Genomic DNA, 144179 nt, shown 5'->3' on the forward strand with positions numbered 1-144179 from the left:
ATAAAGATTTGAGCTGTCACATTATTCATGAATAAGGCTAAGATTTTTTTCATGGAGGTCATGGAAATCATGGAATCTGTGACTTCTAGTGACCTCTGAATTCAGCCCTGTTGGCTGGGAGCTGCAGGTGGTGGGGGGACCCTGCAGCTCCCAGTGGCCGCAGGAGCTGGGCCCCTCCCCCCTATAGCTCCCAGCTGCCGCAGGCAGCTATGGCCCCTTCAGAGCTGCTGCGGCTGATGTAGATTGTGGGGCCTTCTGGAGCTCTTGGCTGCCAGTGGGGCGGGGGACCCGGAGCTCTTGGCTGCCAGCGGGGTGGGGGTCCCGGGAGTTCCGAGCCGCTGAGGGTGGCAGGGCCTCCGGAATTCCAAGCCACCACAGGACCAGGGGTCCTTCAAAGCTCTCCACAGGCGGTGGGGGCCCCCAGAGCTCAAGAGCAGCCCCCACAGCTGCCCAACCTCTGCAGGTGGTGTGGGGACCCCACAGCTGAACTCCCCATTTTGTCAGAGATATTTTTAGTAAAAGTCAGAGACAGGTCACGGGCTTCCGTGAATTTTTCTTTATTGCCCGTGACCTGTCCATGACTTTTACTAAAAATATCCCTGACAAAATCTTAGCCTTATTCATGAGTGGGACATGTAGTTCTTCCCAAACAAGTGCTGATAAAACCTCTATAACCACACCAGCATATAGAGGCCACGTATGCAATAGCAAAAACTCTGTGACCTACACATGATTTTAGGGTCCAATTCAGAGGCTAGAAGCAAGTGGTAGGCCCCATCAGGTCCCTTATCAATAGCGTAAACCTCTGCAGATCAGATCTTCAGCATCTCAGTGGTAGAGGACTGAATAAAGTACCTGTCCTTGTCTTTGGCCAGGAACGAAAACTCTACAACTGGAAGGAAACATGGCAGCCTTTAGAAGCTGCTCAGAGGTTTGCAATCAGGCACCATCAGACGGATTATCAAGTAAGGCAGTCAAAAATTGATCAATTAGTTGTAGAACTGGATCCGAATTTGTCCAGGGATTAAGCCAGACCCACTTCCCTGCTGGGAAGATGAGCATGATGGTATACCTACCAGAGTTTTGTCCCTGGATCTTGGTCAGTGCTCCATTGTTTGTAATGATGGCAATGTCATATACCCAAAGCCCTACAAGCTCTCCTCTTGCAGCTGAAAGGGAGAAGAAACATGCATCTCTGGTCCAACCCCCAAGTCCAAGCTGCTGTGTGGTATAGGTCTTCTGATCATTTACCCCTTCTTGAGCATATTTTTGGACCTTCTGCTTCAGTGCTAGCCTTTACTGTTGCTCAGAGCTTTCCTAAGATGTAGTGGAGTGAAACTGACCCAATTTTTGGCAGTTTCACTGCCCTACACCAGTTCCCAACAGTAGCAGGGAAGAGGGAGAACATTAGTCAGCTCTCACTCTGCTACAGCTTAGGCAGAAGAGCTGTTTGCAAACTCAAAGACAACAGCTCTGCCATCAATTAACTCTGGTTCCTTTTGAAAGGTTTACTTCACCTGTGCAGCCAGATTTCTTTAATTTTTTTAAAATGACATCAGAGATTTCCCAGAGTTGATGGCTCTCACCCAACTAAATGTCTAATTGCGGCAGGTGAATGGATTTTGTGTACACAAAGAGGCACACCAAGAAGTACATGATCAGAGCAGTGCACTCAATGAAGTAACTTTCTTAAATATATTCTGAAAATCCAGAAATATGGTCTGTGCTAGAAGCTGTTTCAAGATAGTGATCCATAAAATGATTCCTCAGCAATGATGATTGCAGAAAGTGAAGCTAGAATGTGTTTTGTTTTTAAACAATACTCTAAGTAGTATATCATTTTCAAATAATGCTGTTTTCTCTGCTTAGTAATCTCAGATGAGCATTACAACCGCAGTGTCTTTGTGGAACTCTTCATAAAGAAATTTGTAGAAAAATGGCCCAGCCCTGGATAATTTTACCAAGTGAGTCAGCATAAAACAAATATTGATTTTTTAAAAAATCTCAGCTATTGAAAGTGCCACGTGTCTGGACGGCAAGGTTTTTAAAACCACCCCCCAGCAATTAAATATATGACTGTAAAATCAGTCATATGAAATGCGTTCCAACCAATTCAAACCCACACACCTCTTACAGCATCTCTTAGACAGAATGCTCAATGGGTGTGCCAGCATTTATTATTACAGCTCATTACAATGATCAGAAAAAGTTGTTTGGAATGAAACATGACTTGTTTCTCCAATCACAGGTTGAGGACCTCTCCATGTAAGGATAAAGACAGCTTTTCTATTTGAGGGACTTAAAATTTTCTAGTTCCGTGTTTCCCAAATTACAGGGTACATGCTGTAGAAAGTATGAAGGCACAGCTCGGGGAGGAAAGGGGTACACATACAGTAGCATTGCAAACTCTTCCCAGATACTCCCTTAACGTGGCAGGGGAGAGACTGGTTTTATTTTCCTGAAAGGGGGCTCAGATTTCAGAAGTTTGAGAAAGGCTGCTCTAATTTTTAATTTGCACATATCAGAGCCAAGTCTAATTTCTTGTCCTTGTAAATCAAAGATTTCTAAACCTTGGTGTCAATAACCATCAGGTACATGGCCTATTCTGACAGCAATGGCCAATGACAGCTGCAGGGAGCTTCAGGGTATGGGGCTCTCATCCTAAAGTGAGTGAAACTAGTGGGATGCTTGCTGGTTGTGCTTATGTGCTGTATGATCTGAAGTATAGGCTGCTTCATGCTGCCTGAGAGCTCTAATGGAGGCAGCTTGAATCTCATGAAAAAGTGAAAATTCTCCTCTCTGAGCCTCAAGCTGAATCAATGGAAACCTCCAGCCTCCATTTCCCTACAAGCCATACCTATATTCTGGATGTTACTTACAGCTCACTGACAGGATGGAACATCCCCATCTCCTCCCCCAGTGAGATGGCATAGAAGTCTGGGGCAGATGGGGGTGGGTAAGATAACAATACATGTTGAATCTTTGGGCTTTGCAGTCAAGGGAGGTGCAATCTAATGCTTTCACAGTGGGCTACATAAACTGGTCCTAATAAAGATATATTTCAGAACCTGCAAGCTTGATACACTAGCCAGTGTTAGGGATTAAATTTTCACAATCATTATAATAGAAAAACATTCTTTACTCTGCAAGTGTGTGTCTTTACAAATATATATTTATGTATTTAAGCCCATTTCAGGCCATAAAAACCCTAAAAACAACCAGTACCTTTTCAGCAAGAGAAACTGCAATCTAGAAATCTGAGGTGAAAGGCACCCAAATAAGGGCTATTTTGGTGCTTCTCTGAAGGCCTCTACTTAGCATTTGGAACTATCTTAAATCATGTCAGCCTTTCATTTGCAAGAACAGGCTCCATTCAGTCCGATCCTTACCACTCTGTATGAGGTAAACTGGAATCTCTTTTACATTGCTTATTGTCTTAGAAAGATGATATTGCATCTTGAAGACCAGCTTTTCCAAGAACCGTTGATGAAGAATGGGTTAAAAAATAAGATGCCACTTATGGACCCAATGTTTTTGTGCCATCGTCTCAAAAGAAAAGCAGTTGATACTAAAAAGCTATTCCAGATAAATACAAAATCAAGCACTAGAGCTGGTCTGAAAATTTCAGTTTCTAAATGGGAAAAGTCTCTGCAATGTTGTTTGCATAATTTCCCCCTTTTCCTACCAGCTCTAAAATAACCTTTAAAAAAACAACTCTGTGTCTGTTGTAACAGTGCAAAAGTCCGTCCAACTCTTGTGTTCAAGTTCACTATCACTAATATTTTAGAAAACCTGGTGGCAAATAAAACTGTCTCAATTTAACTTAGCAAAAGTGATATCTAGAAAATACTCAACATCAAGAGGTCTTACAAAAAAAGTCAGGCTACAAAAGCATTCTAAGGCACAGTGTTTTGGAAGAAGTGCTTTCTCCCGTTGGCGTTGCTTTATACACGTAGTGCGTGAGTAGGTCCAAGGGATGCATGGCGCTGGACGTATATGCACTGTCCCTTCCCAAGTAGCATATGGAATCCATGCCTGAAGCGTCAGACATAGGCTCCCAGAGCTGCATGGAATTCCGTTAGACATTGCACTAGCTGCTGGAATTTGGGTCTTTCCTCAGGATCTAGGGCCCAACAACAGGCCATCACAGCAAACCTGAAGACAAAAACAAAGGGGAGACATCAGAAGACGACAGCTAATCATGATACACACAAGTGTCAAGAACTTGAGTAAAGAGATCCAACCACAAGCAAAGTTTCTTTTTTCCCTTTGACCATCAATACTTTTTTTACCTTATGGCACTGTGCCAAATTGTTTTTTCAGAAGTAGCATATCTGGAGTGACCAGCAAAGGTACTACTACTGGAGGTGCTGATCTGGTTTGATAAGAGATAGACATGTCAAAGGCAGTCCAGTAGTAGTATTAGGATAATCTGATAGTGCAATTAAAATGCTTTAAAAACATTACTTAAAGAATTTCTGTAGGCGGGTACAGAGAAAGGGAATTTTGGGAAGATAGGCTGAGATCAGGAAGGTAGAGTGGAAGAAAAATACTGGTTCTCTTTACTTATTCCACTTGAAAAATGTCCGAGTGTGACCTTTAAAACAACAACAACAACAACGCATCATTTAAATGAACATTTAACATAACCTTGTCGGGATGACTGAATTGAGACTTCCTCTGTTCTCTGCTTGCTCTGAATTTAAAAAATGTTTCCTAAAAAGTGGAATAAAAACCACTCTTCCTCCCCTCTCGTAATAAGCCCACACTTACAGTTCATCAGGGCAGTTGATTGGCTGAGCTATTCTGTATCCATCCTTTAGATATGCAGCCATCTCAAAAGGGTCAATATCCACATATGGAGTCTGCCCCAAAGTCATCAGCTCCCACAGTGTTACTCCAAATGCCCACTAGGAAAAAAAAAAAAAAAAAAAAAGTGTTTTATACTGCAGCAAGTTAGCAGTCCAGTAGGGTGTGGGGCCTCTGTCAGCTTCAGTTCTCTCACAAAATTAGTCATGCACACTAAACAACTATTTAAACTTAATGTGTTCCTCATATTTTTGATAAGGAAGATATAAGAGCTTTATAAATGTGGCAACTCCTGTCCTTTCATGTTAAATGCAGTGCTGCTATAATTTTTCTCCCAAAATAGGAAAGTGACTTTTCTCATTTGCATCATTGAACATTTAAATGGGAATAACAACCTTAGAAACAAGAACTGGTTCTAACTTTCAACAGTAACAGATAGCTCTGACAGCACCAAGCTTTTAAACACACATAAAATCACAAAATGCATATAGGATAATAAAACGCTGCTTTTCTATAAAGTATTTGATCTGAAGATTTCACAACCCTTAAAAACACTAAGTTTAAGTAACAATGTACAGTACAGTTTACTTTGTAGAGAATGTAGCAAACAATTATATTTACACAGGACTTTAGATTTTCACAACACTGTGCAAACCAATCCCCACAACAGGTTTGGTGAGTTAGTTACTAACTTTATATTTTGCTCAGCAGACGTATCATAGGGCATGCCAGCCCTGAAGTGCCCCCTTCTGACCACACAGCACTGCAGGCACTTCCTGCCTCAATTTTCTCTAACCAGGTTGTCTCTCTCTCTTCTCAGGGGTTCACACACCTCAGCCTTCAGCATCTCAGGCTCATGGGGCTGTTTCACTGCCATGTAGACTTCCAGGCTCAGACTGGAGCCTGAGCTCTGGGATCCTCCCACCTCACAGGGTCCTAGTGCCCAGGGCTCCAGCCTTAGCCCGGAAGTCTAAACAGCAATGAAACAGTTCTGCAGCTTGAGCCCCTCAAGCCCAAAAAACTGTCCAGGGATGTAAACACAGGTTTTTAAAAAATACAAAAAGATTGATAGTCAATGGACTCTGGTGAGAGTTTTGAAATAAGCAGCAAACTAAAATTTAGGAAACTGGGTAAACAGATAATTCAAGTAAAACTACTTTATATAGTGACAACGTAGTTGTTTCTCATTTTATAACTATATTGTCTCATAAAATTCACAAAGAAGGAAAAAGGCCCCATGTATCCTGGAAAGAAAATAGTATAAAAACATGGCTCCCACTGAACTATTTTTTTTCAACACTTTGGCTGACTGCTGTGGATGGGAAAAAAAACCTTGTAGGAACCATTTAAAAAATCAGCTAAGCCATATGAAAGAAAAACAGCTAAAACGGGCTCAACATAATGTGTCTGAACCCTATTTAAAAACTGTTAAAAGCACGGATTCTTTTTTCTCAGTGCAGACAAAACCTAAATGTGTACAACTGATACCACTATGCATAATGTATTACATGCAATTGATACCTAACATTTGTTTTTGGAGGAGCAGACAGAAGGGTATAGATCTATAAAACAGCACTAAGGTAAACATTAAGAGGGAAGTTAGTTAGGGTGGATAGGCCTTTCTTTTCAGTTTCCGAAAATGATAAAGGAATTTTAATTCAGGCACATTACAGTATTCTAGTAGTTAGCTATAGCACACCTCTACCCCGATACAACTCTGTCCTCGGGAGCCAAAAAAAAATCTTACCGCGTTATAGGTGAAACCGCGTTATATCAAACTTGCTTTGATCCACCGGAGTGTGCAGCCCCCTCTCCCCCCCCCGGGAGCGCTGCTTTACCGCGTTATATCCGAATTCCTGTTATATCGGGGTAGAGGTGTTCTATCAATTTATTAACAACATGATCTACTATATGTTAAAATATAGCTGCATTTATTCTGTATAATGCAAAACATTTATGTATTGCAGGTTAAAGGGGCACATTTAAATCTGTAGGATCTCAGAGAGACCCTACTACATTCTGACCCCCTTGCTCTATTGACGGATTTTGTTGGACAGACTTCAGCCTAGAAGGCGCCGTTATAATTATTCTTCACACCCCCTGAGAATAAGCCTCTAATTCTGTCAATGCCAGGAAATTCATTAACTACCCTGTTATTTTTCAGCAGTGATAAAAAGGAGTGTTTGTAGACTGGGGAGTTCCAGGGAAGGGGCTCAACAGAAGAAGTGGAGCTGATAAGTACAATGTTCAAGTGGCTAGGGGTGAGTATAAACCATGCAGCTTCAATTTTATATATTAGAAATGATACACATCCATGACACAAAAGTGGCAAGACATGCACTATTTTATGTTCACCCTGGCTCATGGTATCTCCTAACCAAGAGCACTTCACTGGTCCAGGGTAAAATTTCAAGAGTGCTTAAGTGATTTAAGTGCCCAAGCCCAATTGTAAGTTTAGGACACAGATGCTAAAGTCACTTACACTTGAAAATTTTCCCTCTAGTCTGATCTTCACAGGACACGTTCACACCAGTGAAGGTTTAATATTGGAGATGAAATGAATACATTGTACTGATTCCACTGAATACAGCAAATCCGGCTAATGCAGGCTATTTCAGATAATAATCTACTCAATTTACAAAACAACAAGACTTTAGAAAAACAGGAAATACTTAGAACGTTTTACGCTAATATAGAAATAATCCTGAGGTAAAGCTGATCCTTTTCAAAGTCTTGATTACTAACATAGGAACTATGGCAATATGCAAGAGAATGGGAAACTTCAGTGGAATACGAGTTATGTGTACACATACCGTTAGAAAATTTGAGAAGACTTCTAAAACAGATGAGACATGAGGTTTCAAAAAAAATGCACAACACCTCACTGCATCAAAATTGTAAAGGTAACATCATTAAATGGAAATTACCCTATGTCAGGAAAACCAGATCACATGGCTGTGTCGTTTATCAATGGCTAGTGCTCAAACTACTGCACAATCTTAACCAAGGTTCTCCAGAGTCACTCTTACTATTGATTGTTGAAAACCGTTCTTTCCAATATCTACGGTTGTTGAAAGTCTTAATGAAGGAAAAGGTGTAAGGCATTTATCCTGCAAGCTGATCAGCACATGGCGACCACGGATATCAACAGGAGTGAATGGTACTTAGCATTACATAAGAGCTTCTTTTCACTTCTCAGAACAGGGCCTTCAATAAGAAACTCAGGGCAGACTGAAAAGAACAATCTGATCTCAAACTGGAAAGGAGAATTTTTTTAATGCATGGTATGATCTATATGTCAAGGATTTACAGACTGGACAGTTGTGTTGGGGGATAAGAGCAACAATTTCATAGCTTGCTCTATGTCAGGGGTAGGCAACCTATGGCACGTGTGCCAAAGGCGGCACTCGAGCTGATTTTCAGTGGCACTCACACTGACCAGGTCCTGGCCACCGGTCAGGGGCTCTGCATTTTAAATTTAATTTTAAATGAAGCTCCTTAAATATTTTAAAAACCTTATTTATTTTACATACAACAATTGTATAGTTATATATTATAGACTTCTAGAAAGAGACCGTCTAAAAAAATTAAAATGTATCACTGGCATGCGAAATCTTAAATCAGAGTGAATAAATGAAGACTCGGCACACCACTTCTGAAAGGTTGCCGACCCCTGCTCTATGTAATGAGTGTTTTGAAGATGCTTAGTGTAAAAAGAATTCTAATGTATTATACACTAAATGCCCTGTGCATTAAATTCACAAGTAATGTGTCTCAAGGAAGTGAGAATGCGAAATGTAAGGGCTTGTACAGTAGATAAATTCTGAAGCATTAAGACAAGCTGTATGACAAGCTGAAGGCCATCAGGGTAATTTGCTCAGGAAACCATTCTGGCATACTTTTCAGTACTGCTCCTGTGTGCTAAAATTATTCTGTTGTAGCTCAGTCACACACTTCCATTCTGAGAAGACAACCCAAGAAAAGCAGTGTCACAATTACCATTGGACACTACAATCAGGGTTGGAAGGGACAGTACATTTTGGATTCACAGAAAACATAGAATACATGAAAACGCCAGTTCTTGAAATCAGGTGAATTGTTTAGAAAGTTTCAGGATTTAATCAGCAAGTCCTCTGCTCATCTGTAGGTCTCTAGATAGAAGCCAGGCTATTAAAGGGTAGCAGTGACTAAATGTCAGTAACATTTCATAATTGTTTAGTGGTATATACAGAACGTGTTCCCTCCTCTACTTTAGGAGACAAGTGTCTGCGTCAACTACACTTGATACCCTTGCTGGCAATCTCAGAGGTGCCAAACCACAATGGGAAAGGAGTGAACAATCCTGTCGTTCAAGAGGTGATCCCTCTATGTTAGGGCTGGATACCATAGGCAAGGCAGTGCGTGGTGGAAGCAGGTACAGCTGCTGTTCTGGATATATATGTTATGTACAGAGGACTTCAGTCTTCAGCACTGTCAATTCAACTCCTTTTTTCATGAATAAATTGTGTGAAAAAGGTGTTTAAAAGAAACCCATATAACTATATACTGTTTTAGAAAATGTAAATATAAAACTTACCACATCACTAGCACTGGAAAATTCATTGTTAACCAAGCTTTCAAGAGCCATCCACCGCACTGGCCTGTTTTCATTATCTCCCAGACAATGATAGTCCATGGGGAATAGGTCTCGGGATAGCGCATTGTCTGTAATCTTGACCTGAAGTGCATCATCAATGCTGATTAAAAGACAATAAGAGCATTTAGTTATGCAACATATGAATTATTTACAGTTGCGTTACTGCATCTTTTAAAAATATTGTATATATAGGATTTCACAGATTAGCTTGATCATGTTACCAAGGTTTTAAAGCTTAACATTTTCCCAGATCATGACACTGATATGCTGCCATTACCACTAAGTACATATCAGTTAACTTCAGGATAAAGTGATTTCAAAATTATTTTTGGCTATGAAAAGATGAGCAATAGAAAGCCAGAAGTCTCAGACATAAAATAAAACCAAACTGTTTTAAAATGGGGAAATGTCCAGTTAAAATAGTCAACAACTTTCCCAATTCCCTTCTTGTTTCCTTGCAGACAGATTTTACAGGATAGTAATTTAGGATTTCTCATATCTGATGAAACAAAGGTTCCACCTAATGGGTATTCTGCCTCTGACAATTGTCTGTATCAGATGCTTCAGAAAAAGTGCAAGAAAGCCTGAAGCAGACAGTTATGGAAGAACCTACTTACAGCGGCAAAGTTTCTTCACTTGCAGGCTAATTTACACTCTTCAACGTGAGAATTCTGTATCTCTTCCAAACTTTTTAAAAATCCTCTAACTGTGGATATTCTGATAATCCACCTGTGTGTCTAATCCTTTTGCAAATCCTGCTAAACTAGACATCTTGTGGAAATGAGAGCCACAAACTAACTATGCTTTGTTTAAATTTCCTTTTATCAATTTTGAATTTGCTTTTCAATTTAATTGAATATCCTCTTGTTTTTATGAGGAAGGGTAAGTAAAAATTCTTGATTTATCTTCTCTACACCATTTATTACTGAGCATACCTCTGTCACACAGCCTCTTATTCAACTCTGCTCTAACATAAGCAGTCCCAATCTTTTCAATATCTCTTCATATGGGAGATATTCAGTGCCTTTAATATCATGTCACATGCCTCTGAACTCCATCTATTTCTGTTTTATCCTTTTTGAGATATAGTGACCAAAATTGAACACGGCGACCTAAATTTTCAGAAGTGACTTGATTTTTGGCACCTCAATTCAAAGAACAAAAAACTAAACTTCACACAGGTTGGAAACCTACTCTAAGAGAAAATTCAGGAATTAAATCCACTTTAGAACAGAACACTAACTATGGAGTTGCAAACAGGTGACTTCATAATGCTTTGTTTTAGAATTCTATTTTTAAATTCTTGTGTCAACCAATTATCCTGGTAATTAAGTGAGGCACTACAAGGATCACCTTTTATGCCTATCTAAAGATATTGCAACATTTGCTACCCTCCAATATAATAGTTTATATCAAGGTCAAGATAGTACATATTTGTTAACATTTGAGCCACTTCATTCTAAAGTTACTTCAGCTCCTCCTCTTTTGACATCTCACACTTATAGTACCTGAGGAGACTCCTACTCTTTTCAATATCCGCTGGTAGAGATCAATACAAAGAAATCATGTCTTTTCTCTACAGTGTTATTTATCTTCCTTAATGACTTGCTTTACTTTCATAAGAACATAAGAATGGCCATACTAGGTCAGACCAATGGTCCCCAAAGCCCAGTATCCTCTCTTCTGACAGCAGATGGTGCCAGATGCTTCAAAGAGAATGAACAGAACAAAGAACTTTATCAAGTGATCCACCCCAACATCCAGTCCAAGCTTCTAGCAGTCAGTTATTTAGGGACACCTAGGGCATGGGGTTGCATCCCTGACTATCTTGGCTAATAGCCATTGATGAACTTATCCTCCATGAATTTAACATTCTTTTTTGAACTCCGTTATACTTTTGGCCTTCACAACATCTCCTGACAACAAGTTTCACACGGTCACTGCATGGTGTGTGAAGAAGTACTTCCTTATGTTTGTTTTAAACCTGCTGCCTATTAATTTCATTGGGTGACCCCTGGTTCTTGTGTTATGTGAAGAGGTAAACAGCACTTCTCTATTCACTTTCTCCACACCATTCATGATTTTATAGACCTCTAACATATCTTCCCTTAGTTGTCTCTTTTCCAAAATGAACAATCTCTCTTTTTAATCTCTCCTCACACGGCCGGCTCTAGGCTTTTTGCCGCCCCAAGCAAAAACTTTGCCGCCCCAAGCTCAGGTGGGGCTGGGGCTCGCAGGCGGCGCTGGAAGCAGAGGGAGTGATGTCACCTTCTCCCAGCACCTGCAGGGGGCTTTACCCCCTCCCCTGCCCGGCCGCGCAGAGAAGCCCCGATATAAGGGGTGGCACAAGGCAGCACAGCAGCCAGTGCGCAGATGAGGCGGCGCAACTCCGGGGGAGAGATAACTCAGTGGTTTGAGCATTGGCCTGCTAAACCCAGGGTTGTGAGTTCAATTCTTGAGGGGGCAATTTGGGGATTTAGTTGGGGATTGGTCCTGCTTTGAGCAGGGGGTGGACTAGATGACCTCCTGAGGTCCCTTCCAACCCTGATATTCTAGGATTCTCCCCGGCAGGACTTGCCCTCTCCTCCCCAGGTAGCGGCTGGGCCCTGGCAACCCAGCATCCCGGGGCTGCGGCTTCCCCTTCCCGCTGCGGCTGGGGGCATGGTGCTCTCGCCCCATCTAAGTGGCGCAGCTCCAAGAGCGCAACTGCCCCGAAAAAAAAGGACGGCCAGAATGCTGCCCCGGAAATGTGCTGCCCCAAGCACGTGCTTGCTTTGCTGGTGCCTAGAGCTGGTCCCGTCTCCTCATATTGAAACTGTTCCGTACCCCTATTAATTTTGGTTGACCGTCCCTGTATTTTTTCTAGTGTTAATAGATCTTTCTGGTAGTCCAGTGTTATTCTTTCAATTTTTTTCAAGGCTTAAACATCTTGAATCTGGAAAAATACTGTGTAATAGTGACCACAGGGTACCATCTTCTCCAACTTTTACTCATAAGGCTCTTGAGATTTCTGCAGATAGATTTCAAACATTTCAAGTCTGGATATGTTTGTATAGCTTGTGGATAGAGTATCAAAAATGTGAACCACAAAGCATTAGTTTCATAATCACTTTCACACACGTCTTGGATTCTTGGCATGGTGCTTAGTTATTACTGACATCTTTTTACCAAAGTGATATAATTTCATAATCCACACCTATACTAGCTCTGCATCTAAAGCTACTTATTTACAGAAACTGGAATTTCAATGAACACTGAGGAATGACTGCTTTATCAGGAATTTTTGAAGTGGCTCTCTGTGGACCATGTATCGCCATAAAGAAAGCTGGAGTCAGTGCAAACACCATACAGTTAAGGCTAAAGCATTAGGTTTTGTGGACAGTGAGGGGTGAAGCTGTCAGTTATGGATGGACAAAAGTTGCCTCACTTATTAAACTGCCTTTGTAGCAATCCTCCAAGAGTTACAACTGCTGTGGGGGGGGGTTAACTGTTCTTTTCTATGCCTTCAAATACTTATTTAAATTTAATAATCTGGGTTTCTAATCAAGGGGAAATCAGAACAGACTTTTTGGGGAACGTAAAGGGGAGCAGGGCAGGCTGTGACTTTTTTTATTTTACATTTTGAGGGCTCTCCCCACAAGGCAACTGTTGCGAGACCGGTTCTTCTCTGCCTTTAAATGAAAGGTAACATTTCAATTAATCATTTGGCTATTTTAAGAAGTCTACCAGGGACAAACAAACCATTCTGATATTCCTGATGTGCCAGAGAAAAGCTTCTCATACACTAAGGGTACATCTACACTACCTGCTGGATCGGCGGGTAGTGATCGATCCCCAATCGCTCTGCCGTCGACTCATGTACTCCACTGCGGCGAGAGGCGGAAGCGGAGTCGACGGGGGAGCGACGGCAGTCAACCCCGCACCGTGAGGACGCGAGGTAAGTCGACCTAAGATACGTCGACTTCAGCTACGCTATTCTCGTAGCTGACGTTGCATATCTTAGGTCAATCTCTCCCCCGCCAGTGTAGATTAGGCCTCAATCTAAACAGTGTACTAGATCTCACCAAGTCCTTTTAAACTTGAAGTGTAAGAAACATTTTGAGACATGATCAGGCAAAAAAACCAAAACATTAGGAGTTTTCAAAACACAATTAAAAATTATTTTTTTTGCATCCTATCTCAAAAACAGTTCATCTGATTCACTTCATATCTGGACACAGACCACACGTGCAGCATTTGAAACATCTGAGGATATGGTTTGAGGTGGAAAAAATCAGATTTATAATGGAAAGCACATCTCAGCCATAACCATAGACAGGGTACAATCTGGCTCCATAATAGTCCTTTAAGACACTGTACTTACACACAGTTTCTAGCAGCCAGGTCTTTGTGAATGACCTCCCTTCTTGCTAAATAACTCATTCCACAGGCAATCTGAATAGCCATATGAACAAGATCCTGCTGGGAAATTGCCTGCAACAGCACAGAAAAATTATTAACATCACAAAATCCTACAAATAGAGAGTTGAGTGTCTGCCATGTTGAGTATTTTTTCTCAATTTTAATATTCCTTCGTTTCCACATTTTATCTCATTTATAAAAACTATCTGCAACCACTCGTTCTTCAGGACACAACATCATTGCTCCCTGGTATTTCTTGATACCTATTCAAAATAAAGAAGAACAGGAGTACTTGTGGCACCTTAGAGACTAACAAATTTATTAGAGCATAAGCTTTCGTGGACTACAGCCCACTTCTTCAATAGTCCACGAAAGCTTATGCTCTAATAAATTTGTTAGTCTCTAAGGTGCCACAAGTACTTCTGTTCTTCTTTTTGCGGATACAGACTAACAGCTGCTACTCTGAAACCTATTCAAAATAATTAATCCTTAATTTCTGAAAATGCTTCATTTTTAGCTGTAAATTGGCTTTGAAATATTTCCTAGCTTTCATTTTCCTTGTCACCATTTTTTCACATAAATCAGGGATGGACAGACAAAATGGTATCTGGATCCACCAAAATTTCAGCCACCCTGCTATACACTTCTCTGCATATTACTCACAAGAGCAGCACTCATTTTCAAGGAGCAAACCACAACCAAGTATATAAAAGGAGCAGCAGCCTCAAATTTGTAATTCCTATCCACTGCTGGAGACTGCAAGTCTCAACACCTTTGCTCCATATCCCTTTGTAATTTTGTCAGTGTTAATTAATGGAGAGCTTTGTAGTGAGAGTGTTTAATTTTAAAATGTTTATATATATATATATATATATATATATGCAAACATTATGTTACTGCATGTTGTCTGCGATTTGAGACATTTACTACTTCCTGTGGCCTGCTCCGGGATACGGACACTGATTTAGTATTATATCATTGCCAGTGTCCCATGTATTCTGCAGAATTCACTTCAGAATCCACCGCTTCCCACAGATGTGTGCTTCAGGTGCTCAGTTCACAACTGCTGCAACAGTTATGCAATTTCTACACAAAGTTTTGTAGTAACATTCAAAATCTGAGGCAGAATAAAATAAATTGAATCTAATATCAAATGACATAAGCAATGTTGTACTGGTCACATTTAATGCAATAAGTCACAGATAATGATGAGAAAACAGAAGAATGCCAGCTAAATTGGAGTTTGCTAAATTAATTGTTTTAAAGTATTTGAATGAGTGAAGGAGGAATGGCACTCTCAACAAAGGACTCAGGTTTTATGGTGTTAAGTATTTCCCACTTTCTTACTTTATTTTACATTAAAAGAAAATATGGTCAGAGCTAGTTAATACAAGTCAGTTGTGAAAACACTGCCTGTTTGCATTAACGGGGCCTTAAAGCAATAGTACATGAACTGTTATCAAACTGGATTAGTGTTTTCCTGCAGACTTTCTTTGGCACACGGACAGCAAATCCTATGTGAATATTCAGAACACAAACTCCATCAGATGGGCTAATATCTGGATGCCTGGGAAGGAGACAGTATCAGTCTGTAGACATTTGCAATTTAGAGATCAAGCCACAAAGCAAAAGCAGACACAATCATAGTCCCACAGTTGCTCACAGTACAATACCTCTGCAAATTAACAGGAAGAAAACCCTTGACTGCTTGGTACTTAGTGTACAAAGCAGGGATGACTTATTGACCCCAGTGAACCAGATAGCCCATAAAAATAAAGTAAGTGACAAGTCAATCATCTAGAGAAAGCCAGGCAGTGTTGTGAGAGAAAGATTAAGAAGAGCATGATGGAAAATTATCTTAACAAAATACATAGGCATGTGTCTGCTGTGGTTGATAAATCCTTTTTCATTCAGATTTTCCACTTACAAGTGTTTTGTTTCATTTCGTTTCTGTATTAGACGATTAACATTTACTAGGGCTGTCAAGCGATTAAAAAAATTAATCGCAATTAATCGCGCTGTTAAACAATAACAGAATACAATTTATTTAAATATTTTTGGATGTTTTCTATATTTTAAAATATATTGATTACAGTTACAACACAGAATACAAAGTGTACAGTGCTCACTTAATATTTATTTTTGATTACAAGTATTTGCACTGTAAAAAACCAAACTAAAATAGTATTTTTCAATTCACCTAATACAAGTACTGTAGTGCATTCTCTTTATCATGAAAGTTGCACTTACAAATTTAGAATTATATACAAAGAAAACTGCATTCAAAAATAAAACAATATAAAATTTTAGTGCCTGCAAGTCCACTCACTCCTATTTCTTGTTCAGCCACTCATTCAAACAAACAAGTTTGTTTACATTTGCAGGAGATAATGCTGCCTGCTTCTTGTTTACAATGTCACCTGAAAGCAAGAACAGGTGTTCTCATGGCATTGTTGTAGCCGGTGTCTCAAGATATTTACATGCCAGATGCACTAAAGATTCATATGCCCCCTCATACTTCAACCACCAGGCCAGTGGACATGCATCCATGCTGATGACGGGTTCTGCTTAATAACAATCCCAATCTGAGTCAGATGCCACCAGCAGACAGTTGGTTTTCTTTTTTGGTGGTTTGGGGTTTGTGGTTTCCACACTGGAGTGTTGCACTTTTAAGACTCCGGAAAGCATGCTCCACACCTCGTCCCTCTCAGATTTTGGACAGCACTTCAGATTCTTAAATCTTGGGTCAAGTGCTGTAGCTATCTTTAGAAATCTCACATTGGGACCTTCTTCACGTTTTGTGAAATCTGCAGTGAAAATGTTCTTAAAATGAACAACATGTGCTGGGTTATCATCTGAGACTGCTATAACATGAAATATATGGCACAGCAGGAGACATACAATTCTCCTCCAAGGAGTTCAGTCACAAATTTAATGAATACTTTTTTTTTTAAAATGAGTTTCATCAGCATGGAAGCATGTCCTCTGGAATAATGGCCAAAGCATGAAGGGGCATACGAATGTTTTGCCTATCTGGCACGTAAATACCTTGTAAGGCCAGCTACAAAAATGCCATGCAAACGCCTGTTCTCACTTTCTGGTGACACTGTAAATAAGAAGAGGGTAACATTATCTCCCGTAAATGTAAACAAACTTGTTTGTCTTAGAGATTGGCTGAACAAGAAGTAGGACTGAGTGGACTTGTAGGCTCTGAAGTTTTTGAGTGCAGTTATGTAACAACAAAAATCTACACTTGTAAGTTGTACTTTCACAACAAAGATTGCACTACAGTTCTTGTATGAGGTGAATTGAAAAATACTATTTCTTTTGTTTATCTCTAACTGCAAATATTTGTAACAAAAATAACATACACTTTGAAATCAATTACAATGCAGAATACAAGGTATATGAAAATGTAGAAAAACATCCAAAATATTTAATAAATTTCAATTGGTATTCTATTGTTTTACAGTGCGATTAAAACTGCGATTAAAAAAAATAATTGTTATTAAAAAAATTAAGTTAATTGCGTGAGTTAACTGCAATTAATTGACAGCCTTAACATTTACTATAAATCTCAGTAGCACAAACACTATTAAAATGTTCCATCTTGGACGACAGTACATTCTCGGGTAGAAAAGGTCCCCAACCTCAAATTAACTTGTATACTTCTCATTTGTGTTTCTCTTATTACGATCAGTCCCCACTGCCCATCTCAAAAAAACATGACGGTTGCCAATAAATCATTATATTCAATTTAGTAACATTAAGCAAGCACTTCTGGTAAATTGTACAGGTTCCACACTCTCCCCTCCCCCTCCCGCCAACTATATGATACAAGTCAACGGAAATAGAGATAAAAAGATTAATTCACTTCCAATTTGCTGAAGCTTCCTTAAGATTTTCTTTTAAAAACATTAAGAACTTCAAAAATTAAGACCATTAATGGAAGTGTTATGATTAACTTATAACAAGTGCATTAAATATCAATAAAACATTAAGTATGCACAATTAAGTAACCAAAATTAAAGAATTGTCAAAAGTTAAAGTTGTGCACAACTAACCCCCCCTTTGTGAGTGCGCATTATAATTTAATTCTACCGTCTGTTTTGTTTTCTCAAACAATTTTTTAAAAAGTTAAGAACGATATACCGCTGTAGCATCTTCCACTGTGTGGTTCTGTGTATGTTAGATACATAGCCTATTACAGATATTAATGTATAATATATGCATGAAAAGAAGTGTGATACTGAATTATGTCAGAAATAGTACACAGCTGCGTAATCGAAGATTACGGCAGTGCTCACACATTAGGAAGTGGAGTTCAGGTTGCAGTATAGTCTTAACTTTGGCATTTCTGGGTGGAGTGAGAAACTGCAACATTAACATTTTCTTAAAGTTTGCTAGAAGTTTTTCTGAGAAAAAGGAGGAAATACTCCATACTCAAGCTATTTGGCTAGACAACCACAATGCATACAGAGAAGGGCCACTAGGATGATCAGAGGAATGGAAAACCTGTCGTATGAAAGGAGACTCGAGGAGCTCGGTTTGTTTACCCTAACCAAAAGAAGGCTGAGGGGGGATAGGATTGCTCTCTTTAAATATATCAGAGGGATAAATACCAGGGAGGGAGAGGAATTATTTCAGCTCAGTACTAATGTGGACACGAGAACGAATGGATATAAACTGGCGGTGGGGAAGTTTAGGCCTGAAATTAGACAAAGGTTTCTAACCATCAGAGGGGTGAAATTTTGGAACAGCCTTCCAAGGGCAACAGTGGGGGCGAAAGACCTCTCTGGCTTTAAGATTAAGCTTGATAAGTTTAGGGAGAGAATGGTTTGATGGGATAACGTGATTTTAGTCAATTAATCAACAGCATGCCATCGCTGGTAAACAGTATCAATGGTCAACGAGGGTCTGGCTGGAGAATCTTGCCTGCATGCTCGGGGTTCTACTGATAGCCATATTTGGGGTCGGGAAGGAATTTTCCTCCAGGGTAGATTGGCAGAGGCCCTGGAGGTTTTTCGCCTTCCTCCGCAGCATGGGGTGGGGGTCGCTAGCTGGAGGATTCTCTGCGACTTGAAGTTCTTAAATCACAGGATTTGGGGACTTCAACAGCTGAGTCAAGGGAAAGGGGGTGGGTCAGCTTTTGTGGCCTGCATCTTGCAGGAGGTCAGACTAGATGATCATACTGGTCCCTTCAGACCTTAAAGTCTATGAGTCTATGTAAGGAGTGCACACAGGGATGTAAAGGGTGCCTATGGAGTTACCTCACTGAGCACAGTGAATGCGGCAAGGCTCCTACAAAGAACTGCTGCTTTCAAGACACACCTTAGGAGATGGGGTCACACTGACAGATTGAGTTACAACACAGTGCTGCCTCACTTCCAAGATGCACATGACCTGCGGATACCATGTAGCCAAGAAGAAGCATAAGGCAATGGAAGGAAGCTGTTTGGTGTTCAGAATTTTTGAAAACCAGGCAGATATTTAACTACTGATTTAGGAACCTAATTTTAGACTCCTATATTTGAAATTCTTATTCTGCTCTACAAATTTTAACAGCACTTCACTAACACCATACGTCTTTAGGCAAGTAAACTATCATAACATTTTAAAAGAACCTGTGATGTTCAGCTGTAAAATATTAATCTGAAAACAGATAGAATGCAAAGTGAAACAAATGCTTAATGTAACACTCCCAATTTACAGTAAAAATAGGGAGTTGCTGTAATCAATAAGACACTGGAGTCAACTGTCTGTGATAAATGCACAGAAAAATTACTTTTTTTGTGAACCACAAAATATACACTTCCCATGTCTGCTTTTAAGTTTCAACTACATAATAGGCTTTCCAATTCATTCAACTCTGGAAAAGTCATCCCTGTACTGTCTCCACAGCTGGATCTTTAAGTCTGAACAAAGTTCGACCAACTAAAACATTGAGTTTTTAAATTAGCCGTTTCTTACCTGAGGATTGTTGGCCTCTACTAACTTGCACTGGCGCAGGAACAGCTTAAGGTTCCCCCAGTTCATGAAAGGCAGCAGCACCATGGGTTTCTCCCCATCTTCTATACTGACATGGGTGATAGGGAGCAGGTTCCTGAAAGATGAGAGCAGATGCTCCTAAATTTTAGAAAGGTGATATCTGATCAAAGTTAGCAAGTTGTCTAAACAAAAGAACCCACTATAAATGATAAATAGAAGTACAGTAGAAAAGGCAATAGATTATTTAACAAAATAAAGTAACAAGGTCTCCAAATAACTTGAAGCTACATGTTTAGGAATGTGTGCAAACATCTGAGTAGTTTTCCATCAAGAAAAAAAAACTTTTGCATGATCCAAAGCTGATTAAAGATAAAATCCCACTGAAGATTATTATTTACACAAACTATGAGTGTATCTTCAGTTTGGAAATGTATCCATCTCTTTAAAATGCACCTATACATGTTACAGATTCCATTATATTACAGTAAGCATAGTTTATAGAACTGAGCAAAAAATTGGCATTTCCATTTTGCTGGAAAATGATAGTTTGACATTTGTCCTACACAAGGAAGGAAAGTCAATATTTGAATATTTTCATGGAACAAAAGTCTGAAAAACACTGGGTTGGAAGTGCCAAATCAAAATGTTTCATTCTGAGTCAGCTTAATTTTAAACTCATCTGCCTGTGGTGCTGCGGGGATTTATGGGTGCTGAAGCTATTGTGTTATTACGGGCTGGCTGAATCTCCTAAGATGCACCACGCAAAACAGCAGATCCAGTTTAATGCTGAACTGACGTAAATAAAGTGTTTTGGTTCTGTTCAACAATTTTAATCTTGGTCAAAGCTACCCACATAATATTTTGTTTCAGTTTTCCCCAATTTACTATGGAAAAGTCATTTACAAAATTCTCAACCTGCACTAGTAATTACTTTATATAGTACTTTTGATGCAAATTCCAAAGCCCTCTTTCTAAAATCTGTTTCAGCATCCCAGATCCAAGAGAGAGAGAGAGAGAGAGAGCGAGTGTGCATGTGCGTGTAAAAAAAGAGCCCCTCCCCAGAAAAAGTTTACAATCTAAACAGAAATCAGATTGGGGGAGAGGAGAGAAGAAAGCAAATATACTTCTACACTGATACATTTGAGCATTTTCATGGGAAGCATTATTTTGTTTATTTCCTTTAATCCAATCTCTCTTTTTAGCCATAAACTAGAACTTTAAATTAAGCATGACTCTGCAAAGAAAAGTGACTTAAAAAGGCAGTGTGGATCTTGTTTGTGTTTCAATGATTTCCGTATCAAACTCCTTCAGATTACACGATTGCTCAATTGTCAATACGTGAGACTTGAATGTCAAGCTGGATTTGAATGTCAAACTGGGTTCCTTCCTGCTCACTTGCTATTACCAGTTAAAGATCCTGAAAACCAAACGAAGCCCTCAGTGATATCTCAAACCCCAGTGAATGGAGATTGTCTTGGATGACGTACATAAGTCCCTTAAATACAGACTCCAAAAATCATGACAATAATTCATGTACACTACACCCATGCTATTAAGCATTCTTACATCCTAGATGCTTCCTATTTAGCAACACATAGTACTGCTTGGAGGCTTATAATTTTTTTGCATCCATTCTACTCCTTGTTGATCATTGTTATAACACTATTGGCAGGATTTATATCTTGATATGCAAGAATACTTAATAGCGTGAAGTATAGGTGGTGACAGAATGTACCCGAGTCCACACCCTATATATGCTACTGTAATAACACTGGTCTACAATTTTTGAGAAGTCGTCTGCTTCAGAGATAAAATGTGCTATTTATTATGTATTTTGATGTGCTGAATTCAAATATGACAATTAAAACAACTGATTGGCTACTGTTTCTAAGATATTTAAGTTTTTACATTTTATGTCTATGTATATTGTGTAGATAGTAGAGTTTTAATCATAAATTGTTAACCTAGGTCTTTTCATGTGTTTATGGTTGCTTTACATGATAATTTCACCTGTCCTGTTTATGTAACACTTTAAAAATCAGCAAAAGGGTTATATAAATCAAATTTATTATGAAACAAAAGGCAAAAAACTATTATGTACATAGTTTAGTCCTATTCAGTGTCTACTCGGCGCTTCTTGGCTTGTCTCTTGTATTCATTAAATGGAGCATCTCTTGTCACTGTCCAGCAATAGTCTGCAAGCATTGATGGGCTCCATTTGCCCTGACAGCGTTTCTCCATTGTTGCAATGTCCTGATGAAATCGCTCGCCGTGCTCGTCGCTCACTGCTCCGCAGTTCGGTGGAAAAAAAATCTAGATGAGAGTGCAGAAAATGTATCTTTAGTGACATGTTGCAACCAAGGCTTTTGTATGCCTTGAGGAGGTTTTCCACCAACAACCTGTAGTTGTCTGCCTTGTTGTTTCTGAGAAAATTTATTGCCACTAACTGGAAGGCTTTCCATGCCGTCTTTTCCTTGCCACGCAGTGCATGGTCAAATGCATCATCTCGAAGAAGTTGACGAATCTGAGGACCAACAAAGACACCTTCCTTTATCTTAGCTTCATTTAACCTTGGAAATTTTCCACGGAGGTACTTGAAAGCTGCTTGTGTTTTGTCAATGGCCTTGACAAAGTTCTTCATCAGACCCAGCTTGATGTGTAAGGGTGGTACCAAATCTTCCTTGATTCAACAAGTTGTGGATGATGAACACTTTTCCTCCCAGGCTCCAATGCCTGTCGGAGTGGCCAATCTTTCTCGATGTAGTGGGAATCTCTTGCACGACTATCCCATTCGCAGAGAAAACAGCAGTACTTTGTGTATCCAGTCGGCAGACCAAGCAAGAGAGCAACAACCTTCAAATCGCCACAAAGCTGCCACTGATGTTGGTCATAGTTTATGCACCTCAAAAGTTGTTTCATGTTGTCATAGGTTTCCTTCATATGGACTGCATGACCAACTGGAATTGATGGCAAAACATTGCCATTATGCAGTAAAACAGCTTTAAGACTCGTCTTTGATGAATCAATGAACAGTCTCCACTCATCTGGATCATGAACGATGTTGAGGGCTGCCATCACACCATCGATGTTGTTGCAGGCTACAAGATCACTTTCCATGAAGAAGAATGGGACAAGATCCTTTTGACGGTCACGAAACATGGAAACCCTAACATCACCTGCCAGGAGATTCCACTGCTGTAGTCTGGAGCCCAACAGTTCTGCCTTACTCTTGGGTAGTTCCAAATCCCTGACAAGGTCATTCAGTTCACCTTGTGTTGTGAGGTGTGATTCAGAGGAGGAGGATGGGAGAAAATGTGGGTCCTGTGACATTGATGGTTCAGGACCAGAAGTTTCATCCTCTTCCTCCTCCTCGTCTGACTCAAGTGAGAACGATTCTGGTGCATCAGGAACCGGGAGTCCTTCTCCGTGGGGTACTGGGCGTATAGCTGATGGAATGTTTGGATAATGCACAGTCCACTTTTTCTTCTTTGACACACCTTTCCCAACTGGAGGCACCATGCAGAAGTAACAATTGCTGGTATGATCTGTTGGCTCTCTCCAAATCATTGGCACTGCAAAAGGCATAGATTTCCTTTTTCTGTTCAACCACTGGCGAAGATTTGTTGCACAAGTATTGCAGCATATGTGTGGGGCCCACCTCTTGTCCTGATCTCCAATTTTGCAGCCAAAATAAAGGTGATAGGCTTTCTTAACTAGAGTGGTTATACTGCGCTTTTGTGATGCAAAAGTCACGTCACCACAAATATAGCAGAAGTTATCTGCACTGTTCACACAAGTACGAGGCATCTCTGCTCACTTCAGCTAAACAGAAATGTGTCCCTTTGCAAAATCAAACACTGACAAATAAGAGAGCATGACACTGTATGATTTCTAGAGCTGATATAGGGCAATTTGTTCAGCAGAGTGATGTAAGCTTTGTTATGATTGCATCATCCATGACTTCTAGGAATAACATGATGCAATTCATATCATGTATGATGCAATACCAGCTTCAGATTGCATCATTCATTGTTTTGCCTCAAAAGCAAGTACTGTCCAAACCCAGTCATAGATTTATTCATAGATCCAGTCAAAGATGTATTTTAGTCATTTCTGGTTTAAACTGAGATCCCTTCCATTTATAACTCACTTATCCTCCGCCATTCCCAAGTCAAGGGTCGTATATACTGACTCAATAGCATATCTTGAAAACTAGAGCCAATCAACAATTTTAAGCATCATTTTCGTTCTCAGTGACCCAGAATTTGTAAAGTTTGACTACATTTATTTCAGAAGCATTTTGGCTGTAGAGCAGTGTAATCTTCTGAGATATCATTTAAAAACTATTTTCTGATCAATAATATCATGGCAATATGCATGTAGCAGCATTATATATGAAGTTATAAACATAAATTGAGATTATGACTAGGGCCACATCTACACTACCGGCTAAACTGGTACTGCTGCGATCGATGCAGTGGTGTTGATTTAACTGATCTGGTGACGACATGCTAAATCAATGGGAGAGCATCTCCCACTGACACAGCGCAGTGTACACACTGTGGTAAGTGGATGTAGCTACGCCGACTTCCGTTACGTTATTCACGTAACTTAGATTTATTTACCGTGGTAGTGTAGACCAGCCCTAAGGTTTGGTCTACTCTACAGAGTTTGGTCAACGCAAGGCAACTTATGTCGACCTATGAAGCGTCTACACTTAATTTCATTCTCACCGACAGAACTGCCCCACTACGTTGACTTAACTCCACCTCCATGAGCAGCGTAGTCAAGGTCGATGTAGTTTGGCATTGCTTACCTCGACTGTTACTGGCTTTCAGGAGCTGTCCCACAAATGCACTATGCTGACAGTACAACTGATACAAGCGTTCCTGGTGAGGATGTGCACCATCAATACCAGGAGCCAAGTGTAAACAATGCACAAGCGATGTAATTACTGTGGCAGCGGTATGCTGACATAAGTCAGACTGACTTAATTTTGTAGTGTAGACATGGCCAGTAAGTTTTCCGGAGGTGTCTGGGGAATGGCCAAACCAGTTTCTCAGAGACAAAGGGCAAACTGATGCCTCAGACAGGTGTAAATAAGGCTGATGGGCCAACTACTCACTAAGCGGCCATTCTTTGGCAGGAAAGGGGGGGAAAAAATCAATCTACATCTTAGTAAAGAAACAGCATGAAAAGTCCCCTTCCAAACAGACTGCCTGTTCTCCTTGCTCCCAGATGGAAATACTTCCCAAAGGAAGGAAAGGACTATAAGAAGATGCAGACAACCCCAGGCACCTCCACCTTCCCTATCGTTCATCGATTGACTGCATAAATATGGACAAAGGAAGCAGCCATTAAACAGAAATGGTCCTGGCCTAAGAAGTTTGTCCAGTGAGACTGTTGAGAGCACGTGGTAAGAAACTTTGCTTTGAATTTAACATAAGTTTGTTAAGTTAGGCACTAGTTGCATTTTATCTTTATTTTTCTTGTAACCATTTCTGACGTTTAGGACTCATTACTTGTATTCATTTAAAATTGCTCTCTCTGTAGTTAATAAACTTGTTTTATCTAACCCAATGTGTTTGAACTGAAGTGTTTGGGAAACTCTCTTTCGGATAACAAGATGTGTGCATATAATTTCTATTAATAAAATGACAGTCTTTAAATAAGCTTGTACCATCCAGGAGAGGGCTGGGCAGTACAGGACATACATTTCTGGCGGGAAATTAGGACTGGGGGTGTGTTGGGGTCACCCCACAATATAATCAAGGCTAGCAAGAGCCAAAGCATGGCTGGTTAGCTGCAGCTCACACAGACATAGCTGGGATTGACCTGCATGCTGGAGGCTGTTTATGAGCAGTCCAGACTAGAGGCTGGAGTAGTAAAGCAATGTAAAGGGCACCCCAGATTAGAAGGCAGGGGTGATACCCAGGGTACACTCCAGACTATCTGTATGTCACAGTGGTGTACAGGAATTATTGGCAGGATTGTGTGATGACTGTGTTACTGGCTATGGTTGGAAGATAACCAGGGTGTGGATGCAAGTCTGACAGCACATATGCTGCCTTCTTCAGCATCAGCAAGACAGCACATGTAACAAACTTGTTAATTTATATGGTCTCTGGAATAAGTGCCTGCAGCACCTCATGGGACTGTGAGGTGGTAAAAGGTGCATGCTAAATGCTCTTTACTTTAGTGTTCATTCTTAAAGGGTCTTTTCAGATTTTTATAACTTTGCCAAACATTTTTTGGCTGAAGTATTGTACATTTAAGTTGGGAAGTGATTTGTTTCTGAAATTTTTAGCACTGAAAAGACACAAATATTATTTTCAATACACATGGATATAAATTTAATTTAAAGCCTCTTACGGTGAGAGTGAAAGTAGCAGTACTCACCTGTGATGAAGGCCTCGGAGTTTACAGCTTTCTGTCAGCATCATTGTCACTTGCACTTCTGAGGCTTGATCTAAAAAAAAAAAAAAAAGACAAGACAAGAAGGAACTGTAACCAATATTCATTCTGTAAACAAACTAAAGTGTAATTTTTTACAAAACTGGTTAAATAGGCAAATGCACAAGTGACCAAAACTGATTTTCAAAAGGCCAGCTTAAATAAATCAAGTGAACTGACTCAAGATCCTTCTGAAGTGAATGCAAAAGTAATTATCTGCATTAAATGTTCTTTATTTTCAACTTGTAGCCAGCTGTGGATATACTAGATATTTTTTCACGCTTCAACTGCACACTAAAGAATACCCGATTTGATTTATTACTAGATTTATTAATTTTAACTAAATATAAAGTAAGGTAGGTGAGTTTTGATGGCCATTTTTGTAACACTGCTCCCTTTGACCACCACCCACAAAAAATAACCCATACACTTACAGCGAGAACTCTACAACAATCACATATTACAGCAAGGAAAAAAATGGACCAATTCAAAATGAGGGTTTATTTTTTAAAAAAGTTTATACATTTCCTCTCCTAATTTTTTAAAATGTCTTTTCAAAAACAAAACAAGGATTAGACAAACATATTCAGGAAAATCCCTTATTGAAGCTTTCTTACAACTGCTCCAGAATCCTTCCTACCCTCACATATGCATAGCCAACCTATGGAATTCACTTCCACAAGATACTGAATCTGAGCTTGGTCGGATTCAAAATGTCATCTTGTTCACTGAACTAATATTCAGTTACATTAGATAAGATACAAATGTAAAATGCATAAACCCTTGTACCTATGAGGTAAGTCAACTGGTTGGTGTGAGCAAAGCTTTTCCTGTAAGGACATGTTACTTTATTAATGTCCATTATGAGGGGGTCACACCTTAATCTGCAATGTCTGGTACTGGTTACCTTTTAACCAGGATAGTGAACCACTGGTTTAATCTGATATGGCAATTTCATGTTAGTAACAATCCTATGTTTGATTACTATAAACCCTCACCTGTAGCGCTTCCTGCCTGGAAGTGTTGGAGTTTCCCAGTGAGGCAAGAGGGGGTGTTTCTGAGCAGAGAGACAGGTGTTTGAAGCTGTTCTGAGCTGGGATGGAGCAGTGAGAATGGTTTGGTTAAGCGAAAGAGGGAGTAGAGTCAATTGGTGAATGTGTGTAGGTAAAGAGATGCTATTGGGGGCAGGGGAGGAAGAGAGGGAAGGGAAGGTGCTTGGGACAAGTATAACAGGGATAAATGTTGCTGTATTGGTCCCAGGATATTAGGCAGTATCTTTTCTTGGATCAACTTCTATTGGTGAAAGACAAGCTTTTGAGCTATGAAGAGCTCTTCTTCAGGGATATATATCATTTTCTCCCTACCTGGCACCCTTCACGGCAGGAGAGTCACTGTACAAAATCCCCTAGTGGACTGTTGGCCTCTATTTGTGGATATGCTGCTGGAAGCAAAGATCTGAAACAGCTTAGTGTGCTCAGTATGATTTCTGTTAATCATCAGCCATTACTCCCCACATCAATGCTGGTACACAGGCCACACTGAAGATCCCATTGGACTGTTTGAACAAGAGTCCTAATTTGGAGCATTGGTAGCAGAGAGGAAATGGAGAGGAGTAAGGTACTCCGTTCATGTTTCCTACTGCCATTCCTACAGGGCAGATTAAGGTTATCTTGTGGGAGTAGAAATCTGTGTAGTATTTCTTGCAACAGGAGGCTTTTGGGGAGATATATGCTGCTGAGGCCTTAACTGAGCATTTCCTGGTTTTAGAAGGCTTGATGTCTCATGTTATGAAAAGGTATGGTGAGCTTTCTGGTAAGCGATTTAAATATGCAGTGAAGGAGACAAAAATTCCTATGTAGTCTTGTGCACCAAATGAGAGAAACCTCAACATTTTATTAAGATGGAGACCTTGTCTACACTACAGAGTTTTGTTGACAAAAGTTAGCTGTTGTCAACAAAACAGTGGGGGTGTACACCCTGAAATGCTCCTTCCGCCGATGTAACTCCTCTGTTATGCCAACAAAATAAAACCACGTCAACAAGCAACACAGAGCTTTTTGGGACGCTGAGCGATGCAGCGTCAGTGGAGACACTGAGCTTACTTATGCCACCCTAATTGGCCTCCAGGAGGTGTCCCACAATGTCCATCAGGACTGCTCTGGTCAGCAGTTTGAACTCTGCTGCACTGCAGTTACACAGACATGCGCCCATGGATTTTAGGCCCAGGAATTTCTGAAATTCCTCTTCCTGTTTGCTCGGCACGGACTGTTCACACAGCATGTTCCCAGCTGACCATGCTGGCTTTCCTCAACAGACATGGTCCTGCTTGGAGTACACCAGAGCTGTTGGATGTGTGGGGAGAGGAGGCTGTGCAGTTGCAGCTTCACTCAAGCTGTAGTAATTTTGATATCTATGATTGCTCGTGGCATGCAGGAAAAGGGACACAAAAGGGACACGCAGCAGTGCTATGCTGAGATCAAGGAGCTGAGGCAGGCATACCAGAAGGCCAACCATCGCTCTGGTGTGGCACCAAAGACATGCTGCTCCTATGTGAAGCTGCGAGCCATAGTCGGTGGCAAACCCAATGCCACCACCGAGAGCCCCATGGATACTTCGGGGGACTGGAGGCAACAGCCAGCAGTCAACCTCGAAGACCAAGTGGTAGATGAGGAAATGGAGCTAGAGGGGGGACGTGGGACACGTGATAGGGTCGTCTGGTGACGTGACAAGCCAGGACCTCATTTTGACTATGGAGGGGTCTGCCAATCCCAGCACGATGGCTCTGGTGTGCCTGAAGCAGGAGGGGCTAGCTCTGGTAAGCATGCCTTTTGCTTTGATATGCACACTGAGGATAGGCGACTACCGTCTCATTTACTTTGTTATATGACAGAGGAGGGATAAGGGGTAGAAATTAACAACAGAGCCTACACAGCTATGCAGTGGGGGACCAGTGGAAAAGTTTTGTCCCAGGAATCCTCCATAGTGAGGACAATATGTTTCACAAAGTGCAGCAGTCAACAGATACAGCAGATAGCAAAACAAGAGCGTGGAGGGAGACAGTTAATGACAAATTCAGACTGGATAGCCTGGAAAGGAGACAGGAGCAGGAGTGGATGATAAAGTTACTGGAGGACCAGACAGAGATGCTCAAGTCCCTTATAGCACTGCAGTCTGAGCACATCTGTACACGACTCCCCCTGCAGCCAATACAGAACGCCATTCCATGCCCTCCCCAAATTCCCTCAAACACATTGCCCGCATGTACCCCTTGCACTCCCTCCCTAGAGACTGGTTTCATGATGAAAGCTGGAGTTACAGCTGTGAGTGCCTTAACTGAGAGACTGTTCCTCACTGGTATGTCCTGTTTGCAAACAAATAAAAAAAAAAAGGGCATTTTATCCTTTTAATTAAAAGTATAGTCTTTGAAACAAAGTGAGTCTGTGCGTCATGCACACGGTATTTGCTGCTAAAATTCAAAACAGTGGCTATAGGCAGGAACATTAGCTCACTACAATTAAAGCTCAGGAAGAAAGCATTACGGGGGTCATTCAAGGCAGCAGGTAAACATTGCCTGGCCAAATGCATCACAAAGACATTATTGGGGCTGTGTTCCCTGTAAGCTGCACGCTTGGGCAGCTGTACAGGAGAGATTTAAGTGGCACCCAGCTGATAGAGCACATACAGCCAGCAGCATGTGTTCAGGTGTCCTTCCCCCCACGCTGCTCCATCCTGCAGCTGCTCCTGGGACCCTCCTGCTGGCTGTGCAGAGTGGGGAGGAGAATGCTGATGTTAGGGTGTCCCCCTCCCCTGTACCCCATCTCCACAGAGCAGGGCAGAGGGGACAGCCTGGCTCAGGAGGACTTGGAGCTACTGAGGTCTGAGCGCGTGCCTCTCTTAAAAAGACAGTGCACTTTTTCTGAAATTTCCCCAGCAGCCAGCTCAGTCTCTCTCTTCCCTCCCCCCTCCCACCCCATGTACCCCATCTTCACAGAGTAGGGGGGAAGGGAGAGAGACAACAGGTCTCAGGACCGAGCAGGAGAGCTTTCAGTAAGCATTTTAGAGAGACAGTGCACTGCTTTTCCCACCAGCCAACACACACACAGTCTCTCTTACACACAAGTCTCTTTCACACTCGCCTCCCAACACATACTTGCATTATTGTTGTTACTTCTTGCTACTTCGTGCAATGCACATATATTCTCTGTAATTTTATTCTTTCAAAGTGTTATTTTAGTGTTTTGACTGGTCTATGCATTTCATAATTTTTATTTCTCTTACACTTAAAATTTAATTCTTTGAGTAGTGAGTTCTAAAATGCCTAACCTGGCTGGAGTAATTATCCCTATGGTCACTTAAAAAAATGATATATATCTCATATCTAGGTTTTGTGTTTATATTGGTGGCGCACATAGGCACATACCTCGGTGCACATAAAATGTATTCTGCACTTGGATGGAAAAAATTAGAGGGAACATTGCTGGGGGTCATTGTCAAAATGCTCCTTCAAAGCCTCCCTGATTTGAATAGCTCCCTGCTGAGCCCCTCTAATTGCCCTGGTATCTGGCTGCTCAAAATCAGCAAGCAGATGATCCACCTTAGCGCTCCACCCCTAGGGAAGCTTTTCCCTCTTCGCTCTGCAAATATTATGCAGAGCACAGCAGGCTGCTAAAACCATCGGAATATTATCCTCACTGAGGTCTAATCTGCCAAAAAGGCAGCACCAGTGACTTTTTAATCTGCCAAAGGCACATTCAATGGTCATTCAGCACCAGCTGAGCCTGTTGTTGAAGCACTTCTTGCTGTTGTCTAGATTCCCAGTGTAAGGCTTCGTGAGCCAGGGGAGCAAGTGGTAGGTGAGGTCTCCCAGAATCACTATGGCATTTCCACATCCCCCATTGGAATCTCTGGTCTCAAAAGAAAGTCTCAGCATGAGCTTTCTATACAGTCTAGTGTTCCTAAAGATTCATGCATCATGACTCTTCCCTGACCAATCCACATCGATGTCAGTGAAACACCCCAGTGATCCACCAGCGCCTGCAAAACCATAGAGAAGTAGCTCTTATGATCGATGGCACCGCAAGATGGTCTGGGGGCAAAATTGGGATATGCATGCCATCTATTGCCCCACTACAGTTAGGGAATCCCATTGCTGCAAAGCTATCAAGTATTTCTTGCACATTACTCAAAGTCACTGTCCTTCATAGCAGGAAGTGACTAATGGCCCTACACACTTCCACAACCACTACAGTGGACTTTCGAACTCCAAAGTGATTTGCAACTGATCGATAGCGGTCTGGAATTGCCAGCTTCCACACAGCGATCGTCGCTCGCTTTTCCATTGCGAGGGCAGCCCTCATTCTGGTGTCCTTGCGCTGCACTGCTGGAGCAAGCGGCGCACACAGTTCCAGGAAGGTGGCTTAACATATCCAAAACTTCTGCAGCCACCGCTCGTCATCTTATACCTGCATCACGATCTGATCCCACCCCTCAGTGCTCATTTCCTGAGCCCAAAACTAACAGCCCAATGTGTGCAGCTACTCTGTGAATGCCAGCAGCAATTTTGAATTATTTCTTTCCATTGCCCACAGCAGGGCAGGCACCACAGATTCATTTTGTTCCACAGCTCATGAAACACTGCAGGACCAGCTGCGTTGTGTTCATAATGCTGATCACCAGATTGGTCAGCAGTTCAGGATCCATGCTTTCAGGCAGAGATGGCGGGCATACAGTTTACAGGGGCTGTTCAAAAACAGCACAAAACAAGGTCGGAAGCCCATGGAATGATGGGATAGAAAGAACTGCATCATGGGACAGTGAGCATGCCCCCATGATGCACTGCAATCTGTTCCCAGATCTCCCAGTGGCAGAAGGTGGTGAGTTGCGCATTGGGATAGCTACCCACTATGCAATGCTCTCTTTGTTGATGCAAGGGCACAGACTGTGGACACTGCTGACACAAGGAGTTGTGTGGATGTGCACAACCGATGTAATTAAAGCAGCTTAAGTAGATTAAACACTGTAGCATAGATATGGCCCGAGTTACACAAGCAATACAGCCCTCATTTACCAGACTGAGATTGTTAAAATTTGTTCTTATGAATAGCTGAACCTTTCCAGAAAAATGCACCCTCCAGGAGAGACTAGACTTGGAAAATTCCAGGCCAAAACTAAGTTACAAGAAGTTATAGGCTACTGGAAATGAGATCTCAGAATAATGCATAGGCAACTTTAATTACCAGTTTCATTCCCACTACAGTTGAGCCCAGAACTACTACATTGTGAGGAAAGAGTTTATTTCATTTTATGTTTTATTTTAAAACCTGTAAGCTTGGCTTTTATACCTCTCAGAAAGAGGAACTGACCCTGCACTCACGTAACTACTTTTTGGTATTTTAAAATTAGAAGTTACATTGCAATAATCTAGTGTTCCAGGTCAGGTAGTTTAAATTGGCTGTAAAGTCTACAGAACAAGTTAAGCTTGTTTAGAAAAAACTCCTACAGTGACAATGAATTCATCCATCTCTTCACAGTAATACTGTTGCAGACCGTATATTTCTTTGTCAATGCCCTTCCTCTCTCCATCATGAAATCCAACAATGGCTCACTGAAAAACTACAGTATGTTCCATTGTTTCCTTCCAGCTCAGAAAGAACAAAATATTTTAGGGGTAAGGCACCCAAAGGATGATTGACTTCCATTCAAGTATATACGGAAATCCAAATCTTATCTTGTGAAACAGTTCCAGCATCCGTATTGTGTATTCTTATCAATATTATTTCCTTGTTTTCTATAAGTCAGCCTGTTTCTGCGGGAAAACAAAATTATATAAATGCAACGCATTCAGGACAAACAATAGGAGCACAAAGCCAAATCCTGCTCTGAGTTACACCAACGATAATGTAGAGGAACCACATGAGAGTCAATGTAATTATTCTGGATTTACACCAGTTGCAGCTCAAAAGAATCTGGTCCACTACTTCCAAAGTTTCTTTGGAAGAATGACTCATGGCAAAAAGGATAAATGGATAGAAATAATGCAACTGTCCTGTTGCAGTTATTATAATTCATTTTAAAAACTATTTTTTCATTAGTTATACTGGCCAAGACATTACAAAATGGTGATAATTGGGGTCGTAAGTCCATATTTAGGAACCAAAATAAGTAGCCTGATTTTCAAGAATTCCAAGCACCCAGAAGCTCCCACAGCCATCCAGCTTTGAATGTCCCCTGACATTCATGTAATAAGGAATGATTTTGATAGTGTCTATTTGTGCCCCTGGAAGATCTAGAATTATATATAGTGAAGTTCTACAATTGTCTTGCATCAGTTGTGCTGTACTTTGGATAGAACTTACAACAGCACACACAGAACTCTTCAGCACCTACTTCCTTTGGCATAGGGTATTCTGTCCTTATAACATTTGGCAGAATGCAGCCAGCACCTGTAGTGCTAGCATTGTGAGAAATCTTTGCACTTAGGCTAAACTATGGTGACTCCTTATAGTGGTCTTAACTTCCTCTACTTGGGCCATAGGGTAATTCGGTGATTGAAACCATGACAAATCTCTTGTATCACAGCCTCTATTTATGGGCAGTGCTAGTAAGAGGCCACATTCTCCAAGATTATGACACTGAATTCATGTGTCAAGTTGCAACTTTGAGTTTAAGGGCTTGTCTACACTGGCACTTTAAAGCGCTGCAACTTTCTCGCTCAGGGGTGCTGAGACTCCCGAGTGCTGCAAGTTTCAGTGCTGTAACATGCCAGTACAGACAGTGCCCCAGCACTGGTAGTTGCGCCCCTCATGGAGATTTTTTTTTAGAATGCTGCCGTGGCCCTTAACATTGCCAATGAAGACGTGTCCTAAGCCAAACGCTCCAGGGTTCCCAAAAAGTAACAGAGCCACAAGTCTTGACACCTTGAAGAATTTAAAGAGCTACTCTAATCACCTTTTGAGATGTTAATTTGTTAAAGCTGCTTGCCTCTAAATGTTGATAGATATGTGCCAGAACCCAACACTCCACACCATTACTGCAACTCAATGCTTTAGAGTTTGTATGTGGCATGATCACTACTTCTAGGATCAAAGCACCCAACATCCCGTTTCATGAGACTGCTCTGTGCCAATATTCCACAATAGTTCAATGTCTCAGCAACCAAGAATTGAGTAATAGCAGAGATCAAGACCAAGATTGTCGAGCGACCTATAATTCTGGATGTCCAACTTGAGACACCTTAAAGGATCTGTTTTACTGAAAGTGCCGAGGAACCTCTTAAAAAAACTTCTTCAGACAAGATGGACACAAATAACGGAAGACATCCAAGATCACTAATTGCTTTTGAAAATCTTAGCCCAATGTCTCGTGTCAAGCTGTTGAGCAAAGATATCATGTGGAGCAGCATAAGAACAATCTGCTACTTCCAGCCATAGAACCAGGCTGATCACCTAGCTCTTGATATGTTTGTATTGATACCTAGCACGATGGACCAGGAGCACATAGCTAGCGGCTCAAACGGGGGGGTCCGTGAGGCGGACCAGCACCAGGTTCAGGTGCCACTGTGGGATGGGGGAAACTGACGTACGGGAAGAGACGATCCAATCCCTTAAAGAATCGGCCAGTCATAGCATGGGAGAATACCATGTGGCCCTGCACCGGTGGGTGGAAGGCCGATATGGCCGCCAAGTGCACATTGACGGAGGAGGGCACCAGGCCCTGGGGTCTAAGGTGAAGGAGATAGTCCAAAATAAGCTGGATTGGGGGCAGCCATGGGGGAAACACCCCACTCTTCCGCTCATCGGAACCAAGACCACTTTGCGAAGTAGGCTCAGCGCATGGAGGTTCGCCTGCTTTCCAAGAGGAAGCGCTGAACCCCTTCCAAGCACATCCTCTCCTTCCGGCCTAACCATTGAGCAACCACGCTGGGTTGGGGTGGAGGAAGCGGCCCTGGTCCTGGGAGAGCAGGTCTGGGCGGGATGGCAACAGCCACGGCGGGGCGACCGCCAGTCCCATGAAGGTACCATACCAATGCTGCCTGGGCCATGCCGGGGCAATTAGTAGGACCCGGGCCCTGTCAGTCTCTCTTTTCCAGGACCTTGCCTATCAGTGGGAACGGTGGCAAGGCATAGAGAAACCGGCCCGACCAGGAAAGGAGGAAGGCATTGGAGATAGCACCCCATCCCAGCTCCCCAGGAGCAGAACTGGAGACAGTGATGGTTCTGCCGGGTCGCAAACAGGTCCGCCTGGGGAGTTCCCCACTCTTGGAAAAGTCTGTACATCACCTCTGGGTGAAGGGACCACTCGTGCTGAGAGGAGAAGTCCCTGCTCAAGTGATCTGTCTGCGAGTTCCAGATGCCTGGTAGGTGGTAGGCCTGTAGGCAAATGTCATGGGCTATACAGAAGTCCCACAGCCTGAGGGCTTCCTGTCAGAGGCTCGGGCCCTGCCTTGCCTGTTGATGTAAAACATTGAGGCCATGTTGTCTGTGAGAACCCTGACCACCCAGCCCTCCAGGTGCGAGCGGAAGGCCATGCATGCCTGGACGTTTATGTGGGGGCCAGGTCCAGCGCAGACCACAGACCTTGGGTCTGAATGTCCCCCACACGGGCTCCCGACCCCAGGTCCAATGCATCAGACACCAGTCCCATCGATAGGGGCCTGCCTCTGAATAGGACCCCGTGGAGCATGTTCCCCAGGGAGGACCACCATCATAGGGAGGCGATCATGTGTTTGGGCATAGTGAGGACTTTGTCCATCCTGTCTCTGGCCTGGGAGAACGCCGAGGCCAACCAGAGCTGGAGGGGCCTCATCCTGAGTCTGGCGTGGCGGAACACACATGTGCACACCGACATGTGACCGAAGAGCTGGAGGCATGCTCTGGCTGTTGTCTGGAAACCTTGTGACCGTGTCGATGAGCCCTTTCAGGGCCTCGAACCTGTCCTGTCAGAGGGAGGGAGGCAGTGGCTGACGTGCGTCCACGACCGCCCCGATAAACTCTATGCGTTGTACTGGGACTAACGTGGGCTTGGTGTCGTTTACCAACATGCCCAAAGTGGCGCACATGGACAGAAGGAGCGCCACGTGATCCCAAACCTGCGACCAGGAGCTGCCCTTGACCAGTCAGTCATCCTGATAGGGGAAGATCTGGATCCCACGGTGCCTGATGTAGGCAGCCACCACCGACATATACTTTGTAAAAAACGGGAGGACCTTAAATTGGTAGTGCTCCTGCCCAACTCTGAAATGGAGAAAGCGTCTGTGCCCCTCGAATATATGGATGTGGAAGTACACTGCCTGCAGATCGAGGGCGGTGTACCAGTCCCCGGGATCCAGGGAGGGAATGACGGAGGCCAGGGAGACCATGCAGAACTTGAGCTTGACTGTGTACTGGTTCAGGCCTCGCAGGTTCAGGATGGGCGTAAGCCCCCCTTTGGCCTTCAGGATAAGAAAATAGCGGGAGTAGTACCCCTTGCGTTTGAACTCCACTGGCACTACTTCCACTGCTCCTAGGCCAAGGTGCCACCCCACCTCCTGCTCGATCAGAGCCTCGTGAGAGGGGTCCCCCAGGAGGAACGGGGGCCGAGGGTGGTCGGGTGGGGTGGAGGTAAACTGGAGGGTGTAACCCCAGGAGATGGTGTTGAGGACCCATTGGTCTGAGGTCAGCTCCGGGAGGAAAGCTCACAACCGGTTGGAGAAGGGAAGCTTTATTGTGAGTGGATCCCTGATGAGAACTGTCAGGGTGCCCCCGGGCGTCCTGTCAAAAGTGCCGTTTCCCTGCCTGTTTGCCCTTGGAGGACTCCCCAGGCTGGGGGGCAGACCAAGATTGCCTCTGCGGGCATTTTATAGTCCCACAATTTTTTATAAGCAGGACTGTATTTAGAGTGGGCGGCCTGGGCGGGAGCCTGCTGCGGCTTAAACATAGAGGCCCAGAGCCTGAAGCATCATGTGGAAATCTTTTAGGCCATGCAGTTTTATATCCATTTGTTCTGCAAACAGAGCTTTGCCGTCAAACAGGAGGTCCTGCAAGGAGGTCTGCACCTTACTGGACAGCCCAGAGAGCAGGAGCCACGATGCCCTTCTCATGGACACCGTAGAGGCCATGGACTGCGCGGCCGTGTCCGCTGAATCCAATGCTGCCTGCGGGGTTGCCCTGGCAGCCGCTGTACCCTCCCCCACCAGGGCTTTGAACTCCTTCCTGTCACATTCCTGGAGGGGGTCCTCGAATTTGGGCAAAGAGCCCCACAGTTTGAACTCATACCTGCCCAGGAGAGCCTGATGGTTTGCCACCCATAACTGGAAGCTCGAGGACAAATAACTTTTCCTTCCAAATGAGTCCAGCCTCCTTGAATCTTTATTTTTCAGAGTAGGGGCTGGTTGGCACTGCCGCTCCCTGTGGTTGACCGATTCGACCACCAGGGAGTTAGGGGCAGAGTGGGCGTATAGGTATTCATGCCCTGTGGCAAGCACAAAATACTTGCATTCTGCTCTTTTAGAGATGGAGGCCAATGAGGCCAGGGTTTGCCACAGGGCATTTGACATTTTAGCCACCCCTTCGTGGAGAGGCAAGACCACCCTGCCCAGTAGAGGCGGACAGTATGTTAAACAGGGAGTCCGAGAGCTCCTCCACTTCCTCTGCCTGGAGGTTGAGACTTGATGCCACCTTTTTTAATAGCCTTAGAGTCCTCCTGAGGGACGGAAGGAGGAGGGGCCGCAATCGCCTCATCAGGTGACGGGGAGGAGGCCGGCGCAGTACTCTGTGTGTCCACCGGGGGATCCATCACCTAGTTGGTCTCCGGGCATGGTGCCGAGGATGTACGACCTATCGACTCCTTCCTCGGAGGTCTGGAGGCCGACAGCCCTTCTGAGGCTCTGGCCACCAAGCAAACACCTACTGGGGGCTGTGTTGGGGGCCACGGTGCCCATTGGTACAATTGCGCCAGTCACGGGGCTCGGTGCCACTGCACCTGCTGTGGCACCGGGTGAGCGCGCTGTTCGGTCTGGCTGGCCTGACCCATCGATGGATGGGTATGAAGGGAGGCTGGGCTGATGTATGACCTGGACTGGGAGGAGCGGTGCCGACCTCGAGACCGTGACCTCGATGTGGAGGACCGGTACCGTAGGTAACAGCTGCTCAGCGATCAGCTCTGACGGGCGGATCCGCGATGGTGACTCGCCGGTGATCGACTCCCGGGGCTGCGGGAGCAGTGCCTTGGCAGGGTTCTGTAGCGGGACGACGAACGGGAACGGCGCTGACATTTGTGTCGCAACCGGCTACGATAGCCCCTCTGAGGTGTTGGTGTCGTGTCGTCTGCCTCGGTCCCATCGGTGTTCGCTCCTCGAGGTGGAGCGGTGTCTGGAGTCTCGGACAGACGGAACCCAGCCAGACAACCTGGTGGGAGTCAACGGCGACCCAGGTGGACTACGCACGGAATGGTTGCTGAGTGGCGAACAACATCAGGAATGTTCCCTCGACCGAGACCAGTACTGAGTCGGTGGCCACTGCCAAAATCCCAGTGGCGGCTTGCCTCTGGAGCAAGAGGCCAACATTGGCAGTGCTCCTGGTACCAGCATTGTCATAACGTCCCGGGGCGCCTGCAGGGCCTCTAGCATGGAGGACATCTAGGGAAGCCTGCTCCGACTGGGCCGGGCTACTCCGCTCAACTTGAGTAGGAGGCCTAGAGGCCGATGGGGATTGAGGACTGACCAACACGTGTCTAGTCTCTGCCCCAGATTTACTCTGGTGCCGCGGCGGCGAAGGCCTCTTAGCCTTCTTGGCGTGCCCCGTGGACGGGACGTGGTGCCGACTAGTAGTTGGCACCAGGAGGTCGCCGTGCACCGACATCACGGTGCCGACTTGGAACAGCATGCCAGAATCGGGATCAACACCGACTCCATGAGGATAGCCCGGAGCCTAATGTCTCTCTCTCTCTCGGTCCGAGGCTTAAACGACTTGCAAATCTTACAGCGAGAGCAGAGATGAGTTTCACCCAAACAGCGTAGACAGTCCGCGTGCAGATCACTCACTGGCATCGGGTGCCTACAAATGTTGCATGACTTAAAACCCGAGGCGCGGGGCATATCCTGGCTCAGGTGCACTATCTAAACTAAACTAAACCAAACCTAATTGAGTACTAACTACAGGTCACATACACTGAATGAACAAGAGTTCTGGGGACAAGCTATAGCAAAGCTGGAGCAGAGCAGTTCCGAAGCACCTTCACTGGCAGCAAGAAGGAACTGAGGGTGGGGGGGACTGCGCAGTGCCCCTTATACCGAGCCATGGAGGTGCCACTCCAGGGGTCGCTAGGGGTGCTCCTGTACGGGTACTGCTAGGGGAAAAACTTCCCACACTGGCGCACGTGGCGAGCACACGCACCTATTCTGGAATACACATGAGCAATCTCTCGAAGAACCTTTGACATTTCTCAGCGTGGAGAGCTGACAGAGCTGCTGAAGATGCTGTGAGAGAACTCTGAGGGAATCACAGAACCATCAATGTGGAATTGGTAGGCAGGCAGAGCCGGCTGCTGCTGCGGGGAGATGGGGGTGGGGTGGAGGGGAGAGACTGTGCTGAGCATGGGCTGATATGGGCGGGGGTTCCCCGTCCCCCAGGCTTGGTTGCTCAGGCTGCTGTCTGAACTTAGAGACAGCATGCCAACACACTTCCAAACACACAGTTTCTGTCTCTTCCCCCTCCCCCGCCCACACTCCCTATCACACACAGTCTTCCCCTCCCCCATACACTTTAGCTGAAAAGCGGCTGGCAATCTAGTAAAATTAGGGTTACCATACGTCCAGATTTTCCCGGACATGTCCGGCTTTTTGGGCTCCAAATCCCCGTCTGGGGGGAAATCCCAAAAAGCCGGACATGTCCGGGAAAATCGGGACATATGGTAACCCTAATTTTACTAGATTGCCAGCCGCTTTTCAGCTAAAGNGGGGGAAGGGGCGGGGCTGGGGCCCGTGGAGTGTCCTCCTTTTGGAGGCTTAAAATATGGTAACCCTAAGTAAGATGCCCATGGAATGATAGAATTGAGAAACCTGCATCATGTGATACTGGACCTGTGCCATGAGGCAGAGCCGTCCTTAGGCATACGCAGCTGTATAGGGCACCTGAAAAATTGGGGCACCAATTCGTGTCCACCCTCCCACCTCTTCCTATCCCTGTTCTGACCCTTCCTGCAGGCTCCCACCACAGTTGGCTGCTGCAGCCTGGTGAGTCTTCCTTCTGAGGAAATTTAATAAGCCTTCCAGCCTGCCAGACCTATTAGCATAACACTGAAACTGTTAAAGAACCATTCAAGTGGTAATGAAGCCATTTAACAGGCATTTGCCAATATACTGTCAATTATTTTCTCAGAACATGTTAGTCTACTACAGGACCTTAGTTTAAAATTTGCTTTAAAAATACTTCATTAGTGAGTTGGTGAAGATTATAAAATCACACCTCTAAAAAATCCTTGCATAGATTTTTAGATGCACCATCATCTTTAGCCTTAAATGCTCAGATCTTCAGACAGTTTTTTAAATAAATCCTTCAAAAGACCACCCTTATCTAAAACACACATTTTAATTACTATAGTAAAAAAAAACTTGCTTCCAAAGTCTTCCTGTCCTTTCTGCCCATCCCTTTCTCCCCTCACGTGCCCCACCCCCAAGTTTAGTGCTTTTAATTATTCACCATCTGGCATGCAGTGGAAAACATGCTTCATTTTCTTTAGAAAGAAATTACAGAAGAGTGTTTTTTCAAATGTAATTTGCTTCATTTGGATGGAAGGGGGGTGAGCAGGGTGAGGGAGGGAAAAGAGAGGGAGACAGTGGGGAGAGGGCAGGGCCTGGGCAGAGTGGGGTGGGGTCTGGGGCGGAGCAGGAGTGGAGTATGGGTGGGGCCACAGGCAGAAGAGGTGGGCTGGGGAGCTAGCCTCCCCAAGTGGAAGTTTCACCCACTGCCCATGACAGCAGGTAAGAGCGGGTCGGCTCCCGCAAACCCAGCACGGGCCGTATTCACAGAGCCGAATGTGCCAGCACCACGCATTCTGCGTGAGGGGGAGGGAGGGAGGGTATAGGAGTCTCTGTGGGGAACTGTGACTCTCCACTGCCATGAGGCGGGCTGGGCATCTCGGTATCCTTTGCTGCCTCATCCCTTCCTGCCCCCGGGGTGCCGTCAGGCATAGGGGCACCAGTTTAATAATACTGCGTAGGGCCCCATAAATCTTAAGGACGGCCCTGCCATGAGGCATTGCAAACCCTTTCCAAAAGGCCCTGAGGCAAGTTGCACAGTGTGATAACTACCCACAGTGCACTGCTCTGTCTTGATGCAAGAGCTGCTTCTGTGGATGCGCTGCGTCAACACAAGAAACAGTGTGGACATGCACTATAGCTTTAATTAAAGCAGCATAACATTTGTTGACAACTCTATAGTATAGACAAGGCTAAGATGAACTGAAGTGTTTTTTTAGTAACAAAACTTAAATTTGTATATTTTCTTAATGACTTAACATCTTAGAGAACATCAAATACATTATATCTGAAAATTTTTAAAAATTCCTCATTTGCTTAATGTCTAAGATGAGAGTTCGGGAATCTGTTTCTTCTGAGAAGTTCAAACACCTAATGCAGGCTGGAAGATGCATTCCTTGCCCTACTTCAAGGGTTTAATGATTTGACAGTTTAGGGAATCTGTCTGAACAATTTATGATCTCACACAGAATTCATGAACTATGTATGTATTTTTACCAAGCTGCAAACTCCATTTTCAACATGCAGCCCCTTTGCCTTCTCCATTGTCGGCTTGCCTACATGTTAGACTGAAATTCCAAAGGCTAGCGATAAAGAAATAACAAGAGGTTCATTGCTTAAAGGGCTCTCCCATTGAAAAGAAATAGCTGAGACAGTAAGATAGCTCCTACCCAGAATCCCTGGTTTCTCAAGGGATTGGTCGCCTTGGCAACGAGGTCAACTGGTAGGGTCTCTGGTCACCTTTCAAGGCTGACGAGAGAGTCATCTGACAGAGGAAACTGGAAAGTTATGAAAAGGGATCAATCTGGAGTACTCGGCCATTTTTCTCCAGCTGAGGACAAAGGAGAAGCAACTGAACATGTAGCAGCCTGATGAGGTAGGGGACTCTGCATACCTACCTGAACACAGATGATCCTCCGATGACTTCCAAGGGAAGGGTGAGCTAGTGAGGGGCACTGTGTTTAGGATGTTTGTTGTGTACTATGTGATCTGTGCTATCTTGTGCTTTATCTGTTAAGTAAAAAAGCAATGGTGTTAGAATCTTGTGCTAAATGTCTATGATTTATGCTTTGCACTTACCACAAGTCTCCTGAGAGAGTTAAATGTAACCCAGAAGGTTCATACCTTGGGGTGGAGTTCTGGGAGAGGGGGTGTTTACACTACGGGGTAGCCTGAGGAGTCAGCACTGATCCCAGGGGCCAGGCAGCTGGACAGCAGGTTCCAGCTCCAAGGAGGGGGTGCTAGAAAGTGGATCTGTACTTCAAGAATGTGCTTAGGACGCCCCAAACTGGGGCAAGTGGCTGAGCTCCATTCAGGCTCAAGACTTAAAACACCTGGGGATCAGCATCTAGTTTCCTTCATAGCAGTCTGGTGAGTATATCAAAGGGGGTGTTCAACTGGGACCTGTGAGATGTCATGAACAAATACTGGAGAAACAAGGATCCTGGGAAGGTAAGAACACCTTTCAGTTTACTTATTATAATGTAGCTATGTGTACTTTTAAGACTACAAAGAGATTGATTTAAGCTCAAACATTTTTGCATTAAAAAAATCTGTAACCTTTAACAAAACTGCACACAAACAAGCTCTTGCCCTCTTACTACTTCATGTGCCACAAGTCTAACTCTTCTTAACATGTTCTGCCCTCTAACAAGCCCTGCATGAATCTGAGAAGAGCCAAGACACTAGACTGCCTTCAACTGGTTTGTGACAGCTGAAATAGATGTAAATGAACACAGGTAGTACTTGTCGAAGCCAAACAGGTAAGTTAAGAAGGAAGTTAAGAAGGAAGTCAGAGTCTATATGTGTGCGAGCCTCCATCCACAGTAGACAGACCACTGGAGCAAACACATGTCTACCTCTGTTTATATGGCATCTAGCACAAAAAGGCCTTGATCTTAACTGAAGCCTCTGGGCACTTTCATTATTTATATCATGGCAGAATAGAACTGTTTTATTGCCCTCCTCTTTACAAACAAGTTAATTTTTAGGGGACCCTAGAATCTGCACACACACAAAAAATTCCAAGTATAGCAGAGAAAATCCTTTAGACTCTTGTCAATACTCTATCATTGTTATTAAAGAGGTGAGGGAATCTATGATAACTGATATTAAGAAACAGCTTCAGTAGTGAAGCCCAGAACAAATGGGGGGGGGGGAGGGAATCCAAGAAAAGTTTCCATTAAGATGAAATTTTAAGTACCCAGAACCCAAGCCATGGCCTATTGTAATGGATACAATAGGTGTTGTTTCTGTGCTGTTAAACAATCTATGTGTATCTCCAGGACTGATTTCAAGCTGGCAGATACTCCAAGTAACAACAGTTAATTTCTGCATCTAAGCTGCAAACCCCTAAAACCACTAAAGCAACTGAAGAAACCTAAGTCACATTACAAAAAGCAGAAAGCAAAGAAGGGGAAGTTAACCCAGGAGACCCGCCCTTACTGCTGAATTGACTTGCCAGTCTTTTCTTCCTTCTGAAGATATACTTACATGATGCTAATCCAACTCCACTCAACAAAAAGAAGGAGGCGACAAAGTGCCAATCACTACTTATAGAAGACTATGCTCCTTTCCCACCTCAGTCAGCAAAACTTCCCAAGAAACCACGTTGCAAGTGGGAAAGATAACAGCAACTAGGATGCCTAAGAGAAGAAAACTGACATACTGAAAATACAAACTGTCAATAGAGAAGGTGGGTTTAAATTAAGAAGATTAGAACACTTCTACTAAACTCACTTAGCCTCACAAGTAATCAGGAGTGACTGGTAATGGGAGACAATGATGACCGCCATTGTGGTTTTTCAGATGCAGTATTGACAGAACAGCCTTTCCAACCAAAGCAGCCTGTGCTACTCCGATTGAATATCTTTGAATATTGCTGAATAGATGCTGACCTGCCCTAAAGTAAGCATGTGTAACAATCTTGAAAACACAAAATATAGCATTTGCAGCCTTTTTGCTTGCTTGACAATACACAGTGAACTTGAAAAAGGGCAGTCAGGCCAAGATAAAACTACAGGTGAATGATTATCCCTTGAATTAATTCTATGAACTGGGCCATCCACAGATCTAGACTTAGCCTTCATGAAGTGGGATAAATCTTCTTCCAACTGGTATCAGAGAAGCAAAGTGAGGGCTGGAACTCTTTCAGAAGGGCTGCTTGTGAGAAGGAATTGGGTCTGAAAGGGTGAAGCAGAAAGGAGCAGAATCTGGGATAAGGAGAATTGGATTCAGAAAATTCCTTTGTTTGTTGTGGCGACCCACCCCAAACAATTCCTCCCCAAGCCCTTTAAAAAAAACAAAAACAAAAAAAATCCAGGAGACCCTATAACTAGCTTAAATTCTATAGCTGGCCTCTGTTATTCCAAGAATAAAACTAGAGAAATTAGAAGTAGTCATAGTGTTGGCTACTCATGTCACACTAAAAGCTGCAACCTCTGAGATCATCTCCAACTGCTGAAGGGACGTATCATCTTTACACAATGAACAATATTCCCCAAAATTAACTGAAAAGAGAAATAGATGGTGATAAAGGAGAACAGAGCTATGATTTTACAGTCTTTGTAGAGGGAAAATTAACTCATCACATTTGTGACTCAATAGGTCATAGGTTCTATAGGGAGAGGTCCAAGCCTACCTTTGGGACAGAAAAGCCCTAGTCAACCTCTGAAAAGGTATTATGTTTAGCATTAATCCATCCAGTTCCTCTCCTGGCTCACCACCCCTAGGCCTATTTCATGAAGGGGCAAAGTGGCTAGGGATTGGAACAGCATCCCTCTCAACCAGATCTGCCTTGGGTTTCTCAAAAAAAGTTTCATGGGTTCACTCCCCCCCCCACACACACTTTGGTGATGGGGCAAGTGAGATCTCTTATCTAATGGGTGTTTTTTTTTTTAAATCACTTTTATCCATAAATGCCCCTTTTTAAAAGTTCTATTGTCGGTCTCTACTTTCGCATCAGATTATATGTTCATTCTGAAATCTGTTTCTCTATCAAGGTATTTCCTCCACTACCACATGCACACAGATTGTTATTGTTGGATTACTCATGGCTGAACATAAGAATGGCCATAATGGGTCAGACCATGGTCTATCTAGCTCAGTATCTTGTCTTCTGACAGGGGCCTGTGCCAGATGCTTCAGAGGGAATTAACAGAACAGGGCAGCAATCAACTGAAGGGGGGGAGGGATAGCTCAGTGGTTTGAGCATTGGCCTGCTAAACCCAGGGTTGTGAGTTCAATCCTTGAGGGGGCCACTTAGGGATCTGGGGCAAAATCAGTACTTGGTCCTGCTAGTGAAGGCAGGGGGCTGGACTTGATGATCTTTCAAGGTCCCTTCCAGTTCTAGGAGATAGGATAGGATCCACCCCATCATCTAGTCCCAGCATCTGGCAGTGAGGCATGGGGACTCCCAGAGCATCCCTAAACAGCCACTGATGGATCTATCCTCCATGAACTTTATCTAGTTCTTTTTTTAACCCAGTTACACTTTTGACCTTCACAACATCCCCAGACAATGAGTTCCACAGCTTTACCACAGGGCTGTGTGAAGTACTTCCTTTTATTTTAAACTTGCTGCCTATTAATTTCATTGGGTGACCTGGGGTTCTAGTGTTATTTGAAGGGGTAAATATCACTTCCTTATTCACTTTCTTCACACCATTCATGATTTTATAGACCTCTATCATATCCCCCCTTGGTCATCACTTTTCCTAGCTAAATGGTCCCTGTCCTTTTAATCTCTCCTCATATGGAAGCTGTTCCATACCTTTTTGCTGCCCTTCTCCATTCCTTTTCTATTTCAAATGTATTTTTTTTGAGATGCGGCGACCAAAATTGGATGCAGTATCCAAGGTGTGGGCATACCATCAATTTATATATAGTGGCATTATGATATTTACTGTCTTATTATCTATCCTTTTCCTAACGGTTCCTAACATGGTTAGTTTTGACTGTAGCTGCACATTGAAAAAAGAAATCACCAGTCATCAAACAAGTCCTGAAGCATTTGTTTGGAAAAAACAAAGATCATCATCTGACCTGATGAAAATCCATTTATGTTCTACACCTACCAACCTTGTTAATTCCTATTTTATATTTAAAGGGAAGAAATGCACAGACTGGAATGTTTGGCTAGAGAAGTTTAAAATTTAAAAAAGAAAAAAGAAAAAAAGAATCAGCCTCTACAAATAGTAATACTGTATTTTTCATAACAGGCTACAGGAAAACTGTTTGCTTAAATTTTAAAATCTTGCTGGCCATCAGTCAAAAATTAATCCAGGAAAGGTTTAAATTTGCTAACTAAGCCAAGATGGAAAAGGAAACCTTTTCACTGAAGCTCCAATTTGCAAAATGGAAAATTACAAACTATAAAAACACCAGTTAACTCAATCAAAATGATGTAAGAATGTCATAATTAAAGTAACAATGGCACAAAAGGTCAATCAAACACACAAACCATTACAACATAATACTTAATTTGTCTCATTATGCTGAGTATTTTACCAAAAAGAGCAATGATAACTTTGAGTTGTGGAGGGAAGGTCTGGATGAGTTTTTTTTTTTGTTTAAGATACTGACATCCTAGAGTACGGTTAGGTTACATCTACATCAGGGGTAGGCAACCTATGGCACGCATGCCAAAGGCGGCATGCGAGCTGATTTTCAGTGGCACTCACACTGCCCGGGTCCTGGCTACCTGTCCGCGGGGCTCTGCATTTTAATTTAATTTTAAATGAAGCTTCTTAAATATTTTAAAAACCTTATTTACGTAACATACAACAATAATTTAGTTATATATTATAGGCTTATAGAAAGAGACCTTCTAAAAACGTTAAAATGTATGACTAGCACACGGAACCCTGAATCAGAGTGAATAAATGAAGACTTGGCACACCACTTCTGAAAGGCTGCCAACCCCTGGTCTACATGGTGAGCAACGGCCACTGCCAGTGTGTGATTTCTAAAGTGCACTAATTGATTTACTGCTGGTGAACATTAAGAGTTCCTGTAGCGAAGCAGACTCACCGGTGCAGCACTTCCTGCTGGTCGTCTTGGGAATTAGCTCTTGTCCAGCCCAGAGCGCCCTCTGCAGGCTGGTGTCCCTCTCGGACCGCGGTGTCCCTTTTCCTCAGGGTTCTGCACCCAGCAGAACCCCCTTAACTCTGGGTCTCCCCTCCCAGGGGAACCCCCAACGCTCTAAACCCACCTTGCCTCAGTGGCTACTGCCAGTCATCTAGCCCCCACTCACTGGGGCAGACTGCAGTCTGTAATGGCCATTCATTGGCAAGAGGTTAGGACCTGCTGCCTTTGCCTATTCCCTGTATCTCTGCAGCCCAGGACCTCTGTAGGCCTTCAACAAGGCCTGCAGCCTGGGGTTTTACCAGGTTGGAGCTCCCCAGCTCCCTTGCCCTATTCCCCAGCACTGTTTCAGTTCAGGTACCTTCCTCTCAGGCAGCTAGCCCTTCTCCCTCCATGGCTGCAGAGAGACTCCTGGCTCCTGGCTCCAAAGCCCTTTTATCAGGGTCAGCTGGGCCCCAATTGGATCTGGCTCCAGCTGTGGCTGCTTCCCCAATCAGCCTAGCTTGGCTACTTTTAAGCCCTGTTCTCCAAGAGTGGGGCAGGCGCCCCACTACAGTTCCCTTGTGCAATTTAATGTCTTGTATTAATGTGTTTGGAAGGTACTGTCTTAAAATGCACTAGGGAACTCGTAGCCTGCACCAGAAGGGTCTACATGGACCAATTGGTGTGTGATACATTGTGCACTTTAGAAATCATACCTCCATAGTGCAGCTCCATTGTTGCACTGTGGAAACATGACCTTCATATAACTTTAGTATGTACTTAGGCACAACATGAAAGCGGAGGAAGATCTATCCATCAGCATCTAAAGACCCCTTAAAGTACACTTCTACAAAAACCTATTAACCTTACAACAAAAGGGAAAATGGGTTAAACAAGTTTGCATGATTTTAAAATGAGACCATCTAATGCTTTGTATATCTGAACCACTGTCTAATTTAGACTGGAAGCATCTTGGGCAGCAGCCATCTTTTCTTCCTCTACGTTTAGTACAGACGCCTGTATACTCATGTTACTTAATAAATAAAAAAAATTGAGTATTACAGCGTGTATAATTACCCATTCTTTCTAAAACAGAGTTTATAGAGGGGGCACAAAACAGGTTAAAGAGCTCATATTTCAATTATTTTTCTGTAGTATCAACATCTGAAAACAAAAATTTTAACTGACATTTCTAACTAGCATAGGACTAAATCCCTGGAAAACAAGGAGATTACGGGTGCAGTAACTGGCACCTCTGGTGGAGGGTACATCCAATCTTTCTTGCACAGTAGATTTCTATTCCTGACGGCAGCATTACCAAGCTTATGCTTTTATGGAGAAGGCAGCCATTGGGAAGAGAGTGTACATATAATGGTGTAATTTACTTACCATTTTAAAAGGCAGATTTGATGCAGTGAACATGCCATAGTCTACTTGAACAACATGAGGGAGAAACACTACAATAAAACCTACCTTTGACTGTTTTGACAAAAACTTGTTTCTCTTTACTGGGGTCTTTTTCCTCTATTAAAATTCCATGGAAAATGCGTCCAAAGGTGCCTATGGAAAGACCATGCAAAATTATTGTATTGTATAGTTAATATATTACGAGATTAGAAAAATCTTTTAAACACACTTTGATGGGTTATTATAAATTATGTTCTTGTAGTATGCAGCAGAAAGTTTGGATGCTTTTCCAGTGAGATTTGGAAGGCAAAAATATATTTAAGACAAACTTTGAATACCTCATTAAAACAAAACTGTCAATCCATGTCCACATAAGCTACCAGTCTCAGAATTGTGTAGAAGACACCCCCACATCCCCTATGAGGGGCACTAGGACTTTTATGTTATGATTCCCCCTACCACTCCCCAAAAAAATAGTCATGTGACCTTTGGGACAAAGTATAGGGATCAACCAAGAGAGAGTGAAATAGTACAGTAGTTGCAGATAGCATTTAAAGCAAGGACAACATTCACAGCAAACTGCTTTCTGAAGTTTGCATTGTGAACATTCTCTCTTGTGCTGACTGTTTGCTCCAATACCCCCCAACACACATCCCCCTTCCTTTGTCTTTTATCTAGCTAATCTCCAATTCCACTTAACATAACCCCACTGAAAGGATTTAAACAAAATTCACAGAACAGGACTTTTGTCACCATTGCATTGTTCACTCTACTTGTGTTATTCCTTTCCCTACCCTTTGTCTCATCTATTTAGGCCTGGTCTACACTACCAAGTTAGGTTGACATAAGACGCATTAGGTTGATTTAATAATGTGTGTGTCTACACTACCAAGTCCCTTCCGCCAACCTAAGTGGCCTGTAAAGTACACTTCTGTACTTCATCTCCGCAAGAGGCGTAGCATTTGATTCGTCGTCCACGGATCGACATGGGGATAGTGTAGACATTGCGTTGTATAATTCGAATGAATTGACCTCCAGGTGGTGTCCCACAGTGCTCTGCTGTGACTGCTCCGGAGAGCGCTTTCAACGCCACTACACGACAGCAAGGTACACAGAAAACAGCCGCTCCCCTGTTAAAGCCCCGGGAACTTTTGAATTTCCATTTCCTATTTGATCAGTTTGGAGAGCTTGCCAGCACAGCTGATCATGGAGACTCAAGGCTGCAAATGTGCTCCAGCATGGAGTACACAGGAGGTGCTGGATCTTATTGCTGTGTGGTGAGAAGAGTCTGTGCAGGCAGAGCTCCGATCCAGCAGAAGAAATGCTGACATCTGTGCCAAAATCGCGTGGAGCATGAGGGAGAAAGGCTACACCAGAGACACAGAGCAGTGCCACGTGAAAATAAAAGAGCTTTGGCAAGCATATCAGAAGACAAAGGAGGTGAACAGTCGTTCTGGTTCTGCACCACAGACATGACGCTTCTATGAGAAGCTGCATGCGATTCTCGGTGGTGACCCCACCATTACCCCAAAATACTCCGTGGGTACCTCCCAGGAGCCCCAAGTGACCTCGAGCAACAACGAGGAGAACATTGTTGACAAGGAAGAGGAGGAGAGGATCCACTCCCTAATAGCCAAGAACTGTTTTTAACCCTGGAGCCCATCCCCTCACAGGATGAATTGTTGGCGGAGGGTGATGCCAGAGAAGGCACCTTTGGAGAGTACACATTTCCAATCACACTGTAGGGGTTACAAACTATTATTTTTAATGTTTAATCTGAACAAAAAAGTAGGTGTAGTGGTTATCGGTGGCCACTGCAGCTACGCAGAAGGTGCTCTCAGAAAAAGACTGTTTATGTGCATGGGGATGGCCCTAGAATCCTCCATGGAGATCTCTAGGAAGCTTTCATTGAGGTACTCTGCAAACTTTTGCATTCCTTACAGCTGAAACCTTGTTTGTCGGTGCATCCCTCACACCAGGACAGAGACTTTCCCAGATTAGAAAGTGGAAAAAGAAGACTAGGGAGGACATGTTCAATGAGTTAATATGCACCTCCGAGAGTGCACAAGGATGGGGAGGACAGGAAAGCATGCAGGATGAGAAGCTGCGGATTATGAAGGAGCAAACACACATGTTGAGGCATCTGGTTGAGGTTTAAGAAAGGTAGCTGGATGCTAGAGTCCCTCTGCAGCCTATGCTGAACCTGCTGCCATCATCACCCAGTTCTATATCCTCCTCTCCCAAATGTCCTATGAGGCGGGGGGGAGGTTTGGTATCCCTTGCACTCAACTCCAGAGGAGGGTACAAGGACCAGAAGGCGCCCATTCCCACACCTTTGATTGTTACTGCAGTGCAACTGTAAGCAAGCTTTCCTTTCCCCCCCCCACCCCTGTGTTATGAGCCCTTTTGCCCCAGTTAACTTACTTTTCTTTGCTGTCTCTGTGTGTTTGTGAGCATAAAACTTAATAGATTGAGGAGAAAGGGCTCTTTATTCATTCAGCACACTCTGGTTAGTGAGGGTGGAGTTTACAGGGGAGAAAATGCAATGAAGGTGACAAGTTGGTAAGGAACAACATACAAGTGTCACATTACTGAGGGTCATTGCTGAAACCGTTTTTCAAAGCCTGACAGAGACACCGAGCCCCTTGATGTGCTCTTCTTATTGCCCTGGTTTCTGGCTGCTCAAAATTGGCTGCCAGGCGATCTACCTCAACCCCCACTCCGCCAGAAACTTTTCTTCCTTTGTTTCACAGATATTATGGAGCACACAGCAGGAACATCAACAATGGGGATATTGCTTTCACTGAGGTCTAACTTAGTAAGCAAACAATGCCAGTGGCCTTTTAAATGCCCAAAGGCACATTCCACCACCATTCTGCGCTTGCTCAGCCTATGGTTGAAGCAGTCCTTACTGCTGTCCAGGCTGCCTGTGTACAGCTTCATGAGCCATAGGTAGGCTGGGTCTCACAGAATCACAATTGGCATTTCAACATCACCAATGGTTATTTTGCAGTCCGAAAGACCAGAGTTTCTAAAGATGCATGTGTTATGCACCTTTCCCGACAATCACACGTTGATGTCAGTGAAACAGCCCCTGTGATCCACAAGTACTTGCAACATCATTGAGAAGTATCCTGTTTGGCTTATGTACTCTTTGGCAAGGTTGTTTGGTACCAAAATAGGGATATGAATTCCATCTATAGCCCTACCGCAGTTAGAGAATCCCATCATGGCAAAAACGTCCAGTTTGTCCTGCACGTTCCCCAGAGTGACTACCCTTCTTAGCAGAAGTCTATTGATTGACCTGCAAACTTGGATCACAACAGACCCCATGGTAGATTTACCCTCTCCGAATTGATTCCCCACTGACTGGTAGTCTGGTGTTGCAAGCTTGCACAGAGCTATCGCCACTCACTTCTCAACTGTCAGAGCAGCTCTCATTTTAGTACTGCACTTCAGGGCAGGGGAAAGCTCTTGACACAGTTCCATTAAAGAGGCCGTACACATTCGAAAGTTCTGCAGCCACGGCTCATCATATAACGATGTGGTTCCACCAGTCAGTGCTTGTTTCCTGGGCCCAGAAGCAGCATTCCACCGTGTCACGACTGTCACCAGCAACTGCAAATTGCTCCGCTCAATGGCTTCCAGCAGTAGTGCTTGCGTGGTATCACACTGTTCTGCATGGCGGCACCTGCTTTGGATGAGTAAATACTGCAGGATAAGGTACGAGGTGTTTGTAATGCTCACAACAACAGTGTACAGCTGAGCAGGGTCCATGCTTACCATGCTATGGCGTCTGTGCCGGTAACGAAGGTTTACAAAACAAGGTGCAAAAAAAGCTTGGTTTCTTTGCCGCTGATTTCAGGGAGGGAGGTAAGTGCATCATGGGAGGCTAACACCATATTCCCATAACCACCCGCGCAAATGTTTTGGTCCCATAAGGGACTGCAAGCCCAAACCAAAATTCCACTCTGCTACATTCACTGTGGGATAGCTACCCACAGTGCAGCGCTCCGTGCATTGATGCAAGCCCTGATAGTGAGGATGCACTTCACCGACACAATGAGCATAGTTGGGACACGCAAGATTGACTTACTTAAATTGGAGGCTCGATGTCAACTTACATAAAATTGACTTAATTTTGTAGTGTATACGTGCCCTTAGATTGTACACTCTTCAGAATAGGAACTGTGATTGTAAAGTGCCTAGCACAATGTGCTACTATGGTAAGATGCAAATTTCTATATACTAACTACAGGAAAAACAGATTACCTCCACAGACACGTTCTTGTAGTCCATGTAAAAGCAGTTAGCTCTAAAGAGAGCTAACATGCTGTGATAAATGAAGGGGGGGGGGGAGCAGCTCCCTTTTAAGTACTCCCAGCCAGCCAATTAGCTATAAAATCCCTGTTAGTAGCTGTTCTCTACTTGCTTTACCTGTAAAAGGTTAAAAAAGCCCATAGGTAAAAGGGAGTGGGCACCTGACCAAAAGAGCCAATGGGAGGGCTAGAACTTTTTAAAATTGGGGGAAAAAAACACTTTCCCTTTGTCTATCTGTTGTTCTCTCCAGAGAGGAGAGACAGAGCAGCTATGCTGTAAAAACCTGTGGGCGAGGTATGAAAGTTACCAGATCATACATAGAAACTACTGATTTGAAACCCCAGATATGTAAGTAGATCAGGAAATGTCTAGGAAGACATGATTAGGTTCATCTCTTATTTCTTTATGGCTTGTGGACTCTTCTGTGCTAATCACAGGTGCTTTGTTTTGCTTGTAACCTTTAAGCTGAACCTCAAGAGAGCTACCTTAATGCTTAATTTTTGTAATAGGCTTTTTGCTAGATTTAAAAAAAAAAAGTTCCAAATGTATTTCCTCTCTTTTTGTTTTTAATACAATTTACTTTTTAAATAAAAACAGGATTGGATTTTTGTGCCCTAAGAGGTTTGTGCATATGTTGTCTAATTAGCTGGTGGCAACAGCTGATTTCCTTTGTTTTCTTTCTCAGATCTTCCCCGGAGGGGGAAGTGAAAGGGCTTGAGGGTATGCCACAGGAAGAAATTCCAAAGTGCACCTTCTTAGGGTCTCATGGGGTTTTTTATGCACTTGGGTGATGGCAGCATCTACCCATCGAAGGTCAGCGAAAAGTTGTAACCGTGGGAGTTTAATACCAGCCTGGAGTGGACAGTATTAATTTTTAGAATCCTTGCAGGCCCCCACCGTCAGCACTCAAAGTGCCAGAGTGGGGAATCAGCCTTGACACATGCAATCAATCAAATAAACAGTCTGGATTGTTTCAAAAAGCAAAGCAAGCCAGTCTTCCTCCCTCCATTCCAGACTTGAAAACAGCACTGCTGAAGGTACTTTAGATCTATGTTACAATTCTACAAAGGCTTGAAGAATCCCACAAAAGCAAGGACATTTTATACTATAATATGACTTTAGCATTATTCTTCCCATCTTCAGTACTGTAGCTGGTATCTACCTACCTTGTAATCATGAACTGTTGGGATGAAGGCCGTTAGAACAAGTTAATCTTTCATATACTCCAGTATTTAAGCACAACAGTGATATACTCTGTCTCACTTTACACACAATTTCATGTAGGATTTTTATAATACATCAGAAGAGTCACAATATTAATATAAAATCCTTATGAAAATGTATAGAAACTATACAGACAGCATTCTTGTTTCCTGAAGTACTAATTACAATTGCTCCATGCTCTTCAGTCTATGCTCCTTGAAAACTCCAAAATTTGCAGTGCTCCAAAATTGAAGCTTTGAGCCATTAATCTAGTTTATCAGAAACTGGCACGTCTACCTACCATTATCATCTATCCCATTTAAATTTAGCTAAATTAAAAGCTTTGTTAGAAACAACTTTTGGGGACTCACACCAGCTAGTTTTGCAGGATTCCTCAAAACCTAGTCATGTTGCAGTGCTGTAATCCAGCATTGTGCCACGTGTTTGGGTGTCATGACACTGTGCCAAAACAACAACAATTGTGCTACTGGGCACACCCCAATGTTTTAGAACGATGGTACAACCTCTCCTGACCTCTTCTCGCTATATTGCTCCTCTCACCTCACCAACAGGAGATGGGTGGTTCAGCACATTTGAAAGTCAGGCCACTTATTTAGATGTCTAACGGAGAAAGTGAGGTCTACATCCATGATCAGGACCTCCCCCTGGCCTTGTATGTCCCCTGTTCCACTGGAAATAGTGGGCAGAGCACAGGGTCAAGTGGTGAGAGCTTCCATAATACACTTTTGCCTGTGCATATTGAAACAACTGAAAGTGTGTGCTGCAATAAGTTCTGGACAAGATTTTCAGATGTGGGATAACTAACTTCAGATTCCATTGACTTTTAATAGGACTTAAGCACTTCTGAAAAGTTTACTAATACTTCTACTGATGGACCCCTTTGACTGAAAATTTCTTTTTCTTGATCACTTACAGCCAAAGCACTGCTACAATTTTGAATGGAAATGGATGATTCTGGCTTAGAAGCTTGACTTCAAGTGGGGCACTCACTTGAGCCTATAGCCTTTGAAACTTATGAGACACTTCAAATCAAGTCAGAAAGCTTCAGGCATGCCAAATATAAATCTAAAGCGTCTCTTACAATCCATCTACAAGGCAGTATTATTTGTGCATATCTTGCCTTCAGAAGCACTTGGATCCTTTCCAAGACAAGACAAGCAACCCTATTTCTCTTTGTTGTGGACATTTATGAGCATACCTGGGGTGGCATTTGAGGATGCTTGCTGTTTCAATTCTTTAGATATCTCTCTGCATTAGAGAGAATGGCTGGAAGTAGAAAATTAAAAGATTTTCCCCTACACACAAAGGAAGCAAATTAATGGTTCAAGAGCCCTTAAAAACAGCTCTTTTTTGTGGAATCAACTAGTTGAGACAGAGGAACAAAGTTCACTAAGGTTTAAAAAGTTTTGGATAAGCGTAATGTGAATACTCAAGTGGGTTTGTTCACTTCAAGAAAAAGAACAGAAGCAATTAGTTTATATCTCCTCACAAAGATTCAGCATAAGCTCTCACGAGGTGATTTAATAGCTCAAATCTCTAGCTTTTAGTGTTCTAACTCCGGTCATGCTTTGGAGAAGATACACAAGAGCATAGATCTACTGTAATTGTACAGATTACTGAGAGAACATGAAAACAGCTATTTTTAAAATCAGTTTCTTTACTTCTACATTACCAGATACAAAACTGAGGTCAACATAAATCTACAAGTGTACTTTCAAAATGAAAAACACTGAGCCAGACAGAAAAGAATCAAGTGATCTCTCTTCTTGTGAGCTTTCACATCCACAATCTATTTATTCTGCACCCATTACTCGCATTGTGGTAGTCATCGGAGACTTCATTTAGCATCCTCTAATTTGGCTGAGTTGAAAGGGAGACTGCAAAGATCAATTTTAAAGGCTGACTGAATTTTTCAGTGAAGCGCTTTCTCTACCATTGGAAAATGAGTTATTTTGCCATCACTTTGAGTTGCAGGTAGGCAGCCCACACTTTATGGGAGAGCCTGATCAAATGCTAAGACTTATTTAAATAGACTATATTATCAAGACAAACTAATTGAAATGCCACCTTTCACAATAATTTAATTTGAGGAATTCAGGAGACCAGAAAATAAGAGAAAAGCATTTTAAAGAAGTGAATTGTTGGACAAATGGTATGCATATTTCAAGTTTCTAATAATTTCCTTACATCTTCAACAAAAAATCACATAAGGTTCAGAAGTAACATCTACTGTCCATGTGTAACATTCTTGGGGAGAAAATCATGTGAGGACAAAAGAATACATCCCTCATGGTACCTAGCAAGTGTTTAAGGAAAGTCTTGTAAATACCTTCTTGGAGTACATCTTTTAGAGTTATCCTCTCTCTGGAGATTGCTATGTCCTTCACTTTAGCTTTTGCCTCCATCAAGGTGACGCTTTTAAGATCATTCTTCTCTATACGTAATGTAGGATAACCTGAGGAGCCAGCAGAGCCAAACAAACCAATATAAATACCCTTATAATGAGAATCCAAGCACATCACTTCCCTCAATACCACCTACAGATGGAAAGAACACTATTAATACCAAGTTGTAAGTAATCGAGATAAGGTTTCAGCATAAAATACAAGGCAACATGAATATAAATGCCTCTGAAGTGAGCACATGCTCAGTCATTCTATATAACCAACTCATTCAGTTTTTATTTGTTTACCTTGTTATATACTTAAGCCAGTTATTGCCTTAACCAAATGCACAGATTGGTGGGCAACTAAACAATCATGCTCAGAACTGTGCAGTACATGGCTACAATGAAGCCAACTGAATTACAACAGCAATCTGAAAAGCACAGACACATCAGTGCCCTCTTCTGGACATTTGAGACTTCTAAAGAGGTGACTATATTCAGGCAGGTTTTAATGATATTGTAGTAATGGAGTCCATGGATAAATGTTTAAAGGGACAACTTGAAAGTCATATTTATTCAAAATCTGTTACAAGTTAACACTTAAGATTACCAAAACCAAAGTAGGTCAGAGAAAAATGATTTTTTTTTCAGTTTACTTTGTACATATATTTTCTGTTTAGTCATTTCTACTGTTTCCCCATCGGTATGGGTCTCAGACAACAGGTAAAAGATCCTTAGAAATAGAAAAATGTAGGTTGAACACCATTTAGCAAGAAGTCTCACCATGGTAATGACGATACACAGCATTGCCACTGTAAATCTGGTTTGATGTTTATTGTCATAAAGCACAAAAGTAAAGCTGGTTTCATACGAACAGTATGTGTACTGAGAGTAGGATCCTTTATAAGACCTAAAGAAACCTAGATTATGTGACATCACCAGTGCAGCACAATCATTTTAATTTACACGACATCTTTCATCCAAAGATAACAAAACAAATGTTAAACCTCAAACCCACCTCGTAGGAGAGTTAACTATTGCATATGTATTCACAGGTAGCACAAACCACATTCCATCAATCAAGGGACCCTGCTGGAGTACGGCTCTGCCTAAAGAAGATCATGTGAGTGTCTTTTTTTAGGCTCATTAATAGGTTTCCAGGGGCTCAAGATCCTGCCAAAGTAACTAAAGTGCAACTTATCTGAAACCCCACTGGGTTGCTCCTTATTTGATATGACATCACCAGCATAGCGTACAAGAAAGGCGAGGAGGGTTTGGGAAAAAGGTAGATCTAAAAATCACTGTATGCTAATGTCCTTTTCTGACCTATTGTGGGCATTCATCATAATTTTGAAATAGATTCTTAATTAACAGTTTCTTAATTCTATTTGTAAATCACCTTTGCAGGAGCTTTTTTGTTAGAAGAGAATGAACTCAAGACTTCAGAATTCACTTTGTTAGGGAAGATAAGTGTATGCAATTTCGAGGACTGTTATTGGAGATTATAAATGCACAACTTCCTCCAGTTGGAGGCATCAGGAAAATTTATTTGAGATTAAGACTATTTCTGAAGGCGAAGGAGGTTCACTGAAATTTCTCCTGATATACTGTACTGGTGGCGTAAGTAACATCACAGTGATAAGAATAAACAGTGGAAAGTTTTTGGTTATATGAGCATTTTTTTTTTAAATCAATGTTTTAATATTTTTACTTTAACACATTCGCCCTATTCTAGGTAGCAGAATAGTGAAATATGATTAAAACCTCAACTTATCCCACTACTAAACAAAACTCAGCCAGTATACATGCAACTGCCAAGTGCTCAGGCAAACAGCTGAGCATTGTCAAGAACAAAAAAGTGACTTGATTTACAGTTTTACTCTTTCTAAACTAGCCACTGGAGATACATTTCTATTGAGAGAAATATGCAGCTGGGGTTAACAGGAAGGTGGAGTTAGTGCCTCCTCTCTGGCTTCACTGACAGTTCACACACTCCTTGTGCAAAGACATATTCCTCACCTGCTAGCCCAGCCATGTCACCTCCTCTTTGGATCTCTCAAAACAGGCTCTCTGAAATACAACATCAAGTTCACATTCCTCATAATTGGCATGGAAAGCCTTCATAGACCTACCCTACATCTCTGACCTCATGCCTTAGTACATTATCTCCAACCCTAGAGACCCTTTCCTTCCTTTACACTCTTAATACTCCTGACTCCATGTTTTTTTCTCCCACACTGCTGCATGTCTGGAACACACTGCTGATGCCCATTCTAGAGACAGTCAAAACTTCTGAGACAAAAAAGTTTTTGAATAAAATAACTTTGAGAGTCGAGCATGTTGCATAGCAAATTTTGATTTTTCAGCAAAAACTGAAATTTTCAGCCCAAGTTCTTGGGTTTTCAATTTCCACCGAAAACACATTGTCTACAGGATTTTTTTATACCAGCTGTTCCCATTCAAACCACTATCCCGCCTCATTCAAGTCCCCATTTAAAACCCAACTCTGATGTCTACCATACAAGCAACAAATTAATTACAAACTAGTACATTACCACCATCCCTGAATTCTGCCTCATCCTCTTGTTTTTGTGTGTCTACCTTCTAGATTATGAGCTCACTGGGGGAGAGACTGTCTTTAATTGTGTGTACTGTAAAGCATCAAGCACACTGATGGCACTAAAACTGAGAGAGATGTTCTAGTGGACGTAGACTTAAAGAACACGAACTTTGTTTTAAATACAGCATCAAACTATTAACTCAATGCTTCATAGATTAGATAGAAAAATTAGATCAGCCATTAAGGAAGTTTCTGTAAGAAAAAAATTACAGTATATGCAATTAAGTTGATCATTTAGGAGAAAATATTAGTCATAATTATATGATTGAGTACAAGAAGTGCAGTAGACAGGTCTAAATTTGGATATTACAAGCCAAAGTGAAGCTATTTCTCATCTATTTATTTCAAGTTAAATAAAAAAGAAGCCTGTACAAAGCTTTGGACATATTAAAACAAAACCCCAGCAACATTAAACTCATTTAAAAGGAACTCTGCTAGCCAGTCACCTATGAGAAAAGCACCTTTCCACAGTCTAATCATGTGTTTAGCACTCTTCCAAAACCCTATTAACAGATGTCTCTTACACAGGGGTGGCTCCAGGCACCAGCGCAGCAAGCGCGTGCCTGGGGCGGGGCAAGCCATGGGGAGCGGCGTACCGGTCCCTGTGAGGGCGGCAGTCAGGTTGCCTTCGGCGGCATGCCTGCAGGAGGTCCCCCAGTCCCGCGGTTTCGGCGGTGGGTGCACCGAAGGCTCGGGACCAGCAGACCTCCCGCAGGCATGCCGCCGAAAGCCGCCTGACAGCCGTGCTTGGGGCAGCAAAATACATAGAGCTGCCCCTGCTCTTACAGCCTGCCCAGAAGGTCTCTTTCTGACCAGAGGAGGAGCAAGTTCCAGATCCCTCAAGCCATGCCAGAGAATTCACTGCCAACAGACTCCCACTTTGACTGCTATGGCAGTATGGAATGGGGAGAGGGGCAATTCCTCCTTACTGTTGTAGTTTTATAAATGAATTTCTTACTCAGGAACTTTTCTACCAGAGGTGAAGTTGATCAGTCAGTCATCTCCACTATAAAGCTCAGTCCAATTCCTTTCCCAGACTTCTCAAGTGACTTCCAACAAAGGTGACAATAGATAAAACATCAAAAGAGGAAAAGAGATGGGAGAGATTAAGGAGAAATGAATTGGGCTGATTTTCGGTATCAGAGAAAAATAAGATGGTGGGGACATATAGTCTTACTAGAAAGTTAATGGTTTAAACATGCAATGAGCATTGATTGTGTGACAGGCTTTCACACTGTTTGTTCCTTTTCCTTTCATGGATGCTTCTCATGTATCCACCTCTGCACAATATCTACTTGCTATTCTCTCATCACAAGCATCCGGTCTCCCACATCTTCCACAGCTCAGTTAACAGAGTCATCTCTGAATCTGTGTTCTGTCTTTTTTTCCATTCTCTTTCCTCAACCTTTCCCAATTTTCATTTACGTATTATTTTGTTTTTGACTTTTTAAGATGTTTTCTTCCTCTCCCAAAGCCTTATCTTGCAAACATGGAAATCAATGGCTAATCTCTCCCTGACTTCAGTGGATATAGGATCAGGGCCTTTTTCATCAGCGGTTTCCTCTTCCCCTAAACTGTATCTACAGCTCCCTCAGTACTTCCTGGTTTCCCCTCCTAATCTTTTGTTGCTTCCCCATATGGTGTGGAGAAAGTCAATAAGGAAGTAGTATTTACTCCTTCACATAAACACTAGAACTAGGGGTCACCCAATGAAACGAAAAACAAACAAAAGGAAGGACTTCTTCACACAAAACATACAGTTAACCTGTGGAACTCCTTGCCAGGGGATGTTGTGAAGGCCAAAATTATAACAGGGTTCAAAAAAGAATGAGATATGTTCGTGTAAGATAGGTCCATCAACAGCTATTAGCCAAAATCATCAGGGATGCAACTGCATGCTCTGGGTATCCTGAAGCCTCTGCCAGCCAGAAGCTGGTACTCAATAACAGGGTATGGATCGCTCAATGACTGCCTGTTCTGTTCATTCCCTCTGAAGCACCTGGCATTGGCCACTGTCAGAAGACAGGATACTAGATTAGATGGAGTATTGGTCTGACACAGCATGGCTGTTCTTATATCTTCCCTCATATGCTTCATAACTCTATTTCCTCATATTTACCTCCACTATGTTGTTCCAGATAAGGCAGAAGATAATTAAATGCTGAAGCATCACCACACTTGCGGAGCTTTTAAATTGATTTTCTGCTCTGCCTGGAGCAGCAACATGCAGAGAAACAGCACCCAGAAATAAGCATTATTACTTCATACTGATGTCCAAGCCTGAGCCCTAAATGAAGATGCTTGACCCTCTCTCAGCCATTTCCTGCAGATCTTTTTCTCTTACATACTGCTATTTGCTGTTTTCAAGAAATCCTAAAGCACTGCATAAGAAAGCTCCTCGGAAGGATTAGGCAAGACATCAGTGGATACACAGAGGCCTGGTCTACACGACAGAGTTAGATTAAAGTAAGCTGCCTTGCGTGGACCTAGCTATGCAAGTGTCTACACTTAAAATTATTTCCCACGAATACAAGCATCCAAATACAGCAAAGCAGTACCACCACTTTCCCGAGCGACGCTGAGCCATGGTCAAGGTACTGAAGTCAATGCAGCGCAAGTGTAGACACTGGGTTACTTATTTCGACCCTAACAGTCCTTCAGCAGCTGTCCCACAATGCCCATCACTGACCACTCTGGTCATAATTGTGAACTCCACTGCCCAGGGGTCATGGAAACCAGCAAATTTCTGAAATGCCTTTTCCTGGCCACCCAGCTCAGCGAGCACATCTAGCAGCTTTCCACTGCCTCTTGCCCAGCTGACCATGCCGGCTACACATCCAGATGCACTCTGTCCTGGAATAGACAGGAGATATTGGATCTCCTGGGCCTACTGGGAGAAGAGGCTTTGCAGTCATAGGAACATCAACATCTATAAGCAGATTGCACAGGGGATGCATGAAAAGGTGTACAAAAGGGATCAGGAGTAGTGCTGCGTGAAAGCGAAGGAACAGCATGAGGCATATCAGAAGGCTAGGGGGCCAACAGTCTCTTTTACAAAGAGCTGCATGCCATACTTGGTAGACACCTTACTGTCACCCCACAGACCACTGTGGATACCTCTGAGGAGCCCAAGTCACAGACCCCCTGTATGAACAGCAAGGGTGAGGAGGATGAGGGGAGCAAGTGATGCCACAAGCCAGAATCTATTTGAGACTCTACTGCAGTCTAGTCAGTTCAGGTGTCAACTAAAGTTTGTAGCACAGACATGGCCAGAGACAGCTAGAATAGATGCATCTGATAAAGCAGAGGAGTAGAGACATTTCTCCCCAAATGCAAAAAATATCTAATTGAAGGATAAGCAGCAAAACCACAGATTCATACAGATGTGATGATGCCTTGGACAGAATAGCAACATGTAGTTTGCCTAAACTGGCAAAATGACATAGCAGAGCTTATCATAGGGGGAGAGATAGCTCAGTGGTTTGAGCATTGGCCTTCTAAACCCAGGGTTGTGAGTTCAGTCCCTGAGGGGGCCATTATAGGGATCTGGGGCGAAAAAATCTGTCTTGGGATTGGTCCTTCTTTGAGCAGGGGGTTGGACTAGATGACCTCCTGAGGTCCCTTCCAACCCTGATATTCTATGATTCTATAGAATCATAGCAATGCAGGGCTGGAAGGGACCTCAACGAGTCATCAAGTCCAGCCCCCAGCACTGGGGCAGGACCAAGTAAACCTAGACCATTCCTGATGGGTGTTTGTCTAATCCAGTGGTTCTCAAACCTTGGGTCGCAACCCCAAAGTGGGTCGCAACCCCATTTTAATGGGGTCACCAGGGCTGGTATTAGACTTGCTGGGGCCGAAGCCCGAGGGCTTCATCCATGAGTGGCAGGGCTCAGATTACAGGCCCCCTGCCTGGGGCTGGCTTTGGCCCTCCCACTCGGGGCAGCAGGGCTTGGGCAGGCTCAGGCTTTGGTCCCGCCCTCTTGGGTCGTGTAGTAATTTTTGTTGTCAGAAAGGGGTCGAGGTGCAATTAAGTCTCAGAATCCCAACCGATTCTTAAAAACCTCCATTGATGGGGCCTCCACAATCTCCAGTGGACACTTATTCCAGAACTTAATTACCCTTGTAGTTCGAAATTTTTTCCCCAAATATCTAACCTACATCTCCCTTGCTGCAGATTAAGCCGATTACTTTTTGTCCTACTTTCAGTGTACATGGAGAACATTTGATCACTGTCCTTCTTAATAACAGCCCTTAACATACCTGAAGACTTATCAGGTCCCCCCCTCAGTCTTTTCTCAAGAAGAAACATGATTAAAGCAGATCAAAAATGGTATAAAGTTCAGAAAACCTGATGCTCTCCTCTGGAATCTCTACAATTCATCCACATCTTTCCTAAAATGTGGTACCCAGAACTGGACACAGTACTCCAGCTGAGGCCTCATCAGTACCCTGTAGAGCACTCCCTTTTCCTACACACAACACTCCGGTTAATACACCCCAAAATTATTTTAGCCTTTTTACAGCTGCATCACATTGTTGACTCATTCAATTTGGGATCCACTATAACCCCTTGCTCCTTTTCCATTGTACTACCACCCCCTCCCACCTTCAGCAGTAGAGTTAGTCCCCATTTTGTAGTGTGTATTTGATTTTTCCTTCCTAAGCGAAGTACTTTGCACATCTTTATTTAACTTCATCTTGTTGATTTCAGATCAATTCTCCAACTTGTCAAGGCTGTTTTGAATTCTAATCCTGTCCTTCAAAGCGCTGCAACCCCTCCCAGCTTGGTGTCATCTGCAAATTTTATAAGCATACTCTCCAGCCCATTATCCAAGTCATTAATGAAAATATTGAATAGTAGTGGGCACAGGACTGACCCATGCTTGTGACCTCAAAGAAGAATTTTGGCTGGCAAATTGGTATCAGAGGCCCAGGAAGCATAGGCTAAACAGATGCCAAGCCCAGATCTTGTTCATGCTCCTCCGTCTTGGTCAATATGAATGTCATCAATAGGACACTTATCATTGGGACACTAGGCCAGCCCAGAGTCACCTGTTGAACATTTTTGTAATTAGATTAATACTTACTGGTTACTGGTGTGGCATTGTTAGGGGTGTCAGCTCTCAGGTACTGTGTCGTCTGTGTAGAGGGCTGAGATAAACCTTGTGAGCTGCTGCTGTCACTAATGCTGTTTTAACCCAAAAAAATTGACAAAACATCAAACTTGCTTCTGTAACATAAAATTCTTAAGATCCTGTCAGAGAAATTACAGCATATCAAAATTAAATTTAGAAGATTATCCATAGTACTGAGACTAAGGAAAGCAGGGTGATTTCCCATAGCACACAGTTTGATTCTCCACAACCTTATCACTATTTTCCTTTAACATTTAATGCTTTTCATTGATTTGCATACTGATCTATTTTCTATTAAGTTTTCTCAATCCTTGTTGAAATGTTAAGATACGTGTACAGATAAGTCATGACAGACAAAAAGCATTACTTATCTCCAGGAAGTTTCATATACCTTCCTTATTTTGTTGATACTAGTCTTCTATTGTGGTTGAATAACATTCATTAAATAGACCCACAGCACCAGTATGAGCCAAGCATAAAGCCAACAGGTACAGTTCATGCTTCCATACACACATATGCACCTTGGTTCAGACCTGTAAAGATGGTTACATACCTGTTTGGTAACTTTTGTTCTTCCAGGTGTGTTGCACATATCCATTCCATTTTAGGTATGTGCACCGAAGACAGAACTTTTTCCAAAGCAGTACCCGTATCAGGTACTCCGCGTGCTCATGTTGCTAGCTAGGGTATAAAGGGGCAGAGTTGCCCTGATCCCTCAGTTCCTTCAAACTGAAAGTCAACATCAATTGTGACTCAAATGAAGAGGGGGAGGAGGCTGGGTCATGGAATGGACATCTCAAAGAGTTACCAAACAGGTATGTAACAGTTTTTAATTCCTCAAGTGCTTGCACATGTCCATTCCACTTTAGGTGACTCACTAGAAATTCCAGATGGACGAGGGTAACAGAGTCTACCTAAACAAAGACTGCAATACCCCTCTCCTAAATCTACCTTTGTTGAGGCCTTGGAAAGAGCATAACAAGTAGTGAAGGTATTAGCCAATGACCAAATCTCAACCTGGCAAATGTTACTGATGGGAACGTGACTTAAGAAAACAGCAGATACAGTTTTGTGCTCAACTCTTTGAAGTAGTGGATTAGTAGTAATATAGCGCAGACATACAGGAGGAGATCCAAGAAGAAATCTTCTGCAAATGTAGGTTGCCCTTTCTTCCTTTCAGAGGAGATAAACAACTGGAGACATTCTAAACTCTTTAATCCTGTTCAGGTAAAAGGCTAACGTCCTACCAACATACACAATCTGAAGATTTTCCTTATCTTTGAGAGTGAGGTTTCAGAAAAAAGACTGGTGAGTATACATTCTGAGATTAAAATCCAATACCACTTTGGTAAAAAATTTGAGGTCCATTTTTATTAAAATAACTACCGTTATATTCAGGCCACTAACACACAGAGGATTGGGGGGAAGAGGGAGAAACAGATCTTTCCTTCTATAGGAGGATGGAATGCAGAGATAGCTGCCAGATGAACTCTCAAAACTGACAGACGGTCCTCTCTTTTAGGTGAAGCAGGTAATCCAGTTAAGTGAATGGGAGCACATGAAAGAGATCTTTCTGCTGGGACCACACTGAAAATCTCTTCCATTTCTTGAGGTATGTATTCTGGTGGAAGGTTTCCTGCTATTTAAAAGAACATTTTGAACCCCAAGTGAACAGACTGCTTCCAGGAGAGTTAACCACTGGGCATCCAAAACACCAGCATACGCCAAAAGGGCCAGGATGCAGAGTCCTGCAAAACTATGACCAAAACTTGAGGGAACATTATAGGATACCAAACTGATTCTTGGATCTGTTGAGCCTTTCAATCTGATGGGGTCAGGCTGGTGCTATCAAAATTGGATGGGCATGATCCTGTCTGAGCTTGCTCAAAACTCTTGGCGCCATTAGGATGTGGGGGGGTGGAGAATGTATAGAAATTTTGCCTTCCAGGATAGTAGGAAAGAGTCTGACACAAACTTCAGGCTGTGACCTGCCCTCAAAACAGAAATGGTGACACTTTGTTCTGCCAGGTGGTGAATAGATCTATTTCTGGCATTCCCCAAATTTGAAAAATAGACTTTGCTATTTCAGGTCCGAGGAACCATTCATGATCTCTGCTAACAATCTGCTGAGATTACTAGACAGTTTTAAGACCTGGTAAGGTGAGATGCTTTGAACATAATCTCCTTCCTGAGGCAGAAAGACCAGAGGTTCATTGCCTCTTGGCAAAAGTGGCTTTGATCTAGCACTTCCCTACTTATTTAGATAGGATATCACAGCTGTGTTGTCTGAGCACCTGCACCAAACAACCTTTGATGTGGGGAAGAAACACTTGACAAGCCAGGCAGATAGCTCAAAGCTCCCAAATATGGATATCGATGGAGAGATCCTGATCTGACCAGAGACTCTGAGCCTGGAAGTCCCCTAAATGAGCTCCCCAACGGAGAGGTTAAGCATGTGTCACTAGGGTCATGGAACGTAGGGTTGGGGCAAAGAAGATCCCTGACCACTGTGTAAACCTCAGGTATTGTCGGTTCCGAGAGCTTGGGGTGTACCGCAAACGAAGTCGATATAGAAGGTACCAGCAATGGAATCTGTCTTGATGGCACCAAAAGTGATGCCAGAGTCAACAGATATATTGCTAGATGATGAATGTGGTATCAAGGAATACCTAACTGGATTAGGCTGAGCTCTAACCTTGATACCAGACTACTTCTTATGAGTTTCCATAGGGGACTTGGCTCTCAAAGTGGAAAAGAACGTCTTCTAGCTAGAGGAACTGAAAGCATCCAACTCCTTCTGGTGTTTATGTGGTACCAGGGAAGGAGAACGCCTTCCCTATGACAAGGGGAACTGCCAAGTCTAGCAGTGCGCACCAAGATGGAGTTGAGACCAAACCGCTATGTACGGAGCAGCTGGGTTCTTACTGGAGGGGGCAAAGCTGCTTCCATTAAGATATGTTGAAGTCAAACTCCTCTCAACTTTAGTCCTGGTCTTAAAACCCATACACATAGGGGACTTATGTCATACACGGCCCACTCCTAAACAGTTTAAACAACTAGAATAAGGGTCGCTGACTGGCACGGATTTTCAACAGCAGGAACAGCACTTAAATCCCACAGACCTAGACATGCCTTGCTACTGAGTTTAAAGCCCAGAGAATGTAAGAAACTAAACAGGTTACTAAAACAAGTACCACTAGCCATCAGTATAAACTATTATGTACATAATGGAAATTATTTTCTTAGAGAAAGTTAAGGGAAAGCGTGACTAACACACACATGCTTTGACTACCGATCACAGGCAGTGAGAAGGAACTGAGGAGGATTGGGGCAGCTTTACCCCTTTATATCATGGGCAGAGGGTGCAGGTGCTGCCCCCATAAGTTACCTCTATGCAAAAAAGTTCTGTGGCTTCAGTGCACTGGCACACACAAAGTGGAAAGCGCACATGCATGAAGAATACCAGTATATACAGTACAGACCCAGTTATGCGTGAATCGGCTTAACACATGGTAGCACCATGCCTCCCAGTGCTACCTATTTAACATGCGAGACTCCTTAACAGGCGGTACAGGAACTTGCTATGTAGCGCTACAGATTTGCTCGCTAACTCACTGACATAGAAGTCGACAGGAAGTGCGGAGCGGAAACGTGTTGTATGCCTTTACCGCCAACGGGAGGGGGGGCAGCAACACTGCGGCAGTGCTTTAAGGATCCTCAAAGCGCTGCCGCAGCAAAGGACCGTCCTTAAAGCGCTGCCCTACCAGCAGGGCCGCCGACCAGGAGGCAAAAAGGACAGGGACATTAAAGTGCTGCCGCGGCAGCGCTTTAAGGACTGTCCTTTGTCGCAGCAGCGCTGGGCTGCCGACGGGGGTGGGGCGCAGCAACGTTAAAGCACTGCCGTGGCAAAGGACCCTGGCGAGGTGCGGGGGCAAAGGAAGCAGCTGCCCCGGGGCTGGCTATTTAAAAAAGGGCCCGGGGCTCCGGGCGGTGCGGACCAGGCAGCCTGGCTGGGAGATGCTGACTCCCTAGCCCAGCCCCTTCCGCCCAAGGCCCCACCGCTTCCGGGGGCCAAAGACGCCCTGTCCCGTACCGGTAAGTGTCCTGAGTTACTTTCACCCCAGTGTAGTAATAAATAAATAAATGTTTTTATTAGATTACACATTTGAATTTATATTCTTGCAAAGCAACGTTAACAGATAGGCCTGCAGTATTTGGGACGCTGTGAATACATATGTAATCCTAGATAATTTTATATTATATATCTTATATTTCAGCACGGCCCTTTTAACCTGCGGTCTGTTAACACGCGGTCGTGACAGCTTGACTCCCGACATCCACGTAAACGGGTCTGTACTGTAAGCCTTTGGGATTCTCTTATGAGACTGCCAAAACTGGCTTTTAAAAGTTAATAGCTACAGTAGTAAACTATTACAGAGATCATACTCAGGTTAGATCACAAGTGATTTGAGAGCCTCTTTTCCCACTGCTGTTTGCTCAGCTCACCAGCTTTCTATACCCCCCTTATTTAGGTTAGCTAATCTCCTACCAAGACTTTAAAAAACTACTGTGTTTTGTACAGAGCCTAGCACAAAGGGACTGAGATCTCAGCTGGCGTCCCAAGCCCCTGATATAATACCAGTGACGCACCAAATAACTGACTACAATGAAAACAATTTTTGAGCATCCAAGTTCTCTTAAAACTAGGAAAAAGCAACTATTTTCAGTGTACTCAGATACACTCTCTTCAGCTGTGACAGCCTGAGTAGCTCTGAATTTTTGGCTCCCCAAAGCTCCTATCCCACTGCCCCAGTCAACTTTATTGCACAAGAGGATATGGTATTTTGAACCATGTCTGCAACTGCTGCCTCTGACAGGGCTTTATGTTTAACCGCCACACAGTTTCAGCCTGAAAGTGAAATAGTAGGTGCAAAACCATCTTAAGAGTTCACTTTGAGGCACAATCCCTTCCTTGTCCTTTCCCACCTGTTAAGAAAAAGAGTCATAATGGGTTCTCAAGAGATAAGAAACTTGCTGGCCACAATGAAATTTAAGTATTCCAATAAGGCCTGAAGGCAGGACAGAGAAAAGGATCTGAATATAATCATAAGTATTAAAAAGACCCCCCTACCCCAATTACTGGCTGTTTCAAGATAGTGGTGGCAGTGTATAGTCCTTTTCTTTACCAACCTCCTATACCACGTTTCTTGACCCAGAGATTCCCAGATTCTGACTAGCACTCTAACAAATGGGTGCACTACCATTGCTGTTGAACAACGCTGCCACTTTACGTAGCTGGGCCCAGCATTTCTGTTTTGACCATTTGGAGAAAAAACTGCCAGCTTCAAATTAAACAAGTCTAAAGAGAAGTGCCATGATCAGCTTTTGCAAAAAAAACACAAGCCAGAGAGGAGCTGCCACTGGATTCTGATTGACCGGAGGGCACCCAAACTGCCAGCATTCCAGATTATTGCCTTTTTACTTATCCAGTGCTATGGACTGCTGCAGCTGCCACCTTAGCTACCTTACTTCAAGGAACCCAGTTATGCAGATCAGAGGTCAGAAGACAACACTGTCTAAGTACAAGAAAGGAAGGAACATATTATGACAAACAAACAATGACAATTAGTTTCTCAGTTATTAAAAGTGATTCTCGGTGTATGTGTCTCTTTTTACACACAACACAGACACCTTCACAAATGTCAAACAATTGTATATGAAAAGAAGATTGTATACTTTACCTGTCATCCAACTCTATTCTTTTCATACTATGAAGATGCAAGACAGCTAATATTATTGCCACCAGGAATATAACAGCACAGCAAACCCCTACACTGATATAAAACACACGGGTAGAAGTGGTGGGAGCGGCATTTACAGGATCAACTGAAATGGAAGGGTAAAACATGTCATTGAAACGTACTTTTCTCCAAAAGAGAGAGAAATTACATCTAGCAATTTCAAATGAGTTCATATATGATTGTATAAGGAGTATGTTGGGGTTTTTAATTCAGTCTAATACTAGCACTTGTTTTACACCAGTCTAAAATAACTGGACCAAAGAAAGGCAGCCTTGATGTCTCTCAATGTTTAGCTTTCCATTAAGCAAAGATTTAAAGACTGTTTTCCCAGTAGAGGTCAGTACAGGACAGAGTAAGCAGACTCAGGAAAAGATCACAACATTCTAACAAGAAAAAACTCCCAGAATCCTACTGCCTTAAGCCAAGGCCAAGACGGAGGGCTTGTCTACACTGACAAGTTTTGTCGCCAAAAACTGCCTTTTGGCGACAAAACAGCAATAGCGTATATACTGTAATGGGACTTTTGTCGAAAAAACGGTCCAGTTTTGGCGACAAAGAACTTCCACCCCTGCGAGAGACTTTTTCTCTTTTCCCCTCCCTTTATTGTCGACAAACAGCCAGTGAAGACACAACGCCTCTCCCCCTCCCCCATTTTATTGGCCTCCAAAAAGTGTTCCACAATTCCCATGCTGCCGCTCTGGTCAGCAGTTTGAACTCCGCTGCCCTGCAGCCAACCCGCCCCTCCCCCTCGCAAGCCCCGGGAATTTTAAATCTCATTTCCTGCTTGCTGGCTTCCCAGCTGAGCATGGCTGGCTATCGCACCAAACGCACTCCCGCTTGGACTACCGCTGAGCTGTTGGATCTGATCAGTATATGTTCAGTTGCAGCTGCGATTGACCCGTAGGAATCTCGACACATATGGGCAAATTTCTCGAGGCTTGTGTAAAAAGGACCATGATCGGGACACGCAGCAGGCAGAGTGAAGATAAAGGAGCTGAGGCAGGAGTACCATAAGGCGTGGGGGGAGGCAAACCATCACTCCAGTGGTGCACCTAAGACTTGCCACTTCTATAAGGAGCTGAATGCTATCCTCGGTCGTGACCCCATCTCCATCGCAGATAGCCCTGTGGATACTTTGGAGGCAGCAGAAAGAGGAGGTAACCTGGAGGCTGAAATTCTGGATGAAGAAGTGGAATTAGAAGAGTACGTGGAGCTCCCAGCGGGGGTCGCCTGGTGGAGCCGCCAGCCAGTAACTTTTCTCCACTCCAGAAGTGCTCTATGGGAGCAGGAAGCAGATGAGATGCTGGGTAAGTTGCTGTGGCTTGTGTAGGGAATCGAAAAGTGGAAGGCAGGTAGTGTTTTATGTGAACTGGACATTGCCTGGTGTAGCTAATCTGCATTGCTAAGCAGTGTGTTGATGGACATCAAGACCTGCAGGGAATCCTACAGAAAGAGGCTCTGGAACATTTCCAAGAGGTACTTGTTAATAATCCTCTACTGCAGATTCCAAGGGATTGCAGCCTTATTAGTTCCCCCATTGTAGGAAACTGTACCATGCCATTTAGCAATCACTGGAACTGGGACTAAAGCAGCACATGGCTGAGCTGAATATAGACTGGGGTGAAAGCTGCAAACATGCAGTAGTTGTGCCCTGGTTTCCCTGCTTACCCGCAGCAGTGAGATGTCAGCCAGCAGGTTGGCCGCCTGTGAAAAAGTGTGTGATAATTTTAGAATGAGTTCCCTGCAAATCTCCCCTGCAAGCCATGTCCGTTTTGTCTGTACCCACAACCACCTTCCCCCCACTCCCGACACTCACCATGATTGGGGTGCTCACGGAGCTCTGTGCCTGCCTAGAGTCAGTGAGAAAATGATTGCTACTAGTTGCAAAAGGCCCTTGTTACTGAAATATTTCAATCGTTTGCTGGAATGTAACAATCCCTCTTCTGTGCATTGTCCACAGCAGCCGAGACCTTGGGGAACACACCATGCACACCTGCCAGCCAGCTTCGGCAGATAAGGAAGAAGCTGAGACGCAGCAAAGACAACATGTTCAAGGAGGTGCTGCAGCGCGATGAGGGAGAGACCAGGGAACACAAAGTGCTGGGAAGCCGAAAGTCAGGACAGAAAACAGAATGCAACATTTGCTGGGCAAGCGACAGGGTGGATGATAAAAGACAGAGATGATCAAGTCTTTGATACAGCTGCAGACAGAGCAGATCCGTGGTTGACCTCCACTGCAGCACATGCACAATTCTTTGCCAACCCCACTCCCCTCTATGCCCAGACATTCCTTTTACTTCACAGCACTCCTGAGTTTCCCCATCACTCCACCCCCTCTCACAGATTGCACAATGATAGCTGGAGCTACACACAGTTGTGAGGTGTTACCCTTTTTAACAATAAATAAAGGCTAAGGTATTTAATGGTACAGCATTTATATTCTGTGTTCTACAAAAGCATATAGCAATCAATTCATTCTTGGGAACAGGCTTCTAAAGCATTTTGTTGCATGGATCTTGGGTCCCAAAATCATTCATGGATGCACCAGGGAAGCAACTCCAAAGCAGACATGTGTTAGTGCCCCTCATTGTCAAAGTGGTTCCTCAAAGCCTCTCTGATGTTAAACTCCAGACTCCTCTGAAAGCCTTAGCATCTGTCTGTTCAAACTGTGCAGCCAAGCGCTCTGCATCAGTGCTCCACACCTGAGCAAACATTTCACCCTTAGATTCACACAGATTATGCAAAGTGCAGCACGCGGCTATGACCACAGGAATATTATCCTCGGTAATGTCTAGCCTGCCATTTAAACACCTCCAGCAAGCTTTCAAATGGCCAAAGGCATATTCGACTACCATGCAGCACCTGTTCAGCCTGTTGATAAAACGCTCCTTGCTGCTGTCCAGGTGCCCTGTGTAAGGTTTCATGAGCCAGGGCTAGAAGGGGTAAGCTGGATCTTTCAGGATTACTAAGAAAGTCTCCGCCTGCAGCTTTCTGTACAGGCCACTGTTCCTGAAGATGCGTGCGTCATGCACCTTTCCAGACCAGCTTGCACTGATGTCCATGAAATGCCCCCGGTGATCCACAAGCGCCTGTAACACTATGGAGAAGTATCCCTTCCTATTGATGTATTCTGAGGCAAGGTGGTCTGGCGCTAAAACTGGAATTTGTGTGCCATCAATCGCCCCGCCACAGTTAGGGACAACCATCTCCGAAAAGCCATCTACTATTTCATGCACATTTCCCAGAGTCACGGTCCTCCGCAGCAGGATGAGATTTATTGCCCTGCACGTTTGGAGTAATGCAGCCCCAACAGTGGACTTCCCCACTCCAAATTGATTTGCAATTGACCAGTAGCAGTCTGGATTCACCAGATTCCAGACAGCGATTGCAACACGCTTCTCTACCGAAAGGGCAGCTCTCATTCTGGTGACCTTGCACCGCAGGTCGGGGGCCACCTCAGCACATAGCTTCAGGAAGGCTGCTTTACGCATCCTAAAGTTCTGTAACCACTGGGCTTCATCCCACACCTGCATGACAATGCGATCCCACCAATCAGTGCTTGTTTCCCTAGCCCAAAAGCGACAGTCTCACAGAGCACCTGCATACAGTAATGCCAAGAGCACTGATAAGTTGCTGCCGTCCATATCACACACGAGTGCCTGTGATTCATCCTCTGTCAGTAACTTTGCGAATAACTCTGCTGCCATGTGAGATGTCCTCACGACAGTTAACAGCGCATAGGAAAGAAGTGCAGGATCCATCCTCTCTCACTGCAGATGCTGGTGCGCACTACAAGGACTGGCAGTTGTAAAAATGGCGCAAAAGGAAGCCAGAAACCACTGGAGGGCTGGGACACAAAGCAGTGCATGACGGGACATTTTGCATGTCCCAGGATACGCCGTGCTCCGTTTCTGCCTTCCCACAACACCTAGCAACAGATGGTGTCGCCAGGCACTGTGGGATACATACCCACAGTGCATTGCTCACACTATCAACAATGGTGCCCCGAATGTGGGCATGATCTGTCGACAGAGGGAGCAAATGTAGACTCGCTGTGGCGACTTTGCTTTTGTCGATTTTTTCATGTTGACATTAGTTTCATCGACAAAACCTGACAGTGTAGACAAGCCCAGGAAACAGCAACCCAATCAGTGCCATCATATACTCACCAAGGACACCCTGGTGTCCTCCAGGCTAAATGTAAAGGGGCAAGGGGGCCTCTAAACTGCTGGTCTTGGGGGTCTGCTCACTGGAAACTAACAATCCCTTCCCCACAAAAAATGCTATCGCTACCAAAGTACACATGAGGGAACTGGGAGAGCTGCGGTCAAACCAGCCAGGTGCTTCTGACTCTCTCCACTCATTCTTGCAGATTTTGGTAGAAACTGTACTAGAGAAGGGGAATTATAAAGAGGCATAACTTTGCAGCAATGAGAAATCCAATTCAGCCATATATAGCATGGAGAATCACACTCAAGACTTCATATTGGAGGGCAGTATGGCGTTAGTGCACAGAAGTTGTGTGCCTTTCCCCCTCCCCCCCACCCTGAACTGACCTGCAGCTTAAAGGCTCCCTAGCCTGTAGCTCAAGGGTACCTCACGCTCTGCCTTTAACAAGCCTCATGGGTGGGATCCCTGGTGCCTGTCCTACCCTTGTTTAATGCAGCAGTATTTACAGGTGATTAAGCCTGCCTTTTCAACCAACCAACCAACCAACCTCAACTGCATGCATTCCTGGAGGCCAGCACAAATTAGCAGTCACTGGGCTACCTGTCATGCCTGCCCTCTACAGTGCTAAGAAGCTGCCATTTGTGTGCACCAAAAGGAGGTAAGACCTACTCCTATTTTAGGAAGAGGGCCCTACCCACTCCCCTTGATTTTTAAACAACGTCCATATTAGGCAAAAAAAGTGCACAGGATAATTAAGTAAAGAATTAGCACCACAGGAAACGGAATAAAGATTCCCATTGAGTTCCAAAAGAATTTTTACAATAGCTTATGTTTTGGGTTCCACAACAGTTGCTAGCATGCTGTGGTTGGCATTTCCAACTCGAGACATGGTTAGGGAGATAAAAAGGGCCAAAGCCACTTCACACTGCACATTTACTTCAGCAAGTTAAATGGCACACACAACAGATTCTAAATCTAAAGGTCAGAAACAGATTGGTTTTGATAGCTCAAAACTTGACTGATACATGACTCCAGAAAAGTTGTCATTACCCCAGAACACCTTCTCACCCCCATTATATATTGCTGACTGAACAGAAGAATGGAGTTAACAAAACTGCAAAAAGCCTATCTCTAAAATCTGAACTTGATGGAAATTATTGTTTTCACATCATTCCCTTCATAAAGAAGATACATCACAAGGTTCCTGTTAAGTTATGCCAAGAGGAATAAGTGCCCTTAATATTACTTACAAATAGCTTTGCTGCTGTTTTTGTCAGATGTTGGAGTTTTTACTTCTTGTTCAAATTCTAAATCAACAAGAGAAAAATGTGAAGTTCTAGTACACATTTTGTATTGCAATTCCTTTACACTGAATCACCTGGTCCATTTCTATAAAAAAGTGTTTTCCTAACTCAGCAGACTGAATTAAAACCTATTGTTAAGGTTAATTTCAGATTTTCATTATAACCATGTTTTCCCATGCTCCCAACTTTCAAAAATTCTCCTTCCCAACTGAATTTGCCATGTTTGGTCTCAACTGAGTCTCCCAATCCAGTACTTAGCTACAATGGGTGGGAAAAATGACACCCTATAACCTTTGTCCACAAATTCTCAAAATCTAAGGACCACTGATACACAAATGGCTATTTTTCAAGCTATCCTAAAGTAATCAAAACCAATTTTCACCAGAAAAGCATTTTTCAGTAAGAACTACTTTCCTGCAAAATATCAGCTTTCAATCTCCTTGCACTAATTTTATTGTACGAGAAGTAGCTTAACTGCTTTTTGCTCACATTTTCTAAAAACTTCCGTTTGGAAATTCATAACCAAATGGAAGCGAAGTCAGTCTGCCCTCAGGGTAGATGGTGACTGACAGACACTCCCACACACACTAACACCACCAAATGCTACCAGGAGACTGAAGAATTACGAGGAGCAAGCAAACCAAAGTAGTGGCCGTCTTTGCTACGAGCAGTCTATTGAGAATAAGAGATTAAAGAAAAACATTTTTTACAGTACTCCAAAACCTCCTTCAAAATGGCTGCAGCCTCAAGTAAAAGAAGTGTTCAGTTATGAAAAGTGGCCAAAAAACAAAAAAAGCATTAATCCTCACAAAAAATATATTCAAATGTAGCTTTGTTCTCCAAGTTTCAGTGTTTTAACTATATGGGGAGTTTGAAAAGTCTGCATCGTTTTTTTACTGAGATCATAAAGAACAAAAAAGACACTCAGGGTGCCAAGTTTAAGTGACCCATTTTAAGATCATTTTAACTTACTTTATAAGATATACTTTTAAATTCTTAGGAAAAAGTCTTTCTACATTAAAAATGCTGTAATTTTGGGGAGAGTCTTTTTTCCAGACATAAGTGGTGGTATCCCTGCTTTAAATGCAAAACTCAGTCATAACTATGAAGCTGCAGTCACTATCTCCATAATACAAAGCCAGTTATTCAATTAAAGCCCATCAACTGCCCTGCCTTCCCAATTCTGCCTAAATTTAGAACATTTATTTGTTCCCCCATCATCTTACTTCATCCAAATTTCTCTTATTTATCTGTAAAGCAAGAGATCTTACTCATCCCTCCCTCTACTCTCACGTTCCTGGAAAACATTTTATTCCATCTGAGAGATTCTTATTCCACACCCATCACCATAATCTCTCCCCTCACTCCTTTTTCCTCTACTTTAACAATAAAAGTTACTGAAGCTTGATGTCTTACTTTTGTAGCACATTTTCCTTCGTTTGAAATTTAAGACTGTGATATTTTTTGAGGAATTTATTGTTAAGTTGAGCTGCATTAATATTGTAACCTCAGAATCTAGTCTGCCTGTGCAGGAGAGTTCAACACGAAACACTGCAAATAAAAAACGAGAGTCAGACATTTGTTTACAATACATTTCAACAATTTTTTAATACAATCTTCAAGTGATGCAGGATTCTGTTGCACTTTTTGTTTTAAACTCAAGCATTTTCTTAGAATTTCACTTTGGTGTTCAAACCAGATAATTTCTGGGAACACTTATGGCATTTTAAGGAGCAGCTGTCAAATACATTTAATCTAACAACTGAAATTGAAGTGTGCAGATCTCAAAAACCCAACAGTTTCTGTGGGTAAACAATGGTTGCAGTTACCAAATATTAATGAATCATATGCAGAGGCTTAGTGTGGTCCTCACTATCTTTGGAACACACAGAGAAGTGCTTTATTTCTTCTTATTTTTTAAAACCATCAAGATGGCCTTTTTGACAGCACCCAAACTGGTCTGAGCAAATTTGTGTGGGAATCTAGCTTAAATTAACATGACTAGGTTTGTTTTCAAGGCTATGTACCAGCATCACGGATATCAGCGCAATTGCAGAAATACTAGGCTTGACTCTAGTGCTTACCTGTACAAAAAAGATAAAGATATACAAAAAGCAAAACAGCATTTTACATCCATTGCACACAGGTACAAGTAACTTAAAAGGGTACAAGACAGTGCAGAATTAAACCCAGTAACTGTTACTTTGCTGCTGCAGCAGCAGATGAATGCGTTTGTGAAAATCCCACACAATACAGTTTTATTTCTAAAACATGTTGGAGAGGAATGAATATACACCAAATAGTTGTTTTTATTTGATTTTTTACAATGCATCAATGTCCTTAGTATGTTAAACTTATTTCTACTACTTTTGTTTAAAAAAGGCAATCATTAAGTTACTTATCTATACACTAGAGAAGTGGGATTAAAATCTGCACAACTGTTGGCCAAACTAGAATAAGAACCTTCTATAAATTCTTGGAATGTGATGCTTCCCTTTCTCAGGAAAAGGGAGGCAGGGGGGAGGCACGCCAAGTCCTTGCTCCTCCCCCCTCCCTCCTGCCCAGGGCAATCAGCTGGCTTGCCGCGGAAGGCAGGGGAGGGAGAGCCTGCCCGCCGAGTCCTCGCTCCTTCCCCCTCCCTCCTGCCTCTAAAACGCCGCAAGCCAACTGAGTGCCCTGGGCAGAAGGGAGGCAGGAGGAGCAAGGACTCGGCGCACCTCCCCCTCCCTCCCCTGCCTCCTGCAGGCGGCAATCAGCTGGCTTGCGGCGTTTTGGAGGCAGGAGGGAGGGGGAGGAGGGAGGAGCGAGGACTCGGCGGGCAGGCTCCCCCCTCCCTCCCGAACGCAGCAAGCCAGCTGATTGCCCCGGCAGGAGGAAGGGGGGGAGGAGCGAGGACTCAGTGCGCCTCCCCCCTCAATCCCCTACGCGGCAATCAGCTGGCTTGCAGCATTTAGAAGGGAGGGGAGGGAGGGGGGAGAAGCCAGGATGCAGCGAGCAAAGTAAAAGGGGAGGAGGTGGGGGAGGGGAAGAAGAGGCAGGTCAAGGGTGGGAGCTTGGGGGAAGGAGTGGAGTGGGCTGGGCAGACTGAAGGTTGAACCCCCTGCCTCTGGTGCTTGCAGAGTAGGGGAAGCTGCCCTGGAACCTAACCCCCACCATTTACATTAATTCTTATGAGGAAATTGGATTCACTTAACATCATTTCACTTTAAGTCATATTTTTCAGGAACATAACTGCAACGTTAAGTGAGGAGTTACCGTGTTTGATTTTCCTTTGTTTAGCATGTTTCAGAAAGTAGAATTTGTTTATCACATATCTCAGTGCATCTAAATCAAGTGAGATACAAGTGTTAAGATTTTCTATATACAGAATTATCTAGATAGGTCATAATTGTTGTATCTTATATGTTACATACAACTAAAATTACACAAAATTATACTATATGCATTTTTGGGGAAACTAGGAAATGTTACTGAGTACCAGAAAAACAGTATTCATGGTAGCACTTTGCATGTGCCTTCAAAGCTGAAAGCCTGTTTACTCACCTGATAAAGCACGAGGGACTTCTCCTTGAACAGAAATATTAGTCTGAGGCATATCTATAGCCATTGCATTATCTACCTGAAATCCCAGTTTATATTCAACCTGTAACAGTATGTGGGAAAAGGTTAAGAAACTTCAATGATAAAACAATTAATATTAACACCTTTTCAAGCAATTTTTATTCAAGATATAAAATTAAAATCACTAATCAAATTTTTTGGGTTTAAAGTACCTCAAGTTCATCACCTAACCTGATTTTCACATGGCATAATGCTCAGTACTCTGAATATCAGGCTCTGTTAAGGTATTTCAAATTGGACATCCAAAAGCACTCTAAATCACTAGTTACATCTCTGAAAATTTAGGCCAGAGTTGTTTTTTAAATAATCCTTTAAAAATGCTTAAGGCTAACTCCAATATATTAAGTTTATTTGCTCAAAAGCGAACACTCATTCTATGGGAATTAAGAAATGAAAACGGACATTACCACTCACCTAGTAAGTCTAAGGGTACGTCTATACTTACCTCCGGGTTCGGCGGTAAGCAATCGATCCCAGAAGATCGATTTATCATGTCTTGTTTAGACGCGGTAAATCGATCCCAGAAGTGCTCGCCGTCGACACCGGTACTCCTCCTCCGCAAGAGGAGTACGCGGAGTCGACGGGGGAGCCTGCCTGCCGCGTGTGGACCCGCGGTAAATACCTTGTAGTTCGAACTAAGATACTTCGACATCAGGTACATTATTCACGTAGCTGAAGTTGCGTATTTTAGCTCGAACTGGGGGGTTAGTGTGGACCAGCCCTAAGTATAAGAAGGCTATAAAAGGTAAAAACTTGTTCAACTACAGTTAAGGTTCTTTTCCATTTTAAGACCCCGATTCTGCAATGCTTGCACACAGGAGTAGGATCAAGGCCCATGCCAAAAATTCCAAAAGTTGTAACGGATTATAAGACAAGTAAAAATTATTTCCCTGCTTTGTTTTAAAGCAAAGGTTGTTGGTTTTTTTTTTATTAGACAGCTAGCTCTATAGGCAAAATGCCTGGATGTAAAGTAAAATGTAACAGGGAGAAGTCTTCACTGAGTAGTGTCTGATCCAATACAAATTGGTTTTGATTTGTCTGATCTATGAACCTTTGAAAATTACACGTTGTGCACATACTGCACAATTAGTACTTTTAAGAAGCACTTTTTGTCAAAGGTCTCACTGGAGGTAGGCTGGGCTATGCATTTGCAGGGAATTAAACATGATGTCCCAGGAGCTCAGAAAAAATCCTACTAAAAATTCATGTGCATACACAATCCTGTAACTTGGAGTTATAAGCAGCACTTCTCAAACTGGGGTCTGAGGACCCCTGGGGGGTCCCCAAGGGTAGGGGGTCTGTGGTCCCCGCTCATCAACTCCTCCCCCTCTGGAAGTGAAGCAGGGCTAAGGCAGGCTCCCTGTCGCTCCCAGAAGCGGCCGGCACATCTCTGAAGCCCCGGGGGAGAACGGAGTGAGAAGGGGGTCTCTGCGTGCTGCCCCTACCCTGAGAGCTGACTTCGCAGCTCCCATTGGCAGGGAACTGCAGCCAATGGGAGCTGCAGGGACAGTGCCTGCGGGCAGAAGCAGTGCACGAGACCCCTGGCCCCCCTGCCAGAGAGATGTGCCGGTCGCTTTCAGGAACTGCCTGAGGTAAGTGACAGCTGGCTGGAGCCTGCACCCCCTCCCAGAGCCTCCTTCACCCTAACCCCTTGCCCCAGCCTGGTGAAAGTGAGTCATGGTGGGGGAGAGCAAGCGACAGAGAGAGTGGGAATGGTGTGAGGAGGAAGGGAGGGAGGAAGATGGGTTGGGGGAGGGGGTGGAACTGGATCTGAACAAGGGGGATTGGGAGTTCCCAAAAAGTTTCAAATCAAAATGGGGGTCCTCGGGTTGCTGAAGTTTGAGAACCGCTGCTTTAGATTTTATTTATATAATGTCAAATGTTTGTATTGATTTACTCAAACCCAGCAAAACGACTGTGGTTCAAATTTTACGAAAACATTTACCCTCAGGCAGACTAGACACACAATTTCAGCTGCAAAAACTTCAGCCACAAAGTTGAAGTAATAAGTAAATCAAAATCCTTTAAAATGGAAATGCATATAGACAAACTTTACCACAGGTGTTGCTGCACACTCCAATTATAATGGATATATGAAATAAAAAGATCTCTAAATACCACTCAAATAGATCCCTCTCTTCCCTCAAGCAACGTCTTTTCTAGGAATCCACAGAACACAAGATTCCAAGTTTTCAAAGGCCTTAATTCACAGCGGCCTGTTTCATGTTTAATTCACTGCCAGTATCACACCTGATAGACAGGTAACCTGTAACTGTATTTTGAAATAAAAAAAGATGATGCCCCAAAGAACACTTATTTAAAAATTTTCTGAACACTTTAGAAATGTTATGTATCCAACAAGCCGTGCCCTTTTCTTCTCAGTCTTTAATTTCTTCTTGAGCACAATTAGTTGGTTCCCTCTGACTATATATTAAAAAAAACCCTCAAAACAGTATATCCTTTTATGCACTAGCCTATTCTAATTTGTGTAAAGGAAAGAGCAAAAACGTGGTCCAACTATTGACACTGACCTTTTGTTAAAATCTAGGCAAGACATTCTTATATTAAAGTATGTAATGCAAATTCTGTTTATGCTTACCTTGGATTTAGCATGCCAACTGAAATGAAGACTGTTGGTCTCACTGGGTATTAACAGATTGAAGGACAATGCGTAGTGATTAATAAGATCATTCCTCACATAATATAGCTCTGCATCAAGACCTAGAAATCAGAATATTTAGGAAAAAAATGAGGTGAGGAAAGCAAAAGCCACTAGTAACTGAAGCACAACTACAGTCTCTCTTATTTGAGGTATTCTTGACTCTTCGTACTAGCAGCTGTTTATATATATATCAGGGATGGTCTAGACAGTATTTGGTCCTGCCATGCGGGCAGGGGACTGGACTCGATGATCTCTCGAGGTCCCTTCCAGTCCTATAATCTATGAATCTATGAATATATATATTATATACACACACATACATACACATACACACACCCCCCAAAATTCATAAATTCTATTTTTAGATCCACAGTGGAGATGTACCATTATTTTTGTCAGTGTTGAGAAGTACTGCAAATTTCTGACAAAATATTAGTTCATAAGAGGAGCTCACATCCTAAGGACAGAAAAATAGACCAGGTCAAGGAAGGGGAAAGAAAAGGGATTTTCTACACAAACTAACAAGAATCACTACAGACAGTAATGAATGGACCCCTCATCTCATGGACCACATACTATCTATTCCTGTGCATTAAGGGCTCAATTCTGCTCACATTTACAATGATATATGCAGCACTGGCAGACCAGGTGCCAGCTCAGGCCAAGAGCCCTGGTCCTCAATGAATATTGACAAATGCATAGCTAGAAACCAGTCTTGGTCACCTGTGTGTTAGTATTGTTAAATAGATATTAGAGTTATGAGAATGTGTTTAGATTTTATGAAATGCGTGTAGGATGCTGCTTGTATTAATCTTATTAATATCTGTATCCCATGTTACAAGGTAATATTTAAAGTGTTTGCTCTCTAACTATAAAAACATTTGTTAAGACTATAACCACCCCCCTCCACCGCCCCCATCAGAAGAAAAGCATTACCAGGTGTGAAATACTAGTTTACCACAAAAGCTGTCATTTCCTCCCCAACAAAAGGTGGCCTTCAGACACCAGCCAAACCACTGGAATATCAGTGGACAAAATACTTTGCTGATTGGTTCCCCCACACTGAAGAGGGTACATACACGAGCCCTCATCCCACCATACCTTGAACACTGGGGGAAGGGAATACAAATTCCTGACCAGAAGGATCTGTATTACTATGCTGCCTGGAATTTGGAGAGGGCAATATTTCTAAGCATAAGCAAGAGATCCCCATCTGCTTAGCCCTAAACTACATTAAACTTTAGTTAGTTTAATACAGGATTGAGCCAAAAGAAATCTGATGAGGTTCAACAAAGACAAGTGTAGAGTCTTGCACTTAGGACAGAAGAATCCCATGCACTGCTACAGACTATGGGCCGAATGGCTAGGCAGCAGTTTTGCAACTCTTCTCAGGGCTGACATACTCATTACACCGCACATACTAGTGTCATGGTATTTATTTAAAAGGCGACAGTGTACTCCTGGGGGAATTCTGCAGTAAAAAAAACAAATTTCTGCACCAAAAAAACCCATAAATTTCTGCATATTTTATTTGTCAAAATAATGCAATATAATCACACCAGTTTCACTTATTTTGGTAATTTATTTAAACTACCATACAGAAAAAAAAAATCACAACTGTTCAGCATTTCCTAAATACATGAAAGTTAAATTACAAATACTAGGTAACCAATACCCTGCATTCCAGTTATAATCCTGGATTTTCATTTAAATTACATAACTTATTTTGATGTTCTATACAGTAGAATGTTGCTTTAAATTACTCAGACTTTTACACATGAAAGTCAGGGCCAGATGAACCTTTTGTGGGCCTGGTGCCAAACATATTTGTGGGCCCTCATAGGGGCAAAGGAGCATGGCGTGGGGAGGTCGGTCCCCAGAGCAAGGGGCCAGCCAGGGGCAATGGCCTCGTCCAAGATTTCCTCCTCCTGGATCAGTCCACTCTCAACTGGCACACGAGCCACCGAAGTATCTACAATGGTCTTCGCAGTGAAGGTGGGGTCACTGCTGAGTATCACATCCAGCTCTTTGTAGAACTGGCAGCTTGTGGGTGCAGCACCGGAGTAGCGGTTTGCCTCCTGCGCTTTGTGGTAGGCGTTCCACAGCTCCTTCGATTTGACCCTGCACTGTGATGTGTCCCAGTCATGGCGCCTTCCTGTCATGTGTCATGAAATCCATCCATAGGTATCATAATTCCTATGGCTGGAGTGAAGCTGGGACTGCACTCCTCTCTCCAAATGCTGGTGAGGTCCAGCAGTGCCAAGCTGGTGCGTGGAGCAGGCATGGCCACCTGGAAAGATGCGCAGTTTCTGCGTACTAAGTGCTTGGCAGTGTGTACACCTCGGGAGTTACAGCACAGAAAGTTGCTTTACTGCATGGAAACTTGCCAGTGTAGACAGGGCCAAAATCACTGAACTTTGAAAGATATGAACAAAGACAGAAGCCATCTTTGGCATCCATCATTAGAAGACATACAAGGGAACACAGCTCTTCTAAGCTGAGGAATATGGGTTGTTCAACCAAAGCGTGGGGAAGGGAGGAAAAGGAGGGGAGAGGCATTGAAGTCTCTGGCAATTAAGTATAAGTGAAAACCTCCTTGGGAAAAGATCTTTTGCCTAGAAAAACAAAGGAAGCCAGCATCTTGTACTTCTGTGGAAGGTCCTGACTGAGGGAAAGTGAGTTATTGGTGTGAAGAAGAATGATTGGTGAGAGAAATTATCCTGAACAAATTCAGTATCTCGCTAGATTAAGTTTTAGACCAGTGATACTGAGATCTCAGTGGTTCAGGAGCCAAATTAGCAATCAACATTACCCAAAAGAGCCACAGTAGTGTGAATTCATTATTTCATTTACTTCAGTACTATACCTTCATATTTAAACACCATTGCAGGGAAAATATTTAGTTTTTAATATATACATATATTATTCTCCCAGGAAAATGACTGACAAAGTATTACTATTTTATCAGCTGCAATTGGTTAATAACATAGTAAAAGCATGCTGGCTGGTTAATAATTAAAATCACACCGTGTTTTAATATCATGTGCTGCAAAGAGCTGCAGGAGACACATTAAAGAGCCACTTTGCGACTCGTGAGCCTCAGTTTGAGTATCTCTGTTTAAACTTATATGTATATTTTCAATTTTTTTATTTTTTTGCTTAACACCCTTTCCAACTTTATTCCTTTTACTTGGTATCATTTAATCTATGTCATATTATTAATTTGTTTGGTTTTTTTTACTATAAACCAACCCAGTGCTGTGTTTAAATGGAAGGGTGTATTTGCATCAGGTAAGTTAATAAGCTGTGATGCGCTTTCGCATCTTTAGAGGAACAAACGAACCTTATTCTCTCTAACTGTCCAGGAAAGGGCTGAACATTACATAGCATATGGTTCTGAGAAAATTCAGGACTGGGAGGGTGTTGGGGTCACTCTGCAAGACGTGATCAAAGCTGGTAGAGATCAGGGAGCATGACTGGCGTGTTGAAGGCAAGCTGCTGGGGTCAGAGTTGCTGGACCAGGGCTGCAGTTATACAGACACTCAGTGTATGCTTGTTGCTGACTGTGAACATCCCAGACAGGGAGTTACAATAGCAAAGCATGTGAGGCACCCAGGGTTACAAGGTAGACGGTGCTTCAACTCCTCATTTATCTGAAGTGCACCCTGAACCCCATGATAAGGTGGTTTACATTTTAGTTCAAATCTTTACAGGTATGCTTATGGCTGGAAAGTGACAAACTAGAAGGATTATTTTAAGTTTCTAGAAAGATGGGAGGGATAGAATTTGATACATATTAATATGTTCCATTATATGCATCCGAAGTGGGATGTAGCCCACGAAAGCTTATGCTCAAATAAATTTGTTAGTCTCTAAGGTGCCACAAGTACTCCAGTTCTTTTTATTAATATGAAAGTTACTCCAACAGTACAAGGAAGCATGAATGGTAATATTAGTTCGTATCTTTAATTTTTCCCTAAAGTCTTGCCTACACAGTTTTAGTTAAACTTGTGCAAAATCAGTAGAAAACCATATTTGGTTAACTCAATTTTTCTACTGATTTAGTTAAACCAGTGCAAAAACTGAGCATAGACCATTCTTAAGTAGGTGAATGCAGCTCTGTCATTCCAGGCATAAACAGATATATGCATCTTATTCCCACACCACATGGAGATAATATTCCTCTTGATTTTTTTTTTTTTTGTTGATTCTCACTAAATCCCCACTGGCTCATTAGGATACTGCACCCAAGTTGAAACCCCAAGGCACGTTGTCACTGCTGTGGAGAAAAACTGGAGACTGGATTAAATTTATGAAATGAACTAAATGAAGCATTGACTAATTCAGATTAGCCCTGATGAGAAATTCTCTTTCAAACCATATCTCAAAGAAATAAACAGCTTAAATATCTCACTATTGTAGGGCACAGGCATATTTTAAATATCACAAAGTTAATCACTGGGAAGAATCTGATGGACAGTAGTAGGCCCCCACTTAGAGAGGAAAAAATACAGTGTGACGGTACCTCCCATAAGGCTTTATGGAAATATGCTTAGAATGTGTTTTATGCTACATATGCCATGTAACATCTCAAAGGTTATGATCTACGGAATCTATTAATCCTATTTGTATGCATGTATCATTTTTGTATTCAAAGTTATGAATATTGGCTGGGTACTACCTTGATTTCTAAATAATCTTAGTAGAGCATTTGGTCAGTTTCTTCAAAAAGGAATGTTGAAGTTAAGTACCGAATCAAAAGGCACTTAGAGGACAATGGACCTTGGAATGCTCCAATCCACATAAGAAGTCTACTTGAGGACATTCAAGGTAGCATGTGAACAATGGATGCTACCTGTAAAAACTGAGTCATGCATGGACATGTGACTTGCCCAGGTGACTCCTAAACTCCATCTTGGGCCATACCAATCTAATTAATGCAACTGTTTTCTAAACAATGTTGGTTTGAGCAGCATGAGAGTAAAGAAGTTGACTAACTCCATGAAATGTTGAATTCCTCTTTGAAACAAAATTAGGAGGAGTTTGTCTGAATCACTTTTATAGCAGATAAGACTGGTTAAAGGAGAAAGCTTCCAGCTTGCTAACATGTCCTGCTGACAAGAAAGCAAATAGAAACAATATTGTCCCCACCAGAATTCAGAAGGAACTCAAGGTTCAAAAGAAACCTGTGGCATCAGACAGATTCCATTGCTTGAAGGGTTGAAAATCTTTGTAGGAATACTACTTTTAGAAACAGGGCAGAGCTAAGAAATTGACATTTGTGAAAACCATCTGTAGACGTCCGGGGTGGGGCTCGTCCCTCGCAGGGGCGACCAGGAGCCAGGCCGCCTCACATCACGAGGCCGGGAAACCGTTCAGTCTGGCAAGTCCAAGCCCTAGGTCGGGGCGGGACAGCAAACAAGCAGTGGTTCAGGGGCTCAGGCCCTCAGGCAGGGCTGAGCCAACACACAGTACTTCAGGGCTCAGGCCGGCGCTGAGCATTGGCTTAAGGGTAGGGGAGGAGGAGAGACTGCCACACGGGGTGGGGTGGCAGGGGGGAACACAGGCCCACCCACTCCATTGTGTTCCAGCCCGGGGCCCTGTCAGCAGCAATCCGTCTACTGCTGAGTCATTGGGGATCCTCAGCGCAACACACTGACATGGGTTCGGGGTCTGCTATCCCCGGGCCACTTCTCAACTCCTCCTCCATGGGTACCTCCACGTCCTTAGCCTCGTCCGCCGTGTCCCAGACAATGGGCTCCTCAGGGCAGCTAGCGTTGGGTAGGTTGGGCGGCCCATCCGGACCCTCGGTGAGGATATCCGCTCCTCAGGATACCGGGCTCGGGGTAGGCTCGGCCAGTCCTGCTCAGGATACTGGGCTCGGGGCAGGCTCGGCCCGGCAGAAGCTCGGGCACCAGCGTCTGTCCTCTCCCGCGGTCGGACGGCAACTGAGCGCTGGGGCCGGGCCTTTATACTTCCTGTCCCGCCCCTTGACTTCCGGGGGGCAGGGACAGGCGGCGGCGGTGACTCCGCCCACTCTGGCGGCTGTTCTGGCTCGTCTCTCGCAGGGGCGACCGGGATCCAGGCCGCCTCACTACACCATCTAAACAAAATTCCAAGATATTCTGAGTTGACAGATTCAATAAATCTGTCATCTCTCTGACACCCCTGCCTGGCTGTGCAAAGACTTCAACTTCGAAAAGGAAATCCACTAGCTCTTATGAATACCCATGCTCTAGATATGACCATTCAAGTATCAGGATGGTACCAGGAGCTTGCAGGTAGATGATATGAGCTACACGACCACTCTGCTACACTGTTTTAAGAACTGCTGTCCGACCCAATAAAGTGGCAGATTAGGCCTCCTTATTGCACATGGCGGAAGGAAAGATTACTGACCCTGTGAAGTAGCTGCAGTTCTTCAAGATGTGCATCCCAGTGGGGGCTCCACTTCTGGTACCCCCAGATGGAAGAGGGAACATCAAAATAGAGTCCAGTACAGAAGACAGAACTCCACTGCCAACTGCCACATCAGATCTAGAGGCATGCATCAAGGCACGGTGTTTGGCGAATGTATGTACTGTAGTGGCTCTGCAAGATTGCAAGTACCGGAATGTCCTTAAAGAGGGCCATAGACGCTGTGACCTTGACCTTGTAAAGTACATCAGAACCCTAGCAGGAAACAGAATATTGGCAGCATTATAGCAAGCAATAATACACCCTGAAATCCACCTTGATAGTACTGGGGTAAAAATAGTGGATCCCTTAGATCTGTCTGCAATGAAAGTGAATAGTCTATTCTAAGACAATGTTTCTTGACTTTACCCAGGACCAGTTTGCTGCTTTCCTAGACTGTGTTAGCGATATCTCAGGGACCGATGCCGGTCCACAGACCAGTCATTGAGAACTGGAGATTTCCAAAATTGTTTGGTCCTATCTAGATAGAAGGCCAATGCTCTTCTGATGTCTAAAGTGCAAAAAGAAGCTTCCTGTCTTGAGCAATGTTGGTTTGTTTGGTTTGTTTTTTTTTGGGGGGGGGGGGGGGAAGGGGAGAGAGACTCAAATGGATAGTCTGGTTCAGATGAAACTTTGACACCTGAGGCAGGAATTTAGGGTGTGGATGTAGGGAAACCTTGTTCTTCAAGAAAATTATAAGAGAAAGATCTGCGATCAAGGCCCTGAACTCTCTAACTCTGAGTCAGATGTAATGGCTATTAAAAAGGTCATCTTTATAGATTCAATAAGGAACAGATTGCCATAGATCAGGGGGGCCAACCTGTGGCTCCGGAGCCACATGTGGCTCTTCAGAAATTAATATGCGGCTCCTTGTATAGGCATTGACTCCGAGGCTGGAGCTACAGGTGCCAGCTTTCCAATGTGCCAAGAGGTGCTCACTGCTCAACCCCTGGCTCTGCCACAGACCCTATCCCCACTCCACCCCTTCCCCCAAGCCTGCCGTGCCCTCGCTCCCACCCTCTCCCCCAGAGCCTCCTGCATGCCACGAAACAGCTGATCGGGAGGTGCAGGGAGGCACTGATTGGCAGGACTGCTGATGGGTGGGAAACATTGGGAGCGGGTGGTGGAGCTGCTGGGGCGCTGACGACATATTACTGTGGCTCTTTAGCAATGTACATTGGTAAATTCTGGCTCCTTCTCAGGCTCAGGTTGGCCACCCCTGCCATAGAGTCATAACAAATTTCTTGTGAGACTTCTGAACTAGATTAAGATTCCAAACCAGAGTCCGGGCTTTTATTTGAGGGAGAGGTTCCCCAGTCCTTTAATTAATCTTATAGTTGTAGGGTGAGAAAACACTGAGACCCTTCCCAATAGGGAATTAAATCTGTTATCGCAGCCAAATGAACCTTGATCAAGCTATCTGAGATAAACCCATTTTCTTCAGTTGTAGAAAGTAATCCAGGATAAGTGAAAGTGAGGAAGATTGAGGTGTGAGTCATTGGTGTTACACCAATAGCTCATCTTTTCCATTTCTGAAGATATGGGTAGATTCTTTCCTGCTGTTTAACAACACCTGCTACACCTCTACTGAGGTAGACTCTCTCTGCCAATCATTGAGGAGCCATGCCCCTTGAAACAGTGAACTTCCAGGTTGGGATGAAGCATTCTCCCCACATTTTGGGAGAGATGAGGGGTGCACGGAAGACTGATAACTGGACAAGTTATCGGGGGGGGGGGGGGGGGGGGATAGCTCAGGGGTTTGAGCATTGGCCTGCTAAACCCAGGGTTGAGAGTTCAATCCTTGAGGGGGCCACTTGGGGATCTGGGGCAAAATAAGTACTTGGTCCTGCTAGTGAAAGCAGGGGGCTGGACTCGATGACCTTTCAAGGTCCCTTCCAGTTCTAGGAAATGGGATATCTCCATTAATTATTATTATTATTACTACTACTACAAGGAGATATCAAACAAGTAAGAGTACCATGCTTGTCTTGGCCACATTGGGACTATTAGGATAGCCCTGGCTTTGTTCTACCTGATCTTGTTAATCACTGTTAGAATTAGAGGCACTGGGGAAAATGAACAACATAGGCCCTTTGTCCAAGATAGGAGGAAGGCCTCTCCCAGGAAATGGATGCCTAGACACCCTCTTGAACAGAAAAGAAGATACTTCTTGTTTGTGGCAGTTGTGAAGAGGTCCACTTCCAGACATCCCCACATTCAAAATAGGTCATTTAGGATTCGTGGGTCCAATTTCCATTCACAGTCCTGAGGAAAGTGCCTGCTGCTGACATCAGCCATGGTATTTTGTACACCAGGAAGGTACACTGCCCAAATGCGAATGTGATGGACTATGCACCAATTCCATAACTGTATCGCTTCAGCACGCAGAGAGGTGGATCTTGCGCTCCACTGTTTGGTTGATATAAAACAGGGGTAGGCAACCTATGGCACACGTGCCGAAGGTGGCATGCGAGCTGATTTTCAGTGGCACTCTCACTGCCCGGGTCCTGGCCACAGGTCCAGGGGGCTCTGCATTTTAATTTAATTTTAAATGAAGCTTCTTAAACATTTTAAAAACCTTATTTACTTTACATACAAATAGTTTAGTTATATATTATAGACTTATAGAAAGAGACCTTCTAAAATCGTTAAAATGTATTACTGGCATGCAAAACCTTAAATTAGAGTGAATAAATGAAGACTCGGCACACCACTTCTGAAAGGTTGCCGACCCCTGATATAAAAGCCTGATGCAGGCTACACTGTCAGTCATGACCTTGGTACACTGTCCTTTGCTGAGAGGTGGAAAATGGAGACACGCATTCCTGATTGCCCTTAGTTCGAGTAGGCTGATGAAGAGACTGGTCTCAAGACTATCATCTGCCCTGGATTATATTAACATCGAGATGTGCCTCCATCCGAACAGCGATGCATCTGTCATTGTGGTGACCGTTGGCACTGGTCAGAAAAATGGAACATCTGCCCTGATGTTGTGGTGATCTTTCCACCAGCCTAGGGACTCTTTCACCATAATCAGCAGAAACTCTGGTTCCTCTGACACAGGTAAGTCTTAAGTACCTGAATTCTTGAAGTACTAAGTGCAGTGTTGGCACCATCATGGTCTCTCTAGAAGTGTATAGAACCAAGGATTTAGAATGCTCCAATGGGGCACGAACAGAGACAGATGCTTAGATTTGTTACTGAGAGACCCGCCAAGGTTGGTACCAGTGAGAGATTTGTCTGACAGTACCAGTTCAGCTTGGAAAAGAGACGACTAAGAGGGTATATGACAGAGGCCTATAATATCATGTCTGGTGTGGAGAAAATGAATAAGGACGGACTACATACTCCTGAACATAACACAAGAACCAAGGATCACCCAATTAAATTAATAGGCAGCAGATTTAAAACAAATAAAAGGAAGTAATACCTCACACAATTCACAATCAACCTGTGGACTCATTGCCAGGGGATGTTGTGAAGGCCAAAACTATAACGTGGGTTCAAAAAAGAATTAGATAAGTTAATGAAAGATAGGTTCATCAATGGCTATTGGCCAAGATCATCAGGGACGCAACCCCATGACCTGGATGTGCCCAATCTCTGATTGCCAGAAGCTGGGAGTGGATGACAGGGGACAGATCACTTAATGATTGCCTGTTCTGTTCATGCCCTCTGAAACACCTGGCATTGGATACTGGACTAAATGGACCATTGGTTTGACCCCAGCATGGCAGTTATGTTCTTGCGTTCTTACGAGCCCCAAAATTGAGGAAATTATTCCCCAAAAAGGAATACAGATAATTTGGTTTATATGAATCTTTTTACATCTATCCTGGGAGCTGGTGAATATTAAAGATTCAACAAAACCGTTAAAAACAAATCCAAGCCACGAAATGTCCAAACCAAACACACAAGTTACATTTTACACTTGATTTAAGGACGAGCAGCATACCACAGTATCAAAAACTGGGAAACTGCCAAATAAGGCCAACTCAGCCTGCACCTATGGAAACCAGGCATACAAAATATATTGTGCGCACAGTGGACCCTGTTCTCTCTTTACTCAAATGATGTACCTGCCATATCACATATGGACTTCACATTACATATCTCTTGTACTTAATGTGAGAAGGCACTTATTCTGAAATTCAAAGGACTGCTTATTTTTCTGCACAAGTATACTAATGTTACTACTGTTAATCTTGTGCTCTTTTGACTGTATTAACTATTACAGTACTGTTTTAGCATCTAAAAGAATTTTTTAAAGAAACTAATCTAATTATTTTCCAGGTATGTAGAGGATTTTTAAAAGCACATTTAGAGGCTCTTCCCTTTAATCAGTTAAGCTTTCAGTATTTAACATTCTGCCTCTGGAATGTGTTTGACATTGATCTGCTTACTAGTTATCGCCTATCAACAATGTAAAGAGGATCTTTACACAATTCAGTCTCTCCCATTTTCTTCCAAATCCACTTTGTGAACTCAGCACTGGCATATTTAAAGAGAAGTCAAAATACAGAGCTACATCTAACAGATCAGACGGCCGAAGTCACGTTAACTTGAATGGTTGGTCAGTTTGCCTTTTCCTCTTTTCCATTTCAAGGACAGAATTCAGCAACACCTTAGCATTTGTAACTTGTGTTAACGACCCACATAAAGCTACATGACAGCCAATTTCTAATTTATTTTGTATGAATTTGAATTATGGAAAAATTTAAACATAATTTGAGGCACTTAAAAAAATAAAAATCAGTTACATTTTATTTTGTAAGATAAGAATTATGCCCCAAATATTTAAAAGGACACAGTCATCAAAATACCTCTGAAAAATCTTTTCTGGATATAATCATTTGTAACACTTAAGTGTTAAGAGAAAAAAATAGATTTTTCCATTTACTTTGCATATTTAGCACTAATTTGCATATTGTCAATTTCAATGTTTTGTCTATGTAGGCTCTCATCACCACAACATCTGGTTTCCTCTTCTGTGGGTGTTTCATTTAAAAGAAAATTGAGAATGACTATGCCCACAAAAATTGGTAGGGGAACACTGGAGCAGACAACATACCCTGAAGTTACTTTTAACTCTTTATAAATTGACCAATTTCCCATTGACCATAATCCTTTAATGCAATGTAATATTGCTTTAACGAGGTAAGTTTTTTCGAGGCTGCCACTGAATCATTATGGCCAAGTGATATTTTAGCTATACAACATTATTACACGTTTGCAACTTGCTTAAAATATTTTTCTATTATATAGGGTAGAAAATAAGCCACAAACTATACCAAAACAAAGAGCACACTTCATCCCCCATTTGTTAGGTCCATCCTCCAGAAGACTTCAGTGTTTAATACAATACAACCAGCATCAGGAAAAGAATAAATGTAAAGTTGTATACTGAATGATCTTATTGTTTCTACATAAGGGAGGGGGAGAGGGATAGCTCAGTGGTTTGAACATTGGCCTGCTAAACCCAGGGTTGTGAGTTCAATCCTTGAGGGGGCCACTTAGAGATCTGGGGCAAAATCAGTACTTGGTCCTGCTAGTGAAGGCAGGGGGCTGGACTTGATGACCTTTCAAGGTCCCTTCCAGTTCTAGGAGATGGGATATCTCCATTAATTTATTATTTATTATTTTATTTATTTTTATTTACATGGGTTGATCAAAATATAATTCTATACAGGGATGAAACTGAAAAAAAGAGGTGGTACTCTCCCAAGCTCCACCCACAATCTAAGTTTTGTCTACTTGTGACAGCAACAGGAAATACACATAGTGATTTGTGCAGATTTTAACATAACTGCCCTTCTTTTCTGAGGTTAACAATTCTTGAGGTTTAATGTGTCATTTGGCTTCAGTGTTAATAGCTAACTGAATGGGAACAGGTCATGTCTCAGATACTTTTTGGAGTTGTATGTAGACACAGAGCTTACGTACACACACCAACATAACTACCTCAGTTCCAAAGTGATTTTGTTACTTCAGTAACTCCCTCTATTGTGAGCACAAATTAGTTTATAAGAATTTAGAAAACAATTTAGTCAAATCAGTACAATTTCCATGTGGAGACTAGGCCTCAAGTAGATGCAGCTTCCAGTTTAAGCAAACCACAGCAAACTTGCCCAATCTACCCTCTGAATCTCAAACTACAGAATTTCTTAAATTTTCTGATCTTTGTTCAAACATAACTCCAGCAAAGGTAATAAACCAATCAAGCAAAGTAGACTGAGGGGGACAACAGGAAACAAACATTAAGCTTTTTCAATAATACTAAACAGGCATAACCAAATTTTAACTTAAATATGATTTTATTCAATTGTCAATCCGAAAACTTACCAAATAAGCACTGCTACAGTAGGTGATGTTAACCAACATTACAAAAGTCATTTGGAAACCTGATTCTGCAAGGTGCCAAGTTCCTCCTCATATGCTGAGCACTGAACCTCACCTTTAAGTCAAGGGAATGTGAGGATGCTTAGAACTTCAATAATCAGGCCCTAAGTTAGTAAATAACAGTGTATATTATATGTGGAATGAAGAAAAGAAAGGAAACAGATGGTTTTAGGTGAGGCAGGTGGACAGATCAGCATTTAAAAATAACATGGGAAAATGAGAAGTCCAGCACTGAATTCTGTATGCAAAGCAGCAAAACCTAAATGCAATATCCAAAAAATGTTATAGTGCAGAAACGTCAGATGAGCAAATGCAAGCTGGGTTGCGGGAATGTTTCAATTGTTTTAAACAGTATATTAGATATCAACTAAAACAAACGAATTCTAAAAATTAAGCTGTAGTTTTGCTTTGGCAAGGATCCTTAAACAGGTCCATATGCAGAGAGTGCTCAAGGCTGCAGGATCTAGTTTCTCATTACTTGGACCTGACTAATCTAAACCGACCCACGCTAAAACAATAAGGCCTACTTTTTTTGCTTTTCATTTTAAGCAAAAGAAACCTTTCCCTTGCCCAGACAACCCCTAAATCACGTTAACAATGTACATATCTTTGTGCCCCCACTGTTGGACGTATGCCAGTAAGAATAAATTAAATTAAGAGCACATAAAAAGGTAAATTTAGGCAGCACCATAGAAACAAGATCATTCTTTAAAGTTTTTAACATAACAAAACATTCTGAAGAAGTTCCGACAAAAAGGGGAGGCAAGGTTTTCATTCCCAATCACGGAGGATGCTGGAGAGCCTTGTGTTCACTACAAAACTGGATCATGTTACTCTAGAAGAGTAACAAAACACCTCTTTTCAAGTGCCTCTTGTGTAAATGCAGTCTAGCTTCAACCCCTTAAAAAGTTTTTAAAAACAATAAAAAAAGAAACTTCAGTTAGCATGAGAAAATGAGACTTTTTTAGTCATTAAAGAAGGTGCTCTGGTCCGCAACATGAATAAAAAAATCTGCTCTAAAAGAAAAATTAACAACAGGTGAATTTCATTCCCTAAACAAACAACAGGCTTCAAATCATTGCAGGGCAACTATCAGAAGATGCTATTTTTACCTTTAAATTTAAGTAAATTTAAATAGAAGGTATCAATTCAGATGAGGGTCTAATGTTCCTGTTATAGAAACTATGTATATTGCAATAATTAAAGTATGGTTTCAATATTCACTTTCAAAGCCATGCGGGCAGGGGACTGGACTCGATGACCTCTCGAGGTCCCTTCCAGTCCTATAATCTATGAATCTATGAATCTATGGTAATACTTCAAAATCAGGAATATAATACAGTTTGCACATTCAGATAATGTACATTCAGCTTTAAAACTTCACCTTACACATTTCAACACAACATCGATTCTGACCCCACAAGATATTCTTATGAATTCTTGTTCATATATTGTCTTGTGGGGGCAGAGTTAAGGCTGTCTGTGAAATGCGTAAGATGAAATTTTACATCTCAGTGAGAATACCAACTATAAAGATTACAATAGTGACTAACAAATATGCTGCCCTTTGTCAGTGTTTTACCTAGTCAAGAGAATCATGTCAGTTTCTCTGCTGGCCATACCTCAGCTTCCCTTCAACAGTTGGGTAGTTAGTTTGGGTTGGCACTGTGGCCAAATCTTAAAGTACCTTCTCCAGGGTAAACAAATGTTCAAATGAAAAAAAAAAGAACCCAAGTCCTTGATCTCCCTGGACCACAATCTTTTCCCCAGCTCTATGCAACCTCCTCCCTTAGATGCAAAGGAGAAGAGGGGATGGGGGTGAGAGAGGATAAGAGGAAGTCTCTTTTCTATGGAAGACCTAGGTTTGGACAAAGTAAACAATAAGCCAGGCTTCAAACCCACACTTTCATTTTTACTAGGCAACTTTTTGAACTGCTTTCACCAAATCAGTTCAAGGTCTTCCCTCCTCAGTGGAAATCTCCCACACTGACAAACACCATCAACTCCAGGGCCTACAAACAGTCCTTTACCCAAAACGTAAGGAATCTTACACACACCTTCCTGAAGTTTCTTATTCCCCTATCTGCCTGTATCAGCGGTTCTCAAACTTCATTGCACCATGACCCACTTCTGACAACAAAAATTACTACATGGCCCTAGGACAGGTGACCGAAGCCTGAGCCCCACCACCCTGGGTGGGGGGCCAAAGCCGAAGCCCAAGGGCTTCAGCCCCAGGCAGGGGGTTTGTAACCTCAGCTCCATCACCCAGGGCTGACCCCCTCAGAAGGCTCCAGCAAGTCTAATCCAGCCCTCGCGACCCCATTAGAACAGGGTTGAGAGCCACTTTGGGGTCCTGACCCACAGTTTGAGAACTGCTAGCCTATATGCTTCATCCCTGGCTCTTTCCACCAAGCCTCTTCCCTAGCCTTGCCAAAGAGAGGGGTGGGTCTGAAGAATCTCAGCCAAACAGTAACAATTCTCCCAGTCAGATAAGGAAATAACATCAGATAAGAATGGGAACAGAGTGCCAGGTACCGCTTTACATATCACCAAGCTAGAGTTATTAAAACATGCAAGGATGCTGCCACAGATTTGGTGGAATGTGCCCCAATGCCAGTGGTGAAGAGATTCATAATAAGTTTGGTGTTAAAAGCCTAAGTGTTTCGTCCTATATAAGTAATACTGAGAGCCTCTGTAGAAGATCTGCTATACATCTAAAAAGAATGTTTACTGTGGACAATGTGCAAGACATTTAAATTAAGACAGTAATCATTAACATCAACATCAGGACAAAGGAATGCAAATGTGCAAGTTGATGGCTTTATGCTTTTAGCTTCTGGATTAACTGTTGGATTTTCATTTCCTATGGAACACAGCCTCAAAGATCAAATAATATGCTCTGGTAGGAAACCCAGCTTCCTAGCAGCTTGGGAAGGGGATTCTCAGCAGGGAGCTGGTCATGAATTCTCACTAATAGGCTCCCCTTCATCAACAGTGTCTACTAGACAGAGCTCGAAAGTTCCACTCACCACTGGAAATGGGATTTTCCACACTGGCGAGTGTTTGCTGCAGTCACAGAGCAGAGCTCTGCCATTCCACAGCAAGCCTTTCTGTGGAGGAACAGACTGTAGGGATCCAAAAGGCCTCATGACCCTCACAGAAATGAAGAGTAGTTGTTCACCAGTTTCCAATTGCTTCCCCTTTTTCTTGGCTCTGTAATAAATGGGAGTGAACAGCCCCTTCCCCTGCCTACTTGCTAATTCTTCTTCCCTGGGTCTGCAGGGAGAGTGAAGATCTTTCAAGTTAGGAGGGTGCATGGCTGGCTGAGGAGATGGTCAGAAGATAATTCCCATTTAGAAAATGTAAGGAATCTTGTGTCTTCCTGTAAGATGCAAGTAAACTCTGCTTCTGAGAACAATTTTCAAATTAAAAGATTTTATTTAAGATTAAAATATAAATTTAATAGGATTCCACAAAAAAGAGAAGGCCTAACAATGCCTCAGGCTACTTTGCTGCTTTACTCTACAAGTGTCGTGGTTCCGGAAGAGTACTGAAAAATGAAGATAGGATGCATCCTATCTTCCTGCCCCTTACTTTCCTGCCTCAGGATCAAGAAATAGATACACCTTCTTCAACGCTTAGCCAAAAGGTTAGTCATAGCGATTGTTCGGCATTTGGTCCGCTCCTGTGCCGCTGCAAGGGCTTGACAGGCCAAGAGTCCAACGTTGGACAGACTAGATGCACCCATGTGTGGAGGTCTGCCTCTGGGCCGCCTCCATCCCTTGGTTGGTGGAATTTTATCCCGGATGTTACAAGCCACCCAGAGAATGGCATTCACCGGAACGTCTTGCGGCATTCTGGCAACATGGCTGAAAAGCGTAAGACACGGTCTGCAGGCAATGGCCCCAGTAGTCTGTAGACCAGAGAACCCATAAACATCTGCGTTACAAATAATGTCTTTTCACTTTATGCTCAATATATAATGTTGGCATTTTGTGTGGAAAGCCTCCAGCTTTGCCCAGTCTGAGCGGCGTTGTGTCCATCTTTCACAACTGTACAGCAGTATAGAGATAATACAGCTCGAATAGACCCAGAACTTAGTTGTCATGCCAAGATGATGCTGACACCATATTCGCTGTAAACGACCTATGGCAGACGCTGTGATGCCAATTCGGTGAAGAACCCCCATATGAGAGTTGGAGAAACTGGTGAGTATAGAACCCAAATACCAAAAGCTGGAGACTGCTTAAACAGTTTCATTATTCAAAGAGATTGGAGTCACGGGTGGACCTGATTCTAGGTTTGGCAGCTTTGTCTTTGATCACAAAACATGGAGACCAACCTTGACTGACTCCTCCATTTGGAGGAGTGCCTCACAAAACCTGTTGTGGCTCTGTACTAGAAGAACGTCATCAGCATAGTCAAGATCTGAGTGGTGAGAGATCACTGACTTTAATACCTATGGATCTTACAGAATACTGCATTATGAAATCCACTGCCCAACAAAAGAGTGCAGAGGCCAAGACACAGTCCTGCCTGACACCAGACACCGATTTGAAAGGTGCCAACATCCAATTCTCAAGATGTACACGGGCAGTGGTTCCATAATGCAGCTCACTAATAGAGTCCAACACAGTGGTTGGGACCTACGCCCTTTAAGGCCTTCCATAGCGTGACTTGATCAATTGAATCAAACACAGCCTTAAGATACACATACATTACATATAGGGGCTTCTTGAACTTGCGGTGTATCTCCAACAACAAGCGAAGGTCCAAAATGGCGTCTAATCAGGACCTGTTCCTTGTAAAGCCTGACTGTTAGGGGTGATGCTTCTGATGTAGCAGGAGCTCCAAACGCACCAGCAGAACATACGCAAACACGTTCCCTGGCGCAAACAACAAGATTGACCTGTAGCTCTTACATTCGCTGCGCAGTCCCTTACCCTTATAAAGTGAGATCACAATACTGTTTTGGCTTTGCAAGGTTCCAGTTCCACACCAGGCAAAAAAAAATTAAAAAAAAAAAAAAAATGGCCAGAAGTGATTCCACTACAGGGTCAATAATGCATTTCAGCAGCTCCAGCAGTATGTCATCAGTACCGGCTGCACATCCATTTTTCAATTGCAAACAGTTCGCTTCACTTCATCCAATGTTGGTGTGTCAGTACAAGTGTCTTATTGCACATCTTAAACATCGGCATGGTCACCTCACTGTCATAATAGTCCGCCAAGAGCCTTGCCGATCAACTCCTCCCCCTTCCTCACACAGCCTCCTGCATACCGTGAAATAGCTGAATGCAGCGGGCAGGAGGTGCTGGGAGGGAGGGTAAGGAGTTGATCAGCGGGGCTCCCGGCAGACGGGAGGCGCTGTGAGGAGGAGGGAGCTGGCTAGTTTTTGACAGCAGTAGCCTCTTCTGTAGGTAAAGAGAATATTTTCTTCATTTCACTTTATCCAACTAGTTCAAAGTTAAGAAACCAATTGGGAGTTGAAAAAGCAAGAAAGTTTGTTTTCTTCTGCCAATCCATGAATAAGAACTAGAACAGGGGTCAGCAACCTTTCAGAAGCGGTGTGCCGAGTCTTCATTTATTCACTCTAATTAATTTAAGGTTTCACGTGCCAGTAATACATTTTAACGTTTTTAGAAGGTCTCTTTCTATAAGTCTATAATATACAACTAAACTATTGTTGTACGTAAAGTAAAAATATTTTTAAAATGTTTAAGAAGCTTCATTTAAAATTAAATTAAAATGCAGAGCCCCCCGGACCAGTGGCCAGGACCCAGGCAGTGTGAGTGCCACTGAAAATCAGCTCATGTGCCGCCTTTGGCACACGTGCCATAGCTTGTCTACCCCTTAACTAGAAGATGAGATCCACTAGTTCTAAAATCTTAAAGGACAAGGTCACTAACTACAGATAACATTTCCAGTAAAAGATATTACCTCACTCACTGCATCTGCGTTAAATAAATCAGTTTTAAATACAAAACATGTTTTGATAAAATATTGATAAACTTTTGTATGTATCCCATCACATTTAAGGGAATTTTATTTAACAGAAAAAAATTTAAAATGCTGTTTTTATGCAATTAAGCTTTATTTGGATGGAATTCAATTGACACAAACAGCAAGTAAAAAAACTAATCTAGTAAATACGAAACGCATCATTCATCATTTCTAACATAGTAAAAATGTAAAAATTAACCTGAATAAATGTAAGATTTACAATTGCTCAAATAAATGCGTATGTATATAAACACATACATACACAATGTAGCCTCTCAATTAGCAAAAATCAGCACTAGTTTAGTGTAAACGCTATATTTAGTCGCAAATCAACAGGTTCTAATGGTTACCAACCAATGAGAACCACATTTTTTCAGAAAAATTTTTTTTGCATGTGTACTTTTTAGTTAAAGTCGATTATTTAAATCAATGCACCCTGTGCTCTGGGGATGAATCAGGGTTCACTGAATTCATTGTATTGTAGTGGGGTATTGTTTGCAGGACCCCTGCTTCATTTGTTGCAGAAATTGGAGTGTGTGGAGTGAATGAGGCAAGGGATTGCATGAAGAGAAAGTATGATCTGGTAGTTAATGCAATTAAATGCGGCCCTGGGAATTTGGATTCTATCCCTGCCTCTGCCACAGAGTTCCTATATGCTGGGCAAGTCACTTGAACCAAACTTTTCGTAGGTGGTCATTAACTGTGTGTTCGTTTTTCTAGATGCTTGATTTCAGACCTTGCATCTGATTTGCAGAAATGCCAAGCACTCACATCTGCAACTGAAATCAATGGGAGCTGTGCTTTGAACATCGTGTTATATAATGTTAAGTACTCTGAAACACCCGGTCTTAGGCATCTCAGTTCGGGTACTCCAAATCAGTGGCTTTTTTGCCCTAATCGCTCTATGTCTCTGTTTCCCACGTGTAAAAGAGGAGTGAGAATATTCCAACTCCTTGCCTAGCCCATCTCATTACTCCCTTCATCCAATCTTTCTCTGAAGCATGCCCAATGTGGACAGAATCTTCAGGGAATTTAGCTACTTAAGTCTCTACTGAGCATGTAGAAACTGGGAATTTTCAAAGGTTTTCAACATTGCTAAATTTGGAGGAGATTTTCATTGGGATGCTTTTTGCCACATCATGATACAAAGGCCATCCCAATTTCGAGTCCCTACTCCAAACACATAGGGTTCACAAGCTTGTCAAAGGTCACCAGAAATTTTTTAATGAGTCAAACAACATTTTTTCCTAGCCTTATTCTTGGAAATGGCTAAAACAGTTCAGCCTGAAGCAGACACCTGGCATGGAAAATTTCAGCATAAACAGTTAAAGTTTGGCAAAGTTATAAACAACTGAAAACAGGTTTTATAATGAAATGGGTCAAGCAAATTTAAGAGGTGGTGCTACTAGCCCCCACCTAGCATATAGTCCGAGAATGTAGATAGACACAAGTGACCCTGGGCAAGTCACTTCACTTCTATGCCTCACTTTTCCCACTTCTTAAATTGGAAATAATGATACTTGCCTTCCTCTGCAAAGAACTTTGAAATTGATGAAAATTCAGTCTGTAAGAGCCATGTATTATATCTGAGGCTAGTACCATTTCCCTAAAGTCCTTCAAGTTATCAGGAGAAACATCTATTCATAGCAAGATAGTTTCTAAAAACAATTGAGTAATAAGGCTAACGGTAAAATAAGACAGTGTTACTTGGTTATAATGGCAGATTCATCAATACAGCAATATATGGCAAATCTACCTAGCAAATGAGTTAATTTTCCTAGCTACACTGAATGACAGTTCTAACGGTCAACTGAATCATTTTTTCCACATGTAGAAACTTAAAAAAAAGTAAGAAAACTGGAGTGCTTTTTTTACTGCTTTATGCACGCTACAAGTCATGTAACAATCTTGTATCAACCAACATTTATAGTTAAAATGACAATTCAGGCACTGCAACACTGAAGAGCTAAGTAGTCACTAGTTTTGTTCACATTCTTTACATTTAAAAACAAATACATCTGTTCCTTCCAATATTCTTCTGTAGGAAAGATGACTAAGGCTATGTCTATACTGTACATCTTACAAGGGCATGGCTGTGCTCCTGCAGCTGCACTGTTGTAAGGTAAGCAATGTAACCACTCTGCCAGTGTAGTCAAAGTCTTAGTATGCCAGGTTTAGGTATGTCTATACTACATGCTTTACATGAGCCAAAATCTCAGCTGTACATGCCATAATTTCATTCTGGAAGTAAGCAACATCAAGAGAAATAATTACATCACATAGTAACCTTCTTTAAAAATCACAAACTGTTTACACAATATCTAACTCCAAACACATAAAATAAGCTTTATGGAACTAGAGGAAACTCTACCAGAGAGAACTGTCAGCATGTCTCCAGGCTTACTGACTCGCAATTACCCGAAAATATGGTGTCACTGAAGCTGTTCAGATCTTTTGGATTCATCAAAGTTACAGAAGCAAAACAGCTAGAGATACTGTCTTGAGCAGCAGTTTTCAAACTATGGGTCGGGACCGCAACGTGGGTCACGACCCCATTTAAATGAGATCACCAGGGCTGGCTTAGGCTTGCTGGGGCCCGGGCTGAAGACAGAGCCTCTCCACTCAGGGTCAAAGGCAAAGCTCAAGAGCTTCAGCCCTGGGTGGTGGGGCTCAGGCCCCCTGCTCGGGACTGAAGCCCTTGGGCTTCAGCTTTGCGCACCACCACCCCCCGCCCGGAATGGTGAGGCTCGGGCTTTGGCCCTCACCCGCCTGTGGCAGTGGGTTCGGCTTTGGTCCCCCCTCCTGGGGTTATATAGTAATTTTTGTTGACAGAAGAGTGTCGCAGTGCAATGAAGTTTGAGAACCCCAGCCTTGAATAATAAATTACTTAACAATACTGGCAATACATCACTCATAAAAGATACACTTCCAGTTCTGGATTATCTATGGAGGACACCTGCATGTAGTTCCATTGGGGGGGTGGGGGGAAAATTGTGTTTAGTCCATGACAGTTTGACCAGGTTTCTAAGGGCTAGTCTACACTGGCAACGCTAGAGCGCCAAAAAAACACCTCCACAAAGGGCGCAGCTCCCAGCACTGGTACACTGTCTACACTGGCAATTTACAGCGCTGAAACTTGCTGCGCTCAGGAGGATGTTTTTTCACACACGAGCGAGAAAGTTTCAGCGCTGTAAATTGCCAGTGTAGACAAGCCCTAATATACATTTCAAATGCTAGACCAGGGGTGGGCAAAATTTTTGGCCCAAGGGGCCACATCTGGGTATAGAAATTGTATGGCAGTGCATGAATGCTTATGAAATTGGGGGTTGGGGTGCGGACTCTGGGGTGGCGCCAGAAATGAGGAGTTCAGGGTGCAGGAGGGGGCTCTGGGTTGGGGTGAGGGGCAAATGATGAGGGCTCCGGCTGGGGGTGCAGGCTCTGGGCTGAGGCATTGGGGGTGCAGGAGGCTGCTCTAGGCTAGGACAGAGGGGTTCAGAGAGCAGGAGGGGGATCAGGGCTGGGGCAGGGGGTCAGAGCACGGGAGGGGGTCAGGGGGTCAGAGCACGGGAGGGGGTCAGGGGGTCAGGCTCCGGGTGGCGCTTACCTAAAACAGCTCCCAGAAGCAGCGGCATGTCCTCCCTCCGGCTCCTACATGGTGGTGCAGCCAGGCGGCTCTGCACACTGCCCTGTCCGCAGGCGCTGCCCCCGAAGCTCCCACTGGCCACGGCTGCCGGCCAATGGGAGCTGTGGGGGCAGCACTTGGGGCGGGGGCAGCTTGCAGAGCCCCCTGGCTGCCCCTTTGTGTAGGAGCCAGAGGGGGGACATGCCACTGCTTCTGGGAGCCATGTGGAGCGGGGCAAATCCCTGATCCTGCTCCGCGTCAGGAGTGGGGCAAGCCCCGGACCCCGCTCCTCAGCAGGAGCTTGAGGGCTGGATTAAACCGTCTGGAGAGCCAGATGCAGCCCCCGGGGCCGTGGTTTGCCCACCCCTGCTGTGCTAGACTCACATGTCCATGATTAGTAGGGCTTATAAGCAAGAAAAATTACACAGGGAAGCTTACAAAATATACAAGAGTCATCTGACCCTTTTAATCCTGTATATTTAATAAAGCAGCCATACAGTAATAAGTACAACCAATGTAAAAACGTTAAGACAACAAAAAATTAACTGCGGAGCAAGCCGCAGGGGAAAAAATGTTTACATATCTATCCACCCTCAGGGCCCATCAGCTCCAAAATTAACTATGTACTCCCAGTGCTTGATTAGTTTGAGTCATTTCTATTTTATAACTTCTATGCAAATAATGTTTTAAAGCAGAGGTTCTCAAACTGGGAGTTGGGATCCCTCAGGGGGTCGTGAGGTTATTATGTGGGGGGGGTCACGAGCTGTCATCCTCCACTCCAAACCCCGCTTTGCCTCTAGCATTTATAATGGTGTTAAATATATTTAAAGGTGGTTTTAATTTATAAGGGAGGGAGGTCACACTCAGAGACTTTCTGTGTAAAATGGGCCACCAATACAAAAGTTTGAGAATCACTGTTTTAAAGCCTGCACTGTAAAAAGTTCTTTTTCCACTAAGCCACATGCCAGCCACCTCCTAAAAACCCCAAACCATTTTAGAAGCTTATACATATCTTTTGTTAGGCTCCAACCATAAAAAAAAAATCAAACCAAGGTCTGAAATGCCAAAATTTAAGATGAACCCTTACTAAAACCAAACCTCTACCTCACACAGAGGAACAGCAAAAATAAAAATGTAGTAAAATAATTTGTGATATGCCCTATCAGAGGAAAGCAAGTTGTACCATGGTGCAGAAATCCTCCTACTTATTTGTGTAGTGATTATGAAACTGCCTGGAAGTTGAGATTCCTTTCACACACTTTCCCAATTACTGTCAGGTCTCCTCAATGCCCTCTCAATAAAACCTTGGGCCTCAACTCCCTGTTTTTGGTTTTACCCTGTTCCAGCAACATTACATCCTGCACAGCTGAAGTTGGGAACCTTCCACCACCACAATGGGCCCTGTGCCCCTCCAAACAGACCCTGGGCAGCTAAGCCTACGGCAACCCCTCTCCTGACTCCCCACACAGAGGGGCCCCGGGAGCCCCTCGCCCCCCCTACACATCCGCGCGCACACAGCGGGGCCCCGCCACCTCCACACACAGCAAGACCCTACCTCTGCGCGCACCTAACCACGCACTGGGCGGGCGCCGGGGGAGCCCCCCGACCGCTGACCTCGACACCTGCCTCCCCCTCGACGTCCGGCCACCCCCCACTCGCCCTCCCCGAGACCGGGGCCTCCCGGCCCGACGCACTTACCGATCAGCCTGCGCACCTCCTCCTCGCTCATGTACAGGCTGAGGCCGGGGCCTGCGGGGGAGCCCACGCCGAGCGGGTCGGAGCTGGGGCTCGCCTGGCTCTCGGCCCCCGCGGCCAGCAGGAGCAGCAAGAGCAGCGGCAGGAGATGGCGACGCGGGGCCCGCCACCGAGCCGCGGGGCCGCCGGGCAGTGCACGGCCCCCGCCGCCCCAGGGCCGCCCCGCAACCTCTGCCCCGCGGCCCCTGCCCCGACTGCCGGGCCCCATCGCTCCTCAGGGAGCGGACCCCGCCCGGCCCCTCACACGCCGCAGCCCTCCCCGCCGCTCATGCTCGATCTCCCGCCGGGCCGCTCGCTCCGCTCCCGCCGCAGGCCCCGCCCCCCGGGCCGGGCTCTGACCGACCGACGCACCGCCCACCACTCGCGCGCGCGCCACCTCCTCCGCTCCCGAGGGCCCGCACGCAACGCCCACCCTCTTCGCTAATGCTGCGCATGCGTCACACCGCGCCGGGCATGCGCATTAGCCACGCCCCGTTCCTTCTATCACTTCTTGGTCCCGCCCCCTGGCCCCTCCTCAAATGACCCCTCCATTACCCATTAATATGTCCCATGTCCCAGCATTGTGCCCCAGTCCATATTCACCCCATTTAGGGTGACCAGATGTCCTGATTTTATAGGCACAGCACCACTATTTGGGAATTTGTCTTATATAGGTGGCTACTCCCCCACCCATCCTGATTTTTCACACTTGTTATCTCAGGAGTTCTCAAACTGGGGGTCAGGACCCCTCAGGAGGTCGCAAGGTTATTACATGGGGGGGGTCGCTAGCTGTCAACCTCCACCCCAAATCCCACTTTGCCTCCAGCATTTATAATGGTGTTAAATATATATATATGTAAAGTGTTTTTAATTTATAAGGGGGGGGGTCACTCTCAAAAACTTGCTATGTGAAAGGGGTCACCAGTAAAAAAGTTTGAGAGCCACTCTACTATCTGGTCACCCTACCCCCATTAGCCCATACTCCCTCCCCTCCCCCTCTTTTCCACACAATTTCCTTCATACTACTCCTTTCTATCTTTCCTCTTGGCATACCATCTTCCCTTCCTGCTCAATTCCCTTTATCTTTTCCCAGGGCCCCACTAAGGCATAGGCACTATAGGCCCATGGCTAGGGTCCTAGCTCTTGGAGTCATATAGTCATACCAGAATCTCACCTTTCATTTAAAAAAAAAAGTTTTTAGCCTTCATGGGTGGATAAAAAAGCTTGAAAATGGGACCAAAGTATAACTGATGCAGTCATACATATCTGCTTGATTCTGCAAAGAGAGTAGAACAATAACTCAGAGAGGAACTGTCCCATGCATAATCCACTTAGGGTGTTAACTCCAAGACCGACTGTTCTGGGGTGCCTAGCAGGGAACTCAGTATGGTATGGGAGAAAAAGGATGCAGCTGGCCTAGCTCAGTCCTCCCATGTGGATCACACTGGCTGCTGGAGTAAGTACTGGGGGGATTCCTTTTCTACCAGCTCTGAAGCGGGGAAGGGACCTCTGCTGTTCCTGAAAGAAGGGGAGCCTTCCCATCACTGTCACTACGTATGAGGAACATGGCCACAGGGCGGGGGTGAGACCATAGGACCAGGCCCATGGGTTCCTACTTGCCTTAGGTCAGCTTTGCCTCTTCCTTTCTTTTCCTTGGGCACTGCTGTTGGCAAGTCCTGCTCTACCTATAGCCTCCATGAAATGGTTGGCACATCCCATTCCTGAAACACTTGTACCAACCTTCCTCTTAAGAGCTTATGTCCCCTGCACATCAATTCTATATAGATTCTTATACCACATTCACCACCATTGTTTCTGAGCACCTGCTTGTCATACATTAAGCAAGATGACTAACGTCTGTCAAGTGTTGTTTGTTCTCTCGTTCTCACCCCAGGGGAGAAGTGCATACAGTGGAGTTTCTTGGTTGATAGGGTTGTTGGTTTCCTTTCATACGTCCCCACCCACAGGGGTCTCAAATCCAGATGCACAAGGGAGCAGACACGTTCCAATCCTCCACATAGCAGCCTGCTGGCAATAGCTTACCTGAAACCCACAAAGCCCTGCCCAGTGAGAGACTCTGCCCTTGAGGTCTGATTGGTGGAGTCCCAGAGCAACTGATTGGCCTGCTAGCCCTACTCAAGCCGGCAGCAGGAGGCTGTCTGAACAACTGGGCTCTACCCTACTCCAGCCTGTGTGCCTTGTGCTTCTTGCTACACACTCTTGCTTCCCCGGCTTGATCGCCTGGCATTCCGACCTGGCGTGATTCCAACATCTGACTCATGGCTCCTGATCTCCAGTTTGTCTCCTGACCCTGACCCCCTAGTACCTAACCCAGTCTCACTCTTGTTCCCGCCTCGTGGGTCTGATCTTCTGCTTCTGCCATCCCAGTATCCCGACCCATCTGACTTTTGACTCCCATCTCATGCCTGCAGACTTTGGCTCCAAGTGTGAGGCATGGCTGCTCATGGCCTGGATGTGACAGAACACATGTTGCTATGTATTTATGTTAGAGAAAGCAAGGTCAACGCAGTTGGAAGAGAAGGTGGTGAGGTTTGTGATGGCCCTTAGGCCCTGGGTGACTTCATTCCACAGACTCAGACCAGCGCCCAAGGAAGTTCTGGCTTCTGCACACATGAGCTTTACCCTTATCATACAAAGTTTCAGTCAGCTAAAGGAGAGAAGTTGTCAACCATGGTCTTCAGCCTATGGACTGAATTGACCAATTGTGGCAGTGTACTTTCAACCAAAGAAATCTACACAATGGCTTCAAACTCTTTCAACATGCTTTCCGCTGCCCACCAGCATCACCTCTGTCTTGCTCAGTTCAGTTTCAACCTGCTGATCTCGTCTAAGCACTGGGCCATCGTGGTAGTAGCATTATGGTGAAAGATTGGTAGAGCTCTGTGTCATCTGCATATTGATGGCACTTGCATCCATGTCATCTGACTAGTGGCTGCATGTATATATTGAAAAGGGCTGGTGAGAGAATTGATCATTGTGGAACCCCCGAAAGGAGGGCTCTGATGGTGGAGGTTCAGTTTCCCATCACTACTTGCTGGGTGCATTGTTGAGGAAGGAAGGATCTGCCACCTCTCTTAGGCATGTAACAGTAACTCGTGATCAACAGTGTGAAATGCTACAGAGAGGTCCAGGAAAATGAGAATGGAGGTCTGCCCTCTCTTCACTGACAGGAGATCATACACCAGGGCCACTAAAGCAGTTTCAGTTCCATATTCTGGCCTGAATCCAGACTGCACCCAGGTGCAGAATATTTAGAATTAGAAGATTTGATTTCTGCCTTCAGGCCATTTCTCTGTTCTTTCTGAGAAACCTCCAGATCCCATTTTAGTTCCTTCTGGGCTGCTTTAATTGCATCGTAAGCAGCTTTGATTTCTTCAGGTGCCTCAGCTATTTCTTACATCTTGGTTCAAAAGGAATAAATTGCAATTTCTGTCATTAGAAACTTGCTCCTACTGCTGACACCAGCATTGCCTCATGTCTGTGTGGTGGTCAGTTTTTGTAAAATGACCCACTGTGGGGCCCCATTAGATGTCTTGGAGTCAGGTGTAAAGGGCACCCTCATGAGGCTCTGGAGTGCTGTGGTACACCAGTCTTTGTCTTGGAATAATCCCAGGGATCAACTCTGGTTACCAAATCCAAGACAAACATTATAAGCACTTCAGCTGCTGAGGCTCTGTGGGCCCTAACACTGGCTAGGTTCCAATACATATTCCCTCACAGTCTTTAACACCACACTCCTCCCCAGGCCCAAGACACCCTGCCTCTGTGACCCCTCTTCCCAAGTGCCACAAAGGCCCACTGACCTCTCACCCTTGCCAGCTGGAGAGAAAGAAAAACACATTCACCATGCTGCCCTCTGCTCATTGATTGGTCACACAGGTCTTGTGTAATGTGTTGTTAGAGAATGTACATGAGTCCTGTTATTCTTAAACCAAGAATTACCCAAGCACACACAGGCAGCTCTGGAAACCCCTGCTTAGTCACTCAGGGCAGCTACCAGACACTGTCCACACAACTGCCTTGGAACCTGGCTGCCTTACCACCATCACTTTGGAGCCAGAGATTCACCCCTAGCAGATCCATCATGCTGCCTACTGCTGATTTATGCCCACTGAGCCAGCATTCATTTATCATTAAGTTACATCAATCTACTACATTGCAGTTAAATAGTAATGCATTTTCTGCTTATTTCTGACCGGCCAAGAAGCATTCTGTAGCTTTCTCTCAGTTATGCACTATGGCAAACCATGAGAGCTTCATACTGTTGCGTAATGGTGGATACTGATTGACTGGTGAAGATTTATAATCAGTACAAGACAGTGTGGCAAATCTTTTCCGCCCCTGAATATATCTATGTACAGAATATAGCAAATTCTGCTCTTGTAATTGCTATGGTGAAGGAGGCCTTGCCCACATCCCTCCCCACAATAAACATAATTTATTTAACAGCTTGAGGTATAGGGGAAAACAAAACAGATAAACGCTGGAAATGGAATGGAAAATTACATGTAACACTTCACTTTGGTGGATATGGAGAAGACTGAGCAATGGTGGTTGCTGATGCATTCAGACACAGCACACAGCCAGTCTGCAAAAAAGCCCTCTATACCACAGGTTCACCCACAACAGAGACAATTGTCTCACCCTTCTAAACAAAGACTTGGGTGTATATCTATATTTTCAGCTCAAACATGGGCAAAAAAGAAATCTTGGACTCCAGGAATTTTCTGCTGCACCTCTTTGTGGAAACCTATGGACAGATAGGGTATTTGCAAGTCTAGAGCTATCCAGGATGAAACTGAGACTCATCTATCAGTTTCAAGACTTCTGAAAAACTGTCCAAAAAGGCTAACGCACAAAATGATCATGAATTGCACTGGGTTCCAACTGAACATGAAACTATGCAATCCCCTATTACCTGCAAGTTAGATAATGCAAAATCAACATGCCTTGATAAAGGCCCTTACTTATTCTTCTAAACCCTAGAATCATTTTACAGTAACAAAATTGCAACAGACTATTCTTCAGGCTGCTGAAAGTAAAAGATTTTCACTGCCTCATCATTCTGTTGTGCAAGAGATCACTATAAAATGGATGAAATTATCTCTCTTGAAGTTCTGCCACTTTCTCTAATGGAATACAGGTCCTTTGAACTTCTGCTTCAATGCCTGGAATCTGTTATAATTTCATCATGGAAAGCTTCTGTTGGTCCTGTTGTACTATCTCTTTATAGGGTAGCAAAGAACAAATTATTGGCCAAGCAAACTATAGCAAAGCCTTGTGTGTGATTTGCTTCACAGAGCTATTTGGATCAGCACCAATGCAAAACATGCCTCTATGTATCTTTGATAGCACATTGGACACAGATGGAACTAGGTTTCAGATTGATAGCTGTGTTAGTCTGTATCAGCAAAAACAACGAGGAGTCCTTGTGGCACCTTAGAGACTAACAAATGTATTTGGGCATAAGCTTTCGTGGGCTAAAACCCACATATTTTCCACTCCATGCATCTGATTAAGTGGGTTTTAGCCCACGAAAGCTTTTGCCCAAATACATTTGTTAGTCTCCAAGGTGCCACAAGGACACCTCGTTGGTTTTTTTTAGATGGAACTAGGTGGTGAAAACAATGTGTTATGCTTATAACAAGTACACAGGATCTTTTTCAGGGGAAAAGGCAATACGCTGAGTTTATTGAAGATACAACAATTAGTATATGCATTCAATCACACCACACACACACACACACTGTCCTGCCAGTCGATGTTATAGCTACCAGTACAGTCTGGATCAATCTAGTGGCCAGCTAGGTAGGTAGAAGCCAGGTTCCGTCTGTTGCAACACGATGCTCCGGGGAAGTCTTGGCAGGACGAACCCCAAAGTTTCATGGCAAGGCACGCTGTAATCCAGTGGTGGCCAACCTGTGGCTCCAGAGCCATATGCAGCTCTTCGGAGGTTAATATGCGGCTCCTTGCATAGGCACCAACTCTGGGGCTGGAGCTACAGGTGCCAATTTTCCAGTGTGCTACAGGGTGCTCACTACTCAACCCCTGGCTCTGCCCCAGGCCCTGGTCCCACTCCACTGCTTCCCCCAAGGCCCCCGCCCCTTCCCCGAATCTGCCGCGCCCTTGTTCCTCCTCCTCCCTCCCCCCAAGCCTCCTGCACACCACAAAACAGCTGATCGCAGTGGGCGGGAGGCGCAGGAATGGAGGATTAGGTGCTGAACGGTGGTGCTGCTGGCAGGTGGAAGACACTGGGGGTTGGGGGGGAAAGCTGATGGGGGACTGCTGACGTGTTACTGTGGCTCTTTGACAATGCACATTGGTAAATTCTGGCTCCTTCTCAGGTTCAGGTTGGCCACTCCTGCTGTAATCAATTGTTGTTTGACGAGTGCTTGTTTTCTTAAATTGTCCTTCTCATCCTTTATCTTGTTCTTTCATCAAGTCTCTCAGGGAGTTATCCCATGCTGGTTTTGATCACAGCTATCTTGTCCCCATTGATAGGTGCCTGTCTCATCTTTAGAGTTGTCAATCTGGCTTCCTCTGACATTTCAATAGGGGTGTGTTGCAGCCTCCTGATGCCCTTGTGTCTCTCTCTGGTGCTTCCTAGAACATCTGGTTCAGTTACACACTTATCTCTTAACACCCATTCCTCATTCATACACAAAACAGAATTAATAATTAATTAATTAACTACAACTAATCAGGAAAAAGATCTTGGAGTCATTGTGGATAGTTCTCTGAAGATGTCCAAGCAGTGTGCAGAGGTGGTCAAAAAAGTAAACAGGATGTTAGGAATCATTAAAAAGGGGATAGAGAATAAGACGGAGAATATATTATTGCCCTTATATAAATCAATGGTATCTTGAATACTGCATACAGATGTGGTCTCCTCATCTCAAAAAAGATATACTGGCACTAGAAAAGGTTCAGAGAAGGGCAACTAAAATGATTAGGGGTTTGGAGAGGGTCCCATATGAGGAGAGATTAAAGAGGCTAGGACTCTTCAGCTTGGAAAAGAGGAGACTGAGGGAGGATATGATAGAGGTATATAAAATCATGAGTGATGTGGAGAAAGTGGATAAGGAAAAATTATTTACTTATTCCCATAATACAAGAACTAGGGGTCACCAAATGAAATTAATAGGCAGCAGGTTTAAAACCAATAAAAGGAAGTTCTTCACACAGCGCACAGTCAACTTGTGGAACTCCTTACCTGAGGAGGTTGTGAAGGCTGGGACTATAACAGCGTTTAAAAGAGAACTGGATAAATTCATGGAGGTTAAGTCCATTAATGGCTTTTAGCCACGATGGGTAAGGAATGGTTTCCCTAGACTCTGTTTGTCAGAGGGTGGAGATGGATGGCGGGAGAGAGATCACTTGATCGTTACCTGTTAGGTGCACTCCCTCTGGGGCACCTGGCATTGGCCACTGTCAGTAGACAGGATATTGGGCTAGATGTACCTTTGGTCTGACCCAGTATGGCCGTTCTTATGTTATGTTCTTAATTTACACAGAACATTTTGAACAGGAACATCAAATTGCAATGCAGAAGAAAAACAGTCATGGCATTCTTTTACTTTGTTATAGGCTTAGCATTTTAAAATAAGTGGTGATCTCAGAGGTCTGTCACTGCCTTGAAATCAGTCCAGACACAAAGAGATTCTGGCTGATGCATCTCTACCAATAGTCCATTCCTTTCTGCTATTCAAAAAGGGTGGCTGGCAGGATATGGTCAAATCATACATTAATGCATGCTACATTATTATCTTATTATTCTTTATCCTTCATTCTAAATTATAAAAAATACAAACATAAATCCTACTAGAACAAATGGGTGTGGCGGGTTTTGTACCTCGTCACCCCTTTGATTCAAGGTTAACCCCGTCTCCCTCCATCTACATCGGTCTTACTACCTCCCTGGTAGTCAGGGCTGTATGGCCCAATGGCCAGAGTCCCTCAAATCCGCCTCCCCGGGTGGGATAGCGTGGCCCAGTGGCTGGAGTCCCTCTACACTCTCTTCGCCCGGCAGGATAGCACAGCCTAGCGGCCGGAGTCTCTATAGTGCACTCCTAAGGCAGCGTTGCCTAATGGCCAGAGTCTCTCTAAATTCTTCTCCCCTCGGGGGATAGCGTGGCCTAGCAGCTGGAGTTCGTCTACTGTCTTTGGGGCAAGAGAGAGGGGTCAATGAACTATGTCATCCCCCAAAAGGGAGGGGTTAGAGACCTCCAGTAGGGGAGCCCAGGCCCACCTGCCTTCACCAGACTCCGACCCAGGGCCCTGTCAGTGACAGCATGATCTGTCACGGGTCAGCGGGGGATCCGACCGCAACACACTGCCCTCAGAGTGGTGGGAGATACCACTCCCTTCCCTTCCCTGGGTCACTTCCTACCAGTCCTCCAAACGCAGCAGTCCTTGTGGCATCAGGGTCTCCAGGTTCCTCAGCACTCGATGCTCCCTGGAGTTCCCACAGCTGCCAGTCTGGGCCTGCTTCCTGGCTCCTCAGCTCCCTCCTGTAAGGGTTGCAACTGCTCCTGGGCTGAAGCTTCTGCTGGGCATCCTCCTTCCCCAGCCACCAGCCCTGACTGAGCGGTTCTGCAGGCTTTTATGCTTGACTCCTGGTTGGAGCATGGCCAGCAGAGCCTCAGGGGCGTGGCTTCCTCTGCCAGAAGGGAAGGGTTAATTTTCTCAGTCCCAGTGCGGGGCCAGTCCACCCCGTCACAATGGGCCAGTACAATTGGGGCAGTCTTACATGATTGATGGCTTTTGCTCATATCTTTTATTTATTACCAACTTCTCTTGGTGAAAGAGACAAGCTTTCGAGCAACACAGAGGTACAGAAGAGGTCTGTGTAGCTCTAAAGATTGCCTCTTTCACCAATGCAGTTGGTCCAATAAAAGGTATTATCTCACCCACCTTATCTCGCTAATATCCTGGGACAAGCATGGCTACAACACTGCAAACAAATGTTCACCAGCAGCACCAGATTCTGGATTATGAATCCTCCCACAGTATGGGGAAGAGGTGAGCAGCCCTCAGTGGTGAAAGAACACGTTAAGGACTATTTAGAAAAGCTGAACATGCGCAAGTCCATGGGTCCAGATCTAATGCATCCAAGGCTACTGAGGGAGTTGGCTAATGTGATTGCAGAGCCATTATCTTTGAAAATTCGTGGTGATTGGGGAAGGCCCCAGACTATTAGAAAAAGGCAAATATAGTGCCCATATTTAAAAAAGGGAAGAAAGAAAACCCGAGGAACTACAGACCGGTCAGCCTCACTTCAGTCCCCGGCAAAAACATGGAGCAGGTCCTCAAGGAATCCATTTTGAAGCACTTGGAGGAGAGGAGGGTGATCAGGAACAGTCAACATGGATTCACCAAAGGCAAGTCATGCCTGACCAACCTGATTGCCTTCTATGATGAGATAACTGGCTCTGTGGATATGGGGAAAGCAGTGGATGTGATATATCTTGACTTTAGCAAAGCTTTTGATACGGTCTCCCACAGTATTCTTGCCAGCAAGTTAAAGAAGTATGAATTGGATGAATAGACTATAAGGTGGATAGAAAGCTGGCTAGATTGTCGGGCTCAATGGGTAGTGATCAATGGCTCAATGTCTAGTTGGCAGCTGGTATCAAGTGGAGTGCCCCAGGGGTCAGTCCTGGGGCCAGTTTTGTTCAACATCTTTATTAGTGATCTGGATAATGGGATGAATTGCACTCTCAGCAAGTTCGCAGATAACACCAAGCTGGGGGGAGAGGTAGATATGCTGGAGGGTAGGGATAGGGTCCAGAGTGACCTAGACAAATTGGAGGATTGGGCCAAAAGAAATCTGATGAGGTTCAACAAGAACAAGTGCAGAGTCCTGCATTTAGGAAAGAAGAATCCCATGCACTGCTACAGACTGGGGACCAACTGGCTAAGCAGCAGTTCTGCAGAAACGGACCTGGGGATTACAGTGAACGAGAAGCTGGGTATGAGTCAGCAGTGTGCCCTTGTTGCCAAGAAGGCCAATGGCATATTGGGCTGCATTAGTAGGAGCATTGACAGCAGATCGAGGGAAGTGATTATTTCCCTCTATTCAGCACTGGTGAGGCCACACCTGAAGTACTGTGTCCAGTTTTGGTCCTCCCACTACAAAAGGGATGTGGACAAATTGGAGAGAGTCCAGTGGAAGGCAACAAAAATGATTAGGGGGCTGGGACACATGATTTACAAGGAGAGGTTGAGGGAACTGGGATTATTTATTCTCCAGAAGACAAATGTGAGGGGGGATTTGATAGTAGCCTTCAACTACCTGAAGGGGGGTTCCAAAGAGGATTGAGCTAGGCTGTTCTCAGTGGTGGCAGACATAGGCACTGACTTCTGCTCCCGATGGTGGGTGCTTGACCCCTCCTCTGCCCCTGGCCCCGCCTGACACCACCCCTTCCATGAGGCCCCACCCCCGTCCCACCCCTCCCCGCCCCCATTCCAACTCCTTCCCCAAAGTCCCCGCCCCAACTTCACCCCCTCCCTGCCCCATTCCGACTCCTTCCCCAAATTCTCGCCCTGGCCACGCCTCTTCCCTGCCTCCTCCCCTGAGCACGCCACATTCCCATTCCTCCCACTCCCTCCCAGAGCTACAACACCAAACAGCTGTTTGGCGGCAGCCTGGCCGGAAGCACTGGGAGGTAAGCGGAGGAGCAGGGATGTGGCACACTTGGGGGGTGTGTGGAGGAGGAGGGGGGTAGGGGATCTTGGCTGCCGGTCGGTGCAGAGCACCTACTAATTTTTCCCTGTGGGTGCTGCAGCCCTGAAGCACCCACGGAGTCAGCGCCTATGGTGGCAGAACAAGAAGCAATGGTCTCAAGTTGCAGTTGGGAAGGTCTAGGTTGGATATTAGGAAAAACTATTTCACTAGGAGGGTGATGAAGCACTGGAATGGGTTACCTAGGGAGGTGGTGGAATCTCCATCCTTAGAGGTTTTTAAGGCCCAGCTTGACAAAGCCCTGGCTGGGATGATTTAGTTGGTGTTGGTCCTGCTTTGAGCAGGGGATTGGACTAGATGACCACTGGAGGTCTCTTCCAACCCTAATCTTCTGTGATTCTATGTCACTCACTGAATATATATTGAAATGATCACTTTAGCACACAGGGCTCTACAGGCAACAACTATTGAACATAGTGGTATTCTCTCTTGAAATCAGTGGGGAATCTTAAAAGGCAGTGATATGTTTCCTATGGCCATTTGAGCAATCCCATGACTTATGTATTCAACAGGTTTCTCTGAGCCAGATCATCCACCATGCCCAGATTTGGTTATCCTCAGTGGAAGCAGTGGTGGTTTACCTTATGGGTCGACGGGGCCCATGCCCAGCAGCCCTGGAAAATTTGGGGGCTCCACAAGAGCGCCAGCACTCTGGCCCCACCCCACTCCTTGTTCCCCACCCCCGTCCCTCAGCCCTGCTCCTCTGCCCCATGCCTCTTCCCTGAGGCTCCGCCCCCGGGTAAGCCAGAAGACAGACGTAGCCTGTGTAGAGAGTGAATGAGTATATTCACCTCCCAACGCCACCCACCATGGAACTGGCTGAGCCCCCTCTCCCTTCCCCCCCTTATCCCCGCATGAAGCTGGCCCAAGCCACTTGCCCAAGCCCCCTCCTCCCCTGTGCAGGGCAGGCCTGAGCCCCGCCTCTTCCCCCCCCAAAGCCTCTTTTGGGGAAAACTGGGCATTTGTACTTTTTGGTCTTGCCAACTGGTGATCAGTTGGCAAGAGCAAATGGGACAAATGCCCAGTTTTGCCAAAAAAGTTGGGACATCCAGGGCCAAAACAGGACGTATGGTTACCCTAGGCCAGAGGTCCCCAAACTTTTTCGGTTGTGCCCCTCCTTACTTGGTCCGCACCCTCCTGGAAGCCAGGGCCTGAGCCAGGACCGGGGGTTGCAGTGGGACCAGTGGCTCAGTAGGGGCCTGTGGCCGGGAGCAGGGCTGGAGGTGCAGCTGGGGCGTGGCCAGGAGCAGAGCCATGGCTGGGGCTGGGGGCAAGGCTGGAGTGGGGCCAGAACAGACCTGGGGGCAGAGCAGGGATAGGTGGTGCTCCCTTCCCACCTCCATGGGGGCTCACCCAGGCCCCATAACACCCACCACAGATGTTCCTCCATGCTCCCCAAGAGGGATGCACCGCACAGTTGGGGGATCCCTGTCCTAGGCTGTGCTAAAAGCCACGCAGAGAGTCTGGGCAGCTGTGGGGAGACCATGGCCCTCCACCTGCTCTGGGCGGGGGACTGGGGTGCCCGAGAAAAGCCCCTGGCCTGTGTCCCTGCCCCCCCAGGGCAGATGGAGGGTCCAGAGCTCCCCACAGTGGCCCGGGCTCCCTGGGCAGCTTTTATCCCAGCCCCAGCTTCTGGCCAGGTCAGGGGGGCAGAGCCTTGAGGCAAACAGAGGAGCAGGGGGCAGGGCCCAATGGTCGGGGGGGGAGGATTTGGAGAGGCCCAATATTCTTTGTGCTCAGGGCCCCAATAAATCTTCATCTGCCTCTAAATGGAAGATACAGATTTGGCAGCACTCCACGGAAATGATGGCGTGGATTGTTAACCTGTGGGACAAAGAACAATTGTGTCTTTACCACCACGTGAAACTCTAATCGCAAAGGTACTCTCTTCATGGATGTTAGGAAGTGGAGGGTGTCAAGGCTGGATCCCCACTTTGAACTTTAGGGTACAAATGTAGGGGCCTGTATGAAAACTTCTAAGCTTAACTACCAGCTTAGCTCTGGTTCTGCTGCCACCATTTCAATGGATTCCATTCCTGGGAAACCTTGAAAAACCTTCACCAAATCCCTGGTGAATACAGATCCAAACCCCTTGGATCTTAAAACAAGGAGAAATTAACCATTCCCCCTCCTTCCTCCCACCAACTCCTGGTGAATACAGTTCCAACCACCCTGGGATCTAAAACAAGGAGAAATTAACCATTCCCCTCCTTCCTCTCACCAACTCCTGGTGAATCAAGATCCAAACCCCTTGGATCTTAAACAAGGAAAAATCAATCAGGTTCTTAAAAAGAAGACTTTTAATTAAAGAAAAAGGTAAAAATCATCTCTGTAAAATCAGTATGGAAATTAACCTTACAGGGTAATCAAACTTAAAGAGCTCAGAGGACTCCCCTCTAGTCTCAGGTTCAAAGTACAGCAAACAAAGATAAACACTCTAGTAAAAGGTACATTTACAAGTTGAGAAAACAAAGGAAAACTAACACGCCTTGCCTGGCTATTTACTTACAAGTTTGAAATAGGAGAGACTTGTTTAGAAAGATGTGGAGAACCTGGATTGATGTCTGGTCCCTCTCAGTCCCGAGAACGAACACCTCACAAAACAAAGAACACAAACAAAAACCTTCCCCCCCCACAAGATTTGAAAGTATCTTGTCCCCTTATTGGTCCTTTAGGTCAGATGCCAGCCAGGTTACCTGAGCTTCTTAACCCTTTACAGGGAAAAGGATTTTGGAGTCTCTGGCCAGGAGGGATTTTATAGTACTGTACACAGGAGAGCTGTTACCCTTCCCTTTATAGTTATGACAGAGGGAAACATCCCTTTCAGTCAGTCCAAATAGAGAAAGCAGCTATCAGTAGGCTAGGATCAGCTATCCCGAGCATGACCAAGAGAGGGTGGCAGGCATGGCAGGGGAGCCAAGCAGCCCATCTCTTTCTGGTAGTCTGTACTTTGCAGAACCAAACAGCTTAGGAAGCATGTTAAGACCATAGCACTACAGTATTTAAATGAGCCAAATGAATCCAATCCAAATACTCCTGGGAGACTGGCCTGCCAAAGGGTACAAGCAGATGGAGGGGTGGGGAATGATATAGACCCTTTGGAACAGAAACTAGCAGAGTCTTATATAAGGCAGCCAGCATGGTGAAAGGTGGCTGTTCCTGTGAAAGCAGTTCTCTACTGAGAAGATTGTGTCAGGAACTGTGGGCAGACTCTGCCTAAACGGCCCCAAGCTGCAGACCTCGTTTTGAATTTTGGTAGGCTGACTGGCTGGAAATAGATCAGCAGCAGGGCTCTTGAGGAAAGGAGGGTGGGTTCCCCCTTGTAAAGTACTTGCTTGGGGAAAGGGCTGTGGTGGAGCTGGGTTCTGGCACATAGCCGCAAAGGAAAAGGAGCTTTCACCTATTTGTCCTGCTTCCCACTAGTGTGCAATCAGTAGCCTAATTCCTCACTGCCTTGCACCTTTTCTTCTCATTTACATGTATGTGAAATGAGTGGCTACACAGGGCCAGATCAGAATCCTTCACTCACACCTGTGGTGAGCATTTCACACTCACTTTGAGAGAGGAGCAGGGACAGCTCCAGGCACCAGCCCACCAAGCTTGTGCTTGGGGCGGCACCTGGAGGGGGGTGGCGCGGTGCTCCGGCTGCTGGGGAGAGCGGAGCCCTGGCTGGGCTCTCCAGCCTCCCCCCGGCACTCTGGCCGCCGGGGAGAGCGGAGCCGCGGCGGGCTCTCTGCCCTCCACCCGGCGCTCTGGCCGCCACTCCGCCCTCCCCCCCGCGCTCTGGCCACGGGGGAGAGCGGAGCCGCGGCGGGCTCGCCGCCCTCCTCCCGGCGCTCTGGCCGCCGGGAGAGTGGAGCTGCAGCCGGCTCTCCGCCCTCCACCCGGTGCTCTGGCCGCCACTCCACCCTCCCCGCAGCGCTCTGGCCACGGGGGAGAGCGGAGCCGCGGCGGGCTCTCCGCCCTCCACCCGGCGCTCTGGCCATGGGGGAGAGCGGAGCCGCGGCGGGCTCGCTGCCCTCCTCCCGGCGCTCTGGCCGCCACTCCGCCCTCCCCCCGGCGCTCTGGCCACCAGGGAGAGCGGAGCCGCAGCGGGCTCGCCGCCCTCCTCCCGGCGCTCTGGCCGCCGGGGAGAGCAGAGCCGCGGCGGGCTCTCCGCCCTCCTCCCGGCGCTCTGGCCACGAGGGAGAGTGGAGCCGCGGCGGGCTCTCCGCCCTCCTCCCAGCACTCTGGCCACCGGGGAGAGCGGAGCCGCGGCGGGCTCACCGCCCTCCTCCCGGCGCTCTGGCTGCCGGGGAGAGCGGAGCTGCGGCGGGCTCGCCACCCACTTCCCGGCGCTCTGGCCACCGGGGAGAGCGGAGCCCCGGCCGGGCTCTCCGCCCTCCTCCCGGGGCTCCGGCCGCCAGTGGAGCCGCGGCAGGCTCGCTGCCCTCCCCCCGGCACTCTGGCAGGTCGGGGAGAGCGGCCTGCGGCCGGGCTCGGTGCCCTCCCCTGCTGCGCTGGGGGGGGGAGCGGGGGGCGGCGGGAGGCTTTTTTGCCTGGGGCGGCAAAAAAGCCAGAGCCGGCCCTGGAGAGGAGACAAGGTGCAAGGCAGTGGAGAATCAGTACTTATATGTTAGCCCCTTAAGCACACAGAGGTCCAAATTTACATCTAAATTAGTAATGAAGCTTGTTTACATCAAGAGCACAATATCTGTAGTTGAGTGGCTGCCTCATGGTGTCCTCTGGTGGCGTCAGGGCAGCCCCACACACAGCCCCGTACCTCAGTTTCCCCTCCTGGACCCCACCCCCAATAAACTCCACACAGAGGTTTTCCAGTCCAATCACAACATCCCTCCTTAGGGCCTGATTTTTAACTTCAGTTTCAAAACTAAACACAAAAGTCTTCCCTCCAGCAGGGTACAGATCAATCCTGGTCTTGTGAGTGTACTTCCTGCCTTAACAGGCTACTCCCAGCCCTTCCTAGCTGAGAAATTCCCCCACTCTCAGCAGCCTCTCTCACTCTCTCCAGGCTCACTTCAGCCACCTGAGCTTCCCCGTGACTCCTGGCACCTTCTGCTCTTTCTAGGAAATGCTGCTGATTTCCCTCACGTGGGGCTTGCACTGACCCCAGGTCGCCAGCCCAGGCAAGCGACTCTGTGACAACACCATTGCTGGGTTAGGACTATATTTGATCTTACCCATTTAAAAATTGTGGCATCAATGGTTAAACCAGCAGGCGAGAGAGAGAGAGAGAAAGTACGCACACGCATACACAGAAGATGGGCAAACTCCCTGTAAGTCTTCTTGCAAGCAGGTTAGCAAACTTGATTGCAACTAATATCTTTCTCAAAACATTTCCTCCTTTAAGAAATAACATACTCAGACACTTCCATATATAGGAAGCTTTTGGCAACAGCCAGGGCCGGCTCTGGCTTTTTTGCCGCCCCAGGCAAAAAAGCCTCCGGCCGCCCCCTCTCCCCCCAGCGCGGCAGGGGAGGGCGGCCGGAGCCCCTGGGGGAGGGCAGCGAGCCCCAGCCAGGGCTCCGCTCTCCCCGGCGGCCAGAGCGTCGGGGAGAGGGCGGCGAGTCCCGGCCGGGGCTCCGCTCTCCCCGGCGGCCAGAGCGCCGGGGGGAAGGCGGCAAGCCCGTCGCGGCTCCGCTGTCCCCAGCGGCCAGAGCACCGGGGGGAAGGCGGCAAGCCCATCGCGGCTCCGCTGTCCCCAGTGGCCAGAGCACCGGGGGGGGGGCGGCGAGTCCCCGTCGGAGCTCCGCTTTCCCTGGCGGCCAGAGCGCTGGGGGGGAGGGCGGCGAGCCCGCCGCGGCTCTGCTGTCCCCGGCAGCCAGAGCGCCGGGGGGAGGGCGGCGAGCCCGCCCGGGGCTCCGCTCTCCCTGGCGGCCGGAGCCGGAGCACCGCGCCGCCCCCCCTCCAGGTGCGCCCCAAGCACAAGCTTGGTGGGCTGGTGCCTGGAGCCGGCCCTGGCAACAGCTGTAAATTAATAAAGCTCTTACAGAGGAAATTTGCTTGACCAGTTAAGAAGATGTATTGTTTCTTACCTTGTCAATATTATGTTGAGAATCTCTTTCCACTATTTTATCCTACAAGAACTGGAAGAATTGAGATTATTTTCCAACAGTAGAAATCAATATACAAAAGCACATGGATCTTGTCATTGATGAAAATTTGATGCATTAGAACATTTTGTCCTGGTCAATGGACAGCATCTAAAATACATGGACATTAATATGAGCATATGAAATCAGGGGGTCTCATCCTCCACCACCCTGTACCCTTTATATTCATTTAGACATGGGCAAAGAAGGTATAAAGGATTACTAAGTCAGAATAGTAGCATCCTACACTCAAGTTGCCCAGCTGTAAATGACTGCACACAGTGCACAGCAGTGGAGAATAAGACCCTTAGTGTTAGATATTTGGCAGATGTCACTCAGGTGTCTCACAATCATTCTTCAGACATTTCTGGTGCTGTCTAAAAACAGTTTGCTTTTCTCCCATAGGAGCACAATGCAGCTGGAATGCATCTACGAATCTGACCCACTATCTTCATTGGGGATTTGTGAGTCCCTTAATATTGATCATTCAAACGGCACAAATATCAGCAAACAGTGTGGAACTGCTGATATGGCCCAAGGGATCAGATTCTGTTCTACATCTCCAAAGGACAGCACTTCTAGCAGCACATTGCTCCTTAACACCAGGCTGGGACCTAGGTTCAATACAGACTCAAAGGGAAGAGTGTTACTTACTGTATCATTAACACCACATCCTGTATTACCTGAGAGTTCTCTGAAAACTTCCCCTTTTCAGCTTCTGACCCGGCCTACATCTGCTTAAGCTGTGAGAACTGACAAGAGGATGCTTGAAGGTGGTTGGCTATAGGCCTTGAGAGGCAATCTCTATGCTTTAATAAAATTCCAGGGGATTTTTAATTTACACCTGGACAGTTACCAGAAATGGTCAGAAGAGCCTGCAAATTAGAGAGACCCGGTAAAAGATGCCATCTCTTCAAGGCTGTGTCTACACTAGACCCTTTCAGGAAATCTCCTGCTGTTACACTTCTCCTGGTGAAGCTCCCGCAATGGCAGCAATGATGGCTGACCCTCACAGCAGGTGTAGACGACATTGTAGTACCAGTGCTGAACGCCTGAGCCCTGTCTACCATAGTGCTCCCACCAAGTTTAATGGTGGGGGATTTCCCCAAAAAAGCCTACTGTATATAGCACAAGGAGAAGGAAGGCACATGCTCTATGGGGTAGGATGCTGCACTTGGAAGATATGCCTTGGGACAGCATGGCATGCCTGGAGCAGCTGGAGAGAGGACTAATTTAGAAGCTGAGTAGGGAAACAGTGTAGTTTGTACAGCCAGAGCAAGTTTGCTCTGGGTATTCCTGTATTGCAGACGGAGATCCCTGGCATCTCCAAGAAACTAGCCCTAGAACAACTTGATGTTCCCAGCACCCATTCATTTGTATGTATGTGGCAATGGAAACTGAAGAAGACCCATTCACGATACAGCAGAAGGGATCAAAAGATCAGTGGAACAGGTTGCAGTAGAAACATAGCATCTTTCATTTTAATATGAAGGTTCCACTGATTGTACTGAACTATCTCAACAAGCTGCTTAGGCTGACTTCTGTAAAGTCACACAAACTGAGGATTAGCTCACACATCGCCATGACACCTAACAGAACCTTCAGTGTCATTTGACTCCCAGCAGCGGTTCATGTGAGTCTGTGTGATCTGCTCAGAGCTCCATAAGCTGTGATTTTTGGAGATACAAGTTGAGAACTGGAGAGGAACCAGTCACTTTTCACCAGCCAAATGCTTGGATCACCCCACACATACTGAGACAGAGAATGCAGAAGGCTTGGAGGACTGTGATGAACCTTGTCTTAGTCCCAGATCAGAGACCTCCAGGGTTTCCTGCTGAAGGTTCAGATGTTGTAAAGTCTGCCAGGAGCACAGGAGTCTATACGGGAGATTTCAAGTGATCTCTGTGAATGTGCCCTATCCACAGTCAGGTAAGGGGCTGGCTTGGCGATCAAGGGACCTGAGCTAAGGGAGGAGCTTGGCTTCTTAATCCCCAGGCTTCAATCCAGTGGGGAGGGGCACTCTTGGATGTCCTCCTTTGGCTGCTATGGGATGTTCCTAGACCTTCTGCTTCACCTCCACAGCACTTACTACCATGCAGCGCTACCTTTTCGCTTTGCTTCTGCACATGTGGGGCCTGATTCTTCGTTGCCCTGCAGATTGTGCAATCACTTACACCAATACAGAGCGAGTATAAAACGCTACCAGATCAGCCTGCTAGCAGTTCACACACACTCGACAGACCCTGGCCCAAAGAAAGCTGCCTGGTGCCACTTTGAACCTGGTTTAGGTCTAGTCTACCCTACAAAGTTTTGCTGGCTAGGTGTGTGTGGGGGGAAGTCACCCACACCTCCTCTCCCCTGCCTCCAGTGTAGAGTGCATCTGTTGACATAGCTAATATAATTTGGGGATGTGCTGTAGCTATGCCAGCAGAATAACCCCTTTTGCTGGCTTATATTGCATCTACACTGTACATGGCTAGCATAGCTATCCCAGCCAGACAAGCCCTCAGCCAGTAACATGAGGATTGCCCTGCTGATGGGATAGTCCCAGCTGGTATGGGGCTGGCTCTAGTCCCTAATGTAGGGGATCCACCAGTGGAAGGCATGTGGACAGAGTGCTCAGCAATCCATGGCTGCCCTTGGGTGGCCAATGCAGCCAGGTGTAAGTAAGAGCAGCTTGGAGTCTGCTCTAAATTACACTGTGAGTTTGAGCATGCAAAGGTGACTTAAAGCGCCCAAAAGCAGAGCTCTGGTGCAGTGAGGCTGTTTCCACCCCCACCCCCCCCTCTGGTTTGCAGCTTGCGGTCAGGGGATTCCTTAGCGGAAGAAAGGGATCTAGTGATGGGACTGATGATGCTTCATGGGGTATTGCAGCCCAGAATAACGTAGCACCAGTCCCAAAGCAGAGTCAGTAGCTATAGCTTAGTGGGTTTTCGAGAGGGGTTAACACACAGCACCAAAAATATTTCTAGCACCACAGCAATAGAGACATCTGGCTGCCATTGCCACAGACCCAAGGGCACCCCGCCTGCAAGGTACGTATTTCCACAGAAAGGAGTGATCTACTTCAACATGAGCATCAGGCTCTGTAAAGGCTGGGGGCTGTATAAGCCTCCAGAGGGTGGGATGCTTAGCCAGACGTCTGGAGCACACCTCCCCTCCACCCGCTGCACATGCCCACAATCTTCTGTCCCCAAGCAATCCCTCTTCCCCAGTAGATGCACCACACATGCCTTCTTGGCAGTTGCAAAACCCACCTGACAAGCCCTCCTCCCACTTGCTTCTCTGTGCTGTTCTCTTGCTTCTCTCTTTCAAGCACATGGGGGGAGGGGGGAGGCACAGAAAAATGGTCAAAGCCCCAAATCATTTCCACTCTAATCAGAGGAAGGGGGAGAATCCCCCGTGGCCTGTATCTTAATTTTCCCTCAGCCCTAAGAGGGAATCCAGGGTAGCTGCGAGAATGGACTTCGTGCTTACACATACAGGCAGACACACACCAGCAGCAGTAAATGGGATCTGCAAAGGGCAAAGAACAACTGGGTTTGTGCCTTGTTTTGCTCCTGTAGGCTGTCGAAATACGGCCTGAAAATGATTGTGCCTCCCAAAAAACAAACCCTAGAAGTATCAGGAATATCAAATTTTATCTTCCTTTTATGGCTGGGAGGGCTCAGTCCAAGGACCTAGAGAAGTGGGTTGAGAGCTTTCTCAGCCTTTAAGGAGCAGAAGCACTGAATCTTTAACAAAAAAACAAATTTTATCCTGTTTTCCAGGGGTTTTAGTTAAATGAGTGTCAACCAAAACTAACTGGGGGGAAAATACAACAGCATTCCTTCTCAGATCATTCGGTTCTACTTCCTTGGGACCTTTGATGCCATACATTTACTAGGTCTCCAGTCATCCATAGAGTCTGCCAGTGAGATACAGGGTAGAGAAAACCTGAATTTCTAACGTTAAAAACACGCAGGAAAAAAAAATCAAACTGTTTTTCCTCCCTCAGAAACAGAAACCAGTCTCCCTCCCAGGCCTTTTGGATTCATTGGGAAGAGGCACAGGAACAGGCCCAATTTATTCCCTTTCCACGTCCACTTTAAGAGGCTGGGCCAAGCACAGTCGAGTCATGGATCTGAGGCAAGGAGAGAGGATGCCAGGCAGCCTCAGACCTCCTTCCTGCACTAGTGACAGGAGAGCATGGTTTTAGATTTGTTTTTAATTGAGCCCTAAATCTTTGGCCACCGGAGTGAGAGGAGCATGAGACTTTAAAAAAAGCCAGGGCAGTCCCAGCAAAACCAGGGCAGTTGGCAAATACTGCAGGATCCTGGCCATGGAGAGAGGGAAATGTAACACACCAAAGGGAAAGGGAAATTCTCGTATGCTAGTTACTGTAGCTGTAGCATCAAACACAAAAGCATTCCGAGAACATGAACCTAATAAGCTAACTATAGCTATGAGAGCATTAAACAAGCTGAGGTTGGAGTGTAGCAGAGCATCTGAATATTATTATAGCCTGTGGTCTGTAGGATACATACCATTCTTTTGTTTGCCTTATAAGGGGAGTGGCATCTGGTGTAATAATGCTGAACTTGAAAGAAATTGCTCAGGTTTGGCGGCTAACCATCACCTCTCTTTCCTTTTCTATACACTCATGGAATGCTGGCCAGACTATTATAGGGTCTGGTTATTAATTGGTTCTACATTTCAGAAGCATTTACATGGTCAATGTATGCCAGAATCTTTGACCATTCTGTGATTGAGATAGAAGACAGTACATTTCCAATTACAAGCTGTTACATTTTGCTTTGCATTCAGACAATTAGAGCATAACTCTACTGTTATAGGGAGATGCCAAAAAGAAACATGTTGGGGACAAAGATGAGAGATAATATATTTGCTCAGCTTTCTAACCTTCTTCCAAAATTCCTATACAACTGGGCAGTGCCAGCATTACCCCATGGCTCTCTATTTCTTATAGAAATAGTCAATGGGAGTCTTTCCATTGACTTCAGTGGACCTTGGATTAGGCCCTAACAGCATTAAAATTCACTATAAAATGCTCATATGTAAGGAGTAGTTTATTAGCATTGGCTTCTCCAACTGAGTCAGATCCAACTCATTGCTATGGCAAAACTAGGGTCTCCACCTCTTTCTCCACCCTATGAGAATTTTGCTACACCCTTCATAAACCATTCAGCTAGGTACTTTTAATTGAGAAAAAGTGCATTACCACACAGGCATGGCAGACATGTTCCTATTATATAGGAGAAAATGCAGTCAAGTCCCATTCCTCAGTCACACAGTTCAATTTTAAGCATGCTTTTGTTAGAGACCCTGTAAGTTTACTGTTTCAATAGCTTTCTCTTGGGCTCTGAACATGCTCAATACCAATACAGCTAAAGACTTAACAGGATGTTTCACTTCATTAAAACGATTTGTGACTTGGGTTTTATTCTATTCTCCTTAGGCTGATGTGTCTTCACAGAGTCTGACCTTTAAAATAAGGTTGTGGTCCGAGCAGTGATTATGGAAAGAGAGCTCCCTCTCACTCCACAGAACAGCTGGCTGTGCGTAGTCAGAATTTACTAACAGAAGTGGGGGATTAATTCTCCACTGCCTTACTCCATGCACACTTATTCCCACCTGTGCCAGGTGAGGGGGAAGTGGGTGTGTAGAGGAGTGGGCTCACCACTGACAGGCCTCCTCGTGGCTGGCAGTTGCATAGCAGGCTCTCCTTCTCCAGTACCTTCTTTTGAAAACTAGGCTGGCCCTGGAGCAGTCTGCCTCCTCTCAAGGCTCAGCCCTCCAGCGGGTCACATTTAACCCTCATCCCCCTTCCAAAGTCATTATACATCAGTGTCCCTGCCCAGGCTCACTCCCACACAGACCTTCTCCTCCTTCCAAGGCTCTGCAGGGTTGTCCTCCTGCTCTTGTGCAGAGCGATGCCTCCCAGAGCTTTCTCTCTGGAGGCCCAGCTCCAGACTCAATAGTCCTTCTCCCCGTTATGTCCAGGGGTTTCTACTCCACTTTGTCTGGTGAGTGGTAGGGGAACCCAGGCTCCCCACTCCTCTGGGCTCCAGTCCAGGGCCCCTGTGGCAGGCAGCTAACCTCTGTTCCCTCAGACCCCTTAGTGCCTCCCTGGGCTTCATACCTTAGCCTTCCTACAGCCCCTCCCTAGGCTCACTATGCATCTACCACTCTGTAGGCCTTTCCACCACTCCCTAACCACCAGGGAAGGACTGCAGAGCTCTTCCTTCTTTGCCTGCTGTTTCCTTCTCAGCTGGGCTGCCTCATCCTCCCTCCACCTGGGCTTCATCTTCACTTGGGCCTGGCAGGTGCAACCAGGTACAGTAATTGAGCTCTCCAGCTCCAGTTAACCCTTTAATGCCAGTTATACCAGGTATATACCCATTCACGGTATAAAATACTACCATGCTGCTTTGGCAGTAGCTTACAGCCACTGTGCAGGCGTAAATGACCACACAAAGTACGGGGCAGCTGTGATTTGAGGTTTACTACTTTTTACGCCTTTATTATTTTTACTAAAAAGAACAAGAGTACTTGTGGCACCTTAGAGACTAACAAATTTATTAGATAATCTATCTCCCCTTGTAAGTATTCTCACACTTCTTATCAAACTGTCTGTACTGGGCTAGCTTGATTATCACTTCAAAAGTTTTTTTTTTTTTTCCCTCTTACTTAATTGGCCTCTCAGAGTTGGTAAGACAACTCCCACCTGTTCATGCTCTCTGTATGTGTGTACATATATCTCCTCAATATGTGTTCCACTCTATATGCATCCGAAGAAGTGGGCTGTAGCCCACGAAAGCTTATGCTCTAATAAATTTGTTAGTCTCTAAGGTGCCACAAGTACTCCTGTTCTTTTTGCGGATACAGACTAACACGGCTGCTACTCTGAAACCTGTCATTATTTTTACTGTTGGTTTTTATTCCTGCTAGCACTGCAGAAGAAATTCAGCCAGGCTGCACTCTCAGTGGTGTAAGCCACACCACCTTTGAGCCACGTGTCACTGTGCTGCATGAATGGGAGCGCATTGTACAGTGGGTAAGGATTCCCAGATGCCTTGCATTGCTCACAGGCTCGCAGCATTCTGGGGGATTTTTGCAGATGATCAGGGTATACCTCCTAGAGGCCAAAGGAATTGTGGGAGGGGGAGTTAAATGTCCCTGACCACCCTGCCATATCCACATGATGCCTGCGCCACTGTCAGTCTACACTCTGCCTCCACCACTGAGGGAATGCTATGCTCTGGTCCATTGCTGAGGCAGAAAAGCAGACCCTGTTGTATTTAACAGCCTGCAGTGTAAAGGTGGGGGAGGGTGGGTTTAGTGCTGCTTGAGCATGCACAGACATTTCTGTGTGAACTACTCTTTGGTCAGCTTCGTGATGTGGATACTTCCAGGAGCTCCAGGCACAGAGCATTCCTAATGTTGATCAGTCTCTTGGGAAAAACAGAACTCCCGTGTATTAACCTGATCTGTTAATTTCTAGACGTGTCTAAGTGTTTTTCTGTTGCTGTTGAATTCAGAGCTCAGTGATTTTTTAGTTAGTCCATTAAAAAGAACCCATCATGTGTTGCATAATTGGAAAATATTAGGGCTGTCAAGCAATTAAAAAAGTTAATTGCAATTAATCACCCAATTAAAAAAAAATTAATCATGTTGTTACACAACAATAGAATATCATTTATTTCAAATATTTTTGGATGTTTACTTCATTTTCAAATATATTGATTTCAATTACAACACAATACAAAGTGTACAGTACTCACTTTATATTTATTTTTATTACAAATATTTGCACTGTAAAAAACAAAGAAATAGTATTTTTCAATTCACTTCATACAAGTACTGTAGTGCAATATCTTTATCATGAAAGTTGAACTTACAAATGTAGAATTATGTGCAAAAAAACTACAGTCAAAAATAAAACACTGTAAAACTTTAAAGCCTACAAGTCCATTCAGTCCCACTTCTTGGTCAGCCAATCACTCAGACAAACAAGGTTGGTTACAATTTGCAGGAGATACTGCTGCCTGTTTCTTGTTTACAATGTCACCTGAAAGTGAGAACAGGCATTCACATGGCACTGTTGTAGCTGGTGTTGCAAGATATTTATGTGCCGGATGTGCTAAAGATTCATATGTCCCTTCATACTTCAACCACCATTCCAGAGGACATGCTTCCATGCTGATGATGGGTTCTGCTTGATAACGATCCAAAGCAGTGCGGACTGACGCATGTTCATTTTCATCATCTGAGTCAGATGCCACCAGCAGAAGGTTGATTTTCTTTTTTGGTGTTTTGGGTTCTGTAGTTTCCGCATCAGAGTGTTGCTCTTTTAAGACTTCTAAAAGCATGCTCCACACCTCGTCCCTCTCAGATTTTGGACGGCACTTCAGATTCTTAAACCTGATACTTGGGTCGAGTGCTGTAGCTATTTTTAGAAATCTCACATTGGTACCTTCTTTGCATTTTGTCAAATCTGCTGTGGAAGTGTTCTTAAAATGAACATGTGCTGGGTCATCATCTGAGACTGCTATAACATGAAATATATGCAGAATGTGGGCAAAACAGAGCAGGACACATACAATTCTCTCCCCAAGGAGTACAGTCACAAATTTAATTGACGCATTATTTTTTTAACGAGCATCATCAACATGGAAGCATGTCCTCTGGAATGGTGGCCGAAGCACGGAAGGGGCATACGAATGTTTAGCATATCTGGCATATAAATACCTTGCAACGCTGGCTACAAAGTGCCATGCAAACGCCTGTTCTCACTTTCAGGTGACATTGTAAATAAGGCCTGGTCCACACTAGCCCCCCACTTTGAACTAAGATACGCAACTTCAGCTACATGAATAATGTAGCTGAAGTCGAAGTACCTTAGTTCGAACTTACCGCAGGTCCAGACGCGGCAGGCAGGGTCCCCCGTTGATGCCGCGTACTCCTCTTGCCGAGCAGGAGTACCGGCATCGACGGCGAGCACTTCCGGGATCGATCCCAGAAGATAGATTGCTTACCGCCGGACCCGGAGGTAAGTATAGACCTACCCTAAGAAGCAGGCAGCAGTGTTGCCTGTCAATGTAAACAAACTTGTTTGTCTTAGCAATTGGCAGAATAAGAAATAGGACTAAGTGGACTTGTAGGCTCTAAAGTTTTACACTGTTTTGTTTTTGAATGCAGTTATGTAACCAAAAAAAAAAAATCTGCATTTGTAAGTTACACTTTCACAATGAAGAGATTGCACTTTGGTACTTGTATAAGGTGAATTGAAAAATACAATTTCTTTTGTTTATCATTTTTCAGTGCATATATTTGTAATCAAAGTAATATAAAGTGAGCACTGTGCACTTTTTATTCTGTGTTGTAATTGAAATCAATATTGAAAAATGTAGAAAAACATCCAAAAGTATTTAATAAATTTCAATTGGTATTCTATTGTTATAAGAGCAATTAATCATGATTAATTTTTTTTGAGTTAATTGTGTGAGTTAACTGCAATTAATTGACAGCCCTAGAAAATATGTAACTTTACTGTGCTGCCCCTGCTGTTAGAAAGGGCTAGCGGGGGAGGGAAGGGAGAGAGATAGGTCAGTGGTTTGAGCATTGGCCTGCTAAACCCAGGGTTGTAAATTCAATCCCTGAGGGGGGCCACTTAGGGTAAAAATCAGTTCTTGGTCCTGCTAGTGAAGGCAGGGGGCTGGACTTGATGACTTTTCAGGTGTCCTTTCCTGCTCTATGAGATAGATATAGCTCCTTAAAATTAAATGTTAGCAGAAGAGGCAACATATAGTTGTTAAAGATATTGAGCTGTAGTAGCTGGGAAAATATTGTGCTAGTCTGAACTCCACGACTCCTACAGCTACTTTTGTCTAACCATCACTCCCATTCTCACCACAGCCCCAGTAAGGCCTCCATTTCCTAGTTTCTGAGTCCCTAACCTAGCTCTCCTGCCTTTAAGAAGATTTTCTAATGAACTCCAACAGGGGGAGGCATCTGCTGGGGCTCCTTAGGAAGAGGAAATAGAGCTGTGAGATCCTCAGATTGAGGCTCATGAGCCTCAAGTGTCTCCTGCAGCTCTTTGCAACACATGGTGTTAAAACACTGTGATTTAATTATTAACCAGTCTAAGTTATTATCCAGTCATGATGCTTTTATTATGTCATTAACCAATTAAGTTATCAACTTGCACTAAATTATTAACTTATTTGCTGTGGGAATAATATATATATAAAAAAACTAAATATTTCTCCTGTCATACTGTTTAAATATGAATGTATAGTACTGTAGTAAATGAAATAATGAATTCACTGTACTGTAGCTCTTTTGGGTAAAGTTGATTGCTTATTTGGCTCCTGAAGCATTGAGGTTGGAGTATCACTGAAACAGAGGGAAGAGTTGAGCCTAAACCTTTACTCCAGGGGTAGTCAATTATTTTTTTGTCAAGGTCAAAATTTCTTGGTCAAGGTACAGTCAAGGTCCAGACTCCAGAGAAAATAATACAAAAATAACAATAATGATAATAAGTAGGCATCTAGCGGTCTGGATTTGGTCCACAGTCCACCTATTGACTACCTCTGCTTTACTACCTCGAGCTGCTTGATAGCTTTGTCAGCGCTTTTTTTTTTTAAAAAACTACAGGTGGCTGTTTGACTAAATATAATTTTTGCCCACGTTTGACACACACACACACACACACACACGAAAAATACTGAAATCCTTTTATGCCCGCAAAATAAAAGTTCTCTTTATTTAAATCATGGAAAATAAAATACCTTTAGACCAGCTCTATTTCTCCCGCATATACTTCCGTTTACCAAAGCTAAACAGAGCCAGGCTCTTTAAACTGGTGTCATGGTCAGAAGATTGACTGTAAAAAAAACAAATCTTGTTTTCCCCACAGCTACTCCCTGGGTGTCTTCCAAGACTTTATAGATCCATAGAGTCATAGATTTTAAGGCCAGAAGGGATTATGATCAGCTAGTCTGACTTCTATTGAATTTCACCCAGTAATTCCTGCATTAACCCATAACTTTTGGATTGAGCTAGAACATCAAGGTAGACTGTTTTTAACAGCGAGGGTAATTAACCATAGGACCAACTTACCAAAGAAAGTGGTGGATTCTTCATCACTTGAAGTCTTTAAATCCAGATTTGATCTCTTTCTAAAACATTTTTTCACCACATCCACAAGACATCCCTATGTAATTTGTTCCAATGGTTAATTGCCCTCAGTATTACAAATTTGTGCTTTATTTCTACCCAGAATTTATATAGCTTCAGCTTCCAGCCATTGGATTTTGTTATGTCTTTGTCTGCTATATTAAAGAGCTCTTTGCTAGCAAAAACCTTCTTCTTATTGACTAGAACCAGTCACCCCTTAACCTTCTCTTGCATAAGCTAAATAGATAGAACTTGGCAAATCTTTCCCTGTAAGGAAGATTTTCCTGACTGTCCGTCATTTTTGTAGTTCTTTTTGGAACCTTTTCCAGGTTTTCAAAATCCTTTTTGAAGTGTGGACCCCAGAATTGGATACAGCATCCAGTAATGGTGTCACCAGTGCTGTATACAGAGGTAATATCATTGCCCTACTCCTATATGACATGTCCCTGGAATGTAGCACTAGTCTGTCCAGAGTTACATTAGAACATAGGTTCTGGAACTAGCGGCATGGGGGGTCCTGCAGCACGCCCTGATATCAAGGGGGTTCCATTATATACAGGATTTACAGTTTGGTTCAATGGCTCTCAGCACCCCCACTATACAAATTGTTCCAGCACACCTGCATTAGAAGCTAACTTTCTGTGATGAGCCCAATTTTGCATCTCCCTCTAAATTCACTAAAACCAAAGTAATCCTCCTGAAATTCCACAAGTAAATTTTTTTTTCTCATAAATTTGGGTGAAATCCATAAAGCGATATTACAGCTAGGAGGGTATTAAAATCACTGTGTTCAGTTTCAAAATTTTCCTAACTCTTTTTGGCATCTAATATTATATGCTAAACATCCCTCCTGCTGTATAGCTTCAATCCTGGAAATACCTTTTTGTACTATATAAGGGTCACTCGCAGTCCGAAATTTGTGCCAGGGCTGATCCTAGCACCTTTAGGCTTGGCAGTTCATAGCCCTGGCACCTCTGGGCTTGCTGAATCAGTTATGAATGTAAAATAATTGCTTGGGCCCTGTAGTGGGTTAGCGGTGGTCCTGCCCCCTCTGGGTCAGTGGGAGGCCACTCCGCCTAACTACGTCACCGGGCGTCACTCACAGTCAGGAAATTAGCAGAGCACTACACAGATGATGGCTCCAGCCTGCAGTCCAGGCAGAGCTGCAAATGAGTCTCTGAGCCCAGGCCCTCAATCAGGGCAGGGCAACAAACAGTCAATGGCTCTGGCCCAGGCCCTCAGTCAGAACAGAGCAGCACAAGGGTTGGGTGTCCTAGTTTCGGCGGATGGCCGACAACTGCTGGCCTCTTGGCCTAGAGAGGGGAGACTGCCACTCCAGGGGTAGGGTGGCAGGGGGACCCAGGCCCACCTGACTCCACCAGGTCCCAGCCCAGGGCCCTGACAGAGGTGGAGTGTTCCGCCACTGGGTCAGCAGGGAATCCAGCCACAACACGCTGACCAGGTCTCTGGCAGCAATGCAGCCAGACTGGAGTCACTGGGCCACTTCCTCCCCTCGTGGTGTACCTGGATCTGTGGTGGTCTTCTGTTTCCTCAGGGTAGGCGGCCATTGGCAGTCACAGCAACTCCTCAGTGCCTGAGTCAGTGTGTGGCTCCAGCAGCTCTGGCCAGTCCTCAGCTTGGTGGGGCTCTGCTACAGTCTACCAGCTTGGAACCATGCAGGAGGCATCTGTCTCCTCTGGCAGCTGGCAGCTAACTGAGCTCCAGCACCCGCCCTTTATTCTTCCTGTCCCACCTCCTGACTTCTGGTAGGAGGGGTGAGCATGGCCTGGCTCCGCCCACCTGGGTTCAGAGAGTATCCCTCCCCCTCTGACTCAGAGAGAGGCCACTCCACCTCACTACAATCCCCTGCCCCTAATTGCTTGAGCCCTGGCACTTCTTTCATTACAAATTAAGCACTGGTTACTAGTCCCTAGTTTAAAGAGGTTTGGAAGGGACATGGCTTCAGGGGTTCAGGGAGAGGCAGCATGAGGACCTGGAGCTGGGGGTGCACGGCTTTGTGCAGTTTCTCTCTCTCTATCTACCCCAACTTGGAAGAGCTAGCACAAAAGGAAGGAGAGGAGGTCAGTCAGTCTCCAGGGCTCATTCAGTTCTTGGCCTGAGACTGTATTAGAATGTGGCAGTTGTGACTGTTGGTTCTGGAGACCTGTTCACTGGATTTGTACTGAGCCCACCAGTTTGCATCATCTGGGTCACTGACCAGCCATCAGCCAAAGGAGCAGAACTCCTAGCCTGTAACGTGGGCAGCTGCCTCCTGTGTACCCTCTCCTGGCCTAGAGCCAGACTACAGTTTCCCCATTCCTCGGTTTCCCCATCTTCCTGGCTGGAGTCTTAGGGTACATCTGTGCTGCAGGAACTGACCCCTCCCCACCAGTGAGTCTCAGGACCCAGATCTACTGGCTCGGCGTCGTGGGGCTCACACTGAGGAGCTAAACATAGCCATGTCATCATCCCCACTTGGGCTCTGAGCCTCACCCCCCTCTCCAGGTCTCAGAGCCAGGTTCCAGTCCAAGCGAGGACATTGATAGAGCTCTGCATGGATACAAAACTTTTATCCACATCCGATCTGCAAACATGCTCTGTGGATATCTGCAGCTCTGCAGGGCTCTAGTCATCGACCCTGCTAGTTTTAGCCTTGTAGCGCGAGCCCCATGAGGCTTTCAGTTGACCCGGGCTCTGAGACTCGCTGCTGTGGGGTTTTTTGCAGCGTAGATGTAGCCTGAGTCCCGAATCCAAGGACTCTGCTGGAGCCATCTCACTCCAAGCCTCTGCTCTCCCTGAGCATCCCCCGCTTCATTGCAGCCTCCTGCTATGCTGATCTCTCTGAGGTGGGGGTAAGGAGACCAAGTGTCCTGATTTTTAGGGACAGTCCCGATTTTTGGGTCTTTTTCTTATATAGGCTGCTATTACCCCCCACCCCCGTCCTGATTTTTCACATTTGCTGTCTGGTCACCCTAGGTGGGGGCAGAGGGAAGGGGCTCAGCCCAAAGCTTTCCAGCCCATGGTGCAAGCCACCCTGTTACAAGCCCATGGAGCAGCCTACAATGGTGTCCTTTTAATGACTGTGTTCTGAAGCCATACAATGCGCTGTGGTTGCTTACGGACTTTTAGCCTAGATTCAAGCAAGAGCTCTGCCCATTAGTAGTGGGGGGGGGAGGCTATTTTGAAATTACATGTATTCCTTATTGTTTTCTGCTTTGAAATAAATTTTTGAAATTGAATTGTCTAATGAAAATGGAAGGTGAGTAAGCTGCCTTGTTCATAGTTACATATATTTTTATTTTTAAAATGGAAAAAGTTAGGCCCCAATTGCAACTGGAATAAAAAAATTTCATGAAATATTTCAACCAGCACAAAAATGATAAGAATTTTTTACAGCTTTTCCTCTCCCCCCACCATTTTCAGTGCCTGTAACTCTGAATAGCTTTACCAAACCCCCGAACCTCCAGTCCCCCAACTCCAAGAATGAGAATGAATATAAAATATAATTCTAAAGCTGGATCTATCCAGCAGGAGGCACTGCAGAGAACAGTGTGGGAGTACTGGCTGTGGAGGAGATCCCAGATAATCTGCTCTCAACCTTCCCTGGCAGAGTGCCTAGTGGGAGGTAGGAATGAAAGAACAGGACAGTGTTTAGCTTTGGTGCCACTAGATGTCACTGTCCCCCAAGATTCAAGGCAATATCCCTTGAGCAGAGCCTGAAGTTAGCATTAGTTTTGTCCAGCTCTCATAGAGCTGGTCTACACTGGGGGGGAGGGAGGGGAGAGGGATCGATCCAAGATACGCAACTTCAGCTACGCGAATAGCGTAGCTGAAGTCGAAGTATCTTGGATCGAATTACCTGGGGTCCACACGGCGCGGGATTGATGGCCGTGGCTCCCCTGTCGACTGCGCTACCACCAGTCGCTCTGGTGGAGTTCCAGAGTCAACGGTGAGCGCGTTCGGGGATTGATATATCGCGTCTTGTTAAGACGCGATATATCGATCCCGGATAAATCGATTGCTATCCGCCGATACGGCGGGTAGTGAAGACATACCCTCAGACACTATTGAATATTTTCAGAGCTGGCATTTCACTCTGAAGAATGTCAGTGGATCTGTTTGCTTCGCGTGCACCTAAGATATCATATACTCCGCTGTATGATTTGGATAGATGGCAGTTTGGGTAGTGAGTGAGGAACCAAATGGCATGTAGCCAGATTTAGGGCCTGATCCAATGCCCATGAAAGGCAAGGGGCAAGTTTGAACTTGGCTTACATGATGGCTGAATTAGGTATTTGCTACCCATATTTTATTAGTGGTAAATGTGCCATGTACGTTTGTCTGTAGGAAAATGGGACAATAAAATCTAAGAATAAAGGCATCTCCTGACAGAGCCATGCTAACGGTAGCGTGAACCAGTGTACCATTTTGTTCTCACATTTTGAAAGGGAAAAACCAGCCCGCAGAGGAATTATTTCCTCAGAAGGTGCCAGGATAAGAGGGTGAGGGCATATGTTGAGAATTGTGCCCTCTGCTCTAGTTTATCAGTGACACTGGAGAGTCCTTCCAAGGCAGTGTATCTGAAAGGGGCTGCTGAAGGAGCTTATTCGATAACTCCTGACTGGGGAAGAATCAAGTAATCCACCGCTGGCATGCAGTTATGTGGGAGGAGTCACAGGCCTGAGGCCTTGAACGCTATGAAGAATTCCACCTGTGGTGCCATTGCTTTTGAGTAATATTCTGTCCTGGGATGTATGTGTGGGGCTTTCACTGACTGCAGCAACTCCTCAGTCTCCCCCTCCCCTGAGGGCTTCACCTCCATCCCCTTCCTCAATCCATCTGAGAAAACAATCAGCAAGGCAATAGTTAATGTTGACATTACACAGTCTACACTGGGGTGAATGAGAGTCAGTGGAGTTCATGCCAGTCCAAGCCAGTGTTTCAGGCTGTCTGGAAACTCAGGAAGATAGCTCTCCATTGGTTAGGCTATGGTCACATTTGGGAAGTTTTCTTCCTACCCATGAGTTCTAGAAAGTTGCTCTTTGTTTTTAAATGAAACCAGGGTCTGAAAATGCCCTGGGAGCCACAGGAATACATCAAGCAGCCAAGTATTTGATGTACCTGGTGTAGGAATTACAGTCTTGGCAAGCAGAGGACCATGTATATACCTGGTGTCCCGTTAATTCTGAAAAAGTCTGTTCCAGGGCTGTGTTTTCCCATGTACCTAGGGATGAAATTAAATCTCCACAGAGTGTTAAGTGCACAGCCTCAGCTTTCTCTTGGAAAGCCATCCATTACTCTGAGTGCTTCTCTCCCAGGTACACTTATCTGGTTAGCCAGTGCCCACATAGGTCATGAAGATTCAATAAACTGACCCCAGCATTTCCCTTCTGAATCTAAATGGAAACTCTGGCCAACTAATTCCACTCCTCCCTGTTTTATAATTAACAACAGGGATGGGGAAACCCCTGATATAACAGAGATTGCTTCAGGTCCAGAACCTTCTAGCATCTCTCGATAGGGCAAAGGGCTCACCGATGTGAGAAACATTGCTTGGTGTCACTAAAACAACTTAATATTGATCTGGTTAGCCGAATGCACACCCCTAATGTGGATCAGTTAAGCCATGCTTAAATTAGTTTAGCTTTATGCTGACTTAAGTGCTGCCTAGGTCTAATGCTGCGTCTGTGCAGAGATGGATTTTGCCCATAAAGAGTTTTTTTTTTTTTTTTTTTTTTTTTAAAGGAGATATCCTATCTCCTAGAACTGGAAGGGACCTTGAAAGGTCATCGAGTCCAGCCCCCTGCCTTCACTAGCAGGACCAAATACTGATTTTGCCCCAAATCCCTAAGTGGCCCCCTCAAGGATTGAACTCACAACCCTGGGTTTAGCAGGCCAATGCTTAAACCACTGAGCTATCCCCTCCCCCCGTTATGAATAGCAAATACTGAAAACAGTGGTTTGCCAACAATCCACCCATCAAAATCTGTTCACATAAAGCTTCTATTGAGTGGTTTCAAATCAATGGACTGGTTAAAAAAAAATTGAAACCCATTGATGCACAGTCTGAGAAAAGAAAAAGGAGCTAAATTGTTTGGAAATACTTGCTGGTGGAGATACACAAGTTTATAAATAAGCATCTTCAAAAACAGACGCATGGAGGAGAATTGTCTTCTTCTCTTGAAGGAACTTTGATATATTTGATTTACATGCTGACACGGAGGGCTGGTCTACGGTAGAAAATTAGATCGACCCAGATACATTGCTCAGGGGTGTGAAAGAGTCACATCCGGAAGCAACATAGCAAAGCTGACCTAAGTCCCACGTAGACAGCACAGTCGACAGAAAAATTCTTCCATCAACCTAGCTATCACCTCTTGGGGTGTTGTATTAACTCCAGCAATGGGAGAGCCCCTCCTGTCGCTGCAGTAGGCGCCCACAGCAGCTGTGCTGCTGTAGCATTTTAAGTGTAGACAGCCTGAGATCAGTGATTCTCTGACTGTGAGCCATGCACCTCCAGTGCTGCCCAGGACACTCGCCTGCGGACTGCAAAGAGTTGGATGCTCACATAGTGCTGACTCTCCTTGTTTCCAGCTGCTAGATCAGGTAAAGAGAAGGTCAGGAATGTCTCTGTTTTATCAGAAAATGCCAATTTGTCAAACTTGAACCGTTCCATGAAAACATCTTGGGTTCAGCATCATCCCTCGATTTGAGGATGATCTCTTCCACAGATTTATATATGGGTCCTGAGATGACTCAGGAGTCCGATCCTGGAACCACAGATCCGCCTGCAGTAGGTACAGACATTTCCTGGCGGGCCAGCCGCCTTCTGTGAGAAAGTTCATTTTTTTCCCTTCCTTCTCTCTCTCTCATTTCAGCTTCGAGGGCAAGGCGCTTCTCCTCGAAACGGGCCACTGCCTGATGGAGGATGGGGTGCCATTGGGGTCGGTTGGTGGCTTCCTCCTCCCAGCTTGTGATGTCCACATCAGTTTTCTTGAGATACACTTTCACTGTGTCTTTGTAGCGTTTCCTCTGATCACCACGGGATCTCTGACCATGCGTGAGCTGAGACTAGAGAACTTATTTTGGCAGGTGAGAGTCTGGCATCTGCACACAATGTCCAGCCTAGTGGAGTTGGTGCACGAGGGTTCAGCAAACGTTTGTCAAATCACAGGCAGGGTTCTGACGGAAATTGACTTGGTCTCCTAGCAGGCTGCTGAGCAGCCTGGCTTTCAGGATCCACCATTCTGGAGCATCCCCACAATGCGGACTCTCCTGGGTCTGGGGCCCTCCGCCCTTCCAGATGTCTGGGGCAGCCCTGCCATGCAGATCAGAATGAAAGCAATTTTTGAACTATGGAAATTTCCTGCAAGCTGGAAATCCTGAGTTTCGGTCATCTCTAATTAAGAGAAACTACAAATACATTAACTACTACCCTGATATTGGTTTTTCACATATGAAATCTCTATAGTAGCCAAAGGGATGTTACTGGAACCCCAGTGGCAGGGGAGGTGGTCTGCACAATCCTGAATGGAAGGTGATGACTGTTTTTTAAGATGTGGTTCATACTAGGAAAAGTGTGAGACCTTCTGACCTAGTCACCAAACCTTGTTGGAGGTACCCTTGTAAGCATTTATATCTGAAAACAGGGGATAGTCCAATAGTCTGAAAGTAATAGTTGGTCCAATGACCCTACACGTTGTTATAACAAAGCAGCCCTTGTTCTGTGGCTGGGACATAGATAGATGTCCATCTAGTGTCTCTTGACATATGTTTTGATTATAAGGTCCTGGGGACAGAGTGTCTTTTTTGTAATGTGTCTGTACAGCTCCTAGAGCAGTGGGGCCCTGATCTATGATTGGGATCCTCCTTTTGGAGGATAGGTCCATCAATGGCTATTAGCCAAGATGCTCAGGGATGCAACCCCATGCTCTGGGTGTCCCAACATCCCAGAAGCTGGGACTGGACAACAGAGGGATGGATCACTTGATAATTGCCCTATTCTGTTCATTCCCTCTGAAGCATCTGGCACTAGCCACTGTCAGAAGGCAGGATACTGGGTTAGATGGACCATTTGTCTGACCCAGTATGGCCTTTATTCTGTAGCTGTTGTCACAGTACAAATAATACATAATGAAAATAATGAGTAATGGATGTGCTGTGTAAGACCCTATTTTATAAAAAGGAGAGAACTCCTCAGTTACTGGTTTCTTAAGGTGATCTGATACATTTTGGACTTGCTGCTCCTTTTTCTCACCCTCTCTATTTCTTTTCCTCCTGTTATTTTTCTTCTTCTTCTTCCAATTTTTATCTTCTTGCTGCTTGGCGCTTTTGTTAATTGACTCATGGTTGATTTTCCTTCTGAAATATGTGATGGTGCCAGAGAGATTGATGAGAGAATTCCAAGCTATAGATGATGTGTCCTTGGGTTTTGGAGGGGAGCAGCAGAGGGGTGATCTAGTGGAGGAGAGAATTCCAACAATTCGCCCTCACTGGCAAGCGGTGTTTATTACACACACACACACACACACACACACACACACACACATACTGCAACCATGAGTACACTTCCAGGCATGGGAGGAAAACACAAATATGTTAATAAACCACTCCTGAGGGTTTAATTGGTTCTCCATCCCAAAACCAGGTGACACCCTGGCCTTCTCCCTGAAAATGCTCTGGGCTGGCATTCTTGGGAGCAGCCTCTTGGAGGAATGCAGCTGCTGGCATCGGGACAGGAGCTGACATTCCAGTTCGAAGCTCAAGAATGTGGACAGACTGTTCACTCCAAATGACAGGCACATGAGTTCATTCACCCTCACTGCATTGGAAATGGGCGGTCAGAATCCAAACAATCTGCAAACCTTCAGAGAGATGCCTGCTTTAATTCAGGTATTAGTGCTCACCAAGCATCTGCCAGATGCTTCCCCAGGGGCAGGGGCTCTCAACTATCTCATAGCATGGAGTACATCTTAACAGAGAGATTGTCTCAGGAACCACCTCTCTTTCTATTGGTGGCTTCCTGATCACCTCCCCTTCCTTTCATGGTTACATAACGTCTCCATTGCAACCACAGCCATTGCTTTCATGGAAATGTAGTACTGGGGAAAAGTTTAGTGGGTTTTTGTTTCTTTTAATGCAATGTAGCAGCTGGATGTGCAGAGGAGAAGTTGGCAGCACATGATCAGCCAGCTCTCTGTAGAACAGCAAGAGTTCTGTGGAGCAGAGACCACAGTTTGGGAACCACAGCTTTCTAGTTCAATGAGTGCCACATGGAGACATGCAACTGGCAAGTCAGGAACAAAGGTCTCATGATGAAGGTTCTACACAGCCAGAGCCTTGCATTGGTTTGGCATTTGAACCCTTGCTTAAAACAAATTCAGAGCCAAATGCAAACCCTCAGCTCATCCCCAATACTTAGCTCATAGATAGTAGCATACCTTTGCAATGGCACTGTGCCAACATTCAATAATTACCCCATCTCTGTAACACATCCATCGGAAGGCAGGCCAGTGTTACATACATACATACATACATACATACATACATACATATATATATATATATAATATTCCAGACAACTTGGATTACCAAACCACACTAATTTGTTGAGACGGGGCTTGGGAATCAAAATAATTTTGCATTAATGTGTTCATAGCTGCTGAATAGCTTTTGGAAATTGACACTAG

The 144179-nt window shown here is 44.6% G+C and overlaps 1 protein-coding gene across 5 annotated transcripts; it reads right to left on the reverse strand.

Moving 5' to 3' along the window:
• Positions 1 to 2102: 2102 nt before the first annotated feature.
• RYK (receptor like tyrosine kinase) lies at positions 2103 to 106782 on the reverse strand. Of its 5 annotated transcripts, none has more exons than XM_034780759.1 (16): positions 106417 to 106780; positions 82176 to 82297; positions 79499 to 79598; positions 79211 to 79279; positions 77372 to 77506; positions 75902 to 75958; positions 70422 to 70566; positions 64633 to 64733; positions 56866 to 56991; positions 49059 to 49145; positions 26234 to 26303; positions 19817 to 19949; positions 13809 to 13918; positions 9386 to 9545; positions 4774 to 4910; positions 2103 to 4155 (listed from the first exon to the last, which is right to left on the reverse strand). In XM_034780759.1, exons 1-16 carry the CDS (start codon positions 106679 to 106681, stop codon positions 4044 to 4046), a joined length of 1929 nt encoding a protein of 642 aa, XP_034636650.1. In that variant the 5' UTR covers positions 106682 to 106780; the 3' UTR covers positions 2103 to 4043. The 5 variants fall into 5 exon arrangements, with proteins under 5 accessions (XP_034636650.1, XP_034636648.1, XP_034636652.1 ...); XM_034780757.1 differs by having other exon boundaries at positions 56866 to 57000; XM_034780761.1 differs by lacking the exon at positions 79211 to 79279 and having other exon boundaries at positions 106417 to 106777.
• Positions 106783 to 144179: the final 37397 nt, after the last annotated feature.

Source organism: Trachemys scripta, chromosome 9 (genome assembly GCF_013100865.1).
Source record: "Trachemys scripta elegans isolate TJP31775 chromosome 9, CAS_Tse_1.0, whole genome shotgun sequence".
NCBI classification, from domain to species: Eukaryota; Metazoa; Chordata; order Testudines; family Emydidae; genus Trachemys; species Trachemys scripta.

Bases quoted from the DNA above. Each gene is read 5' to 3' on its own strand.
- RYK (XM_034780757.1), bottom strand. From the start codon at position 106,681: ATGGGGCCCGGCAGTCGGGGCAGGGGCCGCGGGGCAGAGGTTGCGGGG. The intron at 77,507-79,210 runs GTAACTCCTCAC...TTTTATTTGCAG, and splicing joins ACAAAGGAAAATCAAACACG to TGTTTCGTGTTGAACTCTCC. The intron at 19,950-26,233 runs GTGAGTACTGCT...CTCATCTTTCAG, and splicing joins CTCCGAGGCCTTCATCACAG to GAACCTGCTCCCTATCACCC.